Source organism: Solanum lycopersicum, chromosome 11 (assembly GCF_036512215.1).
Source record: "Solanum lycopersicum chromosome 11, SLM_r2.1".
Lineage (NCBI taxonomy): Eukaryota > Viridiplantae > Streptophyta > Magnoliopsida > Solanales > Solanaceae > Solanum > Solanum lycopersicum.
Window position 1 is genome coordinate 8,613,200 of NC_090810.1, and position 144,179 is coordinate 8,757,378.

A 144,179-nucleotide genomic window follows, 5' to 3' on the forward strand; every position below is an offset into this window, starting at 1 on the left:
GTTAATATAAAAATTTTATAATTTGATTTTTGTTACAGTGATTGTGGTTTGTACACCTTTCTTTTTCTGAATATATCAGCAATTATTTTTTCGATTTGTCTGATATTGAAGTAGATGCAACATACCATCATCCGAGGTATGCAACTTTACTTTGGCACTATGCAAAAGCAAAGAATGAAGAGGGAGCAATAAGTCACAGTGAAGTTACGGGTACAGTTGCAAGCAAGTATGGTGGACCTCGCACGCAAAAAGAACAAGTTATGGACACCAACAATTATCCCACTCCAAGAACACGAAATAGGAAATGAAAAAAGTTAAATGCACATTTTGGATTCTTATTGAAATATTTGTTATCTTAACAATATAACAATTTCTGTTATTTTTAATGTTTTTTTATAAATTATTAATTTATGTTATTTTCAATTCTTTTAATATTATAACATTTTTTGTTATTTTTAATATTTTTTATAATATAACAAGTTATGAATTTCAATTTTGCTTATATAATGTATCAATGTTACAATTATTTTTGTATGAATTTTGTTTGAAATAGATTGCAACTTTATATGAAATAACTTAAGAATAAATGTGTATATCATACTAGTTTATGATTGACAGTATAGTTCAATGTATAAATATTGTATGAATTATAAAAGTCATAATGATTTTGATATATGTAACATAAACCAATGATATACATATAAACATTATATGAATATTGTATGAACATTGTATGAATAACATATAGAACACTTTATGAATGGCAGGACAGTACAATTTATATTTATAATTTATAAACATTGTATGAATTATGAATGGCATACTGAACTTTAACATATGCAACAGAAACAAATAATATATATGAACATTGTTTGAATACTGTATGAACATTGTATGAATAAAACATGAAGATTATATGAATGCAGTATAGTTCAATGCATATTTATTATGTATAAACATTGTATGAATTATGAATGTCATGTTAAACTTTGATATATGCAAAAGAAACAAATGATATATATGAACATTGTATGAATACTGTATGAACATTGATTGAATACAAACTAAAAATTATATGATGGCAGTATAGATCAATTTATATTTATTATGTATAAAAATTGTATGAATTATGAATGTCATATTGTACTTTGACATATGTAACATAAACAAATGATATATATATATATATATATATATATATATATATATATATATAATATATATATATATATATATTATATATATATAAATTGAATGAAAACTGTATAAAACATTATATGAATACCATAAATGTCAGTGATAACTACTGCACTCAATAAAACAAAATTTGTTTCTAACATTCAAAACAACCTAATAACAAATTTAATATTACGAAATCATTATTTTTGGACAGGACAATTTGAACATGTCTTTCTATTGTGTCCTACCTGAAGGCTTTTACTGCAAGTCATTTTCGTTCTTTTGAATTTCACGTCTGCAAATACCTTCCATCTTTTAAGTTTTGGTCTACCCGTTGTTCTCTTTGGACCTGACGCCAGCATTTTAGGCTCTGAAATATAACTTGGTATTTCCATGTACTCTCGCATGGGATAAGCTCGACAGGAATGGCATAAGCATCTCTGAAATCTTCAGGCTATAAAAAGGAGAACAAAAATCTGATTCATGCAATTTTCTGTATCTGAGAACTGCAGTTACATGACCACATGGTATCTTATAATGTTGAAATATCTCGCAACTACACATCCTTGTGTTCAAGTTTACAATGTACTTCTTTGCTCCTTAAGCTATAACATGCAGATCAACTGTTGAAGGTATCACCGAATTAAAAGATAAAATGTGGTATTGTTAATATACAATCAACTAAATATTGGTAAGTAAATTAGTATTATTTTTTATTCAATACAGTAAAATACATACCCTCATATTGCAAGAAAAAGCAATACTTTTATGTAGATAAAGATCATATTTTTTGTTAGAGCAGATGTTGTCTTATCAGCCTCCTCATTGTGCTTGTGAATCCACCTCTGAATTGTTATCCTCATAAATTCAAGAAGTGAAATTACAGGTAACCTCATTGCTAACCTGTTAACATTATTCAATGACTCGGAATGTTTGAAGTCATGGTCCATGTGCGCTTACAATTTGAGCAAGCTCTTGACCATTTGCTCTAACAAATTTAAAACAAGTATGGTCGTATGCGCGGATCTATCTGGTCTATTCTTACCATAATTTTCTCAAACTGTTGTTTTGTATAAGCTTTTGCCAATTTGAAAAATAAAATCTTCAAATCTTCAGTATTTCTATTGAAATTCTTCACCACATTTACTGACAGATGTCATATGCATGTGTCACGACCCAAATCCGGGCCGCGACTGGCACCCACACTTACCCTCCTATGTGAGCGAACCAACCAATCTAACCTTAACATTTCAATGTAATAACAACAGAAAGTAATGCGGAAGACTTAACTCATTAATTAAAACCAATTCATTAACTATCAATATTAAACATCTATTATTCCCAAAACCTGGAAGTCATCACCACAAGAACATCTACAATCAAATGACTAAACTAAGAGTATTCTAAAAGCTAAAAATACATAAGAAGCTAGTCCGTGCCAGAGGTTCAAGGCATCAAGACATGACGGAGGAGATCCAGTCCAAGCTAGAAGCGTTAGCTCACCCTGAAGATCCGGCGTGACGAAGATTGGCTTGAGTTACTGTTGAGTCAAAGATGACGGCACATTTGCTGCACTCCACAAATAACAAGAAGAAAACAATAAAAGTAGGGGTCAGTACAAAACACGGGTACTGAGTAGATATCATCGGCCAACTCAAAATAGGGAACAGTATATATCAAGTATTATCATAAATCAACTATAAAACTCAACATGTAACAACAACAAGTACTATAATCATCAATAAGTACCATCAAATTCACACATGAGGACTCAAGCCCCAATACCATACTCATTTGGGAATCATGTTCGTTAGATTGAGTATATTATCATCTTTCAAGATTCATTATCTTTCCTCCTCTTGTGTCGGTACGTGACACTCCGATCCCCTACCACTATGTGTCGGAACGTGACACTCCGATCCCCTAATTCTATGTGTCGGAACGTGACACTCCGATCCCCTACATGTGTCGGAACGTGACACTCTGATTCCCTACATGTGTCGGAACGTGACACTCCGATCCCCTACATGTGTCGGTACGTGACACTCCGATCCACTAATACTATGTGTCGGTACGTGACACTCCGATCCACTAAATCTATGTGTCGGAATGTGACACTCCGATCCCCTACATGTGTCGGAACGTGACACTCCGATCCCCTACCACTATGTGTCGGAACATGACACTCCGATCCCCTAATTCTATGTGTCGGAACGTGACACTCCGATCCACTAAATCTATGTGTCGGAACGTGACACTCCGATCCACTAATATCATTCTGTAAATCATCAAGCCTTCTCTATACCAAGGCATCCTCAATCCCATTACTTTAATTCATCAAGCCTTCTTCTATACCAAGGCATCATCAATCCCATTCCTTTAATTCATCAAGCCTTCTTCTATACCAAGGCATCATCATTAATAATGTATATTAAAGTTTCTTTTCAAGATTTGGATTCAATATTTTCATCATGCTTATCTTATCACAATCACATAATCATATTCATGCAAACATACAATTAAGCATATAGTAGGGTTTACAATACTACCAATACATATCATTCTCTATTAAGAGTTTACTATGAAAGCATGAAAACCATAACCTACCTCCACCGAAGATTTGAAATCAAACAAGCAAGTTCCCAAGCTTTGTTCTTCTTCCCGTTTCTCCTCTTTCTCGTTCGTTTCTCTCTCTTTTTCTGTCTCTCTTTGTTCTTTCTATTTTTCTTATTCAACCCTCTTTCTTTTACCCTAATTAGTATATAATTAAGAATAAAAGGTGGCAATAATACCCCACTAATTAACTTAGGGTTACCTCTTTTAACCCCCAAGAATTTGAGTTATTAATATAAACCCACGAAATCTATAATTAAGGAAAGAATAGTCCAAAAACGTCCTTTAAAACTTCACCAGAAATCCGACTCTGCCTGGGATTTTGCGCAACCTGTGACGGGCCGTCGTGCTTGCGACGGTCCGTCCTGCAGGTCGTCGCAGAGTTTAGAGACCCAAATTTCCACCAAGGGTCTGTGACGGTCCGTCACACCTGTGACGGTCCGTCCTGCCATTCCGTCACAAAGTTCAGAGAGTTGATTTTTAGTACCCAATTTCAGATTTTCCAAGTATTTTGGGACGAGACCCCCTCGACGGTCCGTCGTGCCCATGACGTTCCGTCGTGGGGTCCGTCACTTCTGCCAGTTTTTCCAGAATTGAAGTCTGTTGCTCAAAACGACTAAACGGGTCGTTACATTAGATACCAATTTACCCATCGTTCGTCCCCGAACGATCAAAAGAAGGAAAACAAGGGCGAAAAGGAGTACCTGAATCTGTAAACAGATGTGGGTATTTTTCTCGCATATCCGCCTCATTCTCCCAAGTGGCTTCTTCAACCGGTCGATTCTTCCATTGTACCTTGATGGACGCAATCTCTCTTGACCTCAACTTGCGAACTTCTCTATCTAAAATAGCAACAGGCTCCTCCTCATAAGACAAGTTCTCATCAAGCAACACTGAATCCCAACGGATAATGTAATTTCCATCCCCATGATATCTTTTCAACATAGACACGTGGAATACCGGATGTACTCCGGACAGCCCTGGGGGCAAGGCTAACTCATAAGCCACCTCCCCTACTTGCTTGAGTACTTCAAATGGTCCAATGTACCTTGGACTTAGTTTACCCCTTTTTCCAAACCGCATCACTCCTTTCATGGGCGAAACTTTCAACAAGACTTGTTCACCTTCCATGAACTCTAAGTATCTAACCTTTCGATCTGCATATTCTTTTTGTCTACTTTGCGCCGCTAGAAGTTTTTCTTGAATAGACTTCACTTTTTCCATCGAATCCCTCAAAAGGTCAGTACCCCAAGGCCGAACCTCAAACGCATCAAACCAACCAATGGGAGACCTACATCTCCTACCATACAATGCTTCGAATGGAGCCATATCAATACTTGAGTGATAGCTATTATTGTATGAAAACTCCGCTAAGGGTAGGAAGCTATCCCAATGACCACCAAACTCTATCACACACGCACGGAGCATATCCTCCAACACTTGAATCGTCCTTTCAGACTGACCATCGGTCTGAGGATGGAACGCAGTACTAAGGTCCAACCTAGTACCCAATTCCGCATGCAATGTTTTCCAAAACTTAGAAGTAAACTGCGTACCTCTATCTGATATGATGGATAGTGGAACCCCATGCAATCGCACCACTTCCGAGATGTAAAGTTTGGCTAACTTTTCTGCATTGTAAGTCACCTTGACCGGGATGAAATGAGCAGATTTAGTTAACCTATCGACAATCACCCAAATGGAGTCATACTTACCCATTGTCTTCGGAAGACCAACCACAAAATCCATCGCAATTCTTTCCCACTTCCATTCCGGAATGGGCATTCTCTGAAGTGTTCCTCCGGGCCTTTGGTGTTCATACTTTACTTGTTGACAGTTTGGACACTTAGCAAAAAAGTCAATAATATCACGCTTCATTCTACTCCACCAAAAGTGTTGTTTTAGGTCACGATACATCTTGGTTGCACCCGGATGTATAGAATACCTTGAACTATGAGCCTCTGTCAGAATAGTGTTGATCAAATCATCGACGCGGGGTACGCATACCCTTCCCTTGATTCTCAAAACACCTTCCTCATCGATTTGTGCTTCCTTAGCCTCCCCTCGCAATACTTTATCTTGAATTCTTCTTAGTTTCTCATTATCAAACTGTTTTCCCTTAATTTTGTCAAGAAAAGAAGATCTTGACTCCACAGAAGCCAACAATCCTCCCTTCTCATTTACTTCTAATCTCATCAAGTCGTTAGCTAGAGTCTGAACCTCTCTAGCTAATGGGCGTCTAGAGGCTTGCAAGTGAGCTAGACTTCCCATGCTTCCCGCTTTTCTACTTAAAGCATCCGCCACAACATTCGCCTTTCCCGGATGATACAAAATGGTGATGTCGTAGTCCTTCAGTAGTTCCATCCATCTTCTCTATCTCAAGTTCAAATCTTTCTAAGTAAAGACATACTGAAGGCTACGATGATCCATATAGACCTCACACTTAACCCCATATAAATAGTGTCTCCATTGCTTTAATGCAAACACTACCGCAGCCAATTCCAAATCATGAGTTGGGTAGTTACGTTCATGCACTTTTAATTGCCTCGAAGCATAAGCAATCACACTCCTCTCTTGCATTAGTACTGCACCCAAGCCCGAATAGGATGCATCACAATAAACAGTGAAGTTCTTACCCTCTACTGGCAAGGTAAGGATAGGTGCGGTAGTCAACTAAGTCTTGAGCTTCTGAAAGCTTTCCTCACATTCGTCCGACCATACAAATGGAACATTCTACTTAGTCAAGTTCGTCAATTGGGAAGCAATAGAAGAGAATCCCTTGACAAATCGGCGGTAGTAGCTAGCTAACCCAACAAAGCTCCTTATTTCTGACACATTAGTAGGTCTTACCCAATTCTTCACAGTCTCAATCTTAGAAGGATCCACCATCATTCCATCCTTGGAAACCACGTGTCCCAAAAAGGACACTGCATCTAGCCAAAACTCACACTTAGAGAACTTGGCATAAAGCTTTTTCTCCCTCAACATTTCCAATACCATTCTCAAATGCTCTTCATGTTCCTTCTTGCTCTTTGAGTATACTAATATATCATCAATAAATACGATCACGAAGAGGTCCAAATATGGTTTAAAAATCCCGTTCAAGCTCATGAACACAGCAGGGGCATTCGTTAGACCAAAAGACATCACTACAAATTCGTAATGCCCATACCTCGTTCGAAAAGCAGTCTTTGGCACATCCGTTGCCCGTATTTTCAATTGATGATAACCGGATCTCAAATCAATCTTAGAGAAGACACAAGCACCTTGTAACTGATCGAACAAGTCATCAATGCGAGGAAGAGGATACTTGTTCTTTATGGTTACCTTGTTCAACTGCCGGTAGTCTATGCACATCCAAAAAAACTCCCATCCTTTTTCTTCACAAACAAAACCGGAGCACCCCAAGGAGATGCACTTGGTCTACTTAAGCCTTTGTTCAATAACTCTTGAAGTTGTGCTTTTAACTCTCTTAACTCCGCGGGAGCCATTCTATAAGGGGGTATCGAAATGGGGCGTGTACCCGGTTTAAGATCAATGCAGAAGTCAATATCCCTATCTGGTGGCATACCTTGATAATGCATGAAACTTAGCCTCATATGCAGTAACCGACATCCTACCTCGCTCTAGGCTCAAGAACTCATCCCTTTTCCTATCCCTCAAAGTTCGAGGGATATACTTCTCCATAAACAAGCTAGAGAATGAGGCCCAAGTCATAGGTGGTGCCTCTGTTGGTTGACACTCAATATGTGACCGCCACCACATTTTGGCATTCCCTTGAAACTTATAAGTCACAAACTCCACACCAAACTGTTCTACTATACCCATCTTGTGTAGTAGCTCGTGACAGTCAACCAGAAAATCATAAGCATCCTCCGATTCAGCACCCTTGAAGACCGGAGGTTTCAATTTCAAGAACTTACTGAAAAGTTCATGCTGATCATTTGTCATTATAGGCCCAGTAGTCAGACGTGGAAATGTGCCTATGTCCAATGAGGCATCCATACGAGGAGCCCTAGTGGCTGCATGTTGTACTTCTGAAACCGGAGGTGTTGGCGCAGAAACACTGGGGGTGTCTGGCCCTGATCAGACAACCCGCTAAGATAAGCCAGAACCTGATTGATCATCTCTGGGGTAGGTTGGGGTGGCATTTCCTCATTTTGCACTTGTTCAGTTTCCCCATCCTCCCCTTCTCTTATTACCTCCTCAGTCGGTGGAGGAGTCACTGCCCTAGTATCATATGGGCTAGGTGCTCGTCCTCTTCCTCTAGAGGACGTCCTCCCACGGCCTATTGTCGCTACTCTTCCTCGAGCTACAGCCCTAGTGGCTGGCTCAGACGCTTCTTGTCTTGCCGATGTTGGTGTTGGCGCAGTCGTTGCTCTAGTTCTAATCATCCGCGAAATAGAGTGAAGATGGTCAGATACCAATTCGTATCGCCTAGATACCAATTGGACTCAAGTAGTAGCACGAAAGAAAGAATGAAAGAGTGAAATTTTCCTAAAGTCTTATAGCCTCTCAAGGAAAAGTAAAGGCGTCCCCCTACTGTTCCTTAAGACTCTACTAGACCTGTTCTTGTGTGATGAGACCAACGAACCTAATGCTCTGATACCAAGTTTTGTCACGACCCAAATCCTGGCCGCGACTGGTACCCACACTTACCCTCCTATGTGAGCGAACCAACCAATCTAACCTTAACATTTCAATGTAATAACAACAGAAAGTAATGCGGAAGACTTAACTCATTAATTAAAACCAATTCATTAACTATCAATATTAAACATCTATTATTCCCAAAACCTGGAAGTCATCACCACAAGAACATCTACAATCAAATGACTAAACTAAGAGTATTCTAAAAGCTAAAAATACATAAGAAGCTAGTCCGTGCCAGAGGTTCAAGGCATCAAGACATGACGGAGGAGATCCAGTCCAAGCTAGAAGCGTTAGCTCATCCTGAAGATCCGGTGTGACGAAGATTGGCTTGAGTTACTGTTGAGTCAAAGATGACGGCACGTTTGCTGCACTCCACAAATAATAAGAAGAAAACAATAAAAGTAGGGGTCAGTACAAAACACGGGTACTGAGTAGATATCATCGGCCAACTCAAAATAGGGAACAGTATATATCAAGTATTATCATAAATCAACTATAAAACTTAACATGTAACAACAACAAGTACTATAATCATCAATAAGTACCATCAAATTCACACATGAGGACTCAAGCCCCAATACCATACTCATTTGGGAATCATGTTCGTTAGATTGAGTATATTATCATCTTTCAAGATTCATTATCTTTCCTCCTCTTGTGTCGGAACGTGACACTCCGATCCCCTACCACTATGTGTCGAAATGTGACACTCCGATCCCCTAATTCTATGTGTCGGAACGTGACACTCCGATCCCCTACATGTGTCGGAACGTGACACTCCGATCCCCTACATGTGTCGGTATGTGACACTCCGATCCACTAATACTATGTGTCGGTACGTGACACTCCGATCCACTAAATCTATGTGTCGGAATGTGACACTCCGATCCCCTACATGTGTCGGAACGTGACACTCCGATCCCCTACCACTATGTGTCGGAACTTGACACTCCAATCCCCTAATTCTATGTGTCGAAACGTGACACTCCGATCCACTAAATCTATGTGTCGGAACGTGACACTCTGATCCACTAATATCATTCTGTAAATCATCAAGCCTTCTCTATACCAAGGCATCCTCAATCCCATTACTTTAATTCATCAAGCCTTCTTCTATACCAAGGCATCATCAATCCCATTCCTTTAATTCATCAAGCCTTCTTCTATACCAAGGCATCATCATTAATAATGTATATTAAAGTTTCTTTTCAAGATTTGGGATTCAATATTTTCATCATGCTTATCTTATCACAATCACATAATCATATTCATGCAAACATACAATTAAGCATATAGTAGGGTTTACAATACTACTAATACATATCATTCTCTATTAAGAGTTTACTATGAAAGCATGAAAACCATAACCTACCTCCACCGAAGATTTGAAATCAAACAAGCAAGTTCCCAAGCATTGTTCTTCTTCCCGTTTCTCCTCTTTCTCGTTCGTTTCTCTCTCTTTTTCTGTCTCTCTTTGTTCTTTCTGTTTTTCTTATTCAACCCTCTTTCTTTTACCCTAATTAGTATATAATTAAGAATAAAAGATGGCAATAATACCCCACTAATTAACTTAGAGTTACCTCTTTTAACCCCCAAGAATTTGAGTTATTAATATAAACCCACGAAATCTATAATTAAGGAAAGAATAGTCCAAAAACGTCCTTTAAAACTTCACCAGAAATCCGACTCTGCCTGGGATTTTGCGCAACCTGTGACGGGCCGTCGTGCCTGCGACGGTCCGTCCTGCAGGTCGTCGCAGAGTTCAGAGACCCAAATTTCCACCAAGGGTCTGTGACGGTCCGTCACACCTGTGACGGTCCGTCCTGCCATTCCGTCACAAAGTTCAGAGAGTTGATTTTCAGTACCCAATTTCAGATTTTTTAAGTGTTTTGAAACGTTGGATCACGACGGTCCGTCACACCTGTGACGGTCCGTCCTGCCATTCCGTCATAAAGTTCAGGGAGTTGATTTTCAGTACCCAATTTCAGATTTTCCAAGTATTTTGGGACGAGACCCCCTCGACGGTCCGTCGTGCCCATGACGTTTTATCGTGGGGTCCGTCGCTTCTGCCAGTTTTTCCAGAATTGAAGTCTGTTGCTCAAAACGACTAAACGGGTCGTTACAGCATGCATAATGTTCGGATTCGGGATATACAGTAGCAGTCCCTTTCCATATGCTTTCATTTCAATCCGACATAAAACACATGTTTTGTCTAACTCCATACGCTTCCTTAAACTGTTCAAAAAACCAAGACCATGAAGCATCATTTTCAGAATCCACTATCGCATACGCCAATGAAAGTGTATGACCTGATCAATTTTTAAAAAAAATAACACACACATCAAATACAATTATAAAATAATTTATTATATTACTTCATCAGAAAATTAAATAGGATCAAAAAATAACTCCCGGATCCATTGTGCTTGCAGTTAATATTGTACCACCATACAGACATTTTAATCCCGCCCCATCAACAACTACAATTGGCCTACAATACTCCCAACCTCTAATACAAGCTTCTAATGCTATAAATGCATATAAGAATTTATCACCTTCTTTCCTTTCTATTTTTAATACGGATCCTGGATATGTTTTCTCCAAAATGTACAGACAACCTAAAATTTTTACAGTTAAAATTTAATGGATACAGAACAAACAATTAATTATTACCAAAAGAATACATATTTTATTTATATTTTAAGGATATATACAAAAAGTATATAATTTTCATATATGAATAATACAAGAAACAGAACATTCCAGATCATTAATATAACATACTTTAATGTCTTGTCCATTTAAACAAATAAAAAAAAAAACTTCTTCTGAAGTATACAGATTTCAAACATAAAGTATACAAGAAACAACAAACTTCATTTCATTAGGATAAACTTTTTTCCAGAACATACTATATGGTAACTTTTTAATTTAAACATTTAAAAAAAATTTAAATTCATTCTTTATATACAAATTGCCCGGTAATCTGGCATATGACTCTGCTGGATCTCCGCGCATCAATTTTATTGCTTTTTCTCTAGCCCTCCATGCCTGTATGTACGTCAATGAAACGCTATGCAATTTCAACATATTAGCAGATATATTCTTTGGAGTGTATACCGTAGACGGATCAATATGTTTCTCCATTATCAATACAACTACAACATCAGTTATCCCCTGACGCCTTGCATACACTCGATCTCTATCAGAACAAGTATGCTGAGCATTATACTTTCTAACTTTGAATAAATTTGATTTATTCAAACTAGATGCCTTCATCATCCAAGAACATGTATCAGAAATACACTTCAGGTGATAATTGTTTCAAAATCAAGAAAATATAAAATTAAATTTCATACAGCAAAAAAATTCAAAAAAAGAAAAAACTAAAAACAGTAGTGTAAACTTGCTTTGATGCATTACAACGCTCAACACGAAAGCTGAACTTTTTAACAAGTCCAATATGCCTCATAACCTCCTTCAGTGTTTCCTTATTGTTGTAAACTTGATCCTCAGCAACAAATAGGTTTGAATGGTCACTTATTACATCATCACCACCTTCATTATTCTCATTAATAACTCCTTCTAAATTCATTCCGATTAAACGAATATAATTATTAGAGTATAGATCAACGTAATTATTTGTCAATCTAACATCACAATTTATTATGTCAGTATTAATAACACTATGACCTTCATTATGCATCTGATGATCTACCAAAGAGATGCACAAAGGATATTTTAAAAAGAAATCCAAATTAACCTTTTTCTGATCTAGAAAAACATTTACCCCAACATCATTATGAATAGTAATAGGGGGACACATATCACTAACAACATATTTTATCTCAATAGAATTTATATTTTCTCTATATTAAGTTAAGTTATTATTGCATTAACTAAACCAATATAGAGAGTAGACGCATCATATATGATGCCCTCCATTTGAAAATCGACATATTTTCCTTTTTCACAACATTAAAATAATATTTTAGTAAAATAACATGTATAATTGCTATATAATTCATACACACTTCATACACATTTACTATATGATTCAATTACATGTACACTAAGCAGTTCATATAATTCATACACATTTAATTATATCATTCACTAACTTATACAATACTCCAATTAAAGATACACAATACATTTTAAAAACAAAATTCATACAATAACATATATTATAATTTAAATAGAAACAAAATATTGTACTATAAAAAAAAATTCATACACAAATGATACATGTTTTATACACATTTCATTCACTAAAACTTCAGACTTCATGTACGCTATACAGAACATACGGTTTCTTTCAAAAAAAAAATTTACAAACTGCATTATAGATAATACAGTTAACAAAAAAATTTAACATTGTTTTAAATATAAAAAACGACAAATCTAAATAAAACGAACAATTCAAAATTAAAAGAAACAAATCATAACTAAAAACTAACCCGAGGAATTATACTTTCCACCATGTTTAATTAAAATTGACACAAAGTTATCTATCATAACTGAAATATGCAGCTCTGAAAATAGTCTTGAATTATTGGGGGGAAAATGAATTATATGTTGAAAGAAATTTCAAAATAATAGAGAAATTTTGAAATGAAGAATAATTGTAATGCTAATATTTTATCTAGCTTTAATTTAACTCAATAAAAAGGTAAACTCTTCAAATTCTCAGGCATGCAACATTCAATAAATACAGTAATTATCATTGTCAAAAGCAACTTAATAAATGTTGTAAGAATTCTTAATCACTAAAATTAATTACTCATTATCACTTTATCTACTTAATTTTTAATAAATTATAATTAACAATATAATTACCAATAAAATGCTATAGAGTGAGATATTAAATGCTAGAAAATGAAACTCTAATGCCATAACTTGATAATAATACTACATATAATGCTATATGCGAAATTTACTCTGTAAAATATTTCGGCTCAATTTATGTGATATTTTCCTTTTTTTGAGAGTATATTAATTTACGTTTGACTGAGCAAATTGCGCTTGGAATTCAATTTCTTGAAATGAAATTTATATGTTTGTAAACTACGTAAAACGTTCTATAAGTCATAATAACTGGTAATTCAAAAAGTTTAAAAGATATATGAAAAATTTACGATCAAAGATAAACTTGTTTGAATCTCGAAATCTAAAAAGTGTCATATAAAATGTGACAGCGGGAGTAGTAATATGGATTCACTCATAAAATAATTAGATAGTTCAAATTTTCAATGGCTTAGCATTCTACAATATTCACATACTAAAAAACAGTTCATGCTTCGCACGAGGATTAATAGATATATGTTAGAATATTTTTTATTTGAATTAATTATATCACAAGTAAAACTATCTGCGCTTCACGCGAGAATTTAATATCACATCATTTATAAAATAATATTTTAAACCTATTAGTCATTAAACTAAAACACTATATTGTCTTACATAGTAGATAATGTGGTAATAAACATTAATAATGTAAAGAAAAATGAAATTTATTACATCTTATCATTTATCTTTAATATCGTAAGTATAAATTAATGACTGCAAAAGTAAATACCAAGATCAGTAACATAAGCAATGGTGTCAGTGAATTACTCGAAACAAAATACACAAATATTTAGTTGTGAAGAAGAAGAGGAGGTTTAGGATTTTCTTTGTTTAAAATAAATGAAAATCCTTCTATTTATAGACAAAGGTAGCATGAACAAATGTTTATTGTGCCTTATCGGATAGGTTACAAGCATTTGGAAAAGTTGCAACCTTCGAAAAGTTCACAACCTTTCATAAAAGTTGCAACTCTTCATTAAAGTCACAATTTTTCATAAAAGTCGTGATTCTGAATATAAGTCGTATTCTTTAATAAAAAAGTCACAATTTTTCATCAAAGTCACAACTCTTCATAAAAGTTACAACTTTTCATGAAAGGGGAATGCAAGTTTTGAAAATAAATAAACTTAAAAAGGAAATCTAATTTGTGGTTCCACCACGTAGCCGAGAGCACATCCTAGAAAATATGACATTTTCGGAGTGCAACATGGCGTACTTGACCTCTCGGAGGTCTTGTACAAGCCTTTTGACATCATTCATTGCATACATGTATGAAAAGTAGTGCGGAAGTAAGACTTTCCACTCAAAAACTTCTTAAAATATTTTCATATTAAAACAATTGAAAACTCTAAGTCTCAATATATGTCATCCTTAGACTTTAAGAAATACTTGGGACATGGCCCATACAATCGAAATATAATAATCTAACATCTTACAATACTTTGAATTAAAGAAGTCTAAAGATAATTATACCCTCGAGTCAAGTGAGGACATACTTCAACTTTACTTGAACGATAACTAGATTCCAAGCTAGCTCCAATATACCTCTCACCTGCTATACACACATTTAGAGATAAACAAAGAGTATAAAATTAGTACAAACAGATGTACATAAAATTATGAAAACGGACTTTATGAGAGATAATCTCTTTTTTTATTAAAACATCATGTTAAAAGTATAAGAACCACATTTAAGCACGAAACATCACATTTAGAACACAATACAAACCTTATGCAGTTTATACAATTTGAGTAAACATTACAGTGAGTTTACAGTGAATTTCACTGTAACTTTCAATAAAACTCACACTTCACGTTATAACATCAATAACACCCGCAAATCATACAACCATGTTATATTCCTACCAAAGGTGATTCTAAGGTTCACTTGAGTGAGTTATGAAGCGACCGCCCATACAATCCCTTCACACACACCTAAGATTTCCTTTAGACTATACATATTAGCATAAGATCATTATCACTTCACATATTAGCATACATACATATATATATATATATATATATATATATATATATATATATATATATATATATATATATATATATATATATATATATAACATTCTCTTCTCAAAAGTTATCAAAAGACTTACTTAAGTAATGTAAGAAGAGAACGGGGTTCTTCCTAACTTCTAGGGGGTGCTTGTGGGTCGTGACTCCATCCTTTATGCCCCCATCACACCTTAACTAGACAACCCTTAAACTACCCTAGATAAGTAATTATTCATTAACATACTTTCCAACTTAGTCATTATCTTTATTAGTTTATTAAGAGACATTCATCACACAAGGACATTCAAGTAATGGTCTTGGAGAAGACCTAGGGACTCACTCACTAACATCTTTAAAGCCTAATCGTGCAATGTCTAGATAACGTCCCATACCACCACCTAAACTTTATAGAACTTCTCCAATACTAGTAGGTATCCCACATGATGTGAATAGACAATGACCGACATAGACCATGGTAGCTAGGTATGGAATCCGGAGTCAACCCTACTCCGATGAAGGGTGTTCTACTTGCCGATGGTAGAACTTGGACACATCCCATGTAGGCACATGATTAAGGAATATGAAGGGGTACTTTATTCTCTAATGTTGTCTTATCTTATAGAAGTTCCCCTAGCTATACTCACTCGGTGCTATCCTTTGTTCTCATAGAGTATTTCAATAAAAGAGCACATAAAGAGGTTCCAAATCTATTTCACAACCCAATCATATTACACCTTACTAAAGAGGTCCCTAGGATTGCCTTACAATGGTTAGAAAGATAGCTCAATGAATTTACTAAGGATGATTTCATGCCGTTCCAGCCAATTAACCGTAAGTCCACCATTCACACAAGAAGGATACCATTACGACTTTCAACTTCAAGGATATCATAACTATCATAACCTTACAACTAGGTTGAAGGTTCCACATAAAGGACCTTCTTAGTAATGTTCAAGGTCACATGTCAATCACACATATAAGACTAAGAAGATTTAGCATACTAAGTCAAGAACTTATATTCACATCACACATGTATCAAGTAAGGGACACAAGTATACCAAAACAAGATACATATATACTTTACATATAACACATCATTTAAAAACACATAGGCATAACCAACATTATCTATAGGTCACCTTATTCACTACTATAATATCATCAATGCAACCATCCTAAGACTCACATAACCAAGTAGAAAGAATGATAAATCAATCCTAAGACTATACACATAAGGACATAATCATAGCCTAACATGATAATAGAAGAAACACATACTTTCACATTACTCACAAGTAGATAGATATGATTATACTTCACATAAATCACTACACAAATCACTGTAATATGTCAAGTAATGCCGACAAGGTCATGTTTATCATAATTCATAAAGTAATGTCGATTAGGCCACATAATTCACAGCACATAGCGCCGCCACCATAAGTGGACCATATCAACCACAACATGATTCAAGACCTAATTTAGATAAAATAAAGAGAATTAGGGCAGCGTATCACCAATCCGTTCTCACAATCAATCCATAGCTAAATCATCCAACATAATACTCAAAAGCCCTTACCCATGACCATGATCACCAATTCAATCATGCTTATGATAGACAATGAATCAAGGATAATTCAACATAGATTTATGAACTTAGGGCAGCCAACTAACAATTGTAGCATGATTCTATCATAATTCTAATGCCCTTCAAACTACATAAGAATTCAATAGCATTAAGACATAATCAAATCACCCATAAAGTAGTTAAATCTAGGGTTACCTGAATTACATGGGTTCATAGAGTTTTAAGGTTAAAATCATCTAATTAACAATAATTCAATCAATGATTCAAAACATTTGATGCAAGAACCCATGGATAGATTACAAAATTGGACAAGTTCATCTTTGAAAGACTTTAGAATTCACTTTGAAGATTGGCTCCTTGAAGAAAAAAGATTCATGGATGAAGGTCATACCTTAATTGATGCTAGACCACAAATTTGATGAAGATTTGACGAAGAAATCACCAAAGAATCTTCAATCCAAACTCTACCTTGAGTTTTGGTTCCAATGGAGTTTTAGAGAATTTCTTAGAGAATTTGGGTTTTGATTTTGTAAAGTGAATTCATCTATGTGTTTAAGACATATAAAACAATTTATAATATCCAAAATACCCTTAGAAAACCTCTTAAACATTTACTTAGATGCAAGATGAATTTACCAATTCACCCCTTCACTTTACAGTGAAGCAGGCGAATTGCAGGCCTCACCTACGACTGCCCATCGACGAGGCGTCACCCAACCAACGGACCGTCTGGGTCAGATCCTGGTCATTGGAAGGCCTAGCTGCCACGCCTAAGTACCTATCGACGCCCTCCACCTACGGAGCGTCAACCATCCTACTGGACGTCGATTGTCTTCGTAGTGGTACTTCCTTAGGTAGTTCTGTCCACCAAGATGGGTCCTTCCTCAAGGACCCTTGGTTGGTTCTTGGGAACTTTTGTCCGGACGTTTCCAACTCGAATATGTTCGTATACAATTTTATGACCTCTCACATCAATTTCATCCAAGACGAACACGTAAAACTCGACGAAACGCACTAAGGCACACAAGGTCGTTTCAAGGCAAACCTTTCGAACGTCATGGACGTTTGACCTCCAAACTTCATGAAACTTTAGACACTGCCTCTTAACCTCATTATAACCCATATAAGGACTTCAAAACATCAAGACACAAGCGTTAGGATCTAGTTATAGCTAAGTTGTTTTAGAGGTATTACATTATACCTTTGACAAGGTATGAACACATTTCCAGTCAGGGTACAAATTGGATGCCACTTAACGTGTTGGTCATCAATATCTCCCACAGTTTAGTATTAGTTATTGCACGACATTGTATTCAATTTATTCAGTACAATATTGTTATGTTGCATGTTTATTACTTCGTCATTGCATAAGCTAATTTATTTCAGTTTCATGTGCACTTCAACACCTCAAATTGATCATGTTCAACATACTATAGTATACTGCATATTTCACATACTCAGTATATTTAAGATACTGACCACATATTTTCTTGCTCTATATTGTTAATAATATAGGTTCAAGCTTTTATCATCGGACTTGCCGTTAGTATAATTTTACTATCGTCTCACCAACAAAGTTTTGTGAGTTTTCATCTTTCGAAAAAAAAGATCTACTTTTATCTTTCAATTTACAAACAATTACAGTTAGTTGAAGGATTGTCCCAACAACTCATCTTAGAGCACACTTTCAAGTAGATAGTCATTAGATTTTAACTATATGTTTTAGTTAGTGGAACTTTCTTTTTGACTATTAAGTTAAAGATTCGGATTTTTTTATATCATGATTTGAAAATCTTCAAATACAAAATTGACCCACAAAATTATGTTTTGTAAAAACAACTCTCTCTCTCTATATATAAATATATTAATTATTTATTTCATATGTAAATAAAATTTAAAATTCAGATCATTATTTTTTACACCATTTATATCTCGTACAATTATTATTTTCACTAACATAAAATTTATTATTACTTCAAATTAATTTCCACTCTACCATTTATATTCACAGAATAATTCACTATTTTTTTAATCAAATACATTTACCTACCAAATTGACCAACACATGGCTCAAACTAATCATGTTGGTTTGTTTTCTCAATCATATGAACGAGAAAAACAAGTTTAACGCGAGAAAATTGTCAATATTATGTTAGAGGATTATATTAAAGAGTAGTACACCAAATCCTACTTTTGATTTTATTTTTTTATTGAATTAAAAATTTGATCAATAAATATTGTATTTTTTAACGATAAAATGCAAGTTCAACGTGAGAAGATCGTCCGTACTATTGTTGAATGATTATATTAAAGAGTAGTACACCTAAATTTATGTTTGAATTTTTTTTCATTGAATTAAAACTTGATCAATAAATACTGTATTTCTAAGAATATTTTTGTGATAATATAGTATGCGATTTTACAAAACTGTGCTTATATTAGTAAGATTGTATAAATAATTAAAACAAGTCTACTAGTTTTACAACTAATGAGATTTTGATGTTTATCAAAAACATACAACATAAAAAATTTAAATCGTATGTACAAACAAAACATTAATTCAATCTCATGATTTCATATCGTATGGCCAAACAGGTCTCTAATGTCACATGAAAAATTATGAAAGCAGGTGAACTAAAGAAATAAATATTAAAAATATTATGTTTTTATATTTCGAAAATTAAAAAAGAATTTTATGAAACTAAAAATGATAAAAAAGAAAAATACTAAATTTGAGTAGTGTTCTATGTCTGGTTGGGTCAAACATACATTAAACTTAGTAATTACACTTAATTACACCTAAATTCAATTGGCTTTTCAATAAGATCCTTGCCTGCCAATATCACGTCGTTGATTTTTCTAATTAATCGGCGATTTCCCCCCACCGCATGCGCGTGTACCGGCAGAGAACCACCGTCGGCGGCAACTTCATCACTGCCTCCTTGATCCTCTTGGAATCGGTAAACATCTCCTGTTAACTCGGTGCGAATTGGATTATTCTAGAATCCAAAGTTAATTTGCGACTCTATTGCTTTTAGTAGTTGTTGTAATTCTGCTTTCTATTTTTGCTGGTAATTTCTGTTTCTTTGTACTTGAAGGTCTGATCGGAGACTATGTTGCTCCAGAAGTAGTTCACAATTATATTTTAATTTGCCTGAATTTATGTTTTTATTCACTGTTGGCATGCTCCAGAAGTAGTTCTCTTGCTAACCTGAATTAGTGATGATCCTTGTATAGGTGATGACTGCTTTCCACAGTATCACATTAGCAACAAGATAGTTCTAGAATTGCCATTTTGCATTTCCATTTGTTTCGGTGAATTTGATATTTTTGCTCTAGAATCATATCGTGGTGGTGACTGTATTGCTCTAGGTGCAGTTGTGAATAAGCTTTCCTGGTCATTTTTTTTTTCTGTTTCATGAATTTGGTTCTTTGTGCTCCATATACATGGCAGTATCTGATCTAGGATTTGGAGGCTATGGGTTCTAAGTTGGAGCATTTGTGTATTTCCAAAAAGGGAACCCTATGTGCGTTACCTTGAAAAAGAAAAGAAAAGAGAACTCTATGCAAAAAGAACAAAAAGAAATGTAGACTTAGGGACTCTAACTAAAGTCTAATAACTTAATATCATTCACATAGGACTTTCACTACTAAACAGAAATGCTTATCGTTGCTGGGTTCATAGTTTAATAATTTGTCAGCTTTTAGTAGGCTTTACAATATTTATACACAGCCCATACTAGAACCAGTGGGTTTGGTGAAACCTACTGCTATTGAACTGGGTTCACCACTGAAATGTTGTCTGATTGGCGAAGGTTTTTTGATAGAAATATGTGTGATATTCCCATCTTTACTGAACATTTTGTCTTTCTTTATATGTGGTTGTTTGCCCTGAATTTATTGTCTGATTGGCGACTATGTTGCCACAGGAGCACGAATTACCTGTAGATTCACACTAATTGTTTTTGGGGTAGTCCCATTTCAGTTTTGTGATATTTGTGAGTTCCACAGCTTGGGTAGGCCAAGGATTCTTGCAGTGAAATAATAAAAATGATATCGTGAGTTAGGTGATTCCTTCCTATTTGCCTAAGTCTTGGTAGGTAGAGTTACTTGGTATATCTGCTGCTGAGTGGTGAGAGATGGTAGGTGGATTAGTCGAGGTGCAAGCAAGATAATTGACACAACCATTATAAAAAGAATATTATCATGAGTTGAGCTGAATACATGGTTGGCTAGTTATGTTATCTGCTATTAGGGTGTGTTGTGGGCGGGATGATAGGAACATAAAGAATCATCTAAGTATTAATCGCATACAAGCTAAGGTAGGCTATGACTTATGAGAATCCTCTATGTCAATTCTGTTCTATTTGGCCCCTTTTCATTCCAATAACTTGAAATAATTGATTCATATAGCCGACCCTAGCTTGTGTAGGACTAAGACATAGAAACAGTTGATATTGTTAGGAAAATTATAGAAATTTCAAAATTGAAGGCTCTCTAAATCTTACATGTATGTCGACATTGACATAAGAATTTCCTTGAACTAGAAGGAGTCTAAGCTAGTTATATCACTTATGTAAGACATTTTTTTATTATGTTCTAGCTAACAAGCATTGGTTCAATGTAAGCTTACTATTATGGACATAATTTAGTTTACGTGATTTAGGTATACATATGTCTTATTAGTCCTTCAGTTATCAACCTTTGAGTAATCTGGATTGAACTGCATCCTTTCTGTTGCTGGAAGATAAATTGTACACTTCTGTCCATTGTAACTCTAAGAGCACGGTCTCATGCTGACCATTCACTTTGAGGCTTGATTTGAGAATTAATTCTTGTTCCTATTTAGTTTGTCTTTGGATGCATCAGATTTTCTGGTTGTTAGTGTTTTGTGATCATTGTCCAATCTCTTCCTTACAATTGCTTATTGTTTCGTAATGTAATTGTTAGCCTAATCACTTTTATCAATTTTGCAGGTACAATTCTATTTCTTAGGTAATGAATAGACCCAAAGGATACTAACTGCTGCTTTAACCTCAAAGTCAGCATCTATTACATGAAAAAGGGCATACAGGTCAACAATGAAGCGTTTTGTTTATATTGACGACGATGATTTGTCAAACAATATTTACTGTGACAACCGGATCTCAAACAGAAAATATACTGTTTGGAATTTTCTTCCAAAGAACTTGTGGGAACAATTCAGGTAACTTTCTTAATTTGTTCCATAGAAGTTCTGCATTCTATATTAGATTGAACTTGCAGCTTTGAGATATTTCCATTTTGGTTTTTGTCACGAATTTTTTGATATCAATAACGATTAGGCTATCACAAAATTCAGTTTATTCTCGTACGAAAAACAGAATTTCTTGAGGGCGGACGGAAATTTTTTTATTTTACTTTTCTGCTTTACTTTTTCCCTTTTGGATAAAGTGCCCTGGCTAATGTAGAAAATTTAGAGGCAACATACTAAGTTGAGATGATAGATCAAGATGATGAGGGGCTTCTCATCGGGGGGAAGAGGGATGGGAGAGTTTGATATAGGGGGAGATGATGGTCTCATAAAAGATGGGGAGCTAGGAGTGGGGAGCTAGGAGTGACTTTACTTTCAAGTTTCAATTGGCACTCTTGGGGTAGCTGTTGGGTATATTCATCCAAGAGGAAAATTACATTGTGGAGAGGTATAATAAGTGTGAAACTTGGAGTAGCGAAGACTAGATGTTCCATGAGTGTATGAAAGGGGATCATGAGGGAAACAGGTTCTTAAAGCATATTGGTTGCTAGTAGAGGCATATGCAGGAGGGGGTCACCGGGTTCCAGTGAACCCATGATCCCCTCCCGAAATCATATATAGTAGTGTTATAAATTTTAATTTTTTGTTCAATATAAATGTGTGAACCCATACTTGAAGTATCATGTAATGCCACAATGATTGGGTGCACCTCTCAGCGAGGTTAGGAATTTGACTTTTATATCTATCTTGTTTTATTTTATTTTTTAAAAATTTGGTAACATTTCTCTAAGTGGTTATTGATAGCACTTCTAAACTTTTTGATTTATTAAGCATTTTTGGAACTATTTAAAATTTTAACTGGTTTAAATGATAAGAACATAAATGTCAAACTTAGATCCACATTTTCATAATAGTGCACCCATTATCCCCAAATCCTGGATACACCTCACTTGCACGGTGGAAAGAGGGCGATTGTTAGTTTTGGAATGACGTGTGATGTGAAGGAACTATCTTACCGGAGGCAACACCTTGGGTATCGGAGGTGGAAAATTATAAGAAAGTTTTGGCGTTTGATTATTTGATGAGGATAGTGGGGATTGTATAGGATATAATTTATACGACGAACTAGTTCACTACTAAAACTTATCGCTAATTTGAAGAACCTTATATACTTTGCATCCCTTAAGTTCTAGGTAGAGAAACCAGCTTGAGTTTGTTTATTTTAGCAATAAAGAAAAAAAATAAATAAACGATCATGGAGTTATCGTTGGTAAACTTGCCATAGGAAAGTCTGTCAATGAAATCTCATTATCATGTTGGAATGTTGTGCAATAACAATGGTCGGAGTAGTGGTCCGGAAGAAGTGGTGCTGTGAGTGATGGAAATGAGGCGTATTGTCGATGGAATGGTCATTGCTAAAGAGGTGGTATAGCCAATAGGGTCACCATAATAAGCTTGCTGCTGCAAAAATAGTCAATGGAAAGTGATGTAGTGCTGCCAAAATGATCATTGTGAATAGCTACAAAAAAGGAAAGTATAATATAAATGAAAAAGACAAACTTTGGAACAGTTGGAGATGGATGGAGCTATGATCAAGGACCTGATACTATTAAGGAGGCAGTGCAGAAATTTTATGAAGGCCTTTATAAGGAGACTGAGCAGTGGAGGCTTGGTTTGAGACTTCATGATGTATCTAGGATTACCGAAGAAGATTAAATATGGTTTTAGAGGCCTTTTGAGGAAGAAGAAATAATGTAATGCCTCAACCAGTGTGCTATGGAGAAGGCACCTGGTCCAGATAGTTTCCCAAGGAAGAACAGTTGGAGGTGGATGGAGCTATCATCAAGGACCCTGATACTATTAAGGAGGCAGTGCAGAAATTTTATGAAGGCCTCTATAAGGAGACTGAGCTGTGGAGGCTTGGTTTGAGACTTCATGATGCATCTAGGATTACTGAAGAAGAACAAATATGGCTTTAGAGGTTTTTTGAGGAAGAAGGAATAATGTAATGCCTCAACCAGCGTTCTAGGGAGAAGGCATCATTAACACTATTCAGGTTTTCCATTTCAATCAAACTTCCGAGAAGAATTTTAATGCAACTTTCATTACCTTGATTCCGAAGAAACCAGGAGTCCTCATAGTTGAAAGATTTCTGACTAGTTAGCTTGGTAGGAGGAGTATATAAAATTATTGGTAAATTGCTGCCAGAAAGGCTGAAAAAGGTTGCAAGTAAATTGATCAACAAGCACCAAATGGCTTTTATCAAAGGGAGGCAAATCATGGATGCAACACTCATAGCCGGTGAATGCATTGATTCAAGAATGAAAGGTGGAACACCTGGTATAATGTGTGAGTTGGATATACAGAAAGTGTATGATCATGTTACTTGTACATTCCTTTTGAATACTCTCAAACAGATGCGATCTGGTAGCAAATGGGTGAAAAGGATTGAACTTTGCATCAAAACAGTCAGGATCTCCATTCTAGTGAACGGAGAACTTGTGGGTTTTCTTACATCAGCAAGAGGCTGAGACAGGGAGATCCACTTTCTCCTTTCCTTTTTCTTTCTGTAAATCGAAGGTTTTGATAGCATGATGAAGATTGCATCACAAATAGGTGGATCAAGGGATTCCAATTGGAGGACGAGTTGGGAGGAGAAGGAAATTTGTCATATGCAGATGACAGTCTCATTTTCTGAGAGCCAGTAGCTGAATAAATTAGCTACATTAGAGTGATTCTGGTTCTTTTTGGGGCAGTATCAGGTTTGAGAGTAAATGGGGGAAACAGTAGTCTGTTTCCTATTAATGAGGTCCAACAGATTCAAAATTTGGCCAATATTTTGGGATGTAGAGTTGATCAAATGCCTACCACTTACTTGGCATGCCTCTGAGTAGCAATCATAAGGCAATGGATATCCACGATGGTATCCTGGAAAAAACTGAAAGTAAATTTACTAGGTGGAAAGCTCAATATTTGTCTTTAGGTGGAAGACTGATCTTAATAAACTCTGTTCTAGATTCCTTGCCCACCTATGTGATGTCTTTATTTCCAATCCCAGCAAAAGTTGTGGAAAAGCTAGACATGCTTAGGAGGAACTTTCTGTGGCATGGAAATAAAGAAAGGAAAGGTTATTGTTTAGTAGACTGGGAGTCTGCTTCTCAGTATAGAAAGAGGTGGGTTGGGAATCAGAAATCTGAGGTTGAAAAATGAGAGTCTACTGATGAAGTGGTTGTGGAGCTACATTGGTGAGGAAAGAGCTTCATGGAAGGAAGTCAGGTTCCCTTTGTGATTCATGTCCTGTTCCAATCATTTGTCCCGTACTGCGGTCCTGCATGAGAAAAAAATCATCAAAAAAGGTTATGTTACAATGTAGGGCTTGCGTCAAACGACTAACAGATGCTATATTAACGAATTAAAAGGGGAACCAGGGACATAAAGAACAGTATCTAGTGTGACAGAATATACAGGTTTGGCTTTTCCAACCCCTTTTGGTTTTGTTTGGATCCCATTGGCTAAAGTAATAGGTGGAAGAGATTGTGAATAAACAATATCAGACAAAAGTGATTTATTACCGGAGATATGATCAGAAGCCCCTGTGTCTATGACTCATGATCCAAGAGTGCTAGACTGTGACACACAAGTAAAAGAATTACCCGCAATAGAAACATCAGGTTGTGCAATCCAAAATATTTGTGGAGATGTTTGTTTATTTGCACGATACTGAAGGAACTCTTTATATTCCTTTAGAATGATAGGATCATAACTGGGTGGTGGACCATGCAAAATATAACATATGTCACGAGTGTGTCCAGGTTTATGTCAATGACTACACTTGGATCGAGGTTTTCCAAACTATTCTCCCCCTCGTCGATTCTCCATAGACTGGAATGTACGCTGGAAACTGCTACAGTGGTCTGAAAATATTGGAAGTTGCCGGAACCTGTTTGCAGTGGTCTGAAAATTCTGATTTTGCCGGGAACTTGCCGGAAACTGCCTGAAAATCACCGGAACCCTAATTCCGGTGATCCTTTCGAGAGAAAACTGAATGGGTTCTGGTCGGAAATACTAGATGACCCCAACAGAAGAAAAAATTGATCGGAACAGCCCTCACGCGCCGGCGCGTGAGCCAGATCTCGCCGGAGCATACCACCTTTGATCGGCGTGTGAGAGCGCGTGGGTTGGTATTTTCGGTGATTCTGGCTGGGGTTTGGTCGTGGGAGCTTTTCGAGCCTCGTGGTAGTGTTGATATTCGCACAACACCCACAGAAAGAAAAATAGAAAATAAAATTGACACAAATCAGACCCATCAGTCACCGGAAATTGACATATGGTGACTTGCTTGTTCTCATCGATGCTCTGATACTATGTGAAAAATATATGAAAAAAATATTATTGCATTGTGTATCTAAATTCTTACATTGAGACCCTATTTATAAACACTACATTAGAATCCTTTTCCAACTAGGATTCCTATTCTTATTCCTATTTTAAGTACGAAATACTTATTTCTATTGTAACAGTTGCGAAGTATGGTGAATTAACCCCTGGTGTACAAAAACTGTTTTATGAACCTTATGGTGTGGGTGTGTGGAGAACAATCAGAAATCTTTGGCCACAGATGGAAGCAAATTTACACCTCAAAGTGGGAATGGAAACGAAACAAAGTTTTGGAAGGATGCATGGGTTGATCGAACCTCTCTCAAGGATCTTTTCCCATACTTGTTCTTCATTTGTGAGAATCCTGAAGATACATTGTGTGATTGCTGGACAGTGCAGGGATGGGACTTATCATTTAGGAGAATGCTTAACGGTTGAGAAATAGAGAGGGTGGCAGCTCTACCGGGAAAACTAGACGAAATTTGTATTGTCCCAACAGCTACAGAGTCTTGTGGAACTCAGCAAGGATGGAGCTTTCAGTCAAAAGTGTGGATAAGAGTGGTCTACATGAGATGACTAGGGGAACACAATATCCTTGGAGGTACTTCTGGAAGAGTGTCATGCCCACTAAATTGAAATGTTTTACTTGGTTAGTGATTAAGAGAGCTTGTCTTACTCAAAAAGTCTTACAGAAGAAAGGTAGAAAACTAGTTCCCAAGTGTTTTCTTTGCAACATAACAGAGCAAACCAATAATCATCTGTTTTTACATTGCAAGGTCACCACTTAGTTATGGAACCTTTTCCTCAACATTACAAGCACTAGCTGGATAATGCCAGAACACACATTAGATCTTTTGAGTTGCTGGATCAGGAGGGAGGAAGAAAAAGTCAAAAGAGATGGTGGAGATTAGTACCTTCATGTATATGGTTGTCAATATGGAAGGAAAGAAATGTGAGATGCTTTAGAGATAGATCCAATTTCATACATAGAGTAAAATGAAAATGTACTGTATCTTTACTGTCTTGTTGTTAACAACTTTGTATAGAAGATGTAGATTAGATTGTAGATTTGATAAGAAGCTTGTAATTGCTCTCTTTTGGAGGTGACCAGCATACCCTTAATGTAGATGAATACAATTTACCAATTTCAAAATTAAAAAAATATAATGATACCTTTTTTTTTTTTAGAAAGTCAACATTTTATAGACAGAATACATCAATAGTGTATTTTAGTACTAGTTACATCTGGAGTTTACAGTAAGCAAAACCAAAGAAATCTGCCACCTATATCCCTCTTAAACTATCTAGAAACTGAGTAATATCCTCCGCCATTTTGGGGAGTACATAGCTACACCAAAAAAAAAAAAATGGTTATAAGACAATTCAACTTCAGACTTTGGAAAGGGATGCTCTAGTTTTGAAAACATCTTTGGTTTCTTTCTCTCCATATTGTCCACCAGATGCAAACAGGGACAATCTTCCATCTCTCTTTGTGGCCGGACATATTTCCTTCTCTATTCCAGTATGTTAAAACTTCGGAAGTATGCCTTGGCATGGACCAACTGATACCCCTTAAGTTAAAAAACACCAATAGTGTATTTTAGTATAATGATGCCTTAACCTCAATCAGTTGGTATCATCCATATGAATCCTTTTCTTCCTTTGTGTTTTTTTCTTAGTTAAGTCTGCATTGATTCTGATGAATGATAGGCTAAGACATATTTTCTCCTTTAATAGATCTGTTTCGTCCTCTTTTAGCATATTCAATCATCTTAGTGTTGCATTTATGGACCCGTGCAAAGGTCACACTATACATGGTAAAATAATTTTAGGCTGTCTTCTGGCATTTATCCCTTATGTATGCTACTTACACTCCAAACGAATTTGATTATTTCTACATACACTAACTCTAAGCATTCAAAACTCTAGACCACAGTTATAAAAAAAGTATTGAGAACTCTAGATAATTATTCAGCATTCGTCACTTAATACGCCAGTTAAAATTTTTTGTTAATTACCTGATTTATTTCTTGAACTGTCCCTGAAAAGTTACCCCCGAACTCCTGTTTATGATCTTTCTTGGTCACCCTTTACCATTATGAATTTCATTGTAGTTGCTGCTTTACTGTTGTAATAGATTATCAGAATACTGTGCATTTAGTTTGGGCTTGACTAGTTTATTCTGATATATAAAGACTAGAGATGGGAACAGAAATAAAGTCAAAATCCTGCAACATGGATTCAGTGATTGGAGATCTTGTACAAGATTCTTGCACAAAAAGTAGCATTATTTATTTTGTTGCACCAATTGATTCATTTACACTTATTTGATCACATTACTAATTCTGTTGGTGACATTCTTTCTGGTTTGTGATATCCCATTCGTTGCGTAGATTGTTTCATGGATTAAACTTTGTAAAAGGAATCAGTTCTTTTCTTTTTCTGTTAGCTTGAATTTGTAAATATCTCTCTCCTTTTTCCTAACAGCTTTATCATTTTGTTTCCAGTCGCTTTATGAACCAGTACTTTTTGTTGATTGCTTGCCTTCAACTATGGTCACTCATCACTCCAGTAAATCCTGCTAGTACATGGGGCCCTCTCATCTTTATATTTGCAGTCTCAGCAACAAAGGAGGCATGGGATGATTACAACAGATACCTTTCAGACAAGAAAGCTAATGAGAAAGAAGTTTGGGTGGTGCGGAAGGGCATTAGAAAACATGTATGCCGTTAGTGTCTACATTCTTCATTACATTACTTATATCAGAAACATATCAGGAAGTTCCTTTCTTATTTGATTCAATTCAACATTGGGATTTGTCTGATTTGTTTCCCCTGCTCTGTCCTGAATTGACCATTGTTCTTTTCTCGTTTATACGAGCCAAACTAATGTTTACTTCCTTGGGATAAATTTTTTTGTTACATGCAATATTACACCACAAAGTGACGTGATCCAACCTTAAGAAATTCATAAAGTCCTCGGTAGGATTGGCAGCATCCCCCCTCAAGGCAGGATTCCGAGAGAATCTCTTGAAAGAGAAAGCAACATTCATGTTTTTAGTTTTTTATCACAAATGTTTGGATGTTCTACTCCTGAAGTTCACAAACTTTTGGTTGTTCTACTCCCGAAGTTAAAGGGTACTTGTTGCGCTCACATATTTCCCTGCATAATAGCTTTATCAATTTGGGATGGAGTGCCTTCTCTTTTGGGAGGATAATGTTGACTGCCTCAGAAAATTCTTGCCACATGACATTGTGCTCCAGTTCTCTCTATATTCATAAACAAGGAGATTACTTTTGGGGATTCAGTAGAAAGAGTCGCTATTATTAATGGATTCAAGAAACAAACTTCCTTTTGGAGAACTAACCTACATTGATGATCATATTTCCATTTCTTGCTGTCCAGTGTCCACTTATCTATCATGATGGAACATCCATAATCGGTTCATTGTACTTCATCATAGTGCCAAAGTTACATGGTCCAATTTTAGTTTCTTAATACAACCTTAAATTGTTCTATTCCCAGAAGTTGAAAAGTTAATGTGCACCTTCTTGTATAATCCTCCATAGTTTTTAATACTGTAACAGTATATTAGTATCAGCACAGTGGCATGAGTGAGCCATATTTATAGTTCAAAAAGCCACATGAATATCCTTTGCCATTTTAGAAGGATTCTAGCTTTCTAACATGTCAAGTGAAGATATAATTTTAACTTTTTGCTGGAGAGTATCAGTTTGTCAAATTTGAATTTATAGAAGGGCCGAGTGTTGCAACTTCTTTTCTCCCAGAAGTTCTATACTTTTGCAAATATAGTCGTAACATTATTACCTTTATCATTCTTAAATATGTATTTTATTAACATGGCTGAAGGAGATAAATTTCTGTTTAGGTTGATTTTCTTTTGCCACGTGGTAACGCTGTGACTAGCATATAGGTGCTGAACTTTACGTGTACTTAGTGTTGTGTACAGTTCAGCCTTATTATTCATCTGATGTTTACTTGCTAATCTAATTTTGTTCGGGTAATTTACCATATCTGTAGGTGACTAGACGTGTTGACCTAGCACCAGAATATTTTTTTGTTTATGAAGCACAATTTGTTGACAATAATTCTTAACTCACTATGATGTATTCTGTTTCATCATCCCAGTAACTATTTTCTTCTTTTTTGTTTCACTAGAAGATTTAATATCCTACATTTCTTGTATTTACATGTAGATTCAAGCCCAAGACGTTTGTGTTGGTAACATTGTATGGCTTCGTGAAAATGATGAAGTTCCCTGTGATCTGGTCTTGATTGGTACTTCTGATCCACAAGGTCTTTGTTACGTGGAGGTAATCATTACGCCTTTGTCAAAGTTTTCTGTCTTAGAATATATTGCAGCTCTTTCACTCTACCTGAAGTATTAAGTAGATTTGTTGGATCGAAAGATTGTCTTTATCTAGGATAAAGCATGGTTATTATTATTGGAAGGGTATAACAAGAACCTTGAGATTCTTAAGAAAAATTAAGCTCGACTTATAGATAGATCCCCCCCTCCCTCTTTTGATAAGGTAAACATTTGTATTAATAATGGGATTGTTTTTTATTGAGTGTTTGGTTTGTTGAGTTGTATTGGACAATGTAATAGCAGGTAGTTCTCATCTTCACCAGAACATTTGCACATGAAGCATCAACTGACATACTTAATTCACTGTTCCCTCAAATTTTCAGCTGTGAATATAGCTTCTTTCGCTGCCATACAAGTGATAAAACACGCCCCCTTTGGTTCGCTAGGAATTCAAACCATAAGTGTAGAAAATCAGACTCCCTCACCAAGAGCTTATGATAATATGACTTTAATGAAAGTAATCCATCTCTTTCCAACCCCCACCTCATGAGTCCTTACTAATATGAAACGTCCCTACTTGTAAAACATACCGACCAGACTTTGGAATTCAGCTACTTCACAGTCCTGAAGGTTCTTCTTGACCCTTATTTTCCAATGGACTCTTCCATCTCGTACTTGACAAATTAAACTGTCATCTACTTCTGGTTTGAGATACTGTAAAATATCTATTCTTCATGCTACTTGTATCTCCAAAAGATAATTCACTTCCATCCCCTATCCTGAAAGTTATGTTGCCAGTGAAGTCTTTCCATCCTTCCAGGATGCGCTTCCAAAGTTCACAGTTAACTGGATGTGTGATAGTTTTAGTCGTCCACTCCCTTCAACATCACCGTTTTCTACTATCACCTTCCATAGAGCACGTACCTCAATCCTGAATCTCCATAACCATTTTCCTAATAGAGCTATGTTGAAAGTTAGGGATAATTAACCCCAAGAACTGCCGCCCTCCACAGATGTAACATCCTCCCAGCTAACTATGTGAAATTTCCTATCCTCATTTGCTGAATACCACAAAAAGATCTTATGGAGCCTTCCTATCTTACATGTGACACTCTCCGATGCATGAAACAATGGCATAATGTGCCAAGGGATGCTCCACATAGTGCTCTTAGTTAATACCTCTTCTCTTATCTACAAGTACCTCTTTTGCCGTCTTGTTAGCCCATTCTCTACTCTGTTAAGTATGGGCTCCACACTGCTTGCTCTTATTGGAAGTGTCTAAGGGTATGACATAGTTGGAAGACATTGGATTTGACTTCCTTTTTCACCAAAGCTGCATTAAGGATTTGACTTTCTCCATTACGAGAGGTAGACCCTGTCTTGTCCAACACCTTCTTTAGTACTAGAAAAACATCTGAGAGTATATATTTTAGATGCTTTCCACTACACTTCTCAGGCTTGTAGTCCTTGCTGTTCCTTGTTCCCTCCTTTTTAAGGTATGATACCTATGAAGGATGCACCGAGACTTCTCTCAAAATCTTCTTATCTTTCCATAAAGAGGGATTTATTTCCAACTCCTAAAAGTATTTAAACTGACAAAAACTTGTAATGTAGGGGGCCTAGATGGTAAGTCATCTCTGGTGAGTCAAGGTGGTTAATTGACATCCACTCCGCTCTTATAGAGCCAAACTCAATAGCATTGGCTAAGTTATCCACTATTGCATGAAGATTCTTGATAATTGATACTCATCCATGCAATCATCTCTTGAAAGACAAACCAAGTAGCATATAGTCTTATTTGTCCTTATTGGTTAGTAACTTAGCGCAGGTTTATATGCAAAACGTACATCTGTCAGCCGACTTCACACCAGCCTTTTGCTTCTCTATTTTCACTTTTGATTTAACAAGTGAAATTAGCTTAGCCTCCTTCCGAGTTTTCTAAGAATGAAACTTGCAGATATCTCTTGCAATTATTTCTCTATTATTCAAAACTAGGTAATTTGCCTGCGCTTCGCGCGGATATAAATAACAATTGTAGTGAATTTGCACTTAATTTTTAAATTAAAATCCTTGCATTAAAAATAATGAGAAAATAGGTTCTTAAAAAATTTATTACCAATATTCCAACATGAATATGATTATTTTTCATTATCAAATAACCAAAGAACCTCCAATGAATGAATTATTCACGAAATAATAAATCATTGGTTCTAAAATCAATATTAAAAGGAAAATAAGAATATGTATACAAACACATTTAGTAATGTAAAGAATATTTAAGTTGCATAGATTATATAATTGTGATATATGTGTTAGGAGAAAATTAAATCATATCTATGTTAAAATATACAATATATAAGCTTATATATAGTAGTTTGAAATTATAAAATTTAATACAGAATATGAAAACATAAATTCTTGGAATTGAGTACAATAATTATTTTCTGCACTATATGCGTATAGGTTCAATATAGGTACTATATGTGTATATGTTCAATATAATTGGAGACAATAACAGTGAAGAAACATAAAGTCGGAGTTTAAAACATGTAAACAACAATTCATATCATACACATAAATTAATGAGTGTAAAAAAAACAATACCGTGATGTGTAAAAATAGAATAAAATAAAAAGGAAAAAATTGAGTCCATTGAATTCACAATGTCCTCTTTAGGAAACTAATCCCTCCAATATCAGAGGTGTAAAGAATTGCATCCTCTTAGGATGGAACAATTTTATTCACCAACTTATTAATACAAAAACAATGTTGTCAGTTAATCACTCAACATGAGCAAAGTACACAAATATTTAATTTTACGAAAGTAGAAGAAGAAGATCAAAATTTTGTTGTTTTAAAATGAGAGTAAATCCCACTATTTGTAGACAAAAAAGGTTAGTGTGAACAACTATTTATTGTATCTTATCAGAAAGGTTACAACTATTTGGAAAAGTTGCAACCTTCGGAAAGTTCACAACCTTTCATAAAAGTCATAACTTTTCATAAAGTTGCAACTCTTAGTTAAAGTCACAACTTTTTATAAAAGTCGCAACTTTTCAGAAAAGTCATAACTCTTCATTAAAGTCACAACTTTTCATAAAAATCACAACTTTTCATAAAAGTCGCAACTCTTTATTAAAGTCATAATTTTTGTTTTTATAAAAGTCATATATTTTCATGAAAGAGGAAGGCTAGTTTTGGAAATAAATAAATTTAAAAGAAAATTCTTGCTTGGGGTGGTGCCACATAGGCGGGCCTAGTGCTCTCTTTTATATAAATATATGATATGATGTTAAAAGTCACACATCTGTGCATATTGTTTGGCGTTTCTCTTCTATCTAGAACAGTAACTATGTGACACTCTTCAATTTTTCATAATCTGGCCTAGTGTTTGACCAAAGAAAATTGGAGGAATGCATCTATAACAAATTTGTAAGTTGATGTATACTTCAAAATTCAGTCCCCACTTCAGATTGTGTCATTGGTTGCAACATGAATACATTGAAGCAAAATGGTTGCTAAATGCTTGTGAAATTGTGGTTGGCCCAATCAGTTGTGAGCTCTTTGCTTTCAATTGCTTGGTGCATGCAAATTGTGGATGCTCCATTGTGAACTCTGGGATCAAATTAAAACATTTCTTACTTGCGTCTTTTGTTGATAAATGTACTCTATTTGTTTTATTCTTCTGTTGATAGGTTTGATGACTTTTTCCTAATGGATGGCCCTATGCTTCAATCTTCCTGTTCATTACACTTTGATGGTTACCTCTGTTCAAAATGACTTATTGGTTACATTTTGTTGTTGCTATATCATATTACAGACAGCTGCCCTTGATGGTGAAACTGATCTTAAGACAAGGGTGGTTGCTTCTGCTTGTATGGGAATAGATTCTGAATTATTGCACAAAATCAAGGTAAACATTAGTTCTTTACATTGAAGCGAAATAACCTATTAGTATTGGTTCTGGTGAAAATGCTCTTTTTGTGCATTCTACATGTTTTTGTGTTCTTTTACAGGGTGTGATCGAGTGTCCTGTTCCAGATAAAGACATCAGAAGGTTTGATGCGAACATGAGACTATTTCCTCCGTTCTTGGACAATGATATATGCCCTTTGACCATTGAAAATACAATTCTTCAATCATGCTATTTGAGGAACACAGAATGGGCATGTGGTGTTGCTGTTTATACAGGCAAGTTTTCATATGAATATGATGAGGGAACGTTGATTTTGTACTTCATATTTTTTCCCTTTGTTGTTTTTTTCTTTTTTTTGTCAGTATAACCTTGTGATCGGTGAAAAAATAGTTTGTTAATACTGCTATTTAATGATGTTTGATAAAAGAATTGATAGAAGACCAATATGCATATGTATTTTGAAGCTTGGTGACATTACTCCTAATCAACACCAGGCTGACAAATGACAATTGACTAATAGGAGTGAAACCTGTGCAGTTTCTAGGTCAGAGTTGATGTATTACAGGACCGTGGTTGGGGTTGTCTCATTTCTGCTTATATGGACAAGTTTTTTGAGTGATTGTAGTGACCAAATGTTGTTTTTACTTTATGTTTTACTCCCTCCATTTCAATCTACGCATCTTACTTTCCTTTTTAGTTTGTTTTCAAAATAATGCCATATTTATGTTTGGAGACTCTTTAAATCTAACTTTCTGCATGACATATTTAGGATTTTAAGATTCAAAGGGTACTTTTGTATGTTACATCTTTAGTTTAAGACAACATTGTTCCAGAGTTTCCCGTGTTTTATTAAAATTCGTGCCAATTGAAAAGACACTTTAAATTGAAATGGAGGGAGTATGATTTTTTTGTTCCTTTTCCTAATAGCATTTGTATAACTCTAAACTTGTTGTTGGTGCATGAAACAATTTTCCTTAAGATATTGTCATTTAATGAAGTTTGGCAGAAGAATTAAGAGGATACCCACCACCTTGCTGATGTTTTAGACTCATTATAGACATAGGATCATAGAATCATAGATGTAGATAGTACTTTGTAAATATGGGGCTACTACAACTCCTGTAAGATTCGGATATTAACATATATAGGCAAGGTTACCAGTTAAAAAGAAAAAGGGAAAATGGTTCAGTTGCAGATTCAATTAGATCATAGGTTTTTGTGATTCTTAGATCTGAAAGGTAGGTATCTTTGAATTGTGACATTCTAGAGAGGATGTCAATTTTTTTTTTTGAACGTGTAACATTGTATTGCTTAGCATATCCTTATGCGGGAGACCTTCAAAATGATACAAAAAAAATTAATGAAGAATAAATCTACAAGTTGATCTATATCTTCTAAGATTATCTCTTTACATCAAAAACAAAAAAATTCTATACAATTCATTTTACTTTCTGAATGAAATTGGATCTGTTTCAAAACATCTCCCGTTTCATTCTCTCCAAACAGTCTACCAAATTGTATTAGGGTATTATAATATCTGTCATCACTTCTTCGGGCTTTTGCTACCTCCTCTTCTGATCCAATAACTTAGCTAGTTTGCAGTGTGCTCAGACATGGTCCACTTTGTTTCTGCGAGACTAAGAAAAAGTACTCATATTTGTGTTGTGAATTTTCAATGTAGGAACAGATGGCTGTTAGTCTCACATGTTTCTTTGCAAAGAAAACATCTGGAAACTATGAGAGCACCCTTTTTCTTCAAAACTTCATGAGTCAAACATGCTCTCTTGGCCACCAGCCATGTGAAGCACTTCATTTCAGTTGGTGCTGAACTTCTCCATATGTTTTTCCATGCTATTCGGTAAACCCCATTTTGCGCCATAATTTCCTTCTTGTAAGCCTTATTAACAGTGGACTCCCCATCTTTGCTATGTTTCCATCTTAAGGTGTCAGGTTCAGAGTTAATTCCCTTGAATTCATTAATTCCTTTTAGCAGATAAGCCGTCCTTTTCACCTCCTAGTCATTCAAAAATCTTCCAATGGATGAATTACAGCCTTGTGCAGTCCAACAATCGTTGATGTTAGCCTCAGTGCTGTTGCATAATGTAAACAGATCTGGAAAGAGTTCATTAATGGAGTTTGTTTCTTCCAGCCATCCACTCAGAACATGTTTTTTCTGTCATTCCCTACTTTCACGTGCAAATTCATCTCAAGCTTAGGCCACAAATCTCTGATAGTCTGATTGTTTCCAGACCACTCTACACCACAGGCATTAGAGCTCAAATTAGTGCACCCAGTGGTGGATCCAGGATTTTTACCTAGGGGTTCAAAATATGAAGAAATAAATGTGGAAAAATTATAGGAAGAAAAGCAAAGTGATGCGTACGCTAAATTTTACCTGCCCAGTTTTGTTGTTCACCATCAAATCCTTCTTAAAAATAATCATGTCTTTAATTCTCAAAAATGAAATATATCATGTCTTTTTTACTTTCATTTAGCAGTGTCCTACTTAATTTTAAAAGTTGCAAGGATTTAATTATTAATATTATAATACATTTATTAGTGCTTAGTAACAACAAAAACTAAAAATAAAAAGTATTGAACAACATCAATATTTATATGTTGAATGTTAAAAATATAAGCTGAAAGAAACGATCTATATGGCTTGATTAAATAAATTGTAGAAGTGGACAAAATACAAGAATCTTTTCTATGTAAAGCTAGTCAAATGTGAATATTTTGAACAAGCGTGACGTAGAACGTATAAAAAGAGATATGCATTGTGTTAATTTTTTTTATTTGAGTGAGAAGTGAATTAATATTGCAAAGCAATCAGAACTTACAAAAATTTAGCTATAGCCTTAATCTAGTACTGTCGGAATATTTTTTAATTCCAATTATGTAAAAAATCTGTACATGATATTTAAGACCCAATATTTATTATTTGGGCAAAATAGAAAAGAAAAACTAAATATTAAGTATATATATAATAAATACATATAAATGGGTTTAACTAAAACAAAGAATACTCTAACAAGTTTATGTCTACTGCAGGACCAATTGCTCATTAAAAAGGGAATGAAAAAAGACTAAGCAAATTGCTTTATTAAAATAAGAAAAAGGAGTGAGAAAGGACAAAATTTAAAAAGACTGTGTAAGCGAGATTTGAACCCGCGACCTCAATGAGAAATTGAACCCCTGAACCATTGAGCTGCACTTTTCAATTGTGTTCGGGAGAGGGGTGGGGGTGGGGTGGGGTGGGGGGTGGGGGGGAGGCGGTTTCATTAAAGGTTATATATGCATAGTATTCAATTTTGACCGTATATATTCAGTGTAATTTTTTGGCTGAGGAAGCCCTGAGTGCACCAAGGACTGGATTCTCCAAATTTGCCTTTTATGACTTCTTTCCATAAAGCTTTATACTCCATATCGTATCTGCATAGCCATTTCATCAGTAAGTTATTGTTGTGTATTCTCAGGATTCTAATGCCCAACCACCCATTTCTTTCCTTAGCAATGCTGTCTGGCACTTGACCACGTGATATTCCTTTGCCTTCTTTTTACACCAATGCCGAAAGAAATTCCATATAAGCTTATCCAGTTTCTTCAGTACCTTGGAGGGTAACAATAAGTTGGAAAACAGTCAAGAACAAAGTTGATAAGCACAAGCCTGCCTCCCAAAGCACAAAAGCTGGCATGGACACCACGGTCATAAAAAGTCTACCTCCCAAAGATAAATATAGTGCCTTTCATTTAGTCAATTTCTTTTATGTTTTCTCCACTATGCATCTCAAAATTTCTCAGCTTTGCGCTTGCTGCCTAAAGGCATGCCTGAATAAGTTGTCAAGTTTTCCACTTTGCAACCTAAAATAATTGCAAGACTCTGAATGTAGGAAACCTCCTTTATAACAACATACCTAGTGAAATCGCACAGGTGGGGTATGAAGAGGGTAGAGTGTACACATACCATACCACTACCTCATGGAGGTAGAGATGCTTGTTTCTGTACGCACAACTTTCATAGAGCTGCAACTAGTGTAATCATATCTGATATTGAAGGGCATAGACCAGTTTATACCAGAAAGGGCTAGGACCTTATACCAAAAGGGCACTGAAGCGCAAGGTGGTTGATGCTTTCTGATTTTGACTGACAGTCTGACACATGTAACACCTATTGACCAGTTGGAATCTTCTACTCATATGATTATCTTGAGTGAGGCATGCTCCTTTTAAGACACATGATCATATGCTTTTTCTATGTTCAGCTTGCACATGACACCTACTCACTGACAATTAGTGCACCATCAGTAATCTGTCTCCCCTATTACTTCTTGTAGCTATGACAAGGCAATCATTTACCAGTGTTGAATAAATTGCTTTATCCCAATCTATTTACTGTACAGTTTCTTTTTGCATTTTGATGAAATTCAGGTAAATTGGCCAAGTACTTTTGTACTTTTGCTATTCAGTTGTCATATACAGGGAAATGATTTCACTAAATTTTTTTGTAAATCGTCCAACTTGTTTCTATTATCTCCTGTCCTCATGAAGTCCATAAGTATGAACTAATGCTATCATCTTACTTATCAGATATGGTCACCTGAGGTACCTCGTTTTTCTTCTTTGTGAATATATTCATGACATCTCCCTCTTTCTTTCAGGAAATGAAACAAAGCTTGGCATGAGTAGGGGCATACCAGAACCAAAGCTTACAGCAATGGATGCCATGATTGACAAATTGACGGGTGCAATATTTGTTTTTCAGATAGTTGTTGTTATTGTTCTGGGTATTGCGGGGAATGTCTGGAAAGATACAGAAGCACGCAAGGTTCGCGTCTTATCTGTATCCTAATGATATTATTAATATTATTTTCTTATTTTCCGAGTTAGTAATCAAGCTATATACGTAGGGTGCTTTTAAACCTCTACTGGTTTAAATTTTATATGCTCTAATTGAAAAACAAAATTATGTTTTGACCTTTTTATATTTTATCTTTTATAGGGAAAACCTTTTTAAATATCCATATTGTTGATTTGTTTGACCATCTAATCTGAAATTTTTATGCTATTACAGAGTCACACTTTACCATACTTGATTATATTTCTAGCATGCCTTCTCACATGCCATCCTAATTCTTTTCTGTTGGGCACATTACGTGAAAATTCCTTTTGCTAATTGGTAACTGTGGGACTTGAATCCATGTCTCTTCTTGCGCTGATACCATATTAAAGTGTGATCATCTTATCTAAAGTTTAATCTATTACAGAGGCCATTGTTTGATTTACTGAATTGTGTTTTAACCTATATAAATCATGGTGTGACAATTTAAGAAAGAAATAAAGACTTTTGAAACTTGTCGTCTAATGTGCCTTAGACATTTGTTGACTATAAGTAATCTCATTAAGAGTAAAATGAGAATTCTGAAGTTTAAATTATGTTCTAATATCAAAAGGTAACATTTTTTTTGGATTGACTAAAAAGCGTGCCACATAAATTAGGAAAGAGGATATTAAGTGATTAAAGTATGCGGTCGCTCTAACAACTTAAGCTTTTGAATGAGATGGTCACTTCAGCATTTTTGTATATCAGAAGATATTGTATAATGCATTTTACTGCTTAGATTGTTTCCTCTCAGATTAGTTTTTCTGCTTTCTGTCTTGCTTCTCCTCCGTTGATTGACACTCAAGTAGCAAGCTTTTGAGATCTATCAGAATCCTTGTTTGGTGTGGATTTTCATCCATCTGATTGCAGGTTTTGTTCATCTTGTAGCTATGGTATGTCCAATATCCGAATGAAGGTCCATGGTACGAGTTACTGGTCATCCCTCTTCGGTTTGAGCTTCTTTGTTCCATAATGATTCCCATTTCAATAAAGGTAGGCTGTGAAGTATCCTTTCCCACTATGTTTTGTTGCATTATGACATTTTCCTGACATTTTCTAGAGCAACTTTGTATTTTGTAGCAGTCATTTAGCTTTATTTTTGAAACTGGTAAGATTGTATTCTTCAGCATTAAGGGCATGCTGTTCACCACCAAAAAGTGTCAGTTACAAGCTTCCTGTCAAATCTAAAATCTGGTCTGTGTCTACTATACACAACTTTTACACCAAAAAAGTAAGGATACTATACAATTCCATTTTTCTTTGTGAATGGAATTGGATCTATTTAAAAAAACATCTACCATTCCTTTCCTTCCAAACTGACCACCATATACATGATGCTGTCAACCTCCACCATCTCCTTTGGCTCTTGCTGCCTCCTCTCCTTACCAACTCTTTAACAATTCTGATGTATGCTCTGGCATTGTCCAATTCAGATTTGAAATGCTAAGGAATAAATTCCAGACTTGCTTGGTAAAGTTACAGTGCAAGAAAAGGTGATTGTTTGTTTCTCCTGTCAGGTTGCACATAAAGCATCTGGGAAACATTCGTCTACCCTTCTTCTGTAATACTTCCTGTGTTAAACAAGCCCTCTTTATCACTAGCCACTAGCCAGGTGAAACATTTCACTTTTGTGGGAATGTCCCCCTCCCAAAAATAGTTCCATTGATACTTTGTGGTCTCCTGCTATCACTTGGAGACCTCTTCTGTAGGTACTTTGTGGTCTCCTGCTATCACTTGGAGACCTCTTCTGTAGGCACTGATAACTGTGTAAAGACCATCATTTTTGTGCCTCCATAAGCATCCTGAAACAGCGTATTCGGGTTCCCCTTGGATGATCATATCAAGATATATTTTACATATGAATTCAGCTGTGATTCTTCTTGTATTACAGTGAATTTAAATGGTATAATGTTGATTCAGTACAGTGCAAAAGCTTATTTGCTGTACTTCATATGCAGATTGAAAAGTAATTTGTTCCTTCTAGTTGATTAGTGCACGTATTGAAGACCAAATTTGTTTGAATTGTTCAGTTTCACCGGTAGCCTGAATTACGAATTTTAGCAAATAGAATTCCTGGCTGATAGTGGTTAGAGAGTGGAGTGATAAGTTCATTTTTTCACTTTTTTTACTCCGTTCATATTAGTATTACTGTATATGATGATGCAATTGAGTCTCTTTTTCCAGTTTATTATTTTCTAGTCTGATTTTTTTGATGAATGTTCTTTGCTGGTTCATAGTGGTTCAACCTGTCCTGTGGTGCATCCAGCGAAGACTAAACTAATACATAGTCATGCTATATCTTACAACATTGTAAATCCTATTTCAAGCTATATCCAATAATAGAGATTGCTCAGCTACTTTCTTGGTACTTCCGCGTAATTGTTTCCTGCGTTCCTTTGTTTGATGGATTTTGGTGTGCTTTCTCTTGCTTAATACTGATATCTGCTGACTCTAATTCCCATGTTTAGCATCTTTTCACCATATTCTGTGTCTTGACCACCATAAACACTTTTTCTGTAGTTTCAGTTCGACCAGTTGATGATCTGACCTTGGGCACATAGATTATGAGTTATTTTCTACCGTCTAAACTCACAGAATAGCCTTTGTACTTGGACCTATTTTTTTTTCTCGTGAGCTCTATTCCAAGTGAGAAGAGTTCCATGGATCACTTCCCACATGAATGATGAGTAATCTTTGTCAAACAGTTTCACCGATTGCAGGCAGGCTGAGAGGGAAGTCTAGCTATTTTTGGTTGGGCTCCTGACTCTCTGACTCACCTATCTTGAGAGTACTTTAAATGTTATTTCAGCGTCTCTTTTTCTCTTTTACTTTTTCATTATGTCTTGAGACATATTTCATAGGACCCTAGGAAATTAGATGTTTTGAGGAATCATCAGTAATACTCAAGTTAGCCTTAATATCCTTATCTGACTGAATTAGCTTTGAAGCTGGTCTAGTAAACTTAAGCACATTACCTCGCGGAGGTAAAAAAGTACTAGTTAATATCTTCCCATCTGCTTAACCCTTGGTGGGAAGAGATCTTATATCTATACTGGTGGGAGGAAGCAGGTACCCGAGGGAGCATATCATTTTTTCCCGATCTTTAATCTTGAGGAAAATCACATATAATTAGGTATATTTGTCAACTAAAATAATCCCTTATTGAACCAATAAACAAGCTGAGGTAACTGTTGAACAAAAAAATGTTAGATGATATGCAACACTGCAAGGACAGGTATGATAATGCTTCAAAGCAAATTACAAGGTTAATTTATGCACTAAGAAGTTTAACTTTGCACTAAGGAGTTTAACTTTTTCTTTGGATTAGAAGATCTATGGCTTTAACATGTGTTCGTTTTCTTTTGATAGGTTTCATTGGATCTTGTAAAAAGTTTGTATGCCAAATTTATTGATTGGGACAATGAGATGGTTGATCCAGAAACTGGTACTCCATCCCATGCGACAAAGTAAGAAACATGTTCTTAGTTTTAGGTTTGTTTGCTAACATATTCAGTATTCATTTGTTTGTGTATCTTCTTTTTCTTTTCATGGCAGCACAGCAATTAGTGAGGATTTGGGGCAAGTTGAATATATATTGACTGATAAAACTGGGACACTTACTGAAAACAAGATGATCTTTAAAAGATGTTGCATTAGTGGAACCCTTTATGGCAATGAAAATGGAGATTGTTTAAAGGGTAAGGCCTTAGTTATATTTTGATTTGAGTTCTCTAATTTTGACTTGTGCAGTTCAACTTCCTTCGGCTTTAATAATCTACTTGCTAACAAAGATGTACATACAGATACAGGGTCTTGATGACTTTGAGTGCAATCTGATGCGAACTCAATTACTACCTTTACTTAGCTTCATATACCAATAAATGCTTTCAGCTTTCTGATGTTCTTTTTGAGATGCTACTGTGGTGTTTGAAGGTGCCTATAAATGGGAAGAAGACTTGATTTTAGACTATTGTTCAAATGCATTATGAGCAGATACTAATACTGATTGAGATACAAGGTCCTTAGCTTAGGGCAATCATAAGAACTATAGATCTACTTTTATATTATTGCTCATCCACCTCTATTAGCTTTTCCCTTGGTTATCTTATGGAGATGCCTGAAGATTGGCTATATTTATCTTCTTCTGCTTTCATCATTCCTTTTCCTTTAAACTTGGAACAGTTATTAAAGATTTTCAAGTAAAAGTAGTTATCAATGTTTCTGAAAGCTCCATTTTAATACCAAAAATAAAAATATTTCTGTTAGCATTGGACTTCTAGTTCAGCTTCAGAGTGACCATGAGTTCTCTACTTTGTTTCTTTTGAAAAAAGTATGGGAGGTGGCTGCTTGACTGCTTTTCTCACAACTTTGCTGCTTTCCTGATGCACAAAAGTTCAGGAAAAGGTTTTTCAAGATTTTTTCTTCCCTTCTACACATGCTTGAAATGAGGGAGACTCCTCAAGTGGGTATTTTGCAGATTATCATTGCATGTGTTACTAAAACAAAGACACAGAACATTTGTTGAATTCTAAAACTTGGGATTTAATAGTTGCTTCCTTGTTTTTGAATGATGACTCGAATAATCTTTGTTACTAATTTGTGGAGCCTATGATTTATTAGTTAAAAGGTTTTGTCAGGCAGTCTCAATCTAACCTATCATCTTCTCTGCCATTTGATTATCTACATCTTCTCCTCATATGTTTAAGTTTCTTTCGTATCTAAAAGCATTCTCAACCTATTTTTGAATGTTACTAGCATACACTTGCGTTTTATATATCTATATAACGTTTGTAATTCCACCTGGAAGTTTTTACTTATGTCTCTTAAGTCATGTAAATCTGTTGATCAACACAACTTCAAATTTTTTAATCCTGGGAAGGACTACAACATCTTTTGCATAAAGTGGCATCTCTTCTATAGCATCATCTTCAACTTAATCTGACCTTCCCTTATCTGATTTCCTTTTTCTTTGGCTTGAGAACTAATGTGTTCTCCGTACCTTTTTCCTTATCACTTATATATTGTCCTTCTTGTAAAAAAGAAGCATAAACAAACTTTGTCTTCCATGCAGATCCTGAACTGCTTCAAGTTGTTGCCTCTGGTTCTCCAGATGCTATTCGGTTTCTTATAGTCATGGCAATATGTAACACTGTAGTTCCTGTACAAAGGTATATGATTTGTCTCTGAATTTCTTGATGAAGTCATCAAATTTTTAATAATCTAGGATGACCGTTATTGGTGTCTTGTCTTTCTGCAGTAGTATTCTGTTTTTCTGGTGCCCTAAAGTTATTGTTATTATTATTATTATTATTTTTATTTACTTGAATACCTTTTATTTTTACTGCCTATAGCAAAGCTGGAGGGGTTTCATATAAGGCACAATCTCAAGATGAGGAAGCGCTTGTGCGTGCTGCGGCTCGGTTAAATATGGTCTTCCTTGAAAAGAAAGGGAATATTCTTGGTATGAGTTTGTGACTGAGGAAAGACAGTAATACTATTTACATACTAGATACTATTGTAATATTGTTTTCTCTTGGAACCTTTTCTTAAGCGCAGATATCAATTTTAATGCTTCACTGGTCCAGTATGAAGTATTGGATACCCTAGAGTTCACTTCTGAGAGAAAAAGGATGTCTGTGGTGGTCAGGGACTGTCAAAATGGAAATATCATACTTTTGTCAAAAGGAGCTGACGAGGCTATCTTGCCTCATTCACATGCTGGTAATGATTCCTAACCCAGTATTTAGCATAAGAGAAGACTGCATCTCTGTGAATATTGATTTTCATGTCCTGTTAAGGATTTACTTGAACAACTTATCTGCAATTTCTTCTCACACGGCACTGTAGAAGAACAACAATCACTATGCCTTAACCTCTAACTAGCTGGAGTCGGTTATATGAATTACAACCACTTTTTCTATTCGGACCAGTTCTATGTTAATATTTAATAGCTTGGGGTTCCTTGACACTCTGGCATAGTGTCTCTACGTATCTATATTAAAAAGAATCTTGCCAAACATCAGATCTTGTGTTAGTTTATCAATCTAAGTCTTAATCCCAACTTATTGTATCACCTATATGGATCTTTTGCTTCCATTGTAGACTATCATTTGCTTGCTTAATCTGCATGACTTTAGAGTTTAGAGAGATGGCAGGTCTTTTGACACATCTTTCTTCAATATGATTCTAGAGAGATCTTGTGCATTTGAGAAATAGCCTCTTTTCACTTATTGGTGTTTTAGTGGCACCTGCGATGTTCCTTTATGTACAGATGATTGGGTGGCATTTATAGGGAACTATGTCTTGTTGTAGGGGTTTATATTTTTGATGTACTTCTGGTATATGGACCACCTTTTTGCTCTTTGTTTAATGAAATTTTTTACTTTAATTAAAAAAGTCTCTCATAAAGAATATTCAAATTTTTTTGTTTCTGTTAACTAATCCTAATTGTAAAATGTACCGTGATACTTGACTTCTATCATAATTTAACACTCAAAAGCACTTTTAAAATGACCGGCCGAACAGTATCTGCATATCAGATAATGAAAAGCACTTCTCAATTGAATTGCTCCCTCCAAAAGTACTTTTTTTGAAAAGCCATTTTGGTAAAACTGCTTCTTCAAATAATTTTTTGGCAGCTCGACCAAACATGCTCAGTTGATCTCTCTGGTAGGTAATGAAATAAGTTACGTGGTGATATAACCTAGAAAATTAAGTGCTGGTTGACTGTCTAAGTCTGCTGAGGGTTAAAGACACTATCAAGAGGATATATTAACCTTCATATTGATAAAATCCCTTTTCTTCCGGAAACTGAGTTTGATATTGTAGACTTATCAATTATAGAAGGTTTCTGAGATTTTCTATTTAAGCATGCTGTTGTATTTCCTTGTAATTGTACATTTGATGGTATTCCAATTGTTTAAGATGCACGCTTTGCTAATATTTTACAGTGAGTTGTGGAACTTTCAGCGTCTTTCAGATTTGATGTAGACAGTGGAAGTTCTTGTTCACTTAGTTCCATTTATATAGGTCAGAAGTCCAGGTGATCATGCTAGTTTCTTGGATGCACTGAAGTTTTGTTTTCATACTATTCTGGCAAGTGGTCTTTATTGTGGGAGTTTTAGGCTCATTAGGAGTATTGATGAGAATATATCAGGATAAAAGGTCGACCGTAGTTTGAGAGTTTTTGATAGCGTTACTCAAAGATTTTGATGTACATGATGTTCCTCTTAGCAATACTCAATTCAATTGGTGTAAGCTAGGACATTGTCCAGTTGCAAACTTGCACATTCTTGTTCCTTCCTTCAGTTGAATGAGACGTTTCCTTAATAGTTCAAGGGATCACCCACATTTTTTCAGATCATTCTCGATGTTCTCCACTTTCCTCAAGTTTTGCTGGATCAAGAGGAGAACGACTCTTTTTTAGATTTGTAGTATGTGGCTTTTTAACCAGGTTAATTCATCTTTTTGAGTAGCAGATGGGTAAACATATGGTGGGGTCTACTCCTTTCAGTTTCAACATATGTGCTTTCCCAGTGTAACCTAGTATTCTTCTCTATCTTTTACTGTTAAATACATCTTTTTGCTTTCTAAATTGTCAGCTTTTGATGTGAAAAGTTCTTCCACTTATTAATTTTCTTTTTTTTTGGCTGACAAGAAAAAGGAGACAATTAGTGTGTGCATAAGTAAATAGCTTTAAAGAGGAGAGTGGGCGCTTGAGAAGGATAGTAAATGGCAGAGTCTTTGACAAGTGATTGAGAGGAGATACTGGAGTGTTGTAGGATAGGTGCATAAGATAGAAGAGTTTGGTAAATAGTTGTAAAATAATATTCCACCTTCCCACAAATTGTATCAATGCGGAAATGAGGTTATCACCAGAAGGATATCTGTTAGTATCACCTTTTTACTTTTGGAATTTACTTATAAATTGGCACAGGGGAGAAGTAGTGCACACAGATTTTAGTTTGTGCATAACAATAGATAGCCTGACACTCTGCACAATACTTTTCGTAGGAGTATTCAACACAATTTTGTTCTTTCATTTTAGACCCTTTCTTAACTAAGTTCCGTTTATGCTTGATAATTGCTTGAACATCTAAGATATGACAAAATGGTGACATTTTTTTATTTTGACAAGCTAACAGTCTATATATCATCAGCACAAAATGTTGGAAGCCAAAATGGAGTGCTTGCCTCAGTGGATCCAAACCCAAAACATAAACTAGAACAAAACACCTTAGCCCTTAATCATCGCATAAGGACCCTAGGATGTCTAAAGCATTGGAACATCTATATACTCTGATTTGCAAAAGAACATTAAAACACATTCATCTTAAAAACACCTAGGATTCCTCTCCTTCCAAATTGTCCACAAATTGCTGCAGGGACCGATATCGCCTGTGTTAAATTAGGTCTTAGGCCTAATCACACCCCAAAACTAGCTTAAAGAGAGCATGATTGCCCAAACTTTTAAGGAATCCACCCATCTCATTAACCACAAATGTGAGAATTATGACATTCTTCAACACCCCCCACCTCACGCCTGGTGCTTAGCATCTGGTGTGTGGGGAATTTTTAATATCAGGGGCCCAACATTGGGTGTGACGAATTACCATGTTAAATTAGGTCTAAGGCCTAACTCACATCCCGAGCCATCTTTACACTAAGTTCATTGACTATACGAACATCAGACTCCTTTTTCTGTGCCTTGTCGTAAACCTCACGCACTTCAACATACCTTTCTCGGTCTTTTGGCTAAGACCAAGTGTAGTATCTGAGCAGTGGTCATGAAGAGACGAAAATGCCGCTTCTCCCCTTGTACAACACCACTACCGGACCATTCTCGCCGCTGTTCTCCACCACCCAAATGCCCATGCCTGTTCCAATCCCAAGCCCATATTCATCATCTCAGTCATAATCGACGACCTGGAAGCGGCTCAGGAATGCGAGATTGAAACACTGCTCCTGGACCACCACCCTCTAGCGGCCGCGCACGTTGCTCCTAAGCAGCACCTTTCTGCCGTCCAGCAGGTGCTCCGTCTTCTCTCTTCCACAGCCGCAACCGTCAAGGCTGAAAGGAATGCTGAAGTACATGAGATTTACAACAAGGCACAGAAAAAGGATTGATGTTTGTATAGTTGATGAACTTAGTGGAGAAATGGATCGGGTTAGGACCGATATTCAGAACCTAATTGATTACCCGCAAAGAGCTCAAAGAGAGGAGGATTGCCAAAGCCTTTTGAGGAGTTCACCCATCACATTAACCACCAATATGAGACTTTTGATATTCTTCAACAGACTGGAATGCTTTTTATTGCTAATGCTCCATTTGGTTGGTTAGGAGACTTAAAAACTATGGTTGCTATTGCATATTTTCAGTCTCAAGATTGAGGAAGAAGGTGCATTGTTTTTGTAAATTTTTTGGTAATGTCTTGCTGCATTATTCTGAATATCTATGCTAAATCAATCTAATCTTGTTATATAATTGCTAGTTTTATATTTACTCTTACTCAAAAATATGCAAGTTGTAAAATTACTATGTTGTCCTGCCGCTCAACTGTGAATGCTTCTTATATATTGATGAAGAGCAAATATACCAGGACAGCAAACACGCATCTTTGCTGAAGCTGTGGAACAATATGCTCAGCTTGGTCTGCGAACATTATGTTTGGCATGGCGTGATTTAGAAGAAGAAGAATATCATGAATGGTCATTATTGTTTAAAGAGGCTAATAGTTCATTGGTTGATAGAGAGGTAAGAAATTATTTTCTATGGTTCATGCGTGCTACTATTGACTTTTTTCTTTTAGCAAAGCTTAGATCACCTGCGTTATGTATACCTTCTGCTCTGGCTCTCTGTTGGGTGTTACTGAAGTTTTCAGTTGACTGATTGATCTTATACTTGTATGCCACAGTGGAGAGTAGCTGAAGTCTGCCAAAGAATAGAGCAGGGCTTTGAGATTATTGGAGTTGCAGCAATTGAAGATCGTCTTCAGGTGAGACCGTCTTCTCTAAAAAAAATTTAAAAAATTCTTGATAAGGCTTGCTTGCTGTCTTGACACAATTCTTGCATCTTCACGTAGATGCTCCTTTTGGAATTCTACATTATTGTACCTTGGTCAATGGATTTCGTAATCTTACTTTTCACTTGTATATATACACACATATTTATCCAGGATGCTGTACCTGAAACAATTGAGACACTCAGGAAGGCTGGAATAAACTTTTGGATGCTGACTGGCGACAAACAGAATACGGCGATACAGATTGCACGTTCATGTAATTTTGTTTCTCCTGGTATGCCCTGTTGATTTTTTTCTCCTTCTGTTACCTTTTTTCTTTTTAGTTTGTGCTTTCTTGTACAATGTATTGTCGACAAAAGATGTTTTCTTCTTAAAAATTTGTCAAGAGACTGATTGACATCTTTGCAGAACCTAAAGGTCAGCTTCTGCTGATTAATGGGAGAACTGAAGATGAAGTAGGTCAAAGTCTGGAGAGAGTGCTTCTTACAATGAGAATCACAAATGCAGAACCTAAGGTATGTTGAATTAAATGCATGTCTATGTTGACGAGTGTTCTATTTTGTTAACTGGAAATACAAATTCTTTCATTTCTATCAGATCCTATCAGCTGCTTAGCTAAGACAATAAGTGTTTGCTTGGCTGCCACTTCTATTATCTCCTTCTGTAAAAGATAAACAGAGATGCTGAAATGATTGCATATTCCAAATTCCAGCCATATTTGCATTTCAGTTATTTTAGATCTGGAAAATATGAGCTTGTTTTCTTGACCATTGTGCTTGCATTCTGGTGCTTGATGTTGACATAGGATATAAACTTGCTTTTGGGTTTCTGTTTGTACATTTTTAGTAGTGGATGAATTAATATATGCATCTTTGATACTCCCTCCGTCCGGAATTGTTTGTCATGGTTTCTATTTTTAGAATCAAAATTGTAAAAACTTTGAGTAACATTTTAAGATGTATTTTTTCATCATATTAATATGCAAAAAATTCTAATTTATAGTACTTTTCATGTAGTTTTAGAATGTCTAATTTTTTGTTTAAAATATAGAATTAATGTGATCTAATTTACCTTTGAAAATTAGTCAAATTGACTTTCGATAAGCGCAACATGACAAACAATTCCGGACGGAGGGAGTATCTGCTTTTGGGACAATATAATTTGTAAGTGAAGCTAAATGTTGTAAAATTGTCAGGCTGAGCTCTGAATTTGGATTACTTGAAAAGGATCATAATTTGTTAGTGATATCCTTAGAATTAATTGTGTCTGCCTTAATAAAGCTATGTCTTGAGTGGGTTAAAAATAACATGATCATACACAGAGAAGTTCACAAGGATTATACATCAACTCTCAGTTTGAAGTGTAATGGCTACAGTCACGGGGAGATGAAAGTGTTTCCTGCCTTCTGTTTTTGTGATAGACTCTATTGTTTAATAAGGAGACTCTAAAATCATAGAAGTGTTTCTTCGCATTGATTTTTTTTTGATAACCAAAAAGGAATTAAGAATTAACATGGCAAGAGCGACCTGATCCCAAGACATAGCTGAACAAAGGTGCATGCTATTGTGTCTTTTGGAATATTTGGATGACTTATTTCAGTAAAGGCACATCTTATCCATGATGGTCAGGTGAAACACTAAAAATGGGAGCCCGGTGCACTAAGCATCACTATACCTGGGGCCTGGAGATGGGCCTGACCATATTAGGTATTAGGTCTATTATATGAAGTCCTATTTCCACAGCTTGAACCTGTCACCTGTTCCAGTTTTTTATTTTTTTCCGTTTGTTTATAACATCCTTTCTGTATGCCTACTCTAAGGCACTATCTTGTAAATCTCAAAATTGTACTTTCAGAGAGGGAGGAAACAGAAGAACAAGAAAACTTACCTTCCCTCCAAGATCTCTGAAATAACACTTATGATGGAATGGGTGGTACTTATTCTTATAGATGTTCCTCTTTCATGATACATGACTCTTAGTTTTTATATCTGGCAGGATGTTGCTTTTGTTGTGGATGGTTGGGCTCTTGAAATTGTACTTAAGCATTATCGGAAGGCATTCACAGAACTTGCTATATTGTCAAGAACAGCTATATGTTGTCGTGTTACTCCATCCCAAAAGGCACAGGTATCATGTGTGCTACCAAATTTTTTTTCCATATTTAATGCATTATTTTAAGGAGAGAACAAAACCATTGTTTTCCTATATTGATAACAAGTAGTTCATCATGTCCCATCACAACTCTTATGTGGAGCTTAAGCTTCTTGCAAATAAAGTTCAAGCAGTGAAAAATTATTCATTAGAAAGTTTTACTTGTCGACATTTAATTTGTCATATCACTATATTTTGGTAGTTTTCATATTCACATCAGTTTTTTTTATTTCCTTTTCATAGTTAAAATTCACCTTATCTCCTCATGTGCAAGTTGAAAGTGCAACTTATCTGTCCAAAATGTTTTTACTTCTTTAATCTGTTCAATAGGCACCTCAAATTTTTGTTGTGTATCTGTAGATGTGTGCATGGATTTTCTTAGTCCAAATAAAGTGTCTAAATTCTAGCACGTGAAAGGTTGTTTTAAGAAACAAATTTTGATTGATATAGAATGTGTTTGGGAACTTCTGTTCAGCCTAATCTGAATATTGTTAAAAATTGGATCACTAAACTAGTTATAAGCCTGACAACATTTTCCCAAAAAGGCCATAAACTTTGAGGCCCTATACATTCCTGTAGTGTGCCTGACATCTTTCTAGTGCTATTGGAAGGAGCAAATCATGAACACAACAAAATTTGATGACTTACGGGTGATCTCACTAATTATTAAGTCACTATTATAGGATGGGAAGGATATAGCCTGTCACCTGTTTCTCGTTTTCTAGATCTCCTAAATAGAGTAATTAGTAAATCCAACTAAATGCCATCATAAGCTTAATAACAGTTGGATAACAACATTTCACTATGACTAACATGTACTTTTTGGAACCACTTTTTATGTTATATTTTACTTTTGGCCTAACCCATCGGTGGCCCCCTAAAGTTGAAATCAATTTTCACTTAGACACCTTAACTAAGCTTTGTTCATATTAAAGACCTTATGTCAGGTTGTATTGTGTCATTTTGGCACTTTTTTTTTACAATCAGCAAATAAATTTAAAGGGATCAACAAATAAATTTAAAGGGAGTATAACTCACTCGCCGATGACGTGTCAAAGTACCAAATTAAATGAAGACATTTGTGACTGGACACCAAAACAATTCTTTAACAATGAATTCTGTATAAAACTAAAAATTAGCCAATGAATCAACGACACCTGACATTTTTCCCAAATAATTATTAAAGAAGATTAAATCATTTTTTTTTTATAAATTACTTTGCAGAACTCCCCCATCCAACCACACCCGACCCTACACCCTAGTCGTCTTCTCCAGCAAATTAAACCCAAACCCCTTCGTCTTCTCCACCGATCATTGTATCTCAGTGCTTTTTAGTTTTATTAGTAGGAGGATTCCATAATATACTAACAAAGTGGTCATTTTCTCAGCTTCTAACTAAGGACGACCATTTTAATGAAGAATTGAGATAGTAATTAAGGCCAAATATCACAGAATCAATGGTCTAATCTACAACTGTACTATTTAGAAGCTATGAAGAGTGATAAGCTTAGAAGGATATCAGTAGGAAAAAAAATTGTTAGTGAAGTCGTAATGACGACTTTCAACCTCATAATTCGAACTGTCATGATTTAACAATTAAATTCTTCACCAATTTGACCATCAAATCTAATCCAGAGATGTGTATTCAACTCTAAAATCACTATCAACACTTTTCACCATTGAAGACCCTTAAGGCCCTTAAGGCAGGGAAAATGATGGCCAAAAAATAGGAAAGAAGAAGGAAAAAATTAAATAAAAATTGGCTAAAGATGCCTGTCACGTGCTTTTTTTAGTGTATTACACTCACCATATCATGTCAGCAAAAAGTGTCAAAATGACACAACATGACCTGACATAAGGTGTCTAAAATGAACAAAGCCTAGTTATGGTGTCTTAAGTGAAAATTTTTGTCAACTTTAAGGGGCCATCAACGAGTTCAACCTTTACTTTTTTTTACATCAACTTTTTACCTATAACATCAACAACCATGATTATAATGGTACATTTCTTTGTAGAAATTACCACCCTACACCAACCTTAATAATATACTTATGTACTTCAATATAATAACCAAAAGCAATCTATTAATTATATTTTGCTGAAGTACATAACTTTGGTAAATTTTGTAAAGTTCCAATAATCTGGAACATCAACAACTCTTTTGTATTTGGCACATGAGTAATGAAAAGATGAAGTTGGGAGCTTTTTGTAGTCCGTATAGAACTAAGAGATTTGATAATGAATTACATGATTATTTCCTCAAACATGTTGGGATAAATAGTTGTTGAAGAGTCCCACATCGGATGAAAAAGGAATGGGTTTTTTCTCCTTATATGGTTTTGGACAATCTTCCCCTCTTGAGCTAACTTTTGGGGTTTAGTCAGGCCCAAGATCTATTTCTTAACATGGTATGAAAACAAGTGCCATCCCAATTCTTATTTACTGATGGTGGACCCCCATATTAAATTGCCCACACTCTAGATCTAGCCCCAGGCATGAGATGGAGTGTTAAAGAGTTCCACATAGGATGAAAAAGGGCTGTGTGGTTCCTAATATGGTCTTGGTAAGCTAGATTTTGGGATTGAGTTAGGCTCAATATCCATTTCTAACAATAGTGCTTACAAGTAATCCTAAACAGGAAGTAAATTGGTCTTAGAAAAGGAAATAAAAGTGATTTCTGTTTCTAATTCGCAATTATAAGAACTAACCCTTTCTCATATTTACTGAGATGAGCTATTTCCATATTAATTTCCCCAATCCTTGCACTCTTCTTCAAGTTGGACCGTACATGTTGTATACTTCTAACTTGCCACAAATATACTCAATTTTGGATCCACAAAATGATTTTGTAAGAATATCTACCAGTTGATCATTTTAGTTTAGAAAACCTATACAATACAATTTCAATCTTTTGTCAAATAAAATGACAATCTTTTTCAGCCTCTATATGCTTTGTCCTTTCATGAAATACTTAATTTGAAGCAATATGCATAACAAATTGATCATTCCGCAAGTACACTGGGAATTGAATAGTTTTCACAAGTAATCCTAACAAGAAAGGAGGGTAATCCTAAAAAAAAGGAAAGAAATGTAATCTGTATTTTTAATTTTACAGAGTCATACAAACTCTAAAATTTTCTCATATTCACAAGGAATGAGCTCTTTCCATATCATTAATTTCCTAATTCTTAACATAGACCACCATTTTTCATACATTCCACTTACATTTCTTAAAAGATGAAGTTATGGATTTATAAATATGTATATCACATGAGATTGGAATTCAATAAGGTCTAGGGCAACGAGGTTTCTCTTGAGAGGTTTGATTGATATTTGAGGGTGGGTATGACTTTTAGCATTTCTGTTGTGCTGTACGAAGAGTGATAGTTTGGGATTCTGTTGTTTTGTTCTTTTTCACTAGCAAAGTCCCAACATGTAGGTCGGAGAAAGGTCCTAGATGAAGTTTTGAAAGAGGAGCTAGCTTCTTTGATTTTGGCTAGTTGGAGACAATTTGAGGGCGTTTAGTTGGCAGAGGGGGGTTCTAACACAAATTTCTTTCAGAGGGCAGCAGTTGTGAATAAGGGGAATTTGATAAAATCTATGGAGATTGGGGGTGAGACATATGAGGGGGAGGAGGAAGTAGAGCGAGTAACTGTTCAAAGAGGAAGCAGAGTGGGGGGCAATTTGGGGTGGGTGGGATGGGAGAGGTGGTGAATTTCTATGAGATTGGAGGGGAAAATAGTGAGTGGTTAGATAATGCTATTGAGGAGGAGGACGTGCATTTGAGGTAGTGTGTTGTAAGGAGGATTAGGCTCTAGGTCCAAAATGGCGACCTTCTTTCAGCACTGTTGGACCACGATCAAGTATGATGTTTTCAGTACTATTGGGAAATCCTAAGAGGGAGTGAATTCAAAAGAAGATTCTTTCATTGTCATTATTCCTAAGAGGAGGGGTTGTCTAGTATCTGGATTACAAATCTATAAGTCTAGTGGAAAGCATCTATAAGATTATTTCTCAGGTGCTTTCTAGTAAATTTAAATGAGTTCTGGATGAGACCCTTTTTTTCTTTGCAAAATGCCTTTGTCAAAGGAAGACAAATTTTGTATGCAACTTTCGTGGCTAATGAAGCGGTTGACTCGAGGAAGAAATAGGGTGAGCTAGGTATTCTGTGCAAGTTGGATCTTGAGAAAACTTATGACCAGGTAAATTGGAAGATCTTGGATTTTATTTTTTTGAAGATGGGCTTTGGGGAGAGATGAAGGAAGTGAGTCAGCTTTTGCATTTCTTTGGTGAGAATTTCTATTTTGATAAATGGCAATGCTTGTGGGTTCTTCAATAACTCGAGGGGTTTGGGGCAGGGTGATCCTTTATCCTCGATGCTCTTTATATTGGTAATGGAAGCTTTGAGCAGAATGATCGACAAAATTGTTTTAGCAAGGATATATCATGGGGTTCAAAGCTGTGGTCGGTGGTGTGAGTACCACGGTGGTTTCTACCTCTTGTTTGCAGATGATACTTTGGTGTTCTGTGATGCAGATGAGATCCAACTGGACTTCCTTGGCAAGTCTTGACTTAGTTCCAGGGCTTAAAATTATCATTAGAATATGTGAGATTATACCCATTAGTAAGTGGATAACATTGTCATGCTTGCCCAAGTTCTACAATCGGGGTATGGGTTCTCTCCACTACCTACCTTGGTTTACCTCTGGCGCTTCCAACAAGGATTTTGGTGTCCAGAATCTGGTATTCAGAGGGTAGAGAAGAGCTAGCAGGTGGCATAAAAGATACTTATTCAAAGGAGGCAAGGAAATGCTCATTAAAAGTATGATATTGAGTATCCCTACTTATTATATGTCCTTGTTCAAGGTATATGGCACTGCGATAGTTAAACGGGAAAGGTTGCACTGAAATTTCCTTTGGGATGTGGCAAATAGGACAGAGAAATTTTGCTTAGTTTCAGGAGACCGTGACATCTCCTAAACAGTGTGGGGGGGGGGGGATCAAGGACTTGAAGGTTTTTAACAGATCACTTTTGAGTAAATGGCTGTGGAAATTCGGGATGGAGGGAGAATCTTTATGGATAGGGGTGGTTGCAGATAAATATGGTGTAATGGAAGGGGGATGAAGAACAAATATGATCACAATTTGGGGTGTGGTGTGTGAAGGAATATATTGAATGGGTGGGATACATTCTTTGATAACAGTACATTTAAGGTTGGGGATGTGAGTAGAGTTAAATTTTGGGGGCAAAAGTGGAGTGGACGATTGGTGCTTAAGGATGAATTTCTGGAGTTCTATAATCTCTTGTCAGAGGGAGTTGAACGGTGTTCTAGTTAGGGGAACACGAAGAAATGAGACTTTTTGGATCTGTGGGTTAGGAGGAATTTCCTGGGCTGGGAGGTGCCGAGTTTCAAAGTTGCTAGATTCAAAAAACAAGGCAATCCAATTGACAGATCTGATGCCTTGAGATGGGAACTCGGGAATAACAGGTCGTTCTCAGTTAACTCTTTCTATGAGAAGCTCTTGGTTAGGACAGAATTTAGCTTTCCTCATGATTTGATCTGGATTCCTGAGGTGCATAGGAAAGTATGCTTCTTCGCATGAGTAGCTACTAAAGGGTGATTTGACGGTGGAGCATCTTAGGAAACCAAAGGTGATTGTCGGGTGTTTTCTTTGTAAGGAGACGGATGAGGATGTGGACCATATTCTACTATATTACAAATTAACCTCGAGGTTATGGGAGGATATCTCTAGATGGTTTACGTTTCTTGGGTAATGCCAGGTTCCGTGAGAGAGTTGATGTTGAGATGGAAGAATGGAGCTAGGAGAAGAAATCACAAGGCTTGGAATGTCACTTTTCTTGCCCTAATGTGTGTCGTTTGGAAAGAGGGGTATAGAGAGCTTTTGAAGAGGTTGGAGATGAGCTTTGCTCATTTGAGTAGTCTTTAATCCCTTATTTTCTTCAAGGTGCATCCATGTAGTTCCTGTTTGTATAGAGGATTGTGTGTCTTTTGGAGAGTACCATATTTTGTAGGTCTCTCGTTTTTGGTATTCCACTTGTATATGACCAAGTTGGCCTTGTTATTATTAATAAAATTGTACTAGAGAAAAAAATGATGTTCTAGCAGAACTTTTTTCCCATTACATGTGTACTCTAATGAGATAAAATGGACAACTTTTTGGAGTGAGATCAAAGTGTTAAAAGCAGAATGGTTTGTTTGGAAAGAAAACTTGTTAGTAACTACTACGAAAATAGTAGGAGTTGGTGTATTTTTTGTATTTCATGATGGCTTTCTGGACAGATTAGTTGTTCTTGTATAGTCGGGTCAATTTTTCCTTAGGTTGCAATTCAAACATTGAAAAAGAAGCTTGAAATCTCCTGAGCTAACATACATAAGTTTGAAACAAAGGAAGTCATTTTTTATATTAAGATGTTTTTGTGCTGGTACCTTGGGGTATGGTCTTTGCATAGTAGAATGCTCATCTTGTCGATGCCTATAGTTTGTAAGAGTACGATTATGGGTGTATAGATCTCAACCGCATTTTATTACTTTCAGCTAGTAGAACTCCTAAAATCGTGTGAATATCGGACACTGGCAATAGGGGATGGTGGAAATGACGTGAGGATGATCCAACAAGCTGATATTGGAGTTGGTATAAGTGGGAGAGAAGGACTGCAGGCAGCAAGAGCAGCTGATTACAGTATTGGAAGTGAGTTTTTGAACACTCTTCTTCTTTTCTTTCGTCATGTTTTAGTTACTAACATTGTATTAGCTACTTCTTGGTTCGCCTCACATGTGTCATCTGTTTAAAAGAATGTCAGGAAATGGAATAGGTAGCAGAAATAGGTGGCAGTGTAGTTTAGTGCCATAAAACTCAACAGGGATCAGAGGTGATGACCAATTAATAATCATTTTATAAGCAGTGTCGGACCAAGGGGTTTGAGCTAGTGAGTTAGACACATAGCAAGAGTCTTACCACAAAAAAGAGAGAGGTGAGAGGCCGTCCCTGAGATGTCACAGAATCCCTAGTTTGAGGCTGCTTTTTTTTTTTTTGGGGGGTGATGGGGGCGTTGAAAAAGCTAAAAGTGTTGTTTGATGAGCCTTCTTAGTATTAGATAGTTGGTTAGGTAAAGGCTGAACAAGCCAATGATGTTTACTTCATCTTTTCGATGATCAACCACACTGAGACTAGACACGGCCCGGACTCCCAAGGAAGAAAAATATGCATTCTCTTCTTATACATATAAGTGAATAGTAGCTTTTCACTAAAGATTCTTGGCATGTTCATCTTTTTCCTAAAGAGATATCGATTACTATACTAGTGCATGCAAACTGAAATCTTAGAGAACCTTGGTCCTATTGGAACAGGTTTCAAAATTCTTCGTTATCGGCATAAGCCACTAATTAACCCCAAAACGAGACCAAGTGCTGGTTCAAAACCTTGGCTCTGAGCACATGAATTCTTTTTCAATTATGCAAGGTGTCAAAGTCAATCAAAGTGTTAAAATTATTTAGATATATCAGGTTGCACCAAAAAGCTGAATACTGAAAATAATTAAATCGTGTATATCTTCTGATTTTTCCTTCATATCCATTCTTCCTTTCATACCAAATTGTTCATAATATGCTCAACGAAACAAAGTTACATGGCATGTGAGCTTCTTCTTCTTAGTCTATCATCCAGATAGTAATAGCCTCCTCAAGCTGTTTGTCATGCCCCTTCCACTCCAGAAAGGTTAAAACAGGCACCATATAAGTCAAGGTTCAAGCCAATGCAAAAACAATTGAGGCCTTTGATGAATTTTCAAACATGTAGAATCTACTGGTGGTGGGCTCCTTTGCTGTGGCTTTCCTGCGTAAGACACATTTCATGCATGACAAGACAGAATAGTTGGTTGCTTTTGTAATAAGTCCTGCTAGTTTCGATATCTATGATAAAGACTTAATACAATGCAGCCAACTTTTTCTGTCTTCTTGTAAGTGTCTAATTGTGAAAAGAATTCTTACATCCCTTAAGTTGCCGACTAGCTGATCTATTCTATCTAGCTCCAAGTGATCTACGATCATCTTGAATTTAAGGTCCTATTTTGTTGTCTATTCTTACTCAGAGATGGCAGCATCAGTGCATGCAGCAAGACAATGAAGAAAGGGAAAACATCTAACAGACAATTTGCACTTGGAAGGCACTTGCAATTTCTGAACAAACACAAGTGGGATATTTTTCGGGCCAGATATAAGGACATTCTTTTCCATCTCCAAATTCAGCATTACCAGAAAACAATCATTCCTAACTTAAAGTTTTTGTCCTTAATGGCTTTTCATGTGATGATGTTACAGCCTCAACAATAGGGTCACCCATGCCATATCTTTGCTTCATCAACTCTTTTCCAAAAGTTATCTTACTCCCACCTCCATGTCCATGTTAACTAAATACATCCTGCAATGCAGTCTCAGTTTTCACAGCCCGCCTTCCTTTCCGGATGTTGTCAGCGTAGACCACTTCACAAAAGAATGAGTTGGTTTGTTTTTGTTTGTGTTGTTCCCTTTTGAAGGTCTCCAGCATATCCTTAATGCTGAGGAATACAACATTACCATTTAAAAAAAGAAAAAGAAAAAAGAATGAGTTGGTTTATGCTAGCATTGTGAACAGGTCGTTTTTTCTCTAAGGGTGATGTCCAAGACAACTTTCCGCATCTCGATTATTCCTTCCTTTGGATACATCTCAATGTACATCATTTTGCAGATGACTAAAGAAAATATATTTGTTATATTGAACAAAAAAATTCTAACCAAACTCTAAGTAACTTTTTTTTGTTGTGAAAGGTAAGAGTTAGTCTATATTTATCCATAGGTATACTACCTCAAAAGTGTAGTTCCCCTTCAAAAGTGTTGTAATTACATAGGATCCTAATACTACCAAGTTACTACCAGTCTATAGTTGTGCTCTATAGTTGTGCTGATTACTTCTGAGCTATCCAAGACTCATTTTTTTCCATTAAGATTAAGACATATGTATCTGAATAAGCATTTGAATATTGAGATGTGCATTATGATCTAGATGTCTAGATCTGAATGCACATTTGAATATGAAGATGTGGTCACTAGATCTGAACACTTAATAATTAAAATTGTTTGTTTTCAATATCTCAATGTTCATATGAAATTAAACATTATAAATTATTACAAAATTTCATATCAACAAAAAAGTATTACTTTTTAATAAAAAATAATATTTTTAAATATTTGCAGTTGATTTTAAAAAATATATGATATGCAAATAAAAAATTAATATCGATATAAAAGTTATTGTTAAGTGATATCTTTTAAGAATTCAACATAAACATCTTTTTATTAGAAATATATCATGAAAAAATATGTTTCATAGTCATAATATAATATCAAAAAGTTCAATAAGTATGATAATACTATTCGGAAATAATAAAGAAGGTTTCACGTCATCAAAGCCTAACATATAGTCTAGCTAATCAGAAGAATTCAAGAATTCCTATTTTTTTCGGATACTCTTAATCCATTTCTCTAACTTGTGAACCTGTAGCATCATTATGCTTTTTTGTAGTTGTCACTTTCACAAAATATACTAACAGTGTATAATGGTTCTTTCCATCCAAGTCCATCTAATTTTTCTTTGCATTCTCCAAAGCTAGGTGCACTATATTTTTAAACAATAACTCCAAAGCAGCAGTCATTATCTCATTAATTTTTTTCAGCCGAACTGAAGATTGGGATGAAAAGTTATTAGGAGCTCCATCACTTTCGTCACCAACTAGACATAAGTATATCTTGGACTCTAATCATGAACTCCCGTTGCAGTACAACCCTCGAAAAACATTGTACACAAATTTGGAAGGGTAGAGGTGAAGTCTTCAATGTTTTTGGCCTAAACAAATTAAATTTTCATTACAGACCTCATACATGTATATATTGTTGTTGTTTTTAATCATGTATACTATTATCTTACTCAAAAATCTCGAGTTCTTGATAAACATCAATACAACCAAAAATATTATTACAACAAGAGTTCTTGACAAAAATCAATACAACCCAAAAAAATTGTTATTATAAGAATATACTTGTAAAGATTATGAAAACTTACCACTTCAAGCGGAAAAAAATGGTGTTTAGTTGAGAAAAGATAGAAAGAAAGTTTGTACAGAGAGAGAGAGAGAGAGAGCCCGCACGTCGCGCAATGAGAGAGAAAGGGGATGTGATTTTTTTCTAGCATATTGAATAAGTCTGAATGTTGTTAAGACTATCTTACAAATGTGATGTGATTCGTTCGGATCTTTTCAAAAGGCTTTTTTAAAAAGAAACAAATGAACTTAATGAGTTGAATTTGAATGATTAAAATTCAGATTTTTAAAAACCAAATACACTTAACGGGCTAAATTTGAATGATTAAGATTAAAACCTTCACGAAGTAAAGAAATGAGGTCTAAGACAACTTGTTTACACCAAAAATAATACAGAACTAAACAATTAAGCTTAAATCTTTGTATGCTGCTCTGCTTTCCTTCAAAACATCTCTGGTTCCTTTCTAGCCATACTGTCCGCCATATACAAGATGGGACAACCTTCCATCTCTCCTCCTTTCTTCCTGCATTATCTCTATTCCAGTGCTTGAAGACCTCTTTGATCCTTCCTGATTTCACCGATCTGATCTTATCTCATGTTGGTGAACATTTGCCACAATTGGTTTATCAACTTGATGTGTAAGGAGATATAGTTGGCTGTCTCTCCTTGCTCTTCATACAGAAAGCACCTGGAACACAGGTGAAAACCTCTTTCGTTCAAGTTCTCATGTGTCAAAACTGTCTCCTTAGCTAGCAACCAAGTAAAACAATTTACTATACATGGTATCTTAGTTTTCCATATCATCTTCCAAGGCCATTCTACTTCCTCAACGCCAACCGTATTGAGATCTTCATAGACTGAGTTAACAACAAACCACCCTTTGCCCACTTTTCATACCAGTGAATCATTACTTAATTGTGCTAGGGTGACATAAAACTCTGCTATTCTACACATCTCCCAATCATTTAAGTTTCTCCGGAAGTGTAAATTCCACCCTTGATCATTCCATAATTCTGCTACAGTTGCTTGTTTCATTTGACATAGGTTGTAGGGGTCAGAAAACCTTTGGCTTAGTGAAATCTGGCCACTCCATCTGACTGTCCAGAAAGCCACCTTTCTGCCATTTTGCACTTTGCATCATGATTTTTCTAGCACCAGATCTGATGGATCTATATGTGGAGAGGACACCTCTGTTGTCTCCACACACTAGATCTATATGGGGAGGACAACTCTGTTGTCTCCACACACTAGATCCATATGGAGAGGACACTTTTGTTGTCTCCACACACTAGATCCATATGGAGAGGACACTTCTTTTGTGATCCGGTTATGCCTCATTCCATACTTTGCAGCAGTCACTTCCTTCCACATTGAGTTCTCAGTAGATGCAAACTTCTGTGGAGACGACACCTCTGTTGTCATCCAGTTATGCCTCATTCCATACTTTGCAGCAATCACTTCCTTCCACATTGAGTTCTCAATAGATGCAAACTTCCATCGCCATTTCATCATTAGGCTTTTGTTGTGAAACTTCATGTTTCTGATGCTCACACCCCCAATCTCCTTGCTTATGTTCATTTCTTCCCATTTGACAAGATAATACTTCCTCTTATCTTCATTTCTTGCCGAAAAGAGGTTCTTCTCACACCAGTTGGTGCTTGGAAAACAAATATCATGTATGATGATAAGGCATACAATTCTCTATCAGACCACTCCAAATGCTCATTGACTTATTTTTGCACCTTAAGGCATTCCCAAGTAGATGGTGGGTAGCTCTCCTACTTTTCCCCCAGTGTAATGGCCAGATCTTCAATTTGTACCACTTCATTAACGGGGTAGATATAGCTTTTTTCTCAATTTATATGAAGGCCCGAAACAACTTCAAAAATTATGAAAATGGTTCTCATAATCAGAAATTGTTCCCTCACTGCATCACAAAAAACTAAGGTTTCATCTGTAGGTGAGTGTGATTTCTAAGTTGTTTCCTGCCATGTTTTGTGCTTGGAAGCCTCTGATCTAGTCAGTGGCCTTTGTTGTGTTGATCAGACTACTCATCCCCTCCATAGCTAGAATGAACAAGAAAGGTGAGAGTGGATCTCCCTGCCTCAAGCCCCTTTGGAGAAGAGAAAACCAGTGGGACTTATATTAATGTGAAAAATTGACACTGCCGATACAATATTTGATCCACCTGATCCATTTAGTAACAGGTCAAATTCAATCTTATGGAAATATCAAATTTTAAATAAATGACATTGCCTTATCATGAACCAGGTATCATGCTAGAAAAAATGTTACGAAGACGGAGGATCATATATTCTAAGGTGTTAAGAAGTCCCACATCGGGAAAGAGATGGGAATTATGAGCTTGTTTGGCTCAGTTTAAAAGCTGGTCAAACTGACTTAAAAGCTGATTTTTGACTTATTTAACTGTTTGGCAATACTCAAAATAGCTTATTTAAGTTAAAAAAAAAACTTATTTTAAGCCAAAAGTTAAAAGCTGGGGTAGGGGTGCTTTTTTTTTTTTAGCTTATAAGCTGTTTTAAGTTGACCACATTTTTATGTTTTTTTCCCTTAATATTTTTATACAATCTCCAAATTATCCATATAACCCTAACATCTCTTTCTTCTATTTTTCCCTTTTCACGTTTGGCATAACAACTTCAGCACTTTTATCCAAACGCATAACTGCTTATTTTAAAAATAAGTTTCAGCACTTTCAGAATTACTTTTTTAAAGCTGCTTTTATTAAGCCCATCCAAACGGGCCCTATGTCTCCTTATATGGACTTGGACAAAAAGCTAGTATTTTGAGGTTGACTTAATCCTAGGTATCGTATCTTTACATGGTATTAAAACCAGACTCATCTCAATTTGTTGCTCACCGATGTTGGGCCCCCATTTAGAAGTGTTCATGCCCCAGTTGGGGTATGGGCGTATGAGGGAGTGTTAAGAAGTCCCACATTGATAGAGGGATGGGAATTTGGTCTCGATTCTTAATTAGAATGACTTGATAGATGAATATGTTACAACTAGAACTAGAACTAAAATAGATGGCTAAAATGAAGAAGTGGTATCTACGTGTTATGAGATATAAGGCTATCTACCATAATGAATATATTGAATAGTTATATGACTCGCAATGTAATATAAGAGAATCTTTTGCCACTAAAATTCAATGTATCTGTAAAGAATGACAAAAGTCCCACATCGGTGGTTAATGAGATGGATGGACTCCATATAAGACTTGGGTAATCTTCCTCTCTTTGAGCTAGCTTTTGGGGTGTCAGTCAGGCCTAAGACCTAATTCATTTGTATCCAAAGCTAAGTGTCGAGATATACAGACACTAAGATAGATGTAGGGTCATACACGATTAGACAATTTTTAAAAGTGATTACATTTGGATGAAGGTACAAGTAGCATAAATTGGGATAGATGTCAGAAGATCGCTTTAAATTGTTCGGTAATGATCTACATTGACCTCCGGATGCACCAGTTAGGTGTGAAACGTGGTGAGTGAATGTGTTAAAAGGGATGAGGTTGTAACATTCTGGAAAATCATGTCTAATGAAAAGCCAGTATGCCCTTAGGATAGCCTATTAGGGGTACATAGGCACCCCAATGCCTCAATATTGGGCATAGTATAGAAAAATTGGCTAAGGGAGATTAGCCAATTTTCTATATACGAATAAGAAATATACCTTTTGGGTTGTCATACCCTAATCCAAGATTGTTGTTCAATAAATGCACCTGCAATGAAGACGCTAAACTAAAATGCTTTTTCCTTTAACTCACAAAAAGGTATGAGGCATCCAAGTGTCAAGCCTAGATATCATGTTACATGATCAATTAAAATGATCATGTAGAGTAAGAAGTGCCCAAGGACATAGTGAGGATCTTTGGGACAATAAGTAAACATTATCAAATGAACCATAAATAATAGTTAGTTAGGAAAGTACAATCAACCCATGTGCAAGCACATGCGCAAGACATGTGAAGAAGCACCAAAGGAGGAGACCACCCTAACTGAATTCGGTTAGGGTAGTTAAAGGGACAAAAACGTGCATAAGGGACCATTTCATGTGGGCCTAACATCCTAACCAATTTTAGACTCTAACCTACTGCCCAAAATAGCTAACTAACCTAGGATAACCGAAATGGACCCACTAGTGCACCCGACAACCTAGGACTAAAATCAGGTTGACACTAACCTAGTACTAGTTAAAGAGACAACATAGTACCTAACCTAGGATGGTCCAAAAGATAAGTTATGGTCTATCAACTAAGGGGTACTTTAGTAATTTTCCTAGGTTACCTAATTAATTTATGTAGCAAATTAATTAATTAATTTAAAGGGCTAAAACCAAAACTACAAAGGAAATTTTTAGATTTTGGTTAAGACAAGAAAGGGACAACCTAGAACCTAACCTACGATGGTCCAAAGAGTTAATTAAGGTCCTAACAACATAGAGATACTTTAGTAAGTACCCTATTAGTAATTTTCCTAGGTTACCTAATTAATTTATGTAGCAAATTAATTAATTAATTTAAAGGGCTAAAACCAAAACTACAAAGGAAATTTTTAGATTTTGGTTAAGAAAAGAAAGGGACAACCTAGAACCTAACCTACGATGGTCCAAAGAGTTAGTTAAGGTCCTAACAACATAGAGATACTTTAGTAAGTACCCTAGGCTATTTAATTAATTAATTTAGCAGCTTAATTAATTAATTTGAAGGGTCAAAACCGAAATCACAAAGAAGTTTCAAGATTTCGATTGAGATAAGAAAAAGACAACCTAGTATTTAACCTAGGATGGTCCAAAGGATTAGTTATGGTTATAACGACTTAAGAGTACTTTAGTAATTACACTAGGTTACTTCATTAATTAAATTATACATTTAATTAATTAAATTAAAGGGGTCAAACCGAAATTCTTATGCTAACCTAGTATAATGCAAGAAACATTCTCCTTTGTTTAGTCAACTTAGGAGGGGTTTTTTAGTAATTAGTTAATTAATTTTTTTAATTAACTTATTAAACCCTAAGTTGAAAAGTTAATGTCAGTTCCTAAACCTAAAAATCGCGTTCAAACTCAAACAAATACACAACTAAAACCAGAAAAACAAGCGTGAGAAAAACAGTGAACAAAACGCAAGAAAAAAACAGAAAATTTCTTAGACGATTTTTTCAAGGTTCTTTAAGGTTCGTTCAATGTGGTCTTCGTAGATTAAGTTCTACTTAAGATATGGGTTTTCTCTCATGGAATTCTTTCTCCAAGAGGCTTTTCAAACATTTCAAACTCATGAATTTCGAATCTAGGGTTGTTTCCCAATGGTGTTGTTGAACGCCCATCTCCTAGTTATCCTTGTTTTCAATTCTTTAAGTATATAGATGTAATCTTGAACATGTTGTTGGTATGTGGTTCTAACTGATTTTATAAGTTCTTAATTTATTAATAGTAATGAGGTCTATAGAGTGATTAGTTATACAAATTAAGGAATGACATAATGCTTAGTTTTGTGTTCGAGAAAGATGAAGTTGTTATGAGTTGTTTATGAAGTTGATTCTACTGTTATAAGTTGTTCATTGAATGATAATTATAAGTTAATTGAATGTAAAAAGGTTAGGCTTACAACAAATGAAGTTTAAATGACCACCATATGTGAAAGTTGGGTTTATGCCAACAAATTGGCTAGCAACACAATGTCCAAAATATTATCTCCCAAAATGTGTGAAGTTATACTAACAAAGTGATACCAATCTCTACATCAATGAACTCATAACATAGGGTATGTCAATCAATGGGACAAGTCCCAACATATCCTATCCACACGAACATGTGAACGTAATAGCATTGAATAAGTAGTTATAACTTTCATAAAGAATCAAAGCTAGTTCATGAATCTATAATGCCAAAATAACTTCATAGCTTGGTCAAAGCAAGCATTGAATTGTTCTTGTAAGTTAATCAAAGATTAAAAGTTCAAGTGTAGTGAAAGTTTGGCTAATGCCAATAAATTTGTCTACGACATTATTTTCAAAATATGTAATAGAATTAACTAATGATTCCATGAAATTATACTTGAATGAATTGCCTGCCTTATGCCAATAAAATGGCTAACAATACATCGTCTAAGAGTGATGAATGAAATTGGCTATAATGTTATCTTTAAATAATTAAAAGATTAGCTAATGGCTAAGGTATACCAAACTAAACATGAATGAGTGTAACTTTGGCTTGTGCCAATAAATTGGCTATGATAATATTTTGGACATAGTTTTGCTAGCCAATTTGTTGGCGTAAATGAAACTTTCACATATGGTGGTCATTTAAACTTCATTTGTTGTAAGTCAACCTTTTTACATTCAATTAACTTATAATTATCATTCAATGAACAGCCTATAACAATAGACTCAACTTCATAAACAACTCATAACAACTTCATCTTTCTCGAACACAAAACTAAGCATTATGTCATTCCTTAATTTGTGTAAAAAATCACTCCAATTTATAGACCTCATTACTCATTAATAAATCAAGAACTAATAAAATCAGTTAGAACCACATACCAACAACATGTTCAAGATTACATCTATATACTTAAAGAATTGAAAACAAGGATAACTAGGGAGATGGGCGTTCAACAACACCATTGGGAAACAACCCTAGTTTCGAAATTCATGAATTTGAAAAGCCTCTTGGAGAAAGAATTCCATGAGAGAAAACCCATACCTTAAGTAGAACTTAATCTACGAAGACCATATTGAACGAACCTTGAAAAATTGTCTAAGAAATTTTCTTTTTTTTCTTGCGTTTTGTTCACTGTTTTTCTCACGCTTGTTTTCTGGTATTAGTCGTGTATTTGTTTGAGTTTAAACGTGGTTTTAGGTTTAGGAACTAACTTTGACTTATTCAACTTATGTTTTGTTAAGTTAATTAAATAAATTAATTAACTAATTACTAAAAAAACCCTCCTAAGTTGACTAAACATAGGAGAATTTTTATTTGACCAAAAGTCTGAATTTTTGGTGTTGACTATGGTTTAGGTCAACATTTTGACTTTATATTAATTAAATCAATCATTAATTTAATTAATTTAGGGACATAAGGTAAGTACTAAAGTACCCCTAAGTCATTGGAACCATAATCAACCCTTTAGGACCATCCTAGGTTAAATAATAGGATGTTTCTTGCTTTATACTAGGTTAGCATAAGAATTTCAGTTTGAACCCTTTAATTTAATTAATTAAATGTATAATTTAATTAATGAAGTAACCTAGTGTAATTACTAAAGTAGCCTTGAGTCGTTATGACCATAACTAATCCTTTGGACCATCCGAGGTTAAATACTAGGTTGTTTTTTTCTTATCTCAACCGAAATCTTGAGACTTCTTTGTGATTTCGGTTTTGACCCTTTAATTAATTAATTAAGATGCTAAATTAATTAATTAAATAGCCTAGGGTACTTACTAAAGTATCCCTAAGTTGTTAGGACCTTAATTAATTCTTTGGACCATCCTAGGTTAGGTACTAAATTGTCCCTTTCTTGTCTTAACCAAAATCTTAAAATTTCCTTTGTAGTTTTGGTTTTAGCCCTTTTAAATTAATTAATTAATTTGCTAAATAAATTAATCAGGTAACCTACGGGAATTACTAAAGTACCCCTTAGTTGATAGGACCATAACTAACCTTTTGGACCATCCTAGGTTAGGTACTATGTTGTCTCTGTAACTAGTACTAGGTTAGTGTCAACCCGGTTTTGGTCTTAGGTTGTCGGGTCTTGGGTGCACTAGTGGGTCCATTTCGGTTAGTCCTAGGTTAGTTAGCTATTTTGGATAGTAGGTTAGAGTCTAAAAATGGTTAGGAAGTTAGGCCCCACATGGAGTGGTCTCTTATGCACGTTTTTGTCCCTTTAACCACCCTAATTTAATTCGGTTAGGGTGGTCCCCTCCTTTGGTGCTTCTTCACATGTCTTGTACATGTGCTTGCACATGGGTTGATTGTACTTTCCTAACTAACTATTATTTATGATTCCTTTGGAAATGTTTACTTATTGTCCCAAGGATTCTCAGTATGTCTTTGGGCGCTGCTTACTCTACATGATCATTTTAATTGATCATGTGACATGGTATCTAGACTTGACACTTGGATGCCTCATACCTTTTTGTGAGTTAAAGGAAAAAATATTTTATTTTAGGGTCTTCATTGCAGGTACATTTATTGAACACCAATCTTGGGTTGGGGTACGACAACCCAAAAAGTATTATTTCTTATTTGTATATAGAAAATTTGCTAATATCCCTTAGCCAATTTTTCTATACTATGCCCAATATTTCTCAATATTGGCATTGGGGTGCCTATGTACCCCTAATAGGCTATCCTAAGGGCATACTGGCTTTTCATTAGGCATATGATTTTCCAGAATGTTACATTATCCCCCCTCCCCTTCGGAACATTCGTCCCCGAATGACACTTACACATCATTTAAACAAAGAGGGTGATTTTTCGAAAGTTACTTTATCACGCTTAAACAAAGAGGGTGATTTTCGAAAGTTACTTTATCACGCTTAAACTTTTCTCCTTTGTTAATTTCTGATTCACACATATTTGGATGATGCATATCATTCAAGCTTATCTTAAGCTTCATAATTGAGATTAAGGAATTTTCTTCTCAATCACACTTAATGAACATCACAAATCATGCAACACAGAAAACATGCCTATGCTACACAAAAACAGCAACACAAAATGCAACATAACTTCTTTTTAACTCACATAGTTCTATTATAAGACATATGATCAAGGACTTACCACACCAAATCCACTACACACTTAAACTTAGAGTTTCTTAAACATAAACCAGACTTAGGAAGAGTATATCTAACCTCGTAGATAACATCTTATTGTCCTTAAGATTTGAACCTAATGACGCCCAACTTAACTACAAAGGGACTTGCCACTGTGCCATGAACTTCTATACATACCCCTTCGGCCTTAACACTGTCTCCTATGGGAGTACTAACTAGAAACAGTTCATGTAAGATCTCAGGAAGTAAGTCAAATTGATTAGCCAACAAAGGAGTAACCATAGGCAAAGTAGATCCTGGATCTAATAATGCATAAACACACACACAAAAAAAAGACAAGCAAGTTACCATTATCCACATATGCGTACTTCTCTTGTTCCTCTATTCCTCTCAACGCATGAAATCGGTTTCCCTTTGGAGGGTTCGGCTACAACATTTGACCGAGGCTGAGCATTTGCCTTGACCTATTGGATTTGAACCACGCCTTTCTCATTTTAACTCAACTTATTTGGAAACTGAAGCCTTACTACCCTATTTCTATAGTCTATTATAGCATAACACTTAAGAAGCAAATCCATGTCTAAGTCATGTTCTTGAGTTGGTATGCAGCCAACGTATCCTTCTCCTTCTCATTAATACTCATAGCAGGCTTTTAGACATTACCATGCATTCACCTCCATGCGAACAGCCAAACTCACCACACGTCTTTCGTCCACGTTGGGCATTTCCATTATGGCCCTTTCTTGGGAAAGCTAGATCTTGATTCTGGCGCCTTAGACCACTTGGCCATCCTAATTCTTGTGTGTATCCCTATACATGCTCACACAAGAAGGAAGTTAGATACTTAGAATGACTCAAAGTGTAAAAGCTCTAGATAGCACGATAAAGAGGAGAAGAAAGGAGAATTTTCTATCATTGCGTAGTCTCTAAGTCATGATTGTGGCGCACTTCACAACCATAAGCTAGAAACTACGTGATGTGGTTGTGTTGAGCTTTAGTTCCTAGGTAATTTAACCTCATGCTCTGATACCAAGTTTGTCACGACCCGGATTCTGGAATCCTGATCGCAACCGGCGTCGTTGACCTCTCAAAGGTTGCAGACAAGCCTCATCTTGCATTCATCTAGTTAAATTTTGGAAAATTTAAAACTTTTTATTATGTATGAATACATATAAAAAGTTTCAAATTTTTCGAAATTTAACTAGATGAATGTGATGAATGAAAGATGAGGCTTGTCTGCGACCTCTGAAAGGTCAACGACACGGGTTGCGATCCGGATTCCAGAATCTGGGTCGTGACAGAGGTAAACCTAAAATCACTAAAAAGGAAGTTGTGTTTACAGTCCTACAATCTTTTAGAGTCCATGCAAACCTAGTGACAAATAGGAATAATGGAGGAAAAGATTTAAATGGGGGTACAAATTAGTTGAGGATATATTTAGTCATTTTAACACGTGCACTTTATGTCCTCTTTTTTGTAGGAGTCTTGCTAGGCGTTTGACCATGCAATTTGGAGCTCAGATTGATGTTTTCATTTGAAATCACCATCTGTTTTTTAAAATTGAACAGAACTCCAAGTTCAATTTCAAATCATGATTTAAAATTTCATATTCTCCAAAAAGTAGGATTTCAATTCCAAGTTTGTGATTTTGGTTTTTCAAAATTTAAAACTTGACCCATAATTTTGAATTTTGCAAAAAACAAACAAACCATGCTCGATGTGAAGAGATTGTCCATATCATATGGAAAGATACTACTCCCTCTTTCCCTATTTAGTTGTCCACTTTGGAAGTGACACGCATATTAAGGCACCAATTATTATCATAGTTAGTTATAATTTTACCCTTAACTTAAAAGATTATGCAACTCCCCAAGTATAATAAATGTATTTTCTGGTTCCAAAAAGCATGCATTATAACTTAGTAGTACTAGAAATTTTCTAGAATTAAATAAGGGCATTTTAGGAAAAAATTGTTGTACTTTTGTAATTTGTTAAAATGGACAAGTAAATAGGGACAAATATAAGGGAAAATATGGCCAATTAAATAGGGACAGAGGGTCTATTATAGAATAGCTAGTTATTACTATTTTTAATTTATTGGACTAATGATTTGTGAAATTATGTGTATTTAGAAAATTTGTAATAGCGTGTGATTGCAAACATGTATTTACAAAAGAAATATGGAGGTATGCAATTTATTAATGTGGTGCCTAATCCTTAGGATATTTCGATACCATTTTTCTGAACCATGGTTTGCTCATTTGAAAGATCATATAAGAGTTGAGGAGGTTTTGATAGTTTTCACAGATAGTGGGGTTTTCATGTTTATAAGAGAAAGTACCACTTTTGAGATCCAAATTGCATGTCCAAACAAAATTTTACTAACTTCAAATCGACCCGATTTCAAATGAATGACTTACCTGGGATTGCGGTGTAGTTGTGGTTCTGGTGGTGTTGGAAGGATTAACTTACATCTTCTTTAGAGTTTTCATCTCAAGAAGAAACCTTTTATAGACTGTTAAGAGTATAATTTTGAACATTATATTTTAATATTCATTTTAAAATTGTAAAGAGCTCCTTTTACATATCAAGATATTGGTGAGTTTGACTTGTTAGAATTTGTGAAAGATGTCTTGAAATGCAAGTAATATCTGTGGATATCTAGGGGAATTAGTCAGGTAACATTGGTAGATTGAAAAGTTATCATTCAAGTCATTGTTGGAGATTGATACTTATTCAACATGTTGAAATACTGTAGGCGATCAAAAAGATATTGGGAATACCTATCACTCTCTGGTCATCCAAGTTTGACATGATCTTGTTAAAAGTATCTGATGTCATGTATATGGGTTCCTGCGTGTTACCCTTCTCCTTATCTTATAAGCTCAATGCGGATGTACTTCTCTTTGACGTACATATGCTTTGCCTGTTTGTTTTTGCATTTACATTTGATTTGTATAAGACAATCTCAACTTGTGTCAAAACCTTCAGTGGTGCTGATCTGTATCAGGAATCAGGATTATTCAGTATTCTCCATATTACTGCAATAGTTCATGCATTTATTAGATTTATAATATATATATACTCCTGCTGAAATTTATCTGCCTTTTTGTTGGTGGGAAATATTGAAACAAGAACGGCATTTGTAGGCATTGATATTGTGGCATTCACCAAACTTCATATCTTTTAATGTGTGCTTCTCCTGGTATGCAGAATTCAGGTTCTTGAAACGACTGATACTTGTCCATGGCCGTTACTCTTACAATAGGACAGCATTTCTTTCCCAATATTCCTTCTACAAATCCCTCCTAATATGCTTCATCCAGATTTTGTAAGTGCTAAACTTTGTCTTTTATTGAGTGCCTTTTTTAAAAAAAAGTTGCCTTCACTAAATGCATATAGCCTTGTTGAGTGCATCTCCACAGCTTTGATTACTCATCATGTACTAATATTATCATACATACCAGCTTCTCATTCATTTCAGGTGTTTCTGGAACAAGCCTTTTCAATTCTGTTAGTTTGATGGCTTATAATGTTTTCTACACAAGTGTGCCTGTTCTAGTCAGTGTCCTTGACAAAGATCTCAGTGAAAGAACCGTAATGCAGCATCCACAAATACTGTTCTATTGCCAAGCAGGAAGGTTTGAGATTCGTGCTCATTGAATCTTCTGTATCTTAGTACTCTACTTGCTTTTCATCTATTTCAAAAATCGCATTTGGATTATAGCTTTAGTTTGGTGGAACTTAGTTTTATTGGATTGTTGCTATATATTAAACCCAAAACTCCTGATAGATGGCCATTGGCCCAAATAGACTAAAGGATCAATTACATTTTTCATATGATCATGAAGATGGAGTAACAGTTCGAACAAAGTTCTTTTTGTAGCAGTCGTCCATCTTCTATTTTTTCTGAAATTGAGTGAAAAAATAAGAAAAATTATTGATTTAATTTTCATGTTATTTGATATGGTACTAACCTCACTGTTCCGTTTGACTCCCATTTTAACAGGCTTCTTAATCCTAGCACATTTGCTGGATGGTTTGGCCGGTCTCTCTTTCACGTGAGTACTACTTGGTTCAAATTTCTAATATCATTTAGCAGAGTCCTTAGAACTGCATATCTATTCTTTTCTAGCATTGGATTTGCAGTCTCGGAAGACTTCACCTAATAGTTGGTTGTCCTATATATAATCTGATTTTAGTAGCCTATATAGTCATAATGATTGGATGTGCTTTTCACAGGCTATTGTTGTCTTTGTCATCACCATACATGCATATGCTTTTGAGAAAAGTGAGATGGAAGAAGCATCCATGGTGGCACTTTCCGGATGTATTTGGTTGCAGGCATTTGTTGTAGCACTGGAAACAAAGTAAGTTTCTATACTCAAAATTTCACTACCTTCTTCACAGATTCTAGCCCCCAGAGCTTGAGTAGGAAAGAGGATCCTGGCTGTCACAGGTTGACAGATAATAAAGGATCCTTCATAAAAGTTTGGAATTTAATTGGTCCTTGGTTTGTTTCTGGAATCTATTTGGTCCTTGGTTTCTGGCTGATTTTCAAGCTCATGTCAGTCTCATGTCAGCACCCGAGGGGTATGTTTGAAAACATCACTTTATTCCCAATAAAAAGAACTACAAAAAGTGATATAAAGAAAAGGGAAAAATGTTTTACCATCGTCGTTGCTACCCTACAATTTCTGGTTGCGTCGACCTCTGGAATCTCTCTGTCTGACTTCTAGGTCCTATACCATCTTTTTTTTAACTCTTATAAGGAGGGAGCAAGCACATCAACAGGTTGGGCATCGTGATGTATCTGTGTTGGATGGGAGAGGTCTAGGATTGGAGCAGTATGGGTAAGTTTGTGATGCTGGTTTTTGTGACGAAACTGCCCCAAGTTAAGCAAACTTTACAACATTACAAAGAACTTCAAGACATTATAGCTATGCTTGGATTGGAGAAATTATCCGAAGAGGTTTATGGGCGACTTAGATGATTTGATGAATACAAGACACATCTATTTATAGGTGCTAACTACGATCATTATGTTAATATAATGTGGGATAATATTTTACTCAAGAATGTGACATTCCGAATATTTTAACTCTCAACGCTTTTAACATATCGTCTACATAGTGTTAAGGCATATTTCCTCGATCCTAATTACGAGACGATGTTTAATTGAGCATAGAGTTTGAGAAATTACAGAAGACTTCACAAAATATATGCAAAGTACCTAAAGTATCCTTTCAAATGACTGTCCGTGGGAGTTCCACATGTCTCTTTAATTTTGAATTAGTGGTGGTGAGGATTTCAACCAGTTATATCATTAAAGATAAAATGGGGATGTTAAGATCAGGTAGTTCCTAAAAATAAGGTGTCATTCTTTTGGGATAGACTAAAAAGAAAAGTATATCACATAAAACGTGGGTCGGTGGTTAAAATAGGTGTACTCTCTCTTGAAGCTTAAGCTTTTAAGGGAGGTGGTGACACAAATCAACATGATATTAGAGATACCAGAGGTCTTGGGTCCAAGCTACCCTTGTCTAAAAAGAATTTTTCACATGTTTGGTTCATGAAAAGAAGTAGATCCACACATGAGAGGGTGTGACATGCAGTGTTATCAAAAGAAAAATAAAACAGAAAAAACCTTTAAGGTTTGTTAGGTCTTTAAGCGCAAATAACACGTGGGCTTTAGTGAAGCATGTGTGTATATATATTATATATATAGTTCAAGACTAATAATTATTAGCAAGAATAACAAATACATGGACAATGAAATTGATTTTTGTAAGATCAAGTGAAATGTCAAGTGTTTAGTGTGGTGTCTTTAGGAAACACCCATTCACATGGAAAAGTTTGTCTTAGAGCCTTGACGCTGACACTAAAGCACACATTTAGCGAGGCGAAGCACTCATGTGACCCTCGGTTCAGGGCCAAAGCGCGCTTTAAGCGTGCCTTTGACAACATTGATGGGATGGTTAAATAAATATTACGTGTACCCTCTCTAGCAACTTAAGCTTTTAGATGAGCTAGTCATACAACTAAACCTATAGAAGAGTAGTCAAAAGAGAAAAGGCCTACAGAAAAGCCAAATTTCTTAAGGCTTTAAGCGACCAAACACAATTGAAGTGTTGAATATTGTAAAGCGAGCACCAATTGAGGAAAAATAAAAATAAACAGGAAATGCAATACAAGAAAATGTAACTATAGGTACTATTCATGTCAAAGACTTTTAAATTTCTAATATAGATGAAAAGGTATTGTTATAAGTTTTTAGTGGCTAATATGCTTTTGAGGAATATCTAATTTCTTGTTGTGAATCACTAAAATTCAGTCATGACAGTTTTTTAACAACTACTGTATCACTTCGTCAATTATTTTTTTGATGAAGTAATTAGTTCTATTGCAGGCATCAAGTAGATGCATAATAGTTACAAAAGCTTAGTAGCAAAAGGTCAGCTCTCCTTTACATTGTTAATTGAGAATCAGGGAGCAGACATGGTTCAGAAATGAATCAGGGCAATCTAGGGGGAATAAATAAACCCAACTATACAAAAACATGAGGCAGTTAGCTTTTAAAGATTGGTAGGTAGTTGATATTCCATCACTTTGTCAATTATATTTATTGTCTATTGTCGTGGTCTTAGAGACACAGTTCATCAGTGAAGATGTGCACTTGTAACGACCTTGATGCCTACACCAAAGCGACAACTAAGTGAGCAAATAACACAATCTGGGATTCATCAAGTTTCAGGGGGCTTAATGTACTAGAAGCAAACTTCTAACAACACTGATATAGAGAAAGTAGAAAGTCCCCAGAATGGTTTTCGGCAAACATGCTGGAAAGTAACTGGGAGGGTTTTGATTGTAGAAACTTGTCGAAAAGTTTTTGTTGCCTGATCTTATTGAAAATGTTACAGCTGTTAGATCTGTAAGACAAATTTCTTGTAGCCAAATATTTTCAAAATAGTGATTGGGGGCAGGTTCTTTTGTAATAGTTATCCGAGAGAGGTGTTGTGCCACTGAAGAAGAAACACGAGAAAAAGGTGTGGTTACGGCGATACAAAGGAACTAAGAATACTTGAATTAAGAAAAAAGATATGATGTAAAACCATGTCAATACAAGTTCAGAAACCATTCTAAATTTCTGCTGCAGAGGCAAATATATGGTTTTTAGTTTGAGTCAGATTTTGCAACAGTTTTCTAAATTTCAAACTTGTAATCCTAATCACTAAAATAAGTGTCCATAGTGCATTAACTGTGACAACCATTTCAAGTTCAGTTCACCACTTAAGCAAGGTGGATTACTCAATACCTACACTCCACCTAGTCTCTCAGCTTAATATTAAAGCATGCCCTTAACAATACCGATGGTGACTTGGATGGAAATGGGAAGGGTGAAGCTGGGTGCGGCTGAAGATTGGGTTGGAAAGATAGAGGCTGATCGTCTAAGTATCATTGTTCTTTTTGCTATAATTGTTACATTACTGCTTTGATGTATCCTCTTGAAGGGTTGTCTCTTTTCCTTCCTTTCTTGTGGTCTATTTTTTCATCTTTCTTTAACTTAGCGTCTAGAAGTATTAGGATAGTCATGTGAGGCTATTTTTTGACTGGAAAAGTTTTCTGAATTGGTTGTGTGAGTGTAAGGACTAACTTCATAAAATAAGGATCCGATTGGCACAATTTGGGGACTAGATCACAACAACACTCCTACATTTGAGATCCAAAATGTGATTAGTCTAAACTCAAAATGACGTTTGTCTGCGAAGGAGAAAGTTTTGCTGATAACCAGTGAAAGCAGAAGTGTGTACATTTCTTGATAATATCATTTTCACCTCCCCAGTTAGTCACTTAGGGATTGCAATGGGCAGGGGCGAGGTGGGTTTAGCTTAACCTGCGATACTTTTAATCCGCCCCGCCCTGCATAGCAACTTTTTTCATTTTCAACCCGCCCCACATCGGCCCGCATAATTTTTTTTATATATTTTCTTTTTTCCTAGTTAAGTTTAATACTAAAAAATAAAATTCAAAAATAAAAATTCATTATTTCATTAAGTTTTATTAATTTAATAGAGAATGACTTAAAAAATTATTTTTTAGAGGTCAATTGTGAAATATGTAACAAATTGCATTATTTCTTATTGAACCTTTTTCAATTATTATCTTGAATATTTTAGTATCTTTAAACAAATTATCTCAATAAATAATGCTCTATCACTCTTATAGCATGTAAGAGTTAAAATTAAGTTTGAACCGATACAAATTCATATATATTCATATATACCCGCACCCGCAATCTGCGCCGCATTAGTTTTAGAAAATCCATTCAACCTGCTCGACGTCCCTCCGGCCCCGCATAACCTTAAACCTGTCCACCCAGCCACCCCGCATAGCCTTGAACCCACCCCGGCCCGCCCCATTGCCATCCCTAAAGTTACTATATAAATCTTAATTTTGTTGGACAACATGTATGTGTATTAGTGCTTGCTATGTATGGTAGTATGCAATACTGGTCTTAAAATTCCAGGGAACTAAATTTGCCTCAATGTTAACAGTTCTTTCACAATATTGCAACACATTGCGATATGGGGAAATCTTGTTGCTTTTTATGTCATCAATTGGATTGTCAGTGCCTTCCCATCCTCCGGCCTGTATACAATAATGTTCCGTTTATGTAGACAGCCGTCATACTGGATTACTATATTTGTAAGTGAACTTTTTCTATCTTCTTTTTTCATGTAGTGTTCAAATCCTTTATTGGTTATCATGATGTTCTCAAAGTGATTATCTATTGTTTACAGTTCAAAAGGTCTTTTTTTTTGCAAAAATTGAGACTTTATATAACTCAATTGGATTGGGTTTTATTTTTACAACTCTGACGAGTATGCTTAAGAAAAAAAAGTCAAGTAGTCGAGATAATGCTTCAGAATAGTAGTCCATCCAGTTTTTTGTTATAGAATATGGCTGGACAGAAAGCTTTAGGAGATGACCTACTATTACATCGGCAGTTGGAAGAAAAATTTGTAGTTGGTTACTTTCTTTGGTTGGAGAAACATTACCTAAGAGTTTATTTCAAATTTTGCATGAACAAATTATTTAACACTTCAAAATGTAATTAATAGGCTAAGTTTAAAATAATTTAATTTCTGAAAAAGAGTGTGTCATGTTAGTTGAGACAGGTGTAGTTAGCCTTCAGATTGTTCTGGCATGATATTATTCTATTCATCATCTTTCCTTGTTGATCCAAAAATATGTTATGATTAAGCATTTCACTAATAGTGATTCTGTGATTTTGTAAATATTTGTTGTTTAAATGTCGATCCATTGTAGTAGATCAACATTGCTAGAAAGTGTAATACCTTCTGAAAGTCAATTCTCCTGCAAATCGATTACAAATTGACTGAAAAGTGCTCTGTAAACTACTCATTTTTATATGCTAAACGGCTAAAGGTTATAAGGTGCTTCTAATTTTTATATTTTGTTGCATCTAATTAGATGAGATGCACCTTTTTTAGCCATTTATTTTTATAGGAGGAATTAGTTTTGTGATTCTCTTTTAGTGAATCATACTACAACGGAACTAATCTGGCTTACCTTCCCATTTCAGATCATTGTAGCAGCTGGCATGGGTCCAGTGCTAGCTTTGAAGTACTTCAGGTACACCTACAGATCTAGTAAAATTAATATACTTCAGCAAGCCGAGCGTATGGGAGGACCTATATTGTCCCTGGGTAATATAGAACCTCAACTGAGATCTTTAGATAAAGATGTTGCACCTTTATCAATTTCTCAACCCAAGAACCGTACCTCAGTCTATGAACCTCTGCTCTCAGATTCTCCTAGTGCTACAAGACGTTCTTTTGGACCTGGGGCTCCATTTGATTTCTTTCAGCCTCAAGCCCGATTATCTTCAAATTATACGAGAAACTGCAAGGACAACTAATATTAACAGTTGACATGTGGAATTATGCATATCACATGTAGAAAAAGATACTACACTGAGGACACTAACTGCTGATGCGTTCTTTTCAACTGGCCAGCATCTTAATCTATTTTCTATGTTGCGCGGGTTAGTGTTGCATCAAGCTGACAATATCATGCTCAGGGGCCACTGTATTTTGGAAGCTTATGCTGTAAAAATCAGGACGGATTACTGTTCCCAGGGTATGAAGATGCAACAACCTAGCACGATATTGATTCTTGTTTATTGGAGGAAACAGTGAACATTTCACAGATTCTGACACCCCATTTCAGGGTGATATTAATTTACATAATCTACTCAATCAGAGTGGAGTCAGAGAGATATATCCATCATAAACATCATTTTCACATATTTGTTTCTTACGTGTTGATGCTATTGACTAGATCTGTAATATATTAAGGGCAGCGATGGATCGAAGTTCCTGTATATCGATTGCAATGATGTTTAAAAATGGGATTGGAAATGGTAATGCTGAGTTGAAGATCTTTAGCAGTTGTTGAAATGTTTTTATCTTTGCGTAGATATTTCGTGTGCCCTGTGGGTGATCTTTGTGGACATTACACTAAACTATACAACAGGGATGGAGAAGTCAATATAGACATAATGACAAGAAATGTTGAATGTTGTAATTGTTATTGCTTGTGGGTATTTAAAGCTTGATGATAATTACAAGTGAGAAAGAAAATTGAAAATTGATAGGAGTGTTTTTTTCTTCTAATGTAGAGTACATATTAGCTTTACAGGTAGATATAATAGTAGCTACTTCTTATGTACATACATTCCAACGGTAATATTTCATGAAACGACCTCGTGGACCATTAAAAGAATCGATGGGAAAATTCTATTGTAAAACGGGGTAAATATTTAAGCAAATAACGTTTTGTGACTATAGTTTATCTAATTACGCTTCACGACTATAGTTTAAATGACACATGGAACACCCCTTGTGATTTAGAGCAACTAATTCGTTAAGTTGAAGCCAAATATCATCTACGTTTTTTTGTGATGAGTTATTAGTTAGGAGGATAAACATTCAAATTGGGTGTATAGAAGTGATTGAAGAATTAAATTAAAGTTTAAGGTCAAAGGAAGTTTGGTAACAAAAATTCAATTTTGATGGTTTTATTTTGTGGAAGTAATTCAAATGGCCACATATATAGGAGTCCGAAACTCAAAGGGTAAAAAATATTAACAAAAATTCCAAAACGGTATATAAAATTTTATATAAACCAAAACGGTAAAATCGCTGCCGACGCAGCGATTTACTTCGACTGAAAAAGTAAAATCGCTGCTGAGGCAGCGATTTTGCCAAAAAATTTTTTTTTTAATAAAAAAATGAAATCGCTGCTCAAGCAGCGATTTCAAAATGTTTCTTCTTACAAATCGCTGCCAGCGCAGCGATTTAACATTATTTTTTAATTTTTTTTTTTTTTAAAAATAAGGTATATCGCTGCTCTGGCAGCGATTTACGAAGAAAATTTTTTTTTTCTTTAAAATCGCTGCCAGTGCAGCGATTTATAAAAAAAAATATATATATTTTCCAATATAAATCGCTGCCTTAGCAGCGATTTATAAAAAAAAAAAAAATTTTTTGATATAAATCGCTGCTCTAGCAGCGATTTACAAAAATAAAAAAAAAAATTATGTAAATCACTGCTCTAGCAGCGATTTATATCAAAAAATTTTTTTTTTTATAAATCGCTGCTTAAGCAGCGATTTATTTAAAAAAAAAAATTTTGTTATTAAATCGCTGAGCAATTTTTTAAATTAAAAAAAATTTTAAAAATGTTAACTTATGTTTATAATTTATAAGAAAATATACATTATTTTAAAAAAATTAAAAATAAGTAAATATATTTTCTTTCTAAAAAAAAATATTATATTGAATTTAAATTTAAATAATATTTGAATTCAAATAATTAATTTAAAATTAAATGAGAAAAATTATTTAATTTTTTTTTAAAACAAAATTATATACTTTTATATTTATATATATATATATATATATATATATATATATATATATATATATATATATATATATATAAAGTGAAAAGGATCACATGACAATAGTAAAATTTGTTTTTTTATCGTAAATAGTTGAAGAAGTTCACATGTAAATAGTACATGAGACTTTCAATTCTATAAATTGGAAGTTATCCTTCATATTCATATTACTTTCAATCTTCCAATCTACCAACAATTTTAGGTAAAAACATTTGAATATTATGGGAGAGTCTAGCCAAAATTTCAGTCATTTGAATTGTTTCTCATCGGATTCAACTAATAGGTAAATAAAGTAATGTTTTCTTATTTCTTAAAAATTATTTTTCTTATATGTAATATATTTATATTATTATTTTTATAGGTATGATCAAATTCAAAATGCAGTGAGTTATTGTACACAAATTGTAAATAACAATGTTATGGGTGATGAACGAGTTGGTGAGTTGCACAATGATGAACCTTCCGAGCATGAATTAACAGACAGTGATGATATGTATGACGGCGATGATGATAATGTGGATAATGCACCTAATGCATCCATTGAAGATCAAAGTATTAATTATCATTCTACAGCGATTCCATACTTAGATCACACTGACGAAAATGCAGAAGATTTTATGTACACGAGAGATGACGGTTCCATTCGAACGGCACTTTGGAATTCAAACAATCCTAAACATATCCAGTCAGGTTCGATTGTTGAAAACTAAATATTTTATAGTTGTTTATTTATTTATTTATTGCATGTTGATTAATTTAATTTGTATATGCAACTAGGTATGTTATTTATGAATAAGATGCAAATGAAATCTGCAGTAAGAGCATATAGTCTTGCTATTAAAAAAGAATTTCTTTATGATCAATCCAAAAGTAAAAGTTGGAAAGTTATTTGCAAGCGTCATGAGTTAGGGTGTGATTGGATGATTCGGTTTAGAGAGATTTCAAGCGGTATGTGGAAGACAGGAAAAATGATTGAACCGCATACTTGTCTTACAGATAACTATAAGGAGGATCATTTCAATTTGAATGATAACATGATTGCCACTTCATTAATACCATATGTTATGCAAAATCCGGACATAAATATTAAGATGATCCGTGAAATTATCAAAGGAAAACATCACTATACTCCTAGTTACAGAAAAGCACAAAAAGGTCGAAGAAAAGCATTTCGAATGGTTTATGGTGATTTTGAAAGTTCATTTAAGGCATTACCTTGATACATGGCTGCACTACAATTATTCAATCCAGGCACTATTATTGAGTGGGAGCATCATTCTACAACAATGCAAGGTGAGCAAATTTTTAAATTTCTTTTTTGGGCTTTTAAACAGAGCATTGATGGTTTCAAAAGTTGTAGGCCGGTCATTTCTATCGACGGCACACATCTTTATGGTTTGTATGATATCAAATTGTTAATTGCGGTTGGAATTGATGCGAATGGAAATATTTTTCCACTTGCATATGCTTTAGTTGCACGTGAGAGTTTTGAGTCTTGGTCATGGTTTCTCAAGTTATTATGGACACATGTAGTTTGTGAACGACAAGGAATTGGTCTTATTTCTGATCGTCATCAAGGAATCTTGCAGTGCGTTCAATCTTATGATTGGTTGAGTCCACCCAACACATATCATAGATTTTGTGTTCGACACTTAAAAGCAAATTTTAATAAAAAATTTGTAAATAGTGAACTCGAAAATCTAATGTGGTTGGCTGCTACTGAGCATCAGGAGAAAAAGTTTATGCAACGGATGCAACAAATCAAAACATTGTCTCCTGCAGCATATGAATGGTTAAATGAATTTCCTTTGGAAAAATGGACGATGTATAAGGATGGTGGTCGTAGATGGGGTGCCATGACGACAAATGTGTCTGAGTCATATAATGGTTTATTGAAAAAAGCTCGGGGGCTTCCTGTGACTGCCATGGTTCGAATGACGTTCAAAGCTCTCGTTGATCGTTTTGTCGAAAGAAACAATCTTGCAATTGCATTACTTCAAAGTAATATGCCATGGCCACTTGCGATAGATAAAAAATTTAATGATTATTATCAAAGAGCTCAAGGGCACACAGATATGATGACTTACAACACAGGTGATGGAGTTTTTGAAATTCTTACTTTTGCTCATGATGGTAAAGGTGGAAATGTCCACAAGGTTACTGCAAAAGGTAAGAAATGTTCTTGTGGAAAATGGAGAAACTATCATATGCCTTGTTCGCATGCCATCAAATTTTGTGGACTTCGCGGAATCGAGCCAAAATCTTATGTAAGTAAATTCTACAGTGCAAAATATTACAAACGAACATACAGTGAGACATTTAATCCAGTGGGTGATGAAATGTATTGGCCACCAGCTCCTTTTAATTTAATTGCAAATACTGAATATTTGCGGACAAGTGGTACGCAAGGAAGAAGCCGACTTAAGAATGATATGGATATAGCTCCGGCTCGCATGACTAGAAAATGTAGTGTTTGTAAGGAGACAGGTCACACAAAGGCACGATGTCCTACTCGATTTTAAATATTTTGTATATGTTTTTAAGGTTAATGTGTTTTTATTATCTTGTTATTAATATTATGATATATCTTTTATATTTATTTGTTGACATGAATTTAATTTGTCTTCCGCATTTTAAATATTGTACGTAAAAAATAATGATTTTACCTAATATAAAAAGTATTGATTTGACTTAACATAAAAAGTATTGATTTGACTTATGATAAAAAAAAAGTGAATCCTGCAAACTTGTTCAAACATACAAAAATGTTGACAAAAAGTATTGATTTGAGATAAAAAAAAGTAAATCCTGCAAACTTGTTCAAACATACAAAAATGTTGACAAAAAGTATTGATTTGACATATGATATATCTTTTATATTTATTTGTTAACATGAATTTAATTTGTCTTGTGCATTTTAAATATTGTACGTATAATATCTTTACATTATTATTATATTACTGATTTGAACTCTATTAAAAAATAATGATTTGACCTAATATAAAAAGTATTGATTTGACATAACATAAAAAGTATTGATTTGACCTATTACAAAAAGAAAAGTAAATCCTGCAAACTTGTTCAAACATAATCTCATTACTTTGTTCAAACTTGCACGAAACAACAAAATTTACATATTTCAAAATTCGAATCTTCAGCCTTTTAGAATAAAGGTGCATAAAAAAAATTATTCTTCTGAATCCGAATCTTCTACATCTTCATTCTCATCTTCATTTTCATCTTCATTTTCAAAATCTTCCTCATTTTGATAGTGACTGCCTGTTCCACATCTAGTTGATTTGTGTAGCCTAGATGTTCTCCGAGGTGGATTTTGTCTATTAAGAACTAAATTTTGTGAAGCCCCAGCATTAAATCTTGAATCATCAAACGCAGTTACCTATAATACAATATAACATAATATAATCAAATAAACATGCAATAAAAATAAAAAAAATTATAAAAAGTTAAAAAAATTGTATGAAAATAATTATACTTACATTCGAAAAATTCAATCTTCCACCAAATGGAGAATTATGTATCGGAAATTCACGCATACCATGTTGAAAACCATATTGAGAACCACTAAATTGTGCAAACCCAGATATTGGAACCTGCGGAGTTACAAAACCAACTGTTTGCTGACTAGAAAAATTCGGATTAGTGTTAGAGGGCCCTACAGAAAAATCAAATATGGGATAATAAGGCTCGGGAGTCGCCACATTAGTGTTAGAGGGCCCTGCAGAAAAATCAGCTGTTTCACTAGTGGTCCTTCTACCTCGACGAGCACCCTCTCTCGGTGTTGTTTGTCGTGATCGGCGAGATACTTGTACTGGTGGTGGTTCATCGTATTGAGTGGGAGGATTGTAATCATGATCAAAGCTCAATCGCGTTCCCTGAAAGGCCGCATTCATTGACTCCATCGAAATACGAGCGACTTCCGCTGCATATTGTCTCATTTCATTAGATTGATTTTCATCATTTTCAATCATCCGAGCTCGACGATACTGCATTTCATGACCTCTAGCCTATAATGAATAAAAAAATATTAATAAAAAAAATTATTAAAGATTGACATAATAATTTGAAATTTATGTAATATACATACTAATGCCTCATGTCTTCCTGCCATGTGTTGATACCCTTTTTGTACAACATGTTGTGGATTTCCAATGACCATGCGGGTATGCCTCATGTACCAACGGAAGTAATCTGTTTGATCACTTACAAATGGAGGTCGAAATATACGATTTTGACGTTGTTCCCATAAATATTGTGTATAGTTAAATACATCTATATCTTCTTGTTTTATTTTTGATCGTTTATCACGCTTAAAATGATATTCGGAAAATTGGGTACACGGTCCAGGAATATGTTGTAAATAACCGAACTGTCTCACAACACGATCAACCATGTGCCACTCACGATAAATTCCATAAATCAGTGGCACCTGTGCCATCCAGACACGTTGTCCTGACCGACACCACTCAGGCAATCCATTAATAACATCTTCCGAATAAGGCTGCCAAATAAACTATAAAAAAATAATTAAGTAAGATAATTATAAAAACAACATTGGCAGAAAAAAATATATTCTTATTTAAAATAAAATAAAATATGAAAAGTATAAGATACTAATAATATTAAATACCTGTTCATCAGTTAGATTATCAAGTACATCCCTAATCACACCGATTACAGTTCGTGCCTCATTTTGATGATTTCTACGTCGCGTCCATTTACGTGCAAGTGCAGTTAAAGCCTCAAATTGATTGGTTCTTAGAGGCTTTGGCAATGATTGCAGGGGAATAATTCTTTCCCATGCCCAAATCTACAATAAATAAATTCACCATTACTTATAATGCACTTAAATTTAAAAGTGCATATTACTAGTATATAAAAAATATTTAATCAAAAAAATATGTATACCTGCACTAAAGAGAGAAATCCACAAACTTCATTTGATTTTTTCATTGACGCACGGCATAAACAATTATACAAATATGATAATGCGGCCGATCCCCATGCTTGAGTTGACATTAAATCTAAATTTCTCATGTCAATCAAAATGTCCAAATTAATCTTATTATTAGATTTATCCGGAAATATTGATCCACCACATAACCATAATAAATATAATCTAAATCTTTGTTGAACTTCATGCTCAGTTGAGTTATCGTTAATAACTTCCAAACCTTCTATATACTCAATCAATTTATATGTTGACAATCTACTAACACCAGAAAAACAACTAGTATCGGGTAACCATCCTGTTAATTGAAAAATCATTTCTTGTCTACCTATAATCCCTAAAGAATCAGCTCCATTTAAAATTATAGGACTACCATCTACTACCATTCCGAATAAAATTTCAATATCTTGTAAAGTTATGGTAGCCTCGCCAGTTCGCATGTGAAAAGTATGAGTTTCCGGACGCCACCTTTCAATTAAAGCAGAAATTAATCCGGAGTCATACGGCACACATCCAACATCAAGAATTCCTTTAAATCTACAATTTTCAAAATATTGAAGGATGCGAGAATGTAATGGATGATATTTTAAATGTTGCCAAAATTCAATATCACCACGACGCGTATATAAGCAACATCTCTCTTCTTTTATGCTACCATTCCAAATTCCTTCGGAACGATGATGAACTTGAATTTTTAATACATCATGCTCTACTGGACCAGGATGTACGTATAAATTTGATGGATCCATATCTATACACAAAAAATAAAAATAAAAATTAACATTAATATAAGTATCAAACGATTGAATATATCAACAATATCATATAAAAGTATAAAATTAATTAAAATAAATTAAAAATAAAATAAATTTAAACTCACCTTATAAAGAAAATGCTTTTAAAAACTTTAGAAAATTTGAAGAATAACAAGAATTTTAAGATTGTGGAAGATTGAAAGTAGATTGGATTGGAAGATTGAAAGATTGAACTACCAATTTATAGAATTCAAAGTATGAAAAATTGAAGTACCAATTTATAGAATTCAAAGTATGATGTACTATTTACATGTGAATATTTTTTTTAAAACTTACAATAAAAACAAAGGTTTACTATTGTGATGTCATCCACTTTAACTTGTGAAAATTTTCTTCAAATTATACAATAAAAACAAAAAATTTTACTATTGTCATGTGATCCTTTTCACTTTATATATATATATATATATATATATATAAAAGTATATAATTTTGTTTTAAAAAAAATTAAATAATTTTTCTCATTTAATTTTTTATTTAAAAAAATTAATTATTTGAATTCAAATATTATTTAAATTTAAATTCAATATAATATCTTTTTTTAGAAAGAAAATATATTTAGTTATTTTTAATTTTTTAAAAATAATGTATATTTTCTTATAAATTATATACATAAGTTAACATTTTTTAAATTTTTTTTTATTTAAAAAATTGCTTAGCGATTTAATAACAAATTTTTTTTTTTTTTAAATAAATCGATGCCTAAGCAGCGATTTATAAAAAAAAAAAAATTGATATAAATCGCTGCTAGAGCAGCGATTTACATAAAAAATTTTTTTTTTATTTTTGTAAATCGCTGCTAGAGCAGCGATTTATATCAAAAAATTTTTTTTTTTTTTATAAATCGCTGCTAAGGCAGCGATTTATATTGGAAAATATATATATATTTTTTTTATAAATCGCTGCACTGGCAGCGATTTTAAAGAAAAAAAAAATTTTCTTCGTAAATCGCTGCCAGAGCAGCGATATACCTTATTTTTTTTAAAAAAAAAGAAAATTAAAAAATAATGTTAAATCGCTGCCCTGGCAGCGATTTGTAAGAAGAAACATTTTGAAATCGCTGCTTGAGCAGCGATTTCATTTTTTTATTAAAAAAAAAAATTTTGGCAAAATCGCTGCCTCAGCAGCGATTTTACTTTTTCAGTCAAAGTAAATCGCTGCGTCGGCAGCTATTTTACCGTTTTGGTTTATATAAAATTTTATATACCGTTTTGGAATTTTTGTTAATATTTTTTACCCTTTGAGTTTCGGACTCACATATATAGTCTAATTTTATTGAATTAACTTTCAAAATTCAATAAGATTGGAGATATCAAAAGAAAGGGAGTGTTATTAATTCTTTTATTGTGGATTAATGACGAAAAGATTTTGCATGCAGACAGGTCAAGATAAAGTCAGTGGAATGGAGGTATATCTAATAATATGCATCATTGGTTTTACTTCATTGAAAATGTAGGAAATTTAAAATGGACAGAATTTTATTTAAGAAATAAAAAGTGATGTGTATTTTATTCCCTTTAATGATAATATCACTTGGTATTTTGAAGATACATTTGATTCATGTTTATCAGTTTCATGAATATTGAGGTTGACATTACTTTATAACGAAGAAATTTACACTTAGAACAAACTTTTTGATTTGGTTGAACAACTCAAGAAATATAAGCATAAAAGCTCATAGGGTTTATCAAGGATGTCACGTGTCCCTCCGTTTGGTTTAAGAGTATACAGAACCTAAAAATAACGATAAGGGTGTATACATATGTAAAAAGTATAACGAATGGTACACACATACTGCTAGACTCGTAAACTACTTGATCTAATTATGTGCAGACATGTCAAGGACTTGGGTATTGGTATTGACATGAATGGAGGCAAAACAGTGCAACACAGGTTTAAGGTGCTTGGGTGTTGGCAAAGCAACTTGACACATGTAAGGCTTACGTGCGGGCTAGAGTCATCGGCAAGGCAGCGTGTTGGCTTGACAAGGGAAAGCTGTGAATTGCTGAAATAAAACTAAATGTTGGAGGGCAGCTAAAATATTCTAATTGTTGGAAGTTAGACTGAAATATTCTAAGTGTTGAAATGTAGCCTGAAATATTCTAAGTGTTAGAATATTAATATTTCGTGTGGATAAGGATGTAATTTGAATTAGATTCTATCTGTTAGAAATATAGTTGTTGGAAACTTTAGTTTGAATCTTGTGATTCTATCTGTTAGAAATATAGTGTCAGACAGGTGTCATTTGTAACTGCGGCATGTAACTGCCATGTGCAGAAATTTTATAAGAGTGGAAATTTCGTTTAAGGCTATTGAGTGTGATTCTGGCCTTAGACAAATTCGTGAAGCCTTTCCTTTGTATTAGTTATAAGATTAATAACGGTTTGGACGAGTTCTTGTACATTCTGTTCGTTGTTTAACTTTGTTGCTTAAGTATTTCAATACTTAGTCAAATCTGTGTGAGTAAGATAGGCTGAGTGTTGCAGACGTTTGCAGGACTGCCTAGGGTGGTGTTCGGTAAAAATAAATCGACCCTCTTTCACATACCATTTATGATAGTTTTGGGGTTTGTCTCTTTTCCGTAAAATCTATTATTCATAGCCTAACTAGACAAAGTCTTGCTTCAAACATAGGAGTTTCTAAGAGTGAAATTCGAGAAAAATAGGCGATTAAATTAAAAATTCTTGAAGAAGTTATGCAGTGACAACCTGTATAGCTGAATAGAGCACCCACACTACATAGATTAGGCGTATAGACTTTCCAACCCATTTTAGTGGAGGAGTGCGTTATTTATTTACACCCATCAGTTTGCAAGGAATTCAATACCGAGTTTGATGGACACACCATCTTGCTTCAAACATTGGAGTTGTTAAGAGTAAAACTTTGAGAAAAAGAGTCGATTGTATGGAAATCCTTCAATAAGTTGAGCAAGCACATCGTATATTTCTTAAATAGAGACCTACACTACACAAAAAATTGATCATTAGTTGCAATTAATTCTCTATGTATATGTTCCTAAAATCTTTAGCGACATTGCTTCTAATAACACTTAACTAATGCCAGTAAAAACTTTAACACTCTTGACGAAAATCAATATTTATTGCCGCAAAAAATTGTTTTTGTTGTAGTGCTACTTGTATAGATTAGGCATACAAGCATTCCAATCAAATTTAGTAGATATAAATAAACAAATTGCTGTTGCTGCTTACTTTTTAAGGCAATAAGGAGGCTTTCCAGGTAAGGCTAAGAAATGTTTAAACAAATTTATAAGAGAAGGGCAGGAATCATCAACTTAGTTGCGAAGACTCTCGATGTCACACCCGTGTCAAATTCTTCAAAATTGCACTATTTTTGGTGAATTCAATATGCACATGTTAGACAACTTTGAGGAGTCGGAGCAACATAGATCATCAACAGTTCTCTTGATTCTATGCAAATAAAGTAGAATAGACACTGTTCATTTCATTTACACCAAAAACAGAAAGTTCAAACAACTTCTATTATGGAACATCCAAAACTTCAACATGGCCATGACAACGAATTCCACTTGTGTAGGAGAAAGCGGAAAAAGAGAACAAAAAGAGCTCCTCAAAAAGATAATCAGCACAAGTGTGTAAAAGAACTAATGGGCTAGCTATATCAACTCTTCTTAGATTTCACTGATACTCCTTTATACATTGTTACTTTGTCCTTCAATGCATCGCGCCTAGGACGAGCTATTTTGTTGTTAGGATCAAAAAGAAGTACCTCTTCAAATGCATTTAGAGCAGATGTTAAGTCTTTGGTTTTCTCATATGCATCGCCAAGGTTGTTCCATGCCGTGACATAACCAGGTTGAACTTTTACAGCATTTTCAAACTGAGCAATTCCTTTGTCAATTTTCCCATCAAGTACATAACTGACACCAAGGGCATTGTAAACCTGTAAAGATGCACAAAATTTTAAGGGAAGGGAGCAGAATACATAACTCAGATACCTGAAAAGAGTTGGTACGCAACAGCAAAAAAAGTATTGGCTGCTAAAACCTTTTCTCAAGATATCTTCCAAACTGTTGGGAGTAAAAATTCTATAACTGTCTAAAACGATTCTTTAGAAATACATCCTTTTGAAGTCATAGTTTTCTGTATTGGTTAAATTTCATTTAACAGAGATTTGCTTAACATTCTCAGACCATGCCATGATACAAGCTTCCTAGTTAGATGTTCAATCAGCTCCGAAGTATTTGGAGTTCCGTGATGCATATTACGGAATCCTGGACAACATGACCAGTCCCCTAATCTTCATGGCTCCATCAACCAAAAAATAAAAAGAATAAGACTGGAACATCAAGCTTATTTCTACCACAACCAGTCAACCTCATTTCTTCTAAGGAAAAATCCTGATTTCCTCAGGAGTTATCCAGAAGTTATTCTGTCCTTCTAATACAACATCTTCATAACAAAAAGAAGAAGATTATTTTGTCCTTTTGGCCCAGTGATGCAGGCCCAATGTTGGGATCCCACGTTATGTCGATGCTCCAAATACACAACCATGGGTTATTGTCTACTTATATGATCTTGAACAACCTTCACTTCATGAACTAGCTTTTGAGGTCCATTTTCTATACAAATTTTCTAGATTTTGATAGAGAAATAATTTGTGAGCTGGGAATTTCAGCAGTTTCTAGCAGACTTTTGAACTTTTTTTTTTTTTTTTTGGCAGTAAGTAAAAGTTTGATCCAGGGTAAAAGAGATTCTTCACATGTTCATCTGGATAAATGTGCATTCATTTGTATCAAAAATTTATATATGAAATGAGAATTGCTATAGAGAAGGTCCTTTATCATTTATATAAAATTATAAATGATAAATGGAACAGAAATTGTTGAAGAGTAGTTCATACTTGGGCAAGATCCTGATCATCTCCATCCCACTTTTCTACTGCCTGAAGAAGGTATTTGGTTGCAGCTGGGTAGAATTTTCTCCTCAACATCACAGCTCCAAGTTCAAAAAGCTCTGTGGCACTGGCATCACCACTTCTAACTTGCTCCTGTGTTGTGTGACAAATAAAACAGTGTGTTCAGAGGTAGAGAATGAGAGTTGCATTCTCGCATCTATGCGCAAGTTGTTCTTGCAACTGATATAAACGTGTACAAATGTGATATGGAATTATAGATTAAAAGTCAGCTATTGTTGTCTGAGGGAAACAAATAGAATAATTCATATTGATATCTCCAAGTCAAGATTTAAACACAATCTTCTTTCTTTTTTTCTCTTTATAAAGCATTCTTCTCCTGCTCTACCTTCAGGAGAATACAATGATATATATATATATATCTTAAAAAGAAGTTTGCATTTGTAGATCTAAACCATACAGATGCATACTATATACGTTTCAAATAAATGGCAAAGCATTTATACACAACGAGAAAAGACATTTAGTCACATACTTGCAATTCTTTGGCAGAAAGATCAAGCTCTCTGCGGACAAGGACTTGCCGAATCACAAAGAAACTTCCAACCCCAAGCAATGCTAGTAGTAAAAGCAGGTAAGTAAGCTGGATTCCCAGTTCAAATAATTCCCCGACCTCATAAACCATATTTACTCTGACACCTTCACTTGCTAATGCCACTTGCCCAGATGTCAACCAGAAGATAGATCCACATGAGAAAGCTGATAGAGAAAGAATCTCCCCACTACTAATGGTAATATCTCCGCCATTCAGCAACATCTCTGGCAATTCTGCAATGGGAAGCCAATGACGGGACCTTTTAGTTCATGCAAAATCTGTGCAACAAAGCATTATTATCATATTTATGGTTCATAGCAATTATATTAGGCAATCTTCCTCTGTTTGTGTATAGAGGATTTAACACAAAACAAGAAGTTCCAAACTTCTGTTGGAATGATTTCTTACTTGTTCATAGAAGAACAAGGTGATGTCCTTTTGGAAATTAATCTCAAAATTATACACAGTCGTGAATATATTTACAAGTCCGAGGTAAGGATTTGTGTCACAGGTCATAAGAAGTTGATTGAAATTTCAGTTTGCTTTCCATTCTGAGGATGAGGGTGCTTTTTCAGTGTTTTTTTTTATCAAAAACCAACAGATCAGTCGAAAAGCATTAGTGGAGTTAAAAATGTAATCATAAGTATGATTAGAAGCTAAATCATCCATCCTACCAATCTCATCATCTCTTGATCTTTCTCAAGCTAGGAGTTAAGTAGGTCTGCATACCTTTCTAAGGGAAGATGATATTTTTTTTTCTTTTTGGTAAATCTATAGGAAAATGATAATTGTTTCCAAACATTTGATAGACTGCCACAAAACTAAAAACAATATATAAACATTCCAATTAAAGAAGAAAAAAAAGTATGTGTACGAAAATCTACATTTCTCAGTCTCGACTATACCAATGCAGGGATCTAGAACTAGCACTTCAAATAAGATGATCCATCCTACCCAATGTGTCATATTTTCACTAGACATGAAGATTTTAGTTTGACTTGAGTATTATAGAATCAATAAGAGAAGAAAACACTACTAGTTGATGATATCAATAAGTAAAATACCAGTTGTCTAGTTAAATAAAGAAAACATCCCATCAAAGATAAAAATTGTCTAGTTAAATGAATTAATCCTTGAAACCTGTAAAGGTTACATTAGATAATTTTATAATATGGATTACGGATAGAGAGAACTAGTAAAGTGCTTCTATGTAACAACAAGGTCACGGATTTCGACCTGTGAAAATAGTCTCTTATAGATATGAAGCACAATAGACCCTTGTGGTCCGTCCCTTCCCCACACCCCACGCATCATGGGAGCTTAGTGCACCAGGCTGCCCTATTTTTGTTTTACAAGGACTAGCAAGGCCCTAGCTACGAGAGGGAATTCGTTCAGGACTGACCGCCATCAGGAAAATTTTGCCCATGTAGCATCAATTAGAGTTATTTTTCAAAGTTAATCATTAAAGAAGAAAAAGAAGTACCATCAACTTTCTCTGAAAGCAAAATTGGGAGTGATTCTGATTTCCTGGCATAAATCTTCAGCTGTAAACAATATAGACAAAACTTAAGAATACCCAAAAAGAGATAAAAACAAATCAACAAACGCATCACTAAAGAGCTCTCAACAACAGAGTAATCGACAGCAGTCACTCAAATAATCATCTACAAGCATATCAAGAAAACACAGCAACCCAAAAATTAGGGGAATTACCTGAATTGAATTTCCCTTAATGGGTCTTCTTGGAAAGTGATAAGAAGCTGATTTTGAACCACACCGACCATTTAAATCAAGAAAACAACCATTTTTACTCCCACTTGTTGCAATTTTAGCTGGAACAAGAACAGATTTTTGCAGAGGAAGTGAAATGGTGGACTGTATCATTAGCATTTCTTTTCTTCTATCTACAAAAAGGGTATATTTTTATGATTCAAATTACTGAAGAGTAAACTGGGAAGCATCAAGATTGAATTTTTAGGGGCATAAGATGAATCATTCTTGGTAAAATTTTCTTCTGTTTTTTGCTTCTTGAGGATAATAAAGTTTATCTCAACCAACTCTATCAGGAGTGGAACTAAACCGGACCGGCCGGTTTTAGCTTTTTCTCTTTTTTCATAACTTTCGAAATGGATCATATTTGTCTTTGTACTTTTGGAAAAGCATTACGTTTATACTTTTTTGGTATATTTGATCTAACTTCCGAAAAGGATCATATTTGTCTTTGTACTTTGGAAAAGCATTATGTTTATACTTTTTTAGTATATTTGCTCCTTATCGTCCAACATTCGGCCACATATTTATGCTTGAACAATTAAGTGTTATGTCACCACTTTTATTATACTATGTGGCGCTTATATTTCTCCTACATGGTTATATTTTTGATATAATTAAATTTACTTTTTATTTAATATTTTACCTAATCCACTTGAGTAAAACCCGATCCACCCAATTTGATAACTTGTTAACCCTAAACTGATAGACCCAATCGGTCATTTTCTGTTTATCATTTTGCCCCTATCAATGTTGAACCCGAGTCATTTTTATTGAGTTTGAAAATTTTGTTTAAACCTTTGAGTTAAAAGTTGAAAATTTAGTAAGTTTTGAGTTTAAAAGGCTAAGTTGTTAAGAAAATGGTGTTCAGTGTTTTTTAGAGTTTCGAGTGTCGAAATACGTTATTGTTTGGGACAAACATGCGGCTCATATGAGGATTTTGTATCAATTTTGTCGCATCAATCTGGTTATATCCCCAGTTTAATAGTGATGACTATTTGTATTGTTCTATTTGAATTAGTTTGATCTGTTGGATTATCACGCTAAACAAATTAAACTCCAATATTTTGATGAAGAATTTGGACTACTTTGAAGAGATTTTTTTTAAGATAATCTTCCTCTGTAATGTACTAATAACAAACATTAAGGTCATGGTCAACTAAATAATATAAGATAGTCCATGATCAAGAAGTGTGTGTGATATTGAGAAATATAATGGTGACGCATGGGAAATTTCGAATGAGAAGAGGGGACTAGAAAAAGTTATTCAAAGAGCTGATGATAAAAATTCAAAAATAATGTATTGGAAATACTTGAATCATCAAATTATGATGATGCAATGCACAATAATTCTAGTCCTATTTTGGTTCAAAATAATCCTCAAGCTCAACAAGACTTGAATCATTGTTTGTTGGTGGAACAAACATTTGATAAAAGATATACAAGGTGTTGTTTGAGGTCCAAAATAATCCATTTTATATCGAAACAACTGTTGGAAATCAAGTTGTTCGTAGAAACGACGTTCAAATAAGTATTACTATTGTTGAGTTTGGAGAAATCTTTAGTTTCTATGGATATATAAAGACTTTGGGGGCGTTGGGGGGATGTCGAGCGTTCATCGAAAGAAAAGGGGCATGTCTCAACTTTGGCAACTATAGAGACATCACAATATATCGATGGTTACAAGTGAAAAGACTATAGTTATACTCAGACAAATAGTTTGATGACTTCTAGTGGGCAAAAATGTGTTACAAGTAAGAGACAATGGGTGAATATGATAGAAGAAGAGGATGAGCATGCCACACCTCAAAAAAAATTATGTTCGTGACAAGGATGTTATTGATGTGTTGATGAGTTGTAATGTTGAAAAGTTAAATTCCCTTAACACACATTAACATTAACAAATAACTACTAGTTGGAGGTAGTAGTATTTTAATTTCTCCCCAAAAGGGTTTGCTAACCTACAAGATGAGGAAAGCTTTGAGGAAGGTGAAATAGAGGATTGGTTGGTGTTTCACCCAAACGCACACACAAGTGTAGTTGAACGTGCTAGTATTAAAGTAGCTCTTTTTAGGAGTAGAATATTATATTCACAGAGACTTAAGATTAGATGTATTCAATTCTTCCAACAATTAAAATTTAGAACAAGTGCTATCAAGATAGTGATCTGAGATTTTGAAAGATTAATTACCTAATTATTGAAGTAAACTACTATGACTCGATTTCAATTGGATTTCAAACAATGACTTGGGGAATTCTTAGGCTATAACCTTTGTCATGCAAACTATCTTATTTAATGGATGTCAACAAATAGTCAAATCATTACAAGGTTATATGTATGGTCATGGTCTCCCGGCCTCTAATCACCTACGGTAATTGACAGTCTAACTACATCATTGAGCGTCGATAGGCTAAACCAACTATCGAGCATTACGATTTCGGCATGTCTATCAACCTAAGTAAGTTTTCTAGGTATGTACCTATCCTAGATATAAAAAAATTAACCGTAAACTATAACACCTCGCCATTTGAAAGAGTTAGAATTGGAAATAGTCATTTCAGGAAAGAATGAAAAAATCTGGAGATTTGTAAAGCTATGGTAAGTTTGAGTTTTTGGTCAACTTCAAACGATCATAATCCTATCTCAAGATGTGTTAGGTGTGCTTCGAGATATTGTAGGAAAGTCTTGGAATAATCTTTCCAGCGGTTGCGCGATTCCGAGTTCGTATGAGTGAAATATGCCTATTTGAAGTTAGGTTGTTCAAATTAAGAAAAGTCTAATACGGATTTTGGAATGGTAGTTTGGTATTTGCTTTACCAAATTATTTTAATTCGTTTTTAAGAGTTTATTTAGGGTCTAATATGAATTAGATCAGTTCAGGAAATTGAAAATTCACGCTAGGGCTTGGAGAAATGAGAAAAAAAATCAAGATTCGTTTATTTCTTGGAGATTTTCGTGTGCATTTTGCCAAGGGTTAATCCCTACGAGGTATGTGAGATCAATAGAGTTTGGTCAGGTCACCCACGCGCCAATCATGATTCAATTCAGCGAAATTGTAATGTTTTGAAAGCAAATCCTGTAAGATCTTGATGTTAATTCGTTTGAAATCTTGTGGGTTCTGTTGTTGAAGTTCCTTGAGGTTGATTCATGTATTTAGGTGTGAATTCCGAGTTGAATCTTGTATATATTGAGGGTATAGTCAACTCTAAGTGTTTGGGGAAGAACTTAGTTGAAATAGGGGGTTTAGAGTTGAAAAACAATGGAAAAAAGTCGCAGTTCACCTAAGCAGGGGCCTGGGGCTCCCGGCCCGGCCATAGCGCCCTAACTGGGGCTCCGAATTTTATGATCTGGGGCGCCCCGCGCCTCTCAGGGCACCACGGACGCCAGTTCTTCCCCATTTGTTCCCTTCTTATCGTACCAGTTCCTTAGAAACGTACCTATGATTCCAACACTCTAAAGTACATCTAAACATCATGAAATCATCCATAAATATGAGATCATGAACCTTGATCCTTGAATCGATAATTCAATTCAAGGAAAGTTAAGAGTCAAGCTAAGAAGTTAAGAATCAAGTGAAGAGAAGTTCGTAAGAGTTTTTGAAAAGTCTTTTACAAAAGTTTCAACTTCGTTTTAAGTCTTAAGCTTTGAGTTAACTAAAGAATAAGAGTAAGAGTTCATTTCTTCAAAGATCATATGGAAACTAAGTATTTTCAATAGTTAAAAAGTTTTTACATTTGAGCAAGAAAGGAAACACTCGTTTCCAAGAGCTTTTTTAAGCTAAGTTTTGAGTTATTATCTCAAACTAAAGGAAAAGTTTTGTTTTAAAAACATATGAGCTAAGTATACTTTTGTGAGTAGTATTGAGCACCAATATGGGGATGCGAGTTCATAAAAACTGAAGTCTGCATAAACCATGTAGTCATTATGGGTAGAAAAGGATACTCTTTAGATAATTTCTTAGCATAGACTAGTGATCCACTTACTCAAGGCATTCTATATGACGGCAAAGTATAGGATAGTTCTGGCAGCATGGGCAAGATGTTGTATCATCACTTAGGCTCATAGTGGCGGTTGTCAGTTAGAGAAACTCTTACGATATTATATTAATTTATATGTAAGCTAAATTATAATTGCATTTCTTTTTTAAAAAAAAGGTGAGTTGCTACCTCCTATTTTAAATGTTTTGTATAACTGCACTGTTTTACTTGGCATCTGAGTTGAGTAAATTCAAGGTAAGTGTTCTTTTCACATTCCTTTCAAATTTATGTCTTGTTTAGTATTCCCCTCGTATACTCATACATTTAATATACTGGCGTTATTTAGATTGTATCAATTTATGATGCACATACAAGTAAACAAGATCAACATCCAGCGCCTCATTGATCCAGATGAGCACTCAAAGTCAGTTGGTGAGCCTTTTTGCTTTCTGTTGGGCTTCTTATACATTGCTCTAGTACTTTGGTAGTCAGGATGATCGGGGGTCTTGCCACGACATTCTTCCTTGTTTTAGAGGCTTCATAGTCATTTACTAGTTCATATTGTTGTGTCTTATGTTAAGACTTGAGTTGCCACATGTGGCTAGTTGAATGTTTACCCTTGAACTTTCTGAGTTTAATTTGAGACAATTGTTTTATAAGTGCATTTGATCATTGTAAAAATGCTTAGAGTATTCCTTTGAGAGGCTAACAAGGTCAAGGGTTCGTTTGGGGCCAGAAATGGTTCTTGACTGTCATCCCCACCTAGGGTGTAGGCTCGGGATGTTACATAAACATAGAGAAGAACATGTCCTTTTGCCCCACTTCTATCCTACCGATTTCAATTTTGGCCAAGATATTTACTTCAATGGTGGCCAGTCACGGAATACTAAAGTAAGGATAAAAGAGAAATTCGTATGATAATCAAAATGAATCCATTAAAATCAATAAAAGACATTGATCATGTAGTCACATCCTTAAAACTAGGAAATTAAGTTACTCATATACGATTTTCAATTATGTAATGTTCAATTAACATGACAGAGATAGAATGGAGTAAGTTTAGGAATAAACCCTAAGAACATATGAAACAACTCCCGAATTCGTTGTTCTTTCAAGAACCCAGAGAAAGAATGATTAATAAAATAAAATGATAGTCTATTTATAATTTTAGAGAGAAAAAAAGGGAGACGCCTTTTTGTTTTAGCTTCAAATGTATTCCTGCTACAAACTCTTCTGTCTCAACTAGAAAATAATTAATTCTCTCTCCACTGCAGCATATTTCAACTCATAATGGCTTCCACTTTTATTTGGCACATTCTTACTTTTACTCTCCCGCTTGGACCAACTCTTCACTTCACGATTTCCACTTTCGTGCTTGTTTTCCCAACCTACAATCACTGATCACAATGGTTAGTCCAAATGAAATATATGACTCAAACTTCATATCTTTCTTGGTTGTTATACTTTTTTCATTATTTAAGCATCCTTATTTGTTAATAGTCATAGAGTGTACTACAAACTTCTTGGTGATAAAAAAAAAAATACATAGTTATATCTAGCTATTATCTTCTTCATGCTTGTTAGTTAATAGCGGTTTCTAACTTCGTTAGGGATTGGCAAGGTAAGGTGTAGTCCCCATTGCTTCTACTTATCCCTATTGAGATTTTTTTTTTAATAAATGGCTGCTAGACACTCCGTCTAGTGGTAAATTTGCTAAAAACAACAACAAATGAGATGGTTTGGTCATGTTCTACATCGACATCCAGATACTTACTTCGATAAAATCTTGTTCACATATGATGTTTACACCAAATCAACTAACTGATCATGGCTAAATCATAAGTTAATTAAGTGTATTGTATGAAAACATAGTGAAAGGAGACATGCTATACCTATAATCACAAGAGAGTTATCTCGAAAAACATACAAAGCTAGCGATATAAGTTATTTGATAACTCAAGATAACAATTTATAAATGTCAATACATTTACTGAGATTCAACATTTTCTAGGAGACAAAAATAGAAATTTTCTCGTATTTCTCATTTTTAGTTTTATAAAATTGGTCGCAATAGACTTAACTGAAGTTTGAATAAGTTTTCTTTTATTAGTTAATATAAAAGAAAAGAAAATAGCATCTAGTCAAATTTACGATAAAAGTCATAATTATATATGTTGATCTTTAGAGTTACTATAACTAACAAAATAGATTTCTAAAATCAATTCTCTTTTGACTATTTAAATCATATATAAAGCTGGTATAAAAATAATTTTTATTGTATTTCTCTGTTATGGACTTTTGTAAGGATTTTGAGATGAACTTTTCAAAGTCCATTTCTCCAATGGATTACTTTGAAAGGCTGCCAGAAGGCTGCATTTTTTTAAGTACTAGTTTTCGAGAACGTGAGTTGCATATTTATCTAAAAATACTTCATACAATGTTTGTAGTGTAAATAATAAATTTAAACAATATATATATCAAGAATTAGCTATTATGCATGAAAAATACTACTTTCAATCACATTTTTACCGACCCAAAGGTATATATGTACATTTCACAAATTTCGTCAATAATTTATTTCCTCGTAAATTTAAAAAATAATGAAGTTACAATGGTTCATCAACTTATAAGACACCGTTGAATCTCTTCATGTTCATTTTTTTTATCTTTCTTTAATTTTTTTGTTAGTGAGTTGGATTCACTTGTACAGAATCACATCAACTTTTTGTCTTGTAGGATATTCCATTGATTGTCATGAATGCAGTGATAAAGCTAGAAGTCTTTCTTCTTGTCCTTGTGTAAAAGACTCTTCTTTTTTTTTGAGAATCCAATTAAGTGTACTGTCTCAACTTCTATAAAATGATTTTTGTTTACAAATCAAACCAAAATTTTATTAAGAACATATCAACTTACATAAAAATAATTAATTGCATATAAGGAACAATGATTTATTACCTGAAAATCGATACCACTTGAAACGGTTCAATATGTGTTGCTTCACTTACTGCATCATCACTATGAAATATTAGCGTCATTTCTTAATTGTATCTTCATAAAAAAAGTCAAATTTAAAAATTTTTATTAGTAGTTGAAATATTCAACAAACTCATATAAAAAAAATAAAGATAACATGATTACATGAGAAAGTATAATATATAATATAGGAAAATGGAGAATCTACTAATAGAAGATAAAAACGTTACAAATTAAGTGATCCGTGAAGAGACCTTTTGATATCTTTGACCTAACTGGCTAACACCTTAATATGAGTTTTTTTTTAAAAAAAAATAATGACAATGGTTCAAAGAGCATAATAAAAGTAGGTAACTTAAAAGGCTAAATCATTATTGCTTTATTTTTTAAATTATTTATTCCAATGCATGTATACTTTTTTATCTAGTAAAATTTTATCTAGAAATCAATTATGAATGTTTTCGCTCTTCCACCTTCCGAGGATATTAAATAGTTTTAATGCATTCAGCTTATCAATAATGAAGGACGATAAATTTGCACTTTCAAAACTGAATTTGGTTTTTATTATGTTATTAATTTCAGTAAGTATAATTTAATAATATTATATGAACTAATATTTAAAAATAAATAATTATTATAGGGGTACAATGGTAATTCAACTTTGAATTTTTGGAGCTTCACACTTATAATAATACTAGTTCTCGGAACGTGCATCGCACGTTTGTCCCCTAATTGATATTAGAAAACTTTAATTTATACAGCTAAGTTCAAATCTAAGTCATTTCATATATAAGTTTAACATAAGAATATAACTCTGCACAAAATATAACATGAAAATAATGTGTTAGATATTGGAGGTTTGATATATTAAATACTTCATGAAAAATAAACATTTTATTTTATCAGAGGAATTAATATATTTTAATAACTAAACACATAAGTTTTAATAATAAAAAAAAAATTATCTATAAAAAAAAAGATACGTATAAAGAAAAATATTACAAAATATTTTGGCGGTATATCATCAAATTTTATAGGAAAAATTACAATTTCAAACGGAAAAAAAAAAGTAAATAAAGACATGACATCCATAATAAAAGACATCACATTAAAATATATAGACAAAAATATTTTCATACTAATTGAATTATATTTTGTTAAAAGTAGACTCACTCTAGACAAAACATGACTTACTCTAGACGAAACATATTATATGTATAAAAAAACTACAATCATATAATAATAATAAATAAGACAAACAGAAAAGAAGACATGATATGTTAAGAATAAAGATAATATATATATATATATATATATATATATATATATAATGAATTCTGAAACAATATTATTCAATGTTTCGTTTAGTCATTTTTTATTATAAATTATTTTTATTTTTATTTTACTTTTGCACTTATTTTTGTACCTCTCTATAACAGTTAAGTACATGAATTTTTTAAACAGTTGAGATTACATATAAAAAGGAAAAAGTAAAAATATGTTGGTTTAAAAAGATAAATGATTACGAAACAATGAAAAAGACATAATCATTATTCTATGAGATTTAACATGTTTACCCTAAAAATAATTAATGATAAATACAAAATGTGATTAGTTTTACTATATATTTCCTAAAAATAGAAGAAAGGTTGAATACAAAAATACAGTAATCAACTACGAAGTTATATTTAAAAACTCAAAACGATGGAGATATGAAAAATAAATATTTACTTACAACTTCATATTGGAGTATATTCATCTTGTAACTATCATAATTTACATATTTCTCAACAAAAAGAAATGAATATGCATGAAATTTTAACGAATACAAATAAATAAAATAGTAAGAATTCTTATAATTACAATCTGGTAATGAAAATTTTACAAGGGATGTAAACTAACAAGATGATTACAAACTTGAATAACACAAGGAATATAAATAATGTGGTGTGAGTATGTTTGATAGACTCTTCACTTACCCCCACTTATCTTACAAACTAAAATTGAAAGGTTACTAGACTCTTCATTATCTACATTTAATTAGTACATGAATATATGATGCATTCTATTTAATATTTAATTAATTAAATAGACATTAATATTAATTTATTTTAAAGGTAAAATGGCAATTCAACTTTGAGTTTGGAGCTTCCCAATTATAATAATATATGATATGATTTACAAAAATCATTCGCAGCAAGCTCAATAATCTTATCATCAAAGCAATTCAAAGTTGTTGCAAAATCGAATGATATTTGGGGAAAATGTTTGCCCTCTAATTATCAAGAACAAATTGATAGATCGGAGTTTCCTCCGATTCGCGACACCAAAAACAAGTTTGTTTTTTAGTCTTGTGATTCTCCCATTCTCCTTGATGGATAAAATCTCATTTTGATATTGTTGGTTTTTTCATGATTAGTTATTTTGTAACACTGGTCTCTGAAACCAGGAAAAAATAAAGAACTACTCTACATCTGCTTCTCATCAACACAAGTACCAAACAAGGGTGGAGTTGTATGTCTATGATTCAATTTCAACAACGGTCGAAGATTTATGATACTCACATGATTACTTTGCATAAGCTCCATCCTGCCATGATAAAGGTTGTAGAGGGGAAAAAAATACTACTTCTCCTTCTTCAACCACAATTTTGCTTTAGATTTTTTATATGTTCTCCCATTCCGGTATTTCAAAAAAAAAATTATTGAAGGATTTTCTTTATTTTAAACATGATGATGAAAGTATATATTTTTTTGTCGTAGTTGCTGGCTCGAAAATAAAAAAGAAATATTCTCTTTGGTCATATGTTTTTAAAGCTTTCTAAATACTTTGAATTGTTAACTAGAGTTATAGTATATTTATTTATATAGTTTCCAAATATACTTAATAGATTGGAATAATAGTTTAATGTTTCTGCTGCAATAACAAAAATTAAGGAGAGAAAACAAAACCGAATTGGGCGAGCGGCCAACACATATTGATAGGGCAAATATGCCCTTTAATTTGGGTTCGAATCACATTTATATCCTTAAACTTTGGATTTGCACAAGTAAACACTTAAACTTATATAAAGTTGAACAAATAGACACACAAGTCATTTTTGTCCTACGTATATTTTGCCATGTAGGACTCGTGTGTTTATTTATTTAAAAATTGAATAGATAAAGTGTGTATTTGTGCATTTTGAGAGTTGGAGTTCAAAGTTAAAATTTGAAGCCAAGTTTAGGATCGTATTATGCCTATCGATAGATATAAGCTAAGAGTTTAACTACTATCCATCGACGGTGGACAAAAAATTACACGGACATATTATTTTTGGAAATATTTAATTTTTTTAATTAATATATTTTAATATAATTAATATTAAAATAAAAATAATAACAGAGTGTTATATGGTAACTTGAATTATAAATTAATTGTACAAATTTAATTAGGATTCTTATTTGTCTTACCAAAAATAAAAAAATATATAATTTCTTGTGTTTTCTTATTGGAAAGCACTTCAATCCTTCAAAGAAAATCATTGCCAACATATTATTTTTTTTTTATAAGAACCGGTACTTGTTGCCATTGAAGCAATGCTAGCAAAATATTAATATGAAACTATTCCAGAAACATAAAGTGCAACAAAATCAACATATTCAAACTTATAAGAGTAAGCAAACAAAATCAAACACTATTAAATAGTGCCCATGATTTAATCACAATTGCATGCTTGGTTACATTTTTTTAAACGAAATCCTTCTTTTGAACAAACAAACTCTTGACCAATAATGAATTTATCTTTTCTTGATCTACTAATTCGATTTTTGCGCACACTAAAACCATTACGATGAGCATAATCAAGATAAAATTTAAATCCAGTATCAAGTGATTGAAATTCCATACCGATGTAAGGCTCTCTTAATTCTTGCTCACCTAGTTGAGGAACAAAAGATACAACTGCATTCATGTTGCTTTCTATATCCTCCAAGGAATCTTCAATTCCTTCTGCATTTTGCTCTTCTAAATTAGAGATTTCAAAAGTTTCCTGCAATACACAATTATTAGTTATTAGACTGATAGGGTAAGTTAGCTTTAAAATTTTAAATATTTTTCATGGCTAATGTATTGAACTTCTTCAATTTGCTAAAAAGTTCTTAAACGTATTCTTTAAATATCTTCATCACTACAAAACATAAATTTCTTCATACATTAAAACAAGAATATTTCTTTGAAACGTTTATTCATGTTGCGAAAAAGACTTAATAAGTTATGTAAAAAAAGATATACGAGGAAAACGCTACCATGATAATTGTTTCAAATTGCTTCAATGGTGGATAGTTGGTTGCTTCAATGGTTTATGTAGAAAAAGAAGAACGTTAATCCAACTAAGAAAACACAAGAAATTATGTATTTTTTATTTTTGGGAAGACAAATAAGAATCCTAATTAAATTTGTACAATTAATTTATAATTCAAGTTACCATATAACACTATGTTATTATTTTTATTTTAATATTAATAATATTAAAATATATTAATTAAAAAAATTAAATATTTCCAAAACTGTTTGAATAGGAAGAAATTTTTCCTTTTCCTGTTTCACTAGGAATTAGGATCCTTTCCTTTTCCTTTTAGGATTCTACATGTATACTCCTTATATAACCTATTTCTTACATTCATAATTTTGATTCTTCTTTTTCTCCATCATCATGAGTAGCATGAAAGTTGGAGGAAACACATTGCCTGTTACTGTGGACGAACATGGTCAAGTCAGGTACGATACGATTGCGAGACAAGCCGAAAACTCTCAGAAAATTGTATATTGTCACTACAACGATCTTGTTCCCAAGTTTGTCAAGGATCATGACCAAGACTTGGAACAAGAGAAGAAGAAACTAATCGACGAGACTACTCGGGAGACGAAGGCTATCCTTCTTCAGAAGATTGGTACACAACAATCATGGGACTCTATGGAGTCACTTAAGTTCATTAAGTACAAGCCTTGTAAGCAGCAGCAGGGTTCAAGGCTTGTTAAGATGGTTGAGAAGGCAGTAGACCCTATGGAGCCACCCAAGTTCAAGCACAAGAAGGTACCTAGGGCATCAGGTTCACCGCCAGTGCCCGTTATGCATTCTCCTCCTCGTCCTGTTACGGTGAAGGATCAACAGGATTGGAAGATTCCGCCTTGTATATCGAACTGGAAGAACCCTAAAGGTTACACAATCCCACTTGATAAGCGTCTTGCCGCTGATGGGAGCAGAGGAATTGATGAAGTAAAGATCAATGATGATTTCCCAAAACTTGCTGAGGCTCTGTATGTTGCAACTGAGAAAGCTACGGAAGCAATTGCAATGCGGTCAAAGGTTCAGAGAGAGATTATTCTGAAAGAGATGGAGCTTCAGGAGTTGGCTCGCAATGCGAGAGCTGAGATAGCTGCAGGTCTTAAGAATGATGGGGATGATTATGAGGGTCGATTATGGAGAGAGAAGATAAGCAAGGAGCGACATCAGGAGAGGAGATTGTTGGAGGCAAAAGAGGGTGCAGCAATGAAGAGGAGAAAGATCAAAACCAGAGATGGAGACCGTGATATCAGCGAAAAGGTCGCTCTTGGGATGGCTTCTACATCAAGAGGTTGTGGAGAGGCCACGATGTATGACCAGAGATTGTTTAACCAGGAGAAAGGGATTGATTCTGGATTTGCTGCTGACGATGCCTATAACCTATATGACAACATCTTATTTACTGCTCAGTGTACTCTGTACAGACCAAAAAAAGACGTTGATTGTGATACTTACGGAGAGCAGCAACAGGAGAAGATCACTCACTCTAAGCCAGACAATGCATTTGCTGGAACTTCTGAGAGGACTGATCCTAGAGATAGACCTGTGGAATTTGAGGCTGATCCATTTGGTTTGGACCAGTTTATGACAGGTGTAAAGAACAATATGGCAAATTATGGTAACTGAGGCACCATGAAAGCAGTGAAACGAGATGGCTATGAAATAACATCTAGAAGAACTTGTATTGCCTTTGGAGAAGGGCGTTGACGACATCCTGGTTGGCTTGCACAGTGTAATTTGTTTTCTTCCTTCTTTTTCTTTGATGCACTTGAACAATGTCATTTCTCTTTTATATGTCTATCAAATGGTAAAACTTTCCACTAAAGCTGTGTCAAACTTTACTCAATTTGCATCCGCCCCTGCGATAAAAAACCTCAGGTTTCTTACCAAACTTGAGGAAATTAATGAGAATTTCTGATGATTCTCCTCAAATCAATGAAAAATCTTACAGGTATTGCAGCAAAATCAAGAAAAATGAAAATAAAAAAATAATGTCTGGAGAAATCCATACAAGATAATGAAAGTTAAAGAAGAAAGACTGAGGAGAAAGGTAATTAAAAAGTTAAATAGTTTACAGTGGTCTTCGTATATTCGACTGAGATTAGGTGAAAACAGGGAGTAATGCAATTGAACTGAGGGTCCAAATAGGATTTATATTGAATAAAGTATGGATACAAGTTGGGTCTTTGCCATGTTCTTAAATCACCACAGATGAGCACTGAAGATACCTTAACACAGGCCCCCATTAGTTTCAGACGACCTCACGTGTTGTTTGTGGAGCATACAATAGTACCACGAATCTATTCTAGAGGCACTACTAAAAGAAACTCAAACTTACTGTACATTTTAGACCTCAGAAGTCTCTTCCTTAGTGATTCGTCCAAGAGGAATAATAGCTAAGTTTTCTACTGTATGCTTCTATCTGATACATGAAGAAAAATGAATTAGTGTTATTGAAACAAATAGACATGAAATAGAGAGTATTAGTCTATACTCACTGTGAATTTGGATATTCTGATTCAGTCCGGTTCATCTGGTCAAATCTTCTGGCTAAGTTCGGTAATCGTCTATTGGTTTAGTTTGATACTTCTGCTGAAGCATCAAGATCTTTGTTCTTCAGGTTGTAGAGCTTACATTATAACTTACACACTGCATAAAACAGAACATCAAGCACTTGAGAATTTGAATAACATGAAATTCATATCATTTTCTGTTCCTTTGCAGGGTGTCCATGTTTTTACATTGTTTTCTTCTTCATGACAAAATCATCTTTTCAATGTGGTAACTGTAATTAGGCCTTTCTAGTTAATTTATTTTAATTCACTCAACATCATACAAGCTCTCCGACATCGTTCAGAATGTAAAAGAAATTATAACATAAATACTAAATTTGTAGAAAAACATACCTAAAGCTGGAAACAAGATTGTATTATGTTGATAGCTTGTTGGTGTTAGATTAGAATGATACTCGAGACATCCTGTTAACTTTTTTAATATTCACTTGTAATCTTTTTGTATGTAGCTACAGCACCTCCTTAGTGCTCTGATTTTAACATCAAAAACACTAGCCACTTCAAAAAAAAAAGGGTCTGGAGCAGAATCTTTTGTTGCTCATATTGTCATTTCAACCCAAAGCAAAATCAACTCTGGATTGATGTGTGATATATTGAAATATGGGCTAGAGGTAATGTCTTCTTTTGGTAAGATAGGCTAGATATATGGTCACCGTAAAATGTAGACAAGCTAAAAGACCTTTCACTATACCTTTTGACATTTTACCGTCTTTGCTATCCAGAAGATACTTAATATGCCACTCCGTCAAAGCTGAAGAATAAAAATGGAACAAATAAAGAAGTAAAGAAGAAACTCACAAAAATGCTTTCTTCTGGCAATTTCAACCAATGGAATGCGATCTCTTTTCCAAATTAAGATTCCTACTGTCTTCCAGCGAAGTGACGAAGTTGGATAAAACAAGTGAGTCATTACGCGCATCCCTCTCATTAAGCCATTGCTCCTCAATATGGATACTGACATCCCTTTTAGTGTCATTCCATTTACAATAGTTAGAAGTAGGAAGCTATGAAAGGGGCTTGGATACTGAATAACTCTTTTGCTGTTACAGAGAAGAAAGAAAAAATGAAAATGCTACCTCTTCAGAGAGAGAACTTCATAATTTCTGCGCAGATAATCAGCGTACTTGATAAGGGCATCTTGTGCATACTGCCTGCCCACTGATCTTACTGAAGCAGCATTAAGTAAATTCTCCAGTGTACCGTGCTTTTTCAAAAGCTTCAAAGCAGTCTTTCGACCAAAACCAGGAACAACATGCTGGATTCCAGGAACACCATCAACCTCGTCGCCCAGTATGCACCCTTATCCAGAAAACCACAAAAAGTTAGCAGCCAACATAATAACAGCAGACACTCGAGAACAAAACTGGTGATTAGATAATTCTAACAGCATCGACACTGAAGCATCAAAAATCCACTCATCCCCTACGGTAGCTAGCCTATATTGCTAAAGCCCAGAAGTGCAGACATGGAAAAATGCTAAAGCCTTATAAGAAGAACAGGATAACATGAAACACATGAAGCTATATGGCAACAAAAGAGGCTTTTGTTCTTCATTTTACCAAGTGCCGCCTGCACTTTCTTCACAATGCAAAGGTAGTCTTCATGATGTTCTTGACCTAAGGTGCTCGGACTTGGGTGCGGGTGTCAAATACAGGTGCAGATTTAGAGGTCAGATCCTTCATGATCTACATTTTAAGATTCAAGGGTACCGATAGGGGTGCGGGGATTCGGCTAAAAATAATTCAAATGTCTAAGAATGGAGTTGCATGTCTAAATTATGAGAACATTATGAGGTAAATTAAAAGGGTATTCTGAGGAGAGAATATTGATCAAGAGTAGATTTACAGAAGGTGATATAAGGAAAAGACTGACATAGAAATTTATGTATACAGGGTACTTCATTTTTTTCAATTTCACGTTAGCTTTTGTTTTGATTACAGAAATCATCGTAGTTGTCCTGAATTTCTCTGTCAATTTTGGTCAAAGTACCCAAAAATGGTTGACCGAATCCGGTACGATAAAAGAGAAGAATAAAGAGTTACAGATGTATTGAAGGTATGTTCATATCAATGGAAGAACTTTTAAAAATATTTGGTATGAAAAAATATTTAGTAAGATGTAGTAAAAATTAGAAGAAAAAGATATCTTATCCAAGATTAAATTCCCACACCGTCCTTCAATTTTACCCCTCTTCCGGGAAAGAACCACTCCCTAACTACGCCTCTCTTAGTGTTCATATCCCAATCAGTGAAACGTCAGTCACAAACTAGCAGGGGTTGGTTATATGAATCCTCTATATTTGGTGTGCTCTATTCAGGACCACTTCATTTCACTACTCCATAATATACCTTTTAATATAAACGGGAATCTCTTAAAACTACAGTTCTCTAAATCTCACCCAAACCCTGCCTTACAAGGAAGTAAAATAATGACTTTCAACTTCCAGCTATGAATAAGATATTATTAGCTTCAATAAGTACATGAACCAGTAACTTAAGTTAAGATAAAACCACACCTAAAAGGAGTGTGACATACTTACTCAGGCTCAAATCAGATCTCGGATCACAATTGTACTGTGCCACATAGTGTTTTAAGGTGTAAAAGGACCATCTATTGAACTCTGGTACTGGCATGACAATTTGAACATCATCAGATATCAGTTGTTTGAAGTCTTTATCAGGAGAGGCAACCACAACTCGGTGCCCCCTTTGTAGAACCTGTTCTACAAGTGTGGCTATAACATCATCTGCTTCATGTGATTCAATCTTAACTACCTGCATACTACAGTTGGTCAAAAGCCCTTCTCGTTATGCTCAGAAGATTGCGTAACGCAAAAAAATATATGAGCAACACATAGAAGAAAGCGTTCAAACAAGACTGTTTAGTGCAAAAAATAATATTCTGAGCAAGAATATCCAGCCCAAAAATATATTTAAGTCTGCAGTTATAGTTGCTCGGACTCTCCAAAACTGATGCCACACCTGTGCTGAATCCTCCAAAATACACTGTTTTTGGAAGATCCGACATGAACCTGGCAACATTGCTAAAGAGTCTGAGCAACATAGACTATAAACACAACCACCATAGTCAAACCTGAGGCAGGAGATGCACAAGGTAGCAGGAAAATATTAAGTCAAAAATATCATAAGGGGAGTACTGGGATATGTAGGCCACTGGTTGTAATTTACTATTTCTCGTTGTTAATAAGGTTGTGTGTCTGTATGTGTTCTCACCCAAACTTAAAGCTGAAATGACATTAATAGGCCTCAGAAACTGTTCTCTTGAGAGAAAACTAGCTGGTATTGATTGTTCCATTCAAAGTTCATGGATTTATTTGTTTGGTCCAAGATTCGTTCTTTCTCCATTCAACTTTTGCTATATATGAATCTCCAGAGTTGTTGCTTGCCATAAGCAACTCACATTTCGGAAGCAAATTTCTTTCTGACAAGTAGGAAAATTAAATCTATATCATGGTTCATGCTTCTTAGTATTTTATCAGTTAGAAATAAGATTGTAGTTAATATCAGTAAATACACCGTCGATGCACAAAAAAATAGAAGACCTTCCTCAAATCGGTAGTAAAGATAACCGTCAACTTCAGACTACTGAAGAAACCAGATTCCAAGGATGCATCAATAAATCAAAACTACAAGTATTGATGAAGAAATTGTTCACTCACAGGAACATTGCAGCTCTGAAGAACATCCAAGATGAGCCTATGTGACCTTTCAATCGTACTCCGTGGAGATTTTACTGCACCTTGCAACTGATGCCAGTATTTCCTCCTACTTGCTTTATAGGAAGGTAACAACTGCCTTCTATACTCATTACCTCTTTCTCCATCAATAACCTGTAAAACAATCACCCAGTTCAAACAATATGTAGTTCATGATCCTTTCATATACTACCATCTACACCTTCCAAGCAAGGTTCTAGCTCATTCAGACGAACTCAATAGCTTTTTCTTAAACTTTGTATTCATATTGACAAAAACTACTATTATAAACATGTACAAATACTTTCAGGTACAATAAGGTGAATCAATAAGTAAAGATTATATTTATAGAGTATATACCACCCATAACACTCCAACTCTTTTCTTTCTCATCTCCTAGCTCAACAAACAGAGTTATACACAGAGAGGAAGCTTACAGCAATAACAGGATCAGTGAGGCTAACTTGAGAGAAGAAAATGGAAATCCAATGAGCAAAAGATTGCAAAGAAGGAATACTTCCTTTGTAACAAATAGGATTAACATCCAAGAAAAAAACCCTCTTTTTTCTTGAATTCTTGTAATGGGTATCTCTGCTTTTCCCCAAAGAACCATTCCCTTGTTGCAAAATTGGGTCTTGCACAACAGGATTGCTATGAGAAGAAGAACAAAAAAGAGGGCTTAGTTTTAGCAAATTTCTTTGCTGTTTCAATGGGGAAACAAGAACTGGGTGGTGGTTAGAGTTTGGAATTGGGTGAAAATGGCAAGGTGTGATAGTAAATGGTGAAAATTGCTGAATCTCCATGGCTGCTAATTGCTAAACCTCTAATGGAGTTCTTCTACCTATCTCATTTAGTCTTTAAGGTTCTAATGAAAACTTTAGGGGTTGAAAATAGAGAAAATTATAGTTGATGTCTATAACCATAATAATACTTACTTTAGGGACCAAAGATGTAATTAGAAAAATAAAGTAAATTGGAAAAAAATTATCAAAATGGAGTATTACATGTATATATTTGGTACTGACGAAGATACTATTTTTCAAACTTTTCATATTTAATTGTTAAATCTTTGAAAAATAACATTTTTGAACAGGAAAAAATGATTTTTTTAATGAAACGAGATGTATGCACGGTTGAAACGTAGAAAGGGAGAAACGTGATCAAAGAATGAATCGTTCTTAATAAACAAATAAGTTTCATAAATCACATTTTAATTTTAGTATCTCAATTTCATTAATATGGAATTTTTTTCCTTGTGGGAAATAAGTCCATCAATTTATGTCAACAATTCACACGGTTCCTTTTCCTATATTTTATATAATTGGATTTGAAAAATGATTATTTATTTAATGATAAAAAATAAATTAAATAAATTTTTCTAACTTGTCAAAATAGATGAAGAAAATTTATTTTGTTTCAGTACTAGAGGGTGTATTATATTTTAAGAAACATTCAAGATTAAAATAATAATTTTAACTATCCATAAGCTAAGTAAATCATATCCATAACTAAAGAATGACAATTAGCTCAACTTTTTGGCAATTCACAAATGTCATGAATCGTCATTTTCATCTGCATAAATGTCGATCGATAACAATAACAAATGATGATAATGGTGACGAAAATCATTACAATAATAATAATAAGCTCAATTAATCAAGACGACGCAGGAGGTATTCAACTTCGACAAGTTTAGTCAAAGGCATAACCCATTCATCATATAAACGTGAAACTAACAATGGATCAATTTTGCCCTTCACTTCTTCAGCATTATCGTTTAAGCTCACTTCTTGACCAAACACTTTAGCTTTCTTCGCTACTCTCTTCTTCACCATCTCTTCAACCGCTTCAAATGTTAATAACTTCATTAAAGCATCTCTATCCTGCAACAACAACGATATATCAAAAATTATTAATATTACTGTATGAATTGTGAATGAGTACACTATAATTAATTGTAAGTAATGAGATACCTGAGCAAGAATAAATGGTTTATATTCATCAATACTATCTCTAAATTTAACTTCAGCAACAAATTTTCCATAGTGAATCCTTCTAGATAGTGCCTTCAACAAAATAAAAAATAAAAAAGCTTATAAAATTAATTCGACTTTAAAATAAATATTAAACCTCAAACGAAAATTTTTAAAATAATATCTTCTTTTTACTACGCTAAATTTCTTTTTGAAGAACAAAAAAAAAAGAGAATTAGGGGTCATATGAGGAAAAACAAATAATAATCTCAAAAATAATTATAGAATTATTTTTATTTTGTATTTGATTAATTGGGAGTATTTGTCCAATCTCAAAATTATTTATTCGATTATTTATATTACAATAATAAAATAAATTGTTTCATTATATAAGTTATATATATAGCGACATATATTAGTCAATGGATCGTGATCTTATTTTGAGTTTTAAAAAAAAAAAGTTACTCATATTTTGTGTTTACAACAAACAACTCGAATGCAAGACGTGTTTTCTTTCGTACAGTTATTTTTTTATTTAATTACGATTAAGTGATATAATATTTAATTTAATTGTTAATTATAAAATTAAATTATTTAATTTAATAAAAATATTGAATGCGAATAAATATTTACCTGCAATAGCTGAATGTCACAAGCAGCAGTAGTTGCAAAATTTGCATCATCATTAACCTCGGTACAAAATAGTGGAAGCATCTGATTTATATAAATATCCAATATTTTCTCATTTACATTTACTGATTCTGCTGCAGGATGCAAAACCTATATAGTATACAAATAAAATTAATTAGAAAAAATTATTATGATTTTTTTAATTCCAGTTAAAAACACAACATAATTATTTTTAAAAAATATATATATATACATTATTTAATCTAATAAATAGGTACTTACTGGTGTGCATTTGGTAAGTGGTATGATTGAGTCAGACAAATTATCTGGGAAGAAAGGATTTTCCTCTGGGGCCAAATATCTACCAACCTGTTATATAATAAAATCAATTAAATTAAAGAAATTTATTTTTTGCTTTATGTATGGATAATTTTGAATAACTAAATTTAATTTGTTTTATTGGTTCAGAGTAAATTGTATCATTTTATTTATTTTGGTTTACCATCATGGTATATTGATATAAATTTTTCTTTAGGATAAAGCACTTTATATCCTTAGCTCAAATTCAAATTTTTAAATTAAATATGAACGTGTATTTAATATTTTATTTGTTAAAAACAATTAAAATCAAGAAGAAACATAACTTTTTTGAATTAGTAATCATTACTTAAGTAAGCATAAGTTAAATCATTCCTTATCTAATAGATCATTTTAGAAAATTACGATAAAAGTACCATTATCCTAATATTAAATAAATGGAGAAATTGAAAGAAAAAAAAGTCAATGGCCAAATCAAAATCCAACTAAACTAACTTCAGAAGGACGATAAATAAATGCGTGGATTAGATATACGTTATAAATTTAAGGTTTTATTTATTTCGATTAAGATTAAGACGTCTGAAATTGAATGTAAATTTGAATATTAAGATGTGCATTAAGATCTAGTTGTGTAAATCCAAATAAAAATGTTGTTTTTGATTCTGAACACTAAATTATTAGGATTGTTTATTTTCAATATTTGAATGTTCATATAAAATTAAACGTTATATCAATAAAATATTATAAAAATCTCATTTTAGTAAAATAGTTTTTTTTATATAAAAAATAATATTTTGAACATTTTTATCGTAACAAGGTAATATGATTTATCTTTTAAGAATTTAACATTAAGTTACATCATCAACATGAGTATTATTTCAGCTCAAAAACAATTAGAATCTAATATAATACAATGTAAAATAGTTTACATAGAATAATAATAATATAATATTTATGAAAACATTTTACTTTATAATAGACATTTGTTATTGCTATCGATTAAATAATTAATACTTTCTTATTTTCTAGCATTGTGCTAAATATTATATTGCATAGAAATTCAAATATATTGATTAATTTATGAAAGTAAAACATATATTAAGTTAATAAAAATAAAAAAAATTATAACGATAAGCATGTAATTAACATTAATTAAATAAGAAAACAACTTTTATGAATTGTACTCATATAGTTGAATTAATATATGAGTTTTATTTTTGAATATCAGTGATATTAAGAGTATGTTATAGATCTTATTCATTAAGAGACTATAAAAAAACAAAACAAACAAACTTAATAAAATAAATATAAATAATTAAAATTTAATTTTAAAATATAAGGACCAATCTAAATAATTAAAATTCAAACTCTTTTTAAATGTAAACAAATGAGACCCAAGTGTCATTATAGAATCATCCACTATGTAGTGAAAAAATAGATAAAATATAAATAAGTCATGGTCAACCCAAATTTAAAATAGCAAACAAGTAAACAAGGGAATATATTAAGTTCCCAAAAATAAGGAAAACCTACCAAAAGAGTAAGAATATAAAAGACAAACACCATTAACATCTCCTAACAACAAATATCAGTACGATCGAATTTAATAACTTTTAACAACAAATACCAGTTCGATCGAATTTAATAACTTTTAAAATATTTTTATGTTCATTTATTAAATTTTATATGCATATCAAATCTAAAACTTAATTATTAGCACTTTAAAAATTCTGATTATGGCTTTGAAAAACAAACAGAAGAAGAGAAATTGTTACCTTAGATTGAAGGGATTCTGTTTCTTGAAACAAGTATTGAAATAAGGATCCTGAAAAATTGGAAGAAGGAGGTAATTGTTGTTTGTATAAAGTTGGATTTATTGGGAATTTGATTCTTTCAATAAGGTTGAAAATAATGGTATCTTCTTGTCTAATTAAACTCTTTCTTATTGAATCAAGACACAATTTATCAGCATCACCACAAGCCATTTTTTTCTTTTTTCTTTTTTTTTTTGATTGACAAAATTGTGAAAAAGATTTTTTGTGGGGAGAGGATGGAAAAAAATGAGAGAAAGAATTAATGTTATCTATTTTTGGTTGGTTAAGTTTGAGCTATATATTGAAGAGGTTTTTATGTTTTTAGTCCCTATATTTTAGGCCCATTAAAGGTTATGGTCCTACTATTATACGTTTATGTAAAAAAAAAGATTATGTTAATTAATTAGATTGATTTCGATTACTCGAGGGAATATCTTCTTCTTTTTGTTGATTTAGATGATATAGTCTTATTGTGGAATAAAGATCTGATCAAGTATAATTAGATCAATTAATGTTTAAAGATCTGATCAAGTATAATTAGGTCAATTAATGTTTAATGGCTTTATAAATTCGTCATATGTATTATGTGATTACTTAGGGTTGAGATTTATTTAAATTATATACTCATTTTGATAGTAAAAACGACAAAGTTTTTAACTTTTTTTATTTTTTAAAACTATAAAATAAAACAAGTAAGTGTATACCCATAAAACAAGTAAGTGTATACCCAAGACAATATTTTTCCAAAAAAAATTAAGATTGAAAATGAAAATTTAATATACCTGATTGATACTATTTGCATTATCAAATTGAGTCTTATCGTCAACTCTCGATCCGCATACCTGTCAATTTTATTTTTTTTCTTGAAAATTTTAGGTTGAATACACTTAATTGCTTTATTTAATAGTTTAAAAAAAATAAAAATAATTGACATAGTTTTGTTGTTTGTATTATTAAGATGAATATATAATTTAAATTTATTATTAAAATAAATGTAATTTAAATGAATTTTAATTATAAACATGACATGAATTTATGAGGTTATTAAATATTACTTGATCGGTTATCCCTTATCCCGGTGAATGATAATGATACGTGTTTGCACTTAGAATTCTATCACTTTATTATATGTAAATTATAATTATACAAATTGACAATTTTACATTTTGTTTCTTACTTTTGATTTGTCCAATCTTACTATTTATGTCCTAAATTCATTAATTTTGTCTTTCAAGTTTGATGAGAGCTTTTTGAGAACTGTAAAAATATATATGACTTAAAAAAATAACGTCGATACTTTATGATCCTTCAAAAATAATATTATCATATTCTATTTAGTTTCTTAAAATTCAAGCTTTATTTTAAAAACTAAGAAATCAATAATTGAATTAAGACTAAATTTTTGAATATTTAATATTCTATTTTGAAACCCTTCGATTTTTATTCTTTTTTAAACAGAAGAAGTATGTAATAATCTTATAGAGCCAAAATTAGATTTAAATCATAATTTAAGTGCTAAAAGTGCAATTTACTTAAACAAACAAATTGAGTCATGTGAAGTCTAGAAATGTCATGTTCACACTTGGAGCGTAGTGAGCACGATTTGCTTATTGCACATATAAAATTATTTTTGTTAAGAAATTTTTTATATAATATTTAAATTTACTTAAACTTTTTTTTATAAATTAATAAATATCAAATTAATATATTTTTTAAAACAGACTTACTCGCTACGGAAAAAGAGAGTTTGATGCTTGCAAAAAGGAGACGTGTAATGGGGATCCACACCACTTTCATGTAACTTGTCCTTTGTGTTGTCCACTAATGTTCATGGAATCAAATTACTTTTTCACTTTTTTGATCCAATCAAGCAAAGAATTGTCACAAATATCGAGAAATGTCGTTAGATGGTCTTTTTGTTTTAATTTATATGATAATTTTTTAAATTTTTAGTTATTTGTTTATTTTTAAATAGCGAAATGGTCTGGTAGACTTTTATACTTGTATCAGTTTGAATAGTGGATTCTTCTATTAAACGTTTTGTCAATTGAACCCTTATACTCAATGTAACACAACATATTAAACTCCTTTGACCGTTGACTATCCTTATTTGACATTAATATAGATGAGTTGACAAGATAGTGTAGTCACACGCCTCTAAAGACAAGTGAACATGATATTTAAAATTTTAACTTTTATTTTTAAATTATTAATATTAAAAAAGAAAATAATAAATTTAAAAAGAAACTAATAAATTTTAAAAATAAATAAAAATCTCTTTCTTCTCCATTTCACTTTTTTTTTCCGAGACAACCCAATCTCTTCCTGTCACGACCCAAATCGGGCCGCGATTGGCACCCACACTTACCCTCCTATGTGAGCGAACCAACCAATCTAAACCTTAACATTTCAATATAATATCAACAGAAAGTAATGCGGAAGACTTAAACTCATTAATAAAAATCAATTCAATAACTTCTAAAAACTCAACAACTATTATTATCCCCAAAATCTGGAAGTCATCATCACAAGAACATCTATCCTCAAATTACTAATCTAAGAGTATCTAAGAAGCTTAAATACATAAAAAGCTAGTTCATGCCGGAACTTCAAGGTATCAAGACATGAAGAGGAAGATCCAGTCCAAGCTAGAAGCATTAGCTCACCCTGAAATCCGGAGTACTGAAGACTGGCTAGAGTTGCGGTTGAGTTGAAGACGACGGCACGTTTGCTGCACTCCATAAATAATCAAAAAGAAACATACAAGTAGGGGTCAGTACAAAACACGGGAACTGAGTAGATATCATCGGCCAACTCAAAATAGAAAACAGTATATATCAGATAATATCATAAATCAACTACAATACTCAATCTGTAGCAACACCATGTACAAGGATCTTTGATAAATAACGTCAAGTACATTCATGAGGACTCAAGCCTCCATATCATACTCATTTGGGAATTAGGTTCATTAGATTGAGTATATTAACATCTTTCAAGATTCGTCACCTTTATTCTTGTGTCGGTACGTGACACTCCGCTCCCTTACTACTATGTGTCGGAACGTGACACTCCGATCCCCTAGTTCTACGTGTCGGTTCGTGACACCCGATCCCCTAATTCTACGTGTCGGTTCGTGACACCCGATCCCCTAATTCTACGTGTCGGTTCGTGACACCCGATCCCCTAATTTCATTCCATTAATTCCTCAAGCCTTCTTTTATACCAAGGCATCATCAATCTCATTACTTTAGTTCATCAAGCCTTCTTTTATACCAAGGCATCATCATTAACAAGGGGTTTTCAAGATTTGGGATTCAATAGCTTCATCATGCTTATTTCATCACAATTATATAATCACATTCATGCAAGCATACAATTAAGCATATAGAAGACTTACAATACACCCAACACATATCATTCGCTATTAAGAGTTAACTACGAATAGTATAAAAGCCATAACCTACCTCCACCGAAGACTAGTAATCAAGCAAGCAATTTCCCAAAGCTTTGTGTTTCTCCTCTTCTTTTCACCTTCTCGTTCGATTCTCCCTCTCTCTCTTTGTTCTTTCTAGTTTTCTTGTTCCAACTCCCTTTCTTTTACCCTAATTAGCATATAATTAAGTATAAAAGATGACAATAATACCTCACTAATTAACTCAAGGTTACCTCTTTTAACCCCCAAGTAATTAGATTTTATTAACATTAACCGACTAAATTTATAATTAAAGCAGGAATAGTCAAAAACGTCCCTTAAAACATTTAAAGAAATTCGACCCAGACTGGATTACGCAGTCTGTGACGGCCCGTCGCGCCTGCGACGGTCCGTCCTGCTGCCTTGTCACAGAGTTCAAAGACTCAATTTCTCTGAAGAGTCTGTGACGGTCCGTCACACCTGTGACGGTCCGTCCTGCCATTCTGTTACGAAGTTCATAGAGTCGATTTCAGTGCCCATTTTTCAGAATTCTAAGTATTTTGGAACGAGACCCCCTCGATGGTCCGTCGTGCCCATGACGGTCCGTCGTGGGGTCCGTTGTTCCTGCCAGTTTTTCCCGAATCAAAGTCTGCTGCTCAAAACGACTAAACAGGTCATTACAATAGATACCAATTTACCCATCGTTCGTCCCCGAACGATCATAAGAGGAAAAACAAGGGCGAAAAGAAGTACCTGAATCTGTAAACAGGTGTGGGTATTTTTCTTGAATATCAGCCTCTTTCTCCCAAGTGGCTTCTTCAACGGGTCGATTCCTCCATTGAACTTTGATGGATGCAATCTCCCTTGACCTCAACTTGCGAACTTCTCTACCTAAAATAGCAACAGGCTCCTCCTCATAAGACAAATTCTCATCAAGCAAAACTGAATCCCAACGGATAATGTAGTTTCCATCCCCATGATATCTTTTCAACATAGACACATGAAATACCGGATGCACTCCGGACAGCCCTGGAGGCAAGGCTAACTCATAAGTCACCTCCCCTACTCGCTTAAGTACTTCAAAGGGACCAATATACCTTGGGCTTAGTTTACCTCGCTTACCAAACCACATCACCCCTTTCATGGCGAAACCTTCAACAAGACTTGTTCACCCTCCATGAACTCTAAGTCTCTAACCTTTCGATCTGCATATTCTTTTTGCCTACTTTGCGCCGCTAGAAGCTTTTCTTGAATAGATTTCACTTTCTCTAATGAATCCCTCAAAAGGTCAGTACCCCAAGGTCTAACCTCAAATGCATCAAACCACCCAATGGGAGACCTACATCTCCTACCATACAATGCTTCAAATGGGGCCATGTCAATACTTGAGTGATAGCTATTATTGTATGAAAACTCCGCTAAGGGTAAGAAGTTATCCCAATGACCACCAAATTCAATCATACAAGCACGAAGCATATCCTCCAACACTTGAATCGTTCGCTCAGATTGACCACCGGTCTGAGGGTGAAATGCAGTACTAAGGTCCAACCTAGTACCCAATTCCGTATGCAGTGTTTTCCAAAACTTAGAAGTAAACTGCGTACCTCTATCTGATATGATGGAGAGTGGAACCCCATGTAACCGAACAATTTTTGAGATATAGATTTTGGCTAACTTCTCGGCATTGTAAGTCACCTTGACCGGAATGAAATGAGCAGATTTAGTTAACCTATCAACAATCACCCAAATAGAGTCATACTTACTCATTGTCTTTGGAAGACCAACCACAAAATCCATTGCAATTCTCTCCCACTTCCATTCAGGAATGGGCATTCTCTGAAGTGTTCCTCCGGGCCTCTGGTGTTCATACTTTACTTGTTGACAGTTTAGACATTTGGCAATAAAGTCAACAATATCACGCTTCATTCTACTCCACCAAAAGTGTTGCTTTAGGTCACAGTACATCTTGGTTGCACCCGGATGTATCGAATACCTTGAACTATGAGCCTCTGTCAGAATAGTGTTGATCAAATCATCGACGCGGGGTACACATACCCTTCCCTTAATCCTCAGAACACCTTCCTCATCGATTGTTGCTTCTTAAGCCTCTCCTTGCAACACTTTATCTCGGATGCGGATCAATTTCTCATCATTAAACTGCTTTCCCCTAATCTTGTCAAGGAAGGAAGATCTTGCCTCCACACAAGCTAAAAATCTTCCCTTCTCATTTACTTCTAATCTCATAAGGTCATTCGCCAGAATCTGAACTTCTCTAGCCAATGGGCGTCTAGAAGCTTGCAAGTGAGCTAGACTTCCCATGCTTCCCGCCTTTCTACTTAAAGCATCCGCTACAACATTCGCCTTTTCCGGATGATACAAAATAGTGATATCGTAGTCCTTCAGTAGTTCCATCCATCTCCTCTGTCTCAAGTTCAAATCTTTCTGGGTAAAGACATACTGTAGGCTACGATGATCCGTATAGACCTCACATTTAACCCCATATAAATAGTGCCTCCATTGCTTTAATGCAAATACTACCGCGGCCAATTCCAGGTCATGGGTCGGATAGTTACGTTCATGCACCTTTAATTGCCTTGAAGCATAAGCAATTACACTCTTCTCTTGCATTAGCACTGCACCCAAACCAGAATAGGATGCATCACAATAAACAATGAAGTTCTTACCCTCTACTGGCAAGGTAAGGATAGGTGCAGTAGTCAACAAGGTCTTGAGCTTCTGAAAGCTTTCCTCACATTCGTCCGACCATACAAATGGAACATTCTGCTTAGTCAAGTTCGTCAATTGGGAAGCAATGGAAGAGAATCCCTTGAAAAATCGACGGTAATAGCTCACTAAACCAACAAAGCTCCTTATTTCTGACACATTAGTAGGTCATACCCAATTCTTCACTGTGTCAATCTTAGAAGGATCCACCATTACTCCATCCTTAGAAACTACATGCCCCAAGAAGGACACCGCATCTAGCCAAAACTCACATTTAGAGAACTTGGCATAAAGCTTTTTCTCCCTAAACATTTCTAATACAATCTTTAAATGCTCCTCATGAACCTTCTTACTTTTAGAGTATATCAGTATATCATCAATAAATACGATCACTAAGAGGTCCAAATATGGCTTAACAATCCCGTTCATCAAGCTCATGAACGCAGCAGGGGCATTCGTAAGACCAAAAGACATTACTACAAATTCGTAATGCCCATACCTAGTTCGAAAAGCAGTCTTTGGCACATCCGTTGCCTGTATCTTCAATTGATGATAACCGGATCTCAAGTCAATCTTAGAGAAGACACAAGCACCTTGTAACTGATCGAACAAGTCATCAATGCGAGGAAGAGGATACTTGTTCTTAACCGTCACCTTATTTAGTTGTCTGTAGTCTATGCACATTCAAAAGCTCCCATCTTTTTTCTTCACAAATAATACCGGAGCACCCCAAGGAGTTGCACTTGGTCTAATAAAGCCTTTGCTTAGCAACTCTTGAAGTTGTGCCTTTAACTCTCTTAACTCCGCGGGAGCCATTCTATAAGGGGGTATAGAAATGGGGCGAGTACACGGTTCAAGATCGATGCAGAAGTCAATATCTCTATCCGGTGGCATGCCAGGAAGGTCTGCAGGAAACACATCTAAAAACTCACGAACTATTGAGACCGACTCAATTGGAGGTACCTGAGTAGTATCATCCCTGAGATGTGCCAAGAACGCTAAACAACCCTTACTAACCATTTTCTTAGCACGAAGAAAGGAGATGATATGAACCGGATTAGAAGTGTAGTCACCCTCCCACACTAACGGATCTGTCCCAGGCTTCGCTAACGTCACTGTTTTAGCATTACAATCCAAAATCGCAAAATTCGGAGAAAGCCAAGTCATACCCAGAATTACATCAAAGTCAACCATTTCTAAGATAACCAAATCTACATGAGTGTTACTCCCTACAAAAGTCACCAAACAAGACCTATACACTTTTTCAACTATCACAGACTCACCCACCGGAGTAGAAACACGAATAGGCATGTCAAGTAATTCACAATGTAAATCAAGACCATTAGCAAATGCGGAAGATACATATGAAAATGTAGAGCCAGGGTCAAACAATACAAAAGCCATGCAATCACAAACCGAAAGATTACCTGTGATGACAGCATCTGATATCTCCGCTTCTGACCGCCCAGGGAAAGCATAACAATGGGCCCTCTCACCTGTCTGTCCGTTGCCCCTACCATGTTGTGATGTAGTGGCACCAGTTTGCCCATCACCCCGGCCGTTTCGGTGACCACCATTACCTCGACCACCGCGTCCTCCAGAATGACGGCCTCTTCCATAACCACCTCTACCTCTAACATTTGGAGGTCTGTAACTCTGTTTCGGATAATTTCTCCTAATGTGCCCAGTCTCCCCACATCCATAACACTCTCTGGATTCAAGTATAGGTCTTTCAGAGAAGTGTTGACCGGTCTGAGGTGGTCCCCCAACTACAGTCTGTAGTGAAGACTGAATTGGTCGGACTGAGTAACCTCCTGAACCCTGTCCTCTAGAGTAAGAACCATTAAACTTACCTCCCTTTCGAAACCTTTTTGATGTAGTTGCCATGGTGAAGTCATCTGGCTTCACTCCCTCTACCTCTATCACGAAGTCTACCACTTCTTGAAAAGATTTCGCTGTAGCCGCTACCTGTAAGGCTGAAATCCGCAACTATGATCTCAACCCCTTTACAAAACGGTGAATCCGCTCTTGTGGACTGAAACATAGTTGGGTGGCATATCGGGATAATGCACGAAACTTAGCCTCATATGCAGTAACCGACATCCTACCTTGCTCTAGGCTCAAAAATTCATCTCTTTTCCTATCCCTCAAAGTTCGGGGGATATACTTCTCCATAAACAAGCTAGAGAATGAAGCCCAAGTCATAGGTGGTGCCTCTGTTGGTTGACACTCAACATGTGATCTCCACCACATTTTGGCGTTCCCTTGAAACTGATAAGTCACAAACTCAACACCAAACCGTTCTACTATATCCATCTTGTGTAGTAGCTCATAACAGTCAACCAGAAAATTGTAAGCATCCTCCGATTCAGCACCCTTGAAGACTGGAGGTTTCAATTTCAAGAACTTACTGAAAAGTTCATGCTGATCATTTGTCATTACAGGCCCTGCAGTCAGACGAGGAAATGTGCCTATTTCCAATGAGGCATCCATGCGGGGAGCCACAGTAGCCGCATGTTGTACCTCTGGAGCCTGAGGTGCTGGTGCAGAAAATACTGGAGGCGTTTGACCTTGATCAGATAACCCACTAAGATAAGCAAGAACCTGATTGATCATCTCTGGGGTAGGTTGGGGAGGCAATCCCTCATTCTGTACTTGTTCAGTTTCCCCTTCCTCACCCTCTCTTACTACTTCTTCAGTCGGTGGAGGAGTCACCTCCCTAGTACTAGACGGGACGGGCGCTTGTCCTCTTCCCCTAGAGGACGTCCTCTCACGACCTCTACCACGGCCTCTTGCCGCTACTCTTCCTCGAGCTACAGCCCCAGTGGCTGGCTCGGAAGCTTCTTGTCTTGCCGGTGTTGGTGTTGGCGCAGTCGTTGCTCTAGTTCTAACCATCTGCGAAATAGAGTGAAGATGGTCAGATACCAATTTGTATCACCAAGATACCAATTGGACCCAAGTAATAGCACGAAAGAAAGAAAGAATGGAATTTTCCTAAAGTCTTATAGCATCTCAAAGAAAAGTAAAGGCGTCCCCCTACCGTTCCTTAAGACTCTACTAGACTCGTTCTTGTGTGATGAGACCAACGAACCTAATGCTCTGATACCAAGTTTGTCACGACCCAAATCGGGTCGCGACTGGCACCCACACTTACCCTCCTATGTGAGCGAACCAACCAATCTAAACCTTAACATTTCAATATAATAGCAACAGAAAGTAATGCGGAAGACTTAAACTCATTAATAAAAATCAATTCAATAACTTCTAAAAACTCAACAACTATTATTATCCCCAAAATCTGGAAGTCATCATCACAAGAACATCTATCCTCAAATTACTAATCTAAGAGTATCTAAGAAGCTTAAATACATAAAAAGCTAGTCCATGCCGGAACTTCAAGGCATCAAGACATGAAGAGGAAGATCCAGTCCAAGCTAGAAGCATTAGCTCACCCTGAAATCCGGAGTACTGAAGACTGGCTAGAGTTGCGGTTGAGTTGAAGACGACGACACGTTTGCTGCACTCCATAAATAATCAAAAAGAAACATACAAGTAGGGGTCAGTACAAAACACGGGAACTGAGTAGATATCATCGGCCAACTCAAAATAGAAAACAGTATATATCAGATAATATCATAAATCAACTACAATACTCAATCTGTAGCAACACCATGTACAAGGATCTTTGATAAATAACGTCAAGTACATTCATGAGGACTCAAGCCTCCATATCATACTCATTTGGGAATTAGGTTCATTAGATTGAGTATATTAACATCTTTCAAGATTCGTCACCTTTATTCTTGTGTCGGTACGTGACACTCCGCTCCCTTACTACTATGTGTCGGAACGTGACACTCCGATCCCCTAGTTCTACGTGTCGGTTCGTGACACCCGATCCCCTAATTCTACGTGTCGGTTCGTGACACCCGATCCCCTAATTCTACGTGTCGGTTTGTGACACCCGATCCCCTAATTCTACGTGTCGGTTCGTGACACCCGATCCCCTAATTTCATTCCATTAATTCCTCAAGCCTTCTTTTATACCAAGGCATCATCAATCTCATTACTTTAGTTCATCAAGCCTTCTTTTATACCAAGGCATCATCATTAACAAGGGGTTTTCAAGATTTGGGATTCAATAGCTTCATCATGCTTATTTCATCACAATTATATAATCACATTCATGCAAGCATACAATTAAGCATATAGAAGACTTACAATACACCCAACACATATCATTCGCTATTAAGAGTTAACTACGAATAGTATAAAAGCCATAACCTACCTCCACCGAAGACTAGTAATCAAGCAAGCAATTTCCCAAAGCTTTGTGTTTCTCCTCTTCTTTTCACCTTCTCGTTCGATTCTCCCTCTCTCTCTTTGTTCTTTCTAGTTTTCTTGTTCCAACTCTCTTTCTTTTACCCTAATTAGCATATAATTAAGTATAAAAGATGACAATAATACCTCACTAATTAACTCAAGGTTACCTCTTTTAACCCCCAAGTAATTAGATTTTATTAACATTAACCGACTAAATTTATAATTAAAGCAGGAATAGTCAAAAACGTCCCTTAAAACATTTAAAGAAATTCGACCCAGACTGGGATTATGCAGTCTGTGACGGCCCGTCGCGCCTGCGACGGTCCGTCCTGCTGCCTTGTCGCAGAGTTTAGAGACTCAATTTCTCTGAAGAGTCTGTGACGGTCCGTCACACCTGTGACGGTTCGTCCTGCCATTCCGTTACGAAGTTCAGAGAGTCGATTTCAGTGCCCATTTTTCAGAATTCTAAGTATTTTGGAACGAGACCCCCTCGACGGTCCGTTGTGCCCATGACGGTCCGTCGTGGGGTCCGTTGTTCCTGCCAGTTTTTCCCAAATCAAAGTCTGCTGCTCAAAACGACTAAACAGGTCGTTACACTTCCATATCCCTTTTTTAATTCCTTCTTCCTTGCACTTCAAAATATCATAAAGTAATTTATTGAAATATTATCTTAAATAATTTATATGAGGTAGTGAATACCCATAAACCTTAACTAATTTTCGCATCTGAATGAGAGAGCGATTGACATTGAAGCCTTTTTTTCGAAGAGACTGTGGGAGGCCATGTTGGACATAACTTGAATAAGTGGCTCTTGGTCGCCAGTGGGGTGCGAGGAGTTGATGATAGCGGCAAAAAAGATTTGCAGGTCAAAGTTGGTAGTGCAGCGACCTAACGTTGCCAATTTTGTGTAGATTGAAAAAAAAAGGAAAGAAAAATGGTGCGAGTGTAGGGTGGAGATAAAGAGGGGTTTGAGAGTGATAGAATAGAGAGTGATGGCAGTGGATTTTTGGTGGTTTCAGGATATTTCACAGAGGGAATGGGTTGGGGAGAGGAACAGGGACGGCTGATTTGGGGTGTGAAATTTTTATTATTTTTCTTTTTATTTAATATTTTGGATTAATAATTTTTAAAAAATAGTAAATAGAGATAATTATGACATGTTATTGATTTATGTGACATGGATTTGACATGTCATCTATTTATGGGCGGGTGAATTACACACACAGTAGAAGGATAAAAATCTTATTTTGATTGAGTTTAAGGGTTCTACTGGTAAAGAGTTAAGTAGAAGGGTCCATAATACAAATTCGAACAAATACAAGGGTCCATCAGATTATTTTGCCTTTTTAAATTGACATATTTATTGAGAAAATAATAATTGGGAATGTCCAAAGAGTTGCGAATTTCAATGTTACATGACATGGCATGACGATTTTACTATTTCATTTCTACTAATTATAAAGTGGATAAATTAAAATTTAAAAAAATTTAATTTATATTTTTAAAAATTAATTATTTAAGAATATAATCAATAAAAAAACATATCATTTTTTTTATCTAAAAGAACTAAAAAAATAGGTCATATAAAATGAAACAAGGGAGTATTCTCTATGAAAAATGTAGAGAAAATGGCCAAAAAACATCCCTTTTAACTATAATTCAAATTCAAACTTAAAAATCTTAATCTTCATTCTTATATTATAATAATAGATAAACAATATTCTTGAACTATCTTAGAAGTTACGAATCTCTGTTAATTTTTTTTGTCAAAAAAGTAAAATTAGAAGTGACATACTTATTTGAAGAAGTCCTTACTTTTTTCAAAATTAATTAATTAAGGTATAATAGGTAAAAAAAAATTGTTATTTTTAATTTATCAAAATAGATAGAGAAAATATAAATATCCACTCAACCCATGCCCGAAATCTCAGAGACATAATTATATTATACTAAGGTCCTATTACCTCTTCCGAATTATTTTATATGTAATTTTCTACCCATTTTCGATCAACGTGGCACTAGCTTGGAAAAAAAAGTCAACCAGCGTTGGACCCATAAGATAGCGCAGGTAAGCCAAAAAGGGATAGAAAATTATTAATAAAATAAGTTCAGGGGGTAATAGGACCTTAGTCTATAAGTGTGTCTCTGAGATTTCGAGCATAGGTTGAGGGAGTACCTGTGCATTATCCCAACTAGATAAGTAAAAAAGGAAAAATAGACGAGTAATTAAGGACAAATAGAGTATAATTTAATTTGATATGGAGTTTAAGAAAAAAGAAATATTTTTTAAATTTGTGGTCTAAAATAAGTCATAGATATTTATGTGATACAAATCATATCATTAAGAATAAAAAAGATATTTTGAATTTAATTATTAATACTAAATTACACGTATAAGCAAAAATATACTAGTTAATTAGTTAACATAACTATAGTTTTCGTTAATTACAAAATCATGACCTACTTTTAGCTATAATTATGCGGCTCAACTTTTTAGTTTTGTATAATCAGAATGTGTATAATATAATTTGTATAATTGTTTACACTTCTGGTGTTTTTAATTGTATAAATTCGTTATTTCGAGTTTATACTATAATAACTGAATTATACAAATATATCTGCAAATTATATAAACCAGCAAATTATATAAATCCGCGAACTATACAAATAAAGCAACTTAAATTGTAGCTACAATCCCTAAATATGCAAATTATAGCGATAAAGCATAATTAAGTTTGTTATAGTGATCATATAAAAAAATTCATCATTTTTTTTAAACGGACTAAGAAAAAAGCGGGTCATATAAAATCAAACAAGAGATTATTTTCTATGAAAAATGCTAAAGTAAATGGCCAAAAACATCCCTTTAACTTTAATTCAAAACTTAAAATCTTAAACTACATTCTTATATTATAATAATGAATAAATAATATTCTTGAATTATCTTAGAAGTTACTGTTATTTTATTTTTGTCAAGAAAGTAACAGTTTCAAACAAAAATGGGTCTTGAGTTTCTAGTTGCAAGAATCCTCTTTGGTCAATTTTTACATAGCTTTTCTCATTAGTATTAATTTTATTTTAACTTTTAGATCAAGTAAATATGATAGTTTACTATTCAGATACATAATTTGTCTTTTACAACAACAATAGTCATACTAATAATAAAAATTAAAAAATTCCAGTGTATTTGTTTTTTATCTTAATAAAGTTGTATCTTTTTCTTATATTTTATTTTGGTGTCTCTATATAGTCATATTTTGTTTATGTAAATTTGCTCATTATGAACCTATTCAAGTAGTAAATAATCATGTTATTGATCAGTATGGTTTACACATAATAAAAAGGAATAAAAATTATAGGCGTTAAAACAAAAATTTGAAATCTATTGTTTTAGTAATTGAGAAATTCAAAATTCATTTTGAGATTTTAAAATCAAATCGCCACTGATCATATCGAAAAATTAATTTTGTAAGTCAAAATCTAATTACAAAGAACATATTTCAATTGGTAGTGATCTATATTGCGTACCAAACAAAAAATATGTCAAATTCGTTAAAGTAAAATATGAACCTTTAACGAGTTATTTTAACTAGTAGCTAGCAACATAGATAAATATGAAATATTTCATTAGATTAATAAATAAACTATCCAATTATACGAACATTTTTATCATTAGTATTATTGTTTTTTTTTGGGATAATGCCCAAGTACCCCCTCAACCTATGCCCGAAATCTCAGAGACACACTTATACTATACAAAGGTCCTATTACCCCCCTAACTTATTTTATTAATAATTTTTTACCCCTTTTTAGCTTACATGGCACTATCTTGTGGGCCCAACGATGGTTGACTTTTTTTCTTGAACTAGTACCACGTAGGCTAAAAAGGGGTAGAAAATTACTTATAAAATAAGTTCAAGGGGGTAATAGGACCTTAGTATAGTATAAGTGTGTCTCTGGGATTTCGAACATAGGTTGAGGGGGTACTTGGGTATTTTCCCTTTTTTTTTAGTTTGAAATAATTGTATTTTCACTAACAAATAATTTCATATATTAGATTTGAAGTTATATACATATAATTAGATACATATTTTTTGTTTCCAGATACACTGATGATTTGATGAAATTTTCGCTATTAAGATTGAGCATGTGACTGCTTTTTAGTTGTGGTCGACTGATCGTGAAGGTTGAGTATTGAACTTTAATAATTTTTCTCCGATAAACTCCTTACTATCTCTTTCATCGGTGAGATCGAGTTATAAATACTTTCTCTATTTCATATTAATTGAATTTGTAAGACAATGCATATTTAATAAAAAAATATTTAAGAATATAATTTTTAAACCATATTTTCCACTATTGTCTTTTTTGGAATCACTAATACGACTTTGCAAACATTGCACTTTATCTGAATATCTAACTTCTTTAAAGTAAAGGATTAACATGGAAAAAAATTCTGTCGAAATTTGAACAATTCAATAATTTTGAACAACAATTATTTTTTCTTTAAATTATTAGTTAATATTAAATAGAGGGAGTATAAGTTAATTTACTTCTTCCGCCTAATAATAGTAGTTGATTATATTATTTTGTCACGACCCAAAAATGAGTGTGATGGCACTCGTCTTATCCCATCAAGACAAGTCAGCCTAAAACTCAATATCTAACAAAGTGCGGAAGAAAATGACAATCCAACAATAATTTCTATTATAAAACCAAGTCATATTAATTCGATCCCCAAAACCAGGTTGTCACGTGCACAAGCCTCTAATGTAAATATTAGAATTGAAATAAAAATAAAGTCTAAAATGAAGTTGTCTTTCAAGTAAAAACAAAGTCATAAACTGAAGTAGGAAAGTTCGCTGAGATGACAAGCAGCTACCTCACAACCCTCCACAAGATGCCTCGAAAACGAAAAGAATGACAGGTATCACGAAGATCCGGGCTCGTAACCTACAAAATTTGTAGAAGCAAGGGGTGAGTACTAAACCACGCGGTACCCAACAAGCAAACCTCTAAACACAAGTTAAGTGAACAAAATGCGGGTACTCCTTACGCCCTATCTAAACCTCCACGCTACAGCTTAACGGTTTACCAAACACACAACTCAATAACCACACTCTATCATTTTACACATTCTCAATAACAACTCAATATTCAACAGTCACAAGCTTCACAGAGAAACAATCACAATATCAGCAAAACACGTGTTCAAGTTCATCAATAATAAAATGTGCAATACCATGAGATGCAATGTCAAACATCGTGATGCATGTCTTTCTTAATGATACCCACCCGCTGTCTCTCAGTCCGGGACCCATGGGGGACATATTGTCCATGCATCTATCGCGGCGCATGACATGACCCTCGATAATAGTAACCTTCGCGGCGCGTGATACGTCCCTCGAAATATAATATCCATCGCGGCGCGCGATACGACCCTCGAAATGGTACATCCTCTTACCACATCCATGTCTCAGATACAATGCAAATGACATGCTCAAAGAAAATGAGGAGATAACCATTTTGATAACAAAGCACAATAAACAACAAGGGATACAACACCAACAAATAAGCAACACGTCTCCAAGTCATTCTCAACACTACACAAGGAAATACAAGAATTTCATACGCTTAACAAGGGTTTAGAAATCCACCTGCCTTAGTCAATCGAATAATCAGTCTGGGACTTGAGCCTTCCCTTTTCGTTGAACTTCCGAATCGATGCAACCTATTCAAGTATATATATTCACTATAAGATTTCGGTACTAACAATACCCACATTTATTTATTTATTTGTGTTTAACCTTGACCTAAAAATTCACCAAATGTATAATCAAGTTTGTAATTCTTGATGTCAATTAAAATTTCCTCTATCATAATTTTTTTTTCAAGTTTCAAGCCTAGGATTAAATTTCTATTATTTCTTTTCCACTATTCAGTCAACACCATACATATAATATTTAATTACCCATGCCTACCTATCAAAATTAGATTCACAGTAAAATTAAACTTTGCACTCTAGTTTAATTGGAATAGTGCTAATGAACCCCTATTATTATTACTTTTTTTTGTTCTTTTGTTTAACAATTTTTATTTTTTTAATTATTTTTTTTTCAGCCAATGATTGACTCATTATGGCCAATGATTGGCTCATTATGACCAATCATTGGCTCATTATGGCCAATTCAAATATTCCCCATTCTTTCTCTTAGTTTCCCAGAAACATTAACGTACCAGTTAGCCACGAAAAATTATAACTACTAATTTTTTTCACTCAATAATTTTAGCACTTAATTATTGTTTTATACAATTTCATTGTTTCTCTAATGCTACTAATAATAGCCTTCAGATGGCCTTCAACTATCACCGTATACGGCTGGCTCAAATTGCACTAAAAAGGTGCCTTAATTTCTCAATAAACCCAGATCTTGAATTCATATCATATCCCATTTATCACACATAATTGACAAATTAAAAATAATTACGTCAAAGTGCCATGGATTGTTACCTGAAGATCAAAGAAAACATCTCGTGTGCGTCGGCTTAGGTAGGTTTCTGCCTCCCCTTATTTTATCAATTAATAGTTTATTAAAAACTGAAAAAATACACTAACTTATTTTTTTTAATACATGACCCTAATAGTATGGGATCTTAAATAAAAGATCACTTTAGTCCAAAACTATCTATTAATTCCATTATTTACAATCAATCATAAATAAATTAACTCAAGTTATACGAATAATTCAAATTTCCAAAAATAACCCCGCGGGTCATTACAATATCCACCACTAAAAATCATGTTCGTCCTCGAACTTGAAGTGAAAGAAAGTACCTGAAGCTTCAAAAAGCTGAGGGTATCTGGAACGCATGTCAGACTCTGTCTCCCAAGTTGCCTCTCTCACCGATCGGTGCTTCCACTGCACCTTTTTTGAAGCAATGTCCTTGGTCCTAAGCTTTCGAACCTGCCTATCCAAAATAGCTATAGGCTCCTCTTCAAATGTCAAATCTGGGCCCAACTCCACATAATCAAGTGAAAGCACATGAGATTCGTCCGGAATATACTTCCGAAGCATAGAGACATGACAAACAGGATGTACTACTGACAAACTAGGTGGAAAGGCCAACTTATAGGCCACCTCTCCCACTCGTCTTAAAATCTCAAAAGGGCCAATGAATCTAGGACTAAGTTTTCCCTTCTTTCCGAACCTCATCACACCCTTCATGGGTGATATTCGGAGCCAAACATGATCACCCTCCATAAACACCAAGGCTCGAACTCTCTGGTCTGCATAACTCTTCTGTCGACTCTAAGCTATCAATAATCTATACTGAATCATACGGACTTGCTCCATAGCATCTCTCAGCAAGTCTGTATCCAAAGAGTCCATCTCCGCCGAATCAAACCAACCAATCGGAGACCTACACCGCCTTCTATACAACGCCTCAAATGGGGCCATCTGGATACTAGAGTGATAACTGTTATTATAAGCAAACTCCACTAATGGTAAATGTTGATCCCATCTAGCACCAAAATCGATCACACACGCTCGAAGCATATCTTCCAATACCTGAATGGTCCGTTCAGATTGACTATCTGTTTGAGGATGAAATGTCGTACTCATATCTAACTGAGTACCCAGACCATGTTGTAATTCCTTCCAGAAATGAGAAGTAAATAGTGAACCTCGATTTGATATGATAGAAATAGGAACTCCATATAGTCGAACAATGTGACTGATATATAGCTCGACTAAATTTTCTGCCGTATACTTCACCTGAACCGGAATGAAGTGGGAAGACTTGGTCAGCCTATCAACAACAACACAAATAGAGTCATAACCACCCACTGTGGTAGGCAAACCCACAACAAAGTCCATAGTAATCCGCTCCCACTTCCAAGTAGGAATAGGCATCCTTTGAGATACACCCCTAGGCCGCTGGTGCTCACACTTGACCCCCTGGCAAGTCAAACACCTCAAAACAGAGTCTGTAATATCTCTCTTCATCCCACACCACCAGTAATGCTGACTCAGATCATGATACATCTTCGCCGCTCCCGGATGGATGGAATATCAAAAACAATGGGCCTCCTCAAGGATCAATCTAATCAAATCGCCTGTCTTGTGCACACAAATCTTGCCTCCGATCCTCAAGACACCATCAGAATGAAGGACAACCTCCTTAGCTTCCCCACTCAATACTTTGTCTCGAATGAGACATAATTTTTCATCATCAAACTGGTGTGCACGAATCTGCTCGACTAAAGAAGATCGAGCCTCAATAAAAGCAATCATCCCATCACTCTCCTCTGAGATCTGCAATCGGACAAGATTGTTAGCTAACAATTGAACATCTCTAACCAATGGTCTCTCCTCAACACTAAGAGATACAAGACTCCCAATGCTATGAGTCTTCCTACTCAAAGCATCGGCCACAACATTGGTCTTCCCCGGATGATACAGAATGGTCACATCATAGTCCTTCAGCAACTCAAGCCATCTCTGTTGCCTCAAGTTCAAATCCCTCTGGCTAAAGATATACTGAATACTCCGATGATCAGTGAAGATCTCACAATGCACTCCATACAAATAATGACGCCATAACTTAAGTACAAATACCACAGCCGCTAACTCCAGATCATGAGTAGGGTAGTTCTTCTCATGGGACTTCAATTGCCTAGAAGCATAAGCAATCACTTTCCCCTTCTGCATCAACACACCACCCAATCCAACTCCTGAAGCATCACAATACACAGTAAAGTCTACACCCTCCTCAGGTAGAGTCAACACAGGAGCAGAAGTCAACAAAGTCTTGAGCTTTTGAAAGCTCTCCTCACACTCATCAGACCACTGAAAACCAACATCCTGTCGAGTCAATCTAGTCAATGGAGCTGTAATAGTAGAGAAACTCTGAAAAAATCGTCGATAATAGCCTGCCAATCCCACAAAACTCCTAACCTCAGTAGGTGAAGTAGGTCGCGTCCAGCCTCTAACTGCCTCAATCTTGGCTGGATCTACTCTAATACCCTCCTTAGACACCACGTGTCCTAAGAATGCCACAGAAGTAAGCCAGAACTCACACTTTGAGAACTTGGCATACAACTTCTCTTCTCTCAACCTCTAAAGTACAATCCTCAAGTGTCGGACATGGTCCTCCTCAGTCTTGGAGTAAACCAAGATGTCATCGATGAAAACAATCACAAAAGAATCAAGGTATGGTCGAAACACCCCATTCATCAACTCCATGAATGTTGCAGGGGCATTAGTCAATCCAAAGGACATCACTAGGAACTCATAATGCCCATACCGGGTCCGAAAAGCTGTCTTAGGGATATCTGATGCCCTAATCTTCAACTGATGATACCCAGACCTCAAATCAATCTTAGAGAACAATGATGCTCCCTGTAACTGATCAAATAAGTCATCAATACGCGGAAGAGGATACTTATTCTTCACTGTTACCTTGTTCAACTGTCTGTAATCAGTACATATTCTCATAGTCCCATCCTTCTTCTTCACAAACAATACAGGGGCACCCCAAGGTGACACACTAGGGCGAATAAACCCCTTACTCAATAAATCCTGCATATGATCCTTCAATTCTTTCAACTCTGATGGAGCCATACGGTATGGAGGGATAAAAATAGGCTTAGTGCCCGGCTCCAAATCAATAGCAAAATTGATATCCCTATCGGGAGGAACACCTGGAAGATCAGAAGGAAATACATCGAGAAACTCCTGAACCACGGAACAGAGTCCATGAGAGGTGGTTCAACACTAGTATCCTGAATAAACGCTAAGTAAGACAAACACCCCCTCTCCACCATTATCTGAGTACGAATAAAAGAGATAACCTTGCTAGGATAAGAGCCACTAAGACTCTTCCACTCAACCCTCGAAACACCAGGCATTGCTAAAGTCACAGTCTTAGCATTACAATCAAGGACAACGTGATAAGGAGAAAGCCAATCCATACCCAAGATAACATCAAAGTCTACCATCCCCAGAATGATTAAGTCTACCCAAGTGTCATACCCAGCCAAAGAAACAAGACAGGATCGATACACTCGATCCAGCACTAAGGGCTTGCCCACGGGTGTAGAAACACGAATAGGTACAGTCATGCTATCACATATCATATCAAATTTAGCAGCAAAATACATAGACACATAAGAGAATGTAGAACCTGGATCAAACAACACACAAGCAGGTCGATGGCATACTGGGATAATACCTGTAATAACAGCATCAGAGGTCTCCGCCTCAGGTCTCCCGGGGAAAGCATAGCAGTGGCCTCCTCGTCCACCTCCATCCTGGGTGGTACCTCTACCCCCACTCTGCTGAGCTGCAACACCACTACTAGAAACTCTATCACCTCTACCTGACTGAACTCTGCCACGACCTCTACCTTGTGGTGTTGGTGGTCTAGTCTAGAATGAAAAATTAGGTCGAGGCCCACCACGTACACTGCCGCATTAGATGATCGGGATCTCCACAAGTAAAACAAAATCTCTGACCTGGGAACTGTTGTGTAGACCTTGAAAACCCACTATAATTGCCTCGCCCTGTAGGTCGCTGCTGTGAAACATACGAGCCCTGACCCGGGCTATAAGAACCCCTAGATGTCTGTCCACCCTCAAATGTTGGCATAGATGCATGAATAGGTCCCCGCTGCTGAAAAGAACCACTCACTCTTTGTGATCCCCTACCTCCAGATGAGGCACCATGAAACTGACCTGATATACGGGCTCTTTTAGGGTCCCCAAACTCTTCTCTCTCCATCAATTCTGCCTCTTTGGCGGCGCTCACAATGGACTGGAAAGAAGCCCCCTCCCTAGATGCCCGAAACACAGCTGACCTAATAGAGAAAGTCAATCCCCTCACAAATCTGTGGATCCTCTCTGTCTTATTTGGAATAATGGACAACGCATGCCTAGACAACTGGCAAAAACGCGCCTCATACTCTGTAACTGATAAACCATCCTGTCTCAGACTCTCAAACCTCAAGGGAATCTCCTCTCTCACGCTTGATGGGACAAAACGATCTTGGAATGCACTAGCAAACTGCTCCCAAGTCATTGGAGGAGATCCAACTGGCAAACCCCCCGAATAAGTCCTCCACCAGTCTCTCGCTGGTCCATGAAGCTGGAGTGTAGCATATCGAACCCCATGTGACTCAGCTAATCCAACCACCTCTAGTAACTCTCGGCAGGTAGTTAGAAACTCATAAGCGTCCTCGCTCTTCCCACCCTGAAACTGAGGTGGGTCCATCTTTTGAAATCTCTCATACCTACGCTGCTCATCCTCTATCAGAACAACCATCGATGCAACTTGACCCCCAGCTGCTGGTTCAACATCATTCTGACCCGCGGGATCTACTGGTAGTTGCCCGACCGCATCCTGAACAACTAGAGCTTGTTGCTGCTCTTGGGTCTGAGCCCCCTCTCTAGTACGAGAGTCATGTGGTGTGGTAGTCGCCCCACCACCCTGAGAAAACACCTCTAGCACGTAACACCCTCAATAGTGTATCCTGAAGCAAAGGTGTGACTACAGGATCTGGAGGAACCTTGTCCTCTCTGCCATCCATCTGAGGTTCTGTAGAGACCTCTCAAGCACGACCTTTCACTGGTGCTTCTCTACGTCCACGACCTCTGGCTACTGTCTTACTACTAGCACGACCTCTAGCTCGAGATCTACCCCTACCTCTAGCGGAGCCTCAACGACTGCCTCGGGAAGTGCCTCCTCTCTACCACCACTAACATTAGTTCTAGTCCTCGTCATCTGTCAAAAGAGTATACAACAACTCAGTACTAAAGAAGGTGACTACGCATGATGAGAAAGAATGAACAAAAAGAAGTTTCCTAGTAATCCTCGTAGCCTCTCAGAGATAAGTATAGACGTCTCCTTACAGATCCTTGAGACTCTACGTAGACTCGGCTTGGATACACGTGAGACCTATGAACTTGGGGCTCTAATACCATTTTGTCACGATCCAAAAATGATTGTGATGACACTCGTCTTATCCCACCAAGACAAGTCAGCCTAAAACCCAATATCTAACAAAATGCGGAAGAAAATGACAATCCAACAATAATTTCTATTATAAAACTAAGTCATATTAATTCGATCCCCAAAACCAGGTTGTCACGTGCACAAACCTCTAATGTAAATATTAGAATTGAAATAAAAATAAAGTCTAAAATAAAGTTGTATTTCAAGTAAAAACAAAGTCATAAACTGGAGTAGGAAAGTTCGCTGAGATGACAAGCAGCTACCTCACCTCACAACCCTCCACAAGATGCCTCGAAAACAAAAAGAATGACAGGTATCACGAAGATCCGGGCTCGTAACCTACAAAATTTATAGAAGCAAGGGGTGAGTACTAAACCACGCGGTACCCAACAAGCAAACCTCTAAACACAAGTTAAGTGAACAAAATGCGGGTACTCCTTACGCCCTATCTAAACCTCCACGCTACAGCTTAACGGTTTACCAAACACACAACTCAATAACCACACTCTATCATTTTACACATTCTCAATAACAACTCAATATTCAACAGTCACAAGCTTCACAGAGAAACAATCACAATATCAGCAAAACACGTGTTCAAGTTCATCAATAATAAAATGTGCAATACCATGAGATGCAATGTCAAACATCGTGATGCATGTCTTTCTTAATGATACGCACCCGCTGTCTCTCAGTCCGGGACCCATGGGGGACATATATGTCCATGCATCTATCGCGGCGCATGACACGACCCTCGATAATAGTAACCTTCGCGGCGCGTGATACGTCCCTCGAAATATAATATCCATCGCGGCGCGCGATACGACCCTCGAAATGGTACATCCTCTTACCACATCCATGTCTCAGATACAATGCAATTGACATGCTCAATGAAAATGAGGAGATAACCATTTTGATAACAAAGCGCAATAAACAACAAGGAATACAACACCAACAAATAAGCAACAAGTCTCCAAGTCATTCTCAACACTACACAAGGAAATACACGAACTTCATACGCTTAACAAGGGTTTAGAAATCCACTTGCCTTAGTCAATCGAATAATCAGTCTGAGACTTGAGCCTTCCCTTTTCGTTGAACTTCCGAATCGATGCAACCTATTGAAGTATATATATTCACTATAAGATTTCGGTACTAACAATACCCACATTTATTTATTTATTTATTTGTGTTTAACCTTGACCTAAAAATTCACCAAATTTATAATCAAGTTTGTAATTCTTGATGTCAATTAAAATTTCCTCTATCATAATTTTTTTTTTCAAGTTTCAAGCCTAGGATTAAATTTCTATTATTTCTTTTCCACTATCATAATTCGAATGACATTCGGTCAACACCATACATATAATATTTAATTACCATGCCTACCTATCAAAATTAGATTCACAGTAAAATTAAACTTTGCACTACTAGTTTAATTGGAATAGTGCTAATGAACCCCTATTATTATTACTTTTTTTTTGTTCTTCTGTTTAACAATTTTTATTTTTTTAATTATTTTTTTCCATCCAATGATTGGCTCATTATGACCAATCATTGGCTCATTATGGCCAATTCAAATATTCTCCATTCTTTCTCTTAGTTTCCCAGAAACATTAACGTACCAGTTAGCCACGAAAAATTATAACTACTAATTTTTTTCACTCAATAATTTTAGCACGTAATTTATTGTTTTATACAATTTCATTGTTTCTCTAATGCTACTAATAATAGCCTTCAGATGGCCTTCAACTATCACCGTTTACGGCTGGCTCAAATTGCACTAAAAAAGTGCCTTAATTTCTCAATAAACCCAGATCTTGAATTCATATCATATCCCATTTATCACGCATAATTGACAAATTAAAAATAATTACGTCAAAGTACCATGGATTGTTACCTGAAGATCAAAGAAAACCTCTCGTGTGCGTCGACTTAGGTAGGTTTCTGCCTCCCCTTATTTTATCAATTAATAGTTTATTAAAAACTGACAAAATACACTAACTTATTTTTTTAATACATGACCCTAATAGTATAGGATCTTAAATAAAAGATCACTTTAGTCCAAAACTATCTATTAATTCCATTATTTACAATCAATCATAAATAAATTAACTCAAGTTATACGAATAATTCAAATTTCCAAAAATAACCCCGCGGGTCATTACATATTTTGAAACATCTAACAATACTTATCTACTTTATGAAAAAATTAATGATAATTATACACTTAGTTTCTGATTTATCCTTATCATTAATTATAGTAATTTTTCTATTACATTTTTCAAGATATTATATTTATTATTCCATCAGTCCACTTTTAGATGTCAAGTTGTTTTTTGGAAAGTCAATTTGTCTTATTTTGAAATGTAAATTAGGTTACATTAATTTGATATTTTAAACCAAAAAAAATTTAATATTAAAAAAAATATACGAAAAGTACTATAAATTGCAATTTATTTGAAAAAAAAAACACAAAAAAACACCATAATACATTAGTCAAACTTATTATAGTTTAACTCTAAAAAAGAAAAACATGATAATTAAAAGTGAATGAAAGAAGTATATTCAAAAGACGATATAATAAAATTACTAATTTCCTAAAAAGTGTGCAAAACCAAAAATAAACAAGTATTATTGGAAAGTATTTTTGAACAAAATTATTGCAATCTAACATGAATATTTCCTATGCATTGGATTGTCTAAAATGGTTTAGGCTTTAATTTTTGAAATTTTTTTGGAAAAATTAGCTATATAGTCATAATATAAAATATATTTAGTTAAAATAACAGTACTTTAAAATATTTGTTTAATACATCATAATGACAATATTTTTTAAAATTATTTGTATTAACATTTAATATTTTTGGGATTTCCTTTTATTAATTAAAAGATTTCATAATTGGATCAAACTCTAATCAATAACTAATTTAAAATAAAAAACAAATACAATATTCTCTCCTCATCTTGTTTCTCTCCTTTTCATTTCCTTCTCTAAAAAAAATTCACCAAGTTTCAAGATTTTTTTTATTCTTCAAACAAAAGTTATTCAAAATTTGATTCTTCAATAAAATCTATGCATTAATTCAAGGATTTTCTTGGTTGATAAACAATCAGGTATACATTATTTCATCAAATTTCGAATCTGGTTAAGGTAATTTTGATTAGATTTTTAGATTTCTTTTGATTTGTTTTCAATGTCACCGTTCATATTTCACATTGTTCATGTTACGAATTTTTGTCATTATTCTCGATTTTTAAGCAAGTTTGTTTACATTTTCAGTCAATTTTTTTTAGAAATTTTAATGTAGAGTCTGTAATTAAAATGACTCAAGAGAGGAGATCTAAGTTTCTTCATGATTTTATTCGCATTCAATTTCAAGATAGCAATGTCAGGATAAACACGCTATTAATAATTTTGATAAACATGAAGAAGGTGAAGAACAATTTCCTATTTGTTTGTTTTGTATTTATTTTCTTTTAAAATTTTGTATTATTTCTCAATTTGTATTAAACCATTATTATGTATGCTTTCAAAAGTATTTGCATTCATTCAAAATCTCAAATTTTGTATTTGTTCTTAACTTGTACTTATCATAAAGGTATTCTAACTATATTTTATTTATAGGAGAAACAACTTTCTATTAGTTTGTTTTATTTTTATAGTTTTTT

General features: G+C 34.7%; 8 protein-coding genes and 2 long non-coding RNA genes across 15 annotated transcripts; 4 read left to right on the forward strand and 6 right to left on the reverse strand.

Moving 5' to 3' along the window:
- Window positions 1–19,569: 19,569 nt before the first annotated feature.
- LOC101263565 (phospholipid-transporting ATPase 2) lies at window positions 19,570–81,313 on the forward strand. 2 transcript variants are annotated; one of them, XM_004250325.5, is made up of 25 exons: window positions 19,570–19,854; window positions 21,871–22,100; window positions 29,012–29,225; window positions 30,722–30,838; window positions 34,655–34,747; window positions 34,851–35,025; window positions 39,409–39,575; window positions 40,518–40,622; window positions 42,999–43,096; window positions 43,185–43,327; window positions 44,701–44,797; window positions 44,981–45,090; window positions 45,186–45,350; window positions 49,229–49,383; window positions 49,544–49,624; window positions 49,805–49,925; window positions 50,060–50,166; window positions 51,647–51,778; window positions 58,360–58,513; window positions 73,916–74,033; window positions 74,170–74,343; window positions 74,712–74,763; window positions 74,945–75,072; window positions 79,258–79,408; window positions 80,310–81,313. In XM_004250325.5, the coding sequence occupies exons 2-25, from the start codon at window positions 21,976–21,978 to the stop codon at window positions 80,643–80,645; spliced, it is 3,318 nt and encodes a 1,105-aa protein (XP_004250373.2). In that variant the 5' UTR covers window positions 19,570–19,854; window positions 21,871–21,975; the 3' UTR covers window positions 80,646–81,313. The 2 variants fall into 2 exon arrangements, with proteins under 2 accessions (XP_004250373.2, XP_069147692.1); XM_069291591.1 differs by having other exon boundaries at window positions 19,696–19,876.
- A 1,555-nt stretch (window positions 81,314–82,868) lies between these two features.
- Window positions 82,869–83,510, forward strand: LOC138339639 (uncharacterized). The gene is made up of 2 exons (XR_011212511.1): window positions 82,869–83,381; window positions 83,469–83,510. It is a non-coding gene; the product is annotated as an uncharacterized lncRNA (long non-coding RNA).
- Window positions 83,511–83,914: 404 nt separating this feature from the next.
- Window positions 83,915–85,213, forward strand: LOC138339690 (uncharacterized). Its single transcript, XM_069291590.1, has one exon. The coding sequence runs from the start codon at window positions 83,915–83,917 to the stop codon at window positions 85,211–85,213; it is 1,299 nt and encodes a 432-aa protein (XP_069147691.1).
- Window positions 85,214–85,666: 453 nt separating this feature from the next.
- LOC138339599 (serine/threonine-protein phosphatase 7 long form homolog) lies at window positions 85,667–88,667 on the reverse strand. 2 transcript variants are annotated; one of them, XM_069291423.1, is made up of 6 exons: window positions 88,541–88,667; window positions 87,618–88,411; window positions 87,340–87,519; window positions 86,797–87,222; window positions 86,189–86,716; window positions 85,667–86,088 (listed from the first exon to the last, which is right to left on the reverse strand). In XM_069291423.1, the coding sequence occupies exons 2-6, from the start codon at window positions 88,407–88,409 to the stop codon at window positions 85,879–85,881; spliced, it is 2,136 nt and encodes a 711-aa protein (XP_069147524.1). In that variant the 5' UTR covers window positions 88,410–88,411; window positions 88,541–88,667; the 3' UTR covers window positions 85,667–85,878. The 2 variants fall into 2 exon arrangements, with proteins under 2 accessions (XP_069147524.1, XP_069147525.1); XM_069291424.1 differs by lacking the exon at window positions 88,541–88,667 and having other exon boundaries at window positions 88,316–88,411.
- A 3,211-nt stretch (window positions 88,668–91,878) lies between these two features.
- Window positions 91,879–96,079, reverse strand: LOC101263865 (tetratricopeptide repeat domain-containing protein PYG7, chloroplastic). Its single transcript, XM_004250326.5, has 5 exons — window positions 95,677–96,079; window positions 95,447–95,507; window positions 93,904–94,196; window positions 93,357–93,503; window positions 91,879–92,396 (listed from the first exon to the last, which is right to left on the reverse strand). Exons 1-5 carry the CDS (start codon window positions 95,851–95,853, stop codon window positions 92,115–92,117), a joined length of 960 nt encoding a protein of 319 aa, XP_004250374.1. The 5' UTR covers window positions 95,854–96,079; the 3' UTR covers window positions 91,879–92,114.
- Window positions 96,080–106,306: 10,227 nt separating this feature from the next.
- LOC101264171 (uncharacterized) lies at window positions 106,307–114,151 on the reverse strand. Of its 3 annotated transcripts, XM_069291170.1 has the most exons (9): window positions 113,734–114,151; window positions 113,261–113,431; window positions 112,121–112,355; window positions 110,658–110,880; window positions 110,380–110,544; window positions 109,507–109,657; window positions 109,347–109,430; window positions 108,464–108,867; window positions 107,230–108,388 (listed from the first exon to the last, which is right to left on the reverse strand). In XM_069291170.1, exons 1-5 carry the CDS (start codon window positions 114,097–114,099, stop codon window positions 110,403–110,405), a joined length of 1,137 nt encoding a protein of 378 aa, XP_069147271.1. In that variant the 5' UTR covers window positions 114,100–114,151; the 3' UTR covers window positions 107,230–108,388; window positions 108,464–108,867; window positions 109,347–109,430; window positions 109,507–109,657; window positions 110,380–110,402. The 3 variants fall into 3 exon arrangements, with proteins under 3 accessions (XP_069147272.1, XP_069147271.1, XP_004250375.1); XM_069291171.1 differs by lacking the exons at window positions 107,230–108,388; window positions 108,464–108,867 and adding an exon at window positions 106,307–106,714; XM_004250327.5 differs by lacking the exons at window positions 107,230–108,388; window positions 108,464–108,867 and having other exon boundaries at window positions 109,048–109,430.
- On the forward strand, window positions 107,378–108,634 carry LOC101262885 (SNW/SKI-interacting protein-like). Its single transcript, XM_004250540.5, has one exon. It carries the CDS (start codon window positions 107,378–107,380, stop codon window positions 108,632–108,634), a length of 1,257 nt encoding a protein of 418 aa, XP_004250588.2.
- Window positions 114,152–114,792: 641 nt separating the features above from the next.
- On the reverse strand, window positions 114,793–118,311 carry LOC543970 (chorimate mutase). 2 transcript variants are annotated; one of them, NM_001247779.2, is given in 5 exon segments: window positions 114,793–115,179; window positions 115,270–115,362; window positions 115,903–116,049; window positions 116,182–116,268; window positions 117,993–118,278. In NM_001247779.2, coding segments are annotated over 5 exon segments (768 nt in total). In that variant the 5' UTR covers window positions 118,203–118,278; the 3' UTR covers window positions 114,793–114,948.
- Window positions 118,312–133,148: 14,837 nt separating this feature from the next.
- Window positions 133,149–135,070, reverse strand: LOC138339604 (uncharacterized). The gene is made up of 3 exons (XR_011212452.1): window positions 135,005–135,070; window positions 134,151–134,224; window positions 133,149–133,446 (listed from the first exon to the last, which is right to left on the reverse strand). It is a non-coding gene; the product is annotated as an uncharacterized lncRNA (long non-coding RNA).
- A 214-nt stretch (window positions 135,071–135,284) lies between these two features.
- LOC138339691 (uncharacterized) lies at window positions 135,285–135,755 on the reverse strand. The gene has a single exon (XM_069291592.1). The coding sequence runs from the start codon at window positions 135,753–135,755 to the stop codon at window positions 135,285–135,287; it is 471 nt and encodes a 156-aa protein (XP_069147693.1).
- Window positions 135,756–144,179: the final 8,424 nt, after the last annotated feature.

Bases quoted from the DNA above. Each gene is read 5' to 3' on its own strand.
- LOC101263565 (XM_004250325.5), top strand. From the start codon at position 21,976: ATGAAGCGTTTTGTTTATATTGACGACGATGATTTGTCAAACAATATT. The intron at 22,101-29,011 runs GTAACTTTCTTA...TTTTGTTTCCAG, and splicing joins AACTTGTGGGAACAATTCAG to TCGCTTTATGAACCAGTACT. The intron at 44,798-44,980 runs GTATATGATTTG...TACTGCCTATAG, and splicing joins ACTGTAGTTCCTGTACAAAG to CAAAGCTGGAGGGGTTTCAT.
- LOC138339690 (XM_069291590.1), top strand. From the start codon at position 83,915: ATGGCTGCACTACAATTATTCAATCCAGGCACTATTATTGAGTGGGAG.
- LOC138339599 (XM_069291423.1), bottom strand. From the start codon at position 88,409: ATGGATCCATCAAATTTATACGTACATCCTGGTCCAGTAGAGCATGAT. The intron at 87,223-87,339 runs GTATTTAATATT...ATTTTTTTATAG, and splicing joins ATAATCTAACTGATGAACAG to TTTATTTGGCAGCCTTATTC. The intron at 86,717-86,796 runs GTATGTATATTA...TATTCATTATAG, and splicing joins CAGGAAGACATGAGGCATTA to GCTAGAGGTCATGAAATGCA.
- LOC101263865 (XM_004250326.5), bottom strand. From the start codon at position 95,853: ATGCTAATGATACAGTCCACCATTTCACTTCCTCTGCAAAAATCTGTT. The intron at 94,197-95,446 runs GTACTTCTTTTT...TTCCCATTGCAG, and splicing joins GCTTTCAGAGAAAGTTGATG to AATTGCCAGAGATGTTGCTG. The intron at 92,397-93,356 runs GTATGAACTACT...GCATCTTTACAG, and splicing joins ATGATCAGGATCTTGCCCAA to GTTTACAATGCCCTTGGTGT.
- LOC101262885 (XM_004250540.5), top strand. From the start codon at position 107,378: ATGAGTAGCATGAAAGTTGGAGGAAACACATTGCCTGTTACTGTGGAC.
- LOC101264171 (XM_069291171.1), bottom strand. From the start codon at position 114,099: ATGGAGATTCAGCAATTTTCACCATTTACTATCACACCTTGCCATTTT. The intron at 113,432-113,733 runs GTAAGCTTCCTC...ATTGTTTTACAG, and splicing joins TCACTGATCCTGTTATTGCT to GTTATTGATGGAGAAAGAGG. The intron at 110,545-110,657 runs GTAGCATTTTCA...TGACACTAAAAG, and splicing joins GAAGTTCTCTCTCTGAAGAG to GGATGTCAGTATCCATATTG.
- LOC543970 (XM_010314144.4), bottom strand. From the start codon at position 118,202: ATGGCTTGTGGTGATGCTGATAAATTGTGTCTTGATTCAATAAGAAAG. The intron at 116,050-116,181 runs GTAAGTACCTAT...TATACTATATAG, and splicing joins CACTTACCAAATGCACACCA to GTTTTGCATCCTGCAGCAGA. The intron at 115,180-115,902 runs GTAAATATTTAT...TTGTTGTTGCAG, and splicing joins GTGACATTCAGCTATTGCAG to GATAGAGATGCTTTAATGAA.
- LOC138339691 (XM_069291592.1), bottom strand. From the start codon at position 135,755: ATGGAGGGTGATCATGTTTGGCTCCGAATATCACCCATGAAGGGTGTG.